General features: G+C 39.6%; 1 protein-coding gene across 1 annotated transcript; it reads right to left on the bottom strand.

Moving 5' to 3' along the window:
* Window positions 1-39,244: 39,244 nt before the first annotated feature.
* On the bottom strand, window positions 39,245-111,733 carry PRDM6 (PR/SET domain 6; the record flags this gene model as incomplete). Its single annotated transcript, XM_084278025.1, has 7 exons — window positions 39,245-39,359; window positions 46,109-46,285; window positions 56,239-56,581; window positions 59,657-59,781; window positions 63,479-63,606; window positions 101,763-102,070; window positions 111,208-111,733. The coding sequence occupies 7 exons, from the start codon at window positions 111,731-111,733 to the stop codon at window positions 39,245-39,247; spliced, it is 1,722 nt and encodes a 573-aa protein (XP_084134151.1).
* Window positions 111,734-111,936: the final 203 nt, after the last annotated feature.

The raw sequence follows: 111,936 nt of genomic DNA, 5'->3' as shown, positions 1-111,936 counted from the left end.
CTCATCAAAATAACTAACACAACGTAAAGGTTCGTTCTCATAGCCTGTATTTTAAGCCAATACTATGTGTATGTTTTCCTGAGTATCACTGTGTTTTTGGTGTAAACCACAGAGGTTATGTTGTTTGGACTATTCAACGTTTGACGTTTGTATAGCAATAACATTTTTACTGCACTTTTCTTGAACGTGGATGCATGCAATGTTTTAAATACTCCAGCTTATTGATTCATCCTGACTTTTATGATAATAACCCAATTATTGTGCTGAAGAAGTGGGGCTAATATCCTAAAATAAATGGAAAAATAAGCAGAATGTTAAGAAGCAAGACCACGCCACTACCACAAGGAGTTGGTAGGTCTCTCTCAAAGTGCATTTCCATGAAAAGGCACTGGTATTTGTGAAAAAAGTTGCACACCTCAACAACATGCTCATGTACCTCTATAGTGAGTTTTTCCAGTCCCATCCGACTTCATCCTGGAGAACAAATGGATTTTTTCTTTTTACTGCATGACTCTCTATTCTCACTGTGTATATACAGCACATCATTGAAGTGGTCTTAAAGTTGTACCTGAGAAAAATATTTTAGGATGCTGATTCATGTACATTTACATATATAGTTGTCTACACAGGTGGCATGTAATAGCCTGAATAGAAATAGGTAGCATTAGCAAGAGGTCATCTTACACATCAGTGTCTCTCTAACACCATGTAGGAGAAAAGCAACGCTTTGGCATCCTGTGTTGTAGTAACTGGTGCAGTGCAGCAAAAATCTCTCCCGAGTCACTTGTGAAGGGGGTCCTGGTGGTAGGCTGCGGGTTGGGCACAAAGTCTGTGGTTTCTCTGCCCATCTTGGTTACAGGGGTGTTGAGTGATCTTGAACAGGGCTCAGGCCTCCATTTCCTATCAGCAAAATGAGAATAATGTGGGAAAAGCTTTTCTGTGTAAGTGGTTCACCAACCGCTTTAAACTCAGACTATCTGTGCTGCATACAGTCATCTTTATGGCCTAAAAGGGGTAGTAACTAGCTTCTCCTGGGGTGCTTCTTGAGCGAATGAGTTCAAGCTACTTTGCTCTATTTTTATTTTTTTTTAAAGTAGATAAATCAGTATGTTCTTTCATTCTTTTGGTTAGTTTCCATTTCATCCAAAAACTTCAGGAGAAAAGCTAAAATACTTCAGTCTTTATGTATAACATTTCTAGGGAAATTAATCGAGTACAAAACTGCAGCCTATGTTAATTTTTGTGTAAAGAGATAAATAAAATCACTTGTGAGGGCACAAAAAGGGCTAAATATGTAGAGTTTTGGGCCTTCCCCAAGCAAGGCTGTATGGGGTATGAGGCAGTAATGTTTACTTTTGTCTTGCTGTTGGTAAGATGAAGGTGATTCCTCATTATACTGATGCTTTGATGAATAGTTAGTTAATGTTTGGTTGTTACAACTGTTTGGAAAAGGTCAATCATTGTTTGCCATATCCCATCTATTGAGCAAATAAGTAATGGCAAGGGGTTTAGTGGAAACTTTTATAGGAAAATCATTTCATGACTTATTAATATTGAAATAATAATAAAAGCATATCCCTATTATCCTAACAAATGTGACATATACTGTTGGAAATGAGCCTTGAAGGTGGGGTGAGGCCAACTCATAGCAAAGCAGCTCTCAAATGTTGTGAAACCAACTGCGCCCTCGTGCCAAACATGGCTGTGCCCACAAAGTGTGCACTATTTCTTCACCCAGTGCTGGACCTCAGCATGGAAACTTGGGAGCCAGCAGACCCCAAAGAGCAGGAGGAGGAAGAGGAGGAAGCAGCACCTTTGCTCCACTGCACTTGCCATCACAAGGAAAAGATGAGACACTACTGCTGCTGCTCAGAGAACCTAAACTTCCTGTAGAGCAACAAATTCCCATTTTTTTTGCCAAAGGGCAAAAAAACTCTTGTTCCACCCCCAAGCCTTTTTTTTCCCTTTTCTGTTACCACATGTGCATATGATGAAGAAAACAGCAGATTTTACCAGAAAACAAGTAAATTGCGGTGACATTTTTACAATGAATAATAATAAAATTGTGTGGTAATTAAATATGTAGAGAAATAGTTACTTTACATTGAAAGCAATCTTGATCATATAATTCTTTAAAAACAAGCAGCATCTACAGGAAATAAGTGTCTTTTTCTAAAGATTTAGTTTTTATGCATACTTAAGCAGTCTTTCACAAAGAACTGAGGGCTTTTTTTTTTTAGTTTTCTTTTTTGCCCTTTCATGTTCATTGAATAAGTCATTCACAACATCTGTACCATCACCCCTGGAAATATCCCACCACTATAAAAGGAAAGTATCTTAGCTAAAATAAATGCCTGTAGAATAAAATAAATAAATAAATTACTGCCCATGTCTTTATTTTGCTTGCTGCTTATTTTACCACTCAAGTTTCAGATAAAAACGCATTTCATGTTTTATGGAATGCAATCTGTTACAGACCACGGACAACATACCAACTTTTGTACCACAAAATAACAAGCCTGTATGAGTACAGGCAGGGCTGTGGTTTATACTGCCAGATTCAAACTTTTAGCTAGATAATTTTTGGCAGTGAAAGCACACAGTCTGTTACTTATACGCCAGTTAATCCTGACTTAGAAAAAAATGAAAGTCCATTTAGGGCCTCTAAAAATCTTAGCTTAACTTTTATACTGTGGTAAGAGATGATTTAGGGTATGTCACATTAAAGACTGTAATTCTTAAAATCTTTCTTCTGTGTCAAGAATTAAGTCTTTAAATGCTAACACCATGTTTTTATGCAAAAGTTTAAGAATGAGTTCTGAGTCAAACTACAAAGCAACTTGTAGTGGGCTTTGCTCTATATTTGTTCTGTTTAAGCTCCCAGAAGAAGAAAAAACAGGCGTTTAGTGTTGTCTGCCTTCTTAACAGAGGAACAAGGACTACAATGAGGAATAGCAGTATGAAGTAAACAGACTGTGAAGTCTGAACTTACGTGCATGTGTATTTATATATGCTGATGAAGGAAGGAACATGGTTAACAATCTACCCAGGCTTTCTAAAGGCAGAGACTTGCTTTATCTCACAGCACTTTCTTAGTTTCCTTCTGTACTGCTGAGCAGTATTTCAGTGGCTCAGCATCCAAACTGTAGTGTCCTTTTAATGAGAAGAAACATAATCATCTTTGGGGACACTACATGTAACCTGGTCCACAATTGCTTCCATTTCTGATTCTCTTACAAAACAAAAATCAACCAAACACAATCCCACGGGGGTTTCCTTGTGTTTCTTGCATTTATTCATCTAAGCCTCATAAATACGTATTTTTAAAATATCACAAGCTTGACTCCCTTTTCTAGCTCCATTTTTGTTATCACAGTATCTATTTTAATGGCTATTAAGCTACAATGTCCGTACCTTATCTTTGTCAGTTAATGTATCTAATTCCACCATCCCAGAGGGAATAAACCTGAAGCTAAAGCCTGCAATATATTAAAGAATCAAGAACGCTTATGCAGAACAAACAGAGGATTTAGCTTGGATAAACAGCGGAGAGCTCAGTGTCTTTTATGTCCAGAGCTCAGGACTGGAAGAAGAAAATGACTATAAATCATCCCTGTGAAACAACATAACATAAATGTTGTATGTTTATTTAAAACTTTATACAATCATTTATCTGGGCTATAGCTCAGTTTCAAAAAGTGCTCTGTTGTAATGAGGTACTGAGACTAGCAGTGATCAAGAGTAAAATGATATATAGTCTTCAACCAGAATTTGCTTATGGGAAGAATGGAAAGCACTTAAGCAGACACCAAGTATCTATAGCTAGTAGATCAAGCAGGAGGATAATGCAATAATAACAAAAACTTTGATAAATTTTTTCCTGTTTCTCTTCAAAATATCACATTTCTTGTAATGTGACATTGTTTTGAGAGCTAAGCAGCCAGCAATTTATGCCTTAATTTTCACACTTGAATAAAGGCTGATTTGTTGTCAATGTCGAAGGTATGACATGTTGCTCCACCAGACTTAAATTAAAAAAACAGGCTAAATCTTCGTCTGCCCTTGCAGTCCAGGAAGAAGCACTCTTTAAAATAGGCTGGTGGTTTTTTTCTCACTTATAGCAAGCACTCCTCTGAATTTGTAGCTATTAATTGCCAATTTATTTATATTTTTTACTTACAGGAAATTGAAGAGCCACTGATGATATATTTACTGCCTAAGGAGGCAGACAAAAAATATAAAGCAGCTTGTACTGCAGAAGGATTTTCCCATCTCCCTCCCCAAGTACTTTGCACCCTGGAGTGTCCAGAGGAGATCCTGAAGTCTCCCAGAAGAAATCTGTCCAAGCACTAGTCAGGTTTAGCTATGACATGGCAGTTTGCAAATGTGCCCAGCCAGGGCTGATGCGACTTGCATCGAGTGTAGGCACACTCTTGCATACAGCAATTCTTACCACAGGAAGTTCTACCTAGTGCTTCAACGCTGTTGGGACAGATCTTCTGTGGGAATGTGTGCTGTGACATGGGAGATCCCACTCAACTCTTGGGAAAGTGTCTTTGGCAGTGGCAGCTTATGCAGCGGTTACAGACTCCATCCCTCTCCCCAACTGCTGCAAGAGAAGAGTTTCAGTGCTGCCTGACAAATTTTCAATCACTCTGACAGTGCATTTAGCTCTCCAATTTTTATGACTTCCAGAATTGATCTGGAGGCAACTAAAGCCTCAGCTGCTCTGTGTTACCAAAAGCAGTATTATTTCAGTTTGCAGGACTGCAGGCTTGTTAGTCATTCAAAAATTAGCCATTTAAAAAATAGCAAGTCCAGCCACAGTCTTCACAACTTGATTTTTTTTGGGTCAATTTTATCTTGTGACCCAAGAAGACAAGGGCCTGTAGAGATGGGACTGGCTGAAGGACTGTATCTGCTGACAAGAACATCAGAGGTGAAACCTACTTTCTTTTTCTGTTTCCCCTCCACAGTTGACAGTGCCCTGTAAAACAGTGCTGTAAAGAGCACAGGCTCATAAATACTTCTATGCCTATGCAGCTCCAAATGTTTTCAAGCAAATATATTTATTATGTCAATAGCGATAAAAAAGATGACTTATTCAATAATTCATAATGGTTTCAGAGCTGCTGGAGGCTAGTACAGCTCACTTTACTTTAGATAACTTATAAATGTAGATTATTTCCATGACAGACTGGAATTACATTCTGGTGAATATTTATTTGAGCTTTAATTTTCTCATTAACCCAGTGTGTTCTAGAAAAGATGACAGTGCTACTGTCCTCCTCATGCTGCTCTTCTGGATGCAAGTAAAGTCTCTGGAAAACATTTTGCAGTAGCAAGGTCTTAAATGTTTCTCCCCATCAACACCATCGCAAACTCTTGGGTTTTTCTGGGGTTTTTTGGTAGCTGAAAGCACTTTATCAGTCTGGCATCTGGATGTAAACAAACACCTCTACAAGCAAGAGGGAGGGTTGGATTTCTGCCCTTCCCATGGGATCTGCTGCCTAAACCCCACACCATCCCTTGCAAAATGCTCCCTGGACAACCAGGATGGTCCCAGCACAGCTGAAGAGACCTCCATGGCCATGGCACCCAAAAAGGGGTTGGGACAGGAAGGGGCTCCTCTGCTCCGGTGCTTCAGAGACAGGATGAGGTGCTGGGGGTGTAGGGAAGCCCCATTACTGCTCTCCAGCTGCTGCTGCCATCAGACCCCTCCAACCCTTTTCCTGTGTTAGTTCATCCCCACAGTGCAGTGGCCTGATCCTGCCCTGCTCTTTGCCTGAGTGTAGCCATGCTGAAACAGGAACCATGTCAAGAGTCTTGAAATTAGTTCTGATTGCCTCTGTTTCCCCTCAGAGAAATGAAAAGCTGGAATATTTTCTGGAGAGCAAAAGCCAGGTAACAATGGCCTGGAGAAGAGACAAGAGGCAGAGGGAGGAGGAAAGACCCCCACATCAAAAAACTGTGCCTACTTCCCTAATGCAGGATGGTTGGGGTTGTTCAACCTGGAAAAGAAAAGGCGCTGGAGTGGGGGATGACCTTATTGTAGCCTTCCAGTACCTGAAGGGCCTACAAGAAAGCTGGGGAGGGGCTTTTTACAAGGGCGTGGAGTGATAGGATGAGGAGAAATGTCTATGAAGTGGAATGGGGTAGATTTAGACTAAATATAAGGAAGAAGTTTTTTTGCTGTGAGGGTGGTGACTCCCTGGCACAGGCTGCCCAGAGAAGCTGTGGCTGCCCCTTCCTGGCAGTGCTCAAGGCCAGGCTGGATGGAGCTTTGGGCAGCCTGGGCTAGGGGAGGGTGTCCTTGTCCATGGCAGGGGGTTGGAACTACATATAAGTGAGTTCTATTGTGATGATGCATGTACAATGAATAAAACCCACCCATGGTCTATGCGCTCAAATATACAGGGAGCAAGTTTAGAATAGCTTTTCTAGCTTAGTGTTGTTTAAGGTTAATTTTTAAAAGCTAATGGGATTTGAATTCACTGACAGAAAACAGGAAGCATATAGTCTATAATTCTTAAATATGAAATTGCTTTACTATTTTAATTTTGCACATACAAAAAAATGCAGCCGTGGCAATCCATAAATACAGGCCTGGTTAAAAATAAACCTGCCCTAACACCAATAAAAGCGAGCAACAAATATTTGAAAACTTGAACTCTGTACAAATATGTAAGAAAGCCACGTGGACTCTGGCTGGAGCCAGTTTCCAGGCAGAGATGGGTGACAGCAGAGTGTGCCCAAAGCTCTGTGCTCCTGGCCAGTGCTGGGGTTGTCCCCAAGTGACGCAGCTGCACCACCAGGCCCTGGGTCCCTGCCGTGGGCATCCTCCCTTCCTGCATCCTCACTGACACACCAAGGGCTCTCCTTCCCAGCCTGCCATGATGCTCACCCCAGCTCCCCACGCCAGCGCGGACAGAGAGCACTCTCTCACTTTAATCACTTAAGAAGTTACTTATGATACGCAACTAAATATTTAGTTGTGCAGAGGACAGCTTGTCACAGACAGCTTTGTTGCTAATGTATACAAATGCTGGTATGGCGCTGGCTTCCTCCCTGCGTACACAGAGCTACACACACACTGGCCACAACCTAAATAAGCTGATTTATTTGTTTCAGTTATTTGATAAGTGCATCATACCTCAAACCCTAGGAAACCACTTTAGGAGGATTATAAGTTTTATGATGTGAAAAGATTACCCTGAGTGTGCTGAGCAAAGTTTATATTCAGAGACTGTGCAGGAGGTGAGGCATTCACAGAGGCTGGGGAAAGAGGGATTGACAGATAGAAAAGAGATTTTCTTTGTTGCTGAACCTCTTTTTTAGATTTGTTTTTTTCTCTTTTCTTCTACTACAAGAGTTGTAGCAGCGAGCCCCCCAGCTCTTAATAGCCTCTGTCTTCTACTCAGCAGTGGGAATTTCAGGATCTACATTTTTTTTTATGAATAAGAAGCCATCAGTACTCTGTCGAAGGGAGGAGAGAGGCTCGGGGTTACCTGCTAGGGGAAACTGCAAGGCTCCTCCCAAAGTGGGGTCTGGGGAGGGCAGCTCAGCCCAGCTTCGCCCGGGGCTCCATGAGCACATCACACCAGGGAGGCTGCTTAGAACGGGGAACCTGCAGAGGTACCAGGTGCTTACCCAGTCCTTGAGGGCACTGCCCCATCATCCTGCCCTGGGGTAAGGACCAGCACCCACCAGCCCTATGCAGCTGGAGGGACCAGAGGGGTCAGCAGAGAATTGCAGAGCTGGGACCTTGGCTTTGCTCGTGGCCTTGAACTGATGCTCACAGCACATGGTTTTGCTGGGCTTGACACTTGTGCAGTGGTGTGGCAGAGAGGGGAAAATAATCCAGCCTTTTTACTCTCATTGTTTAATGTTTGACACACACTCTGGGAATAACTGTAAATAGGAGGAAGGTTAATTGATTAAAACATCTGATGCATGTTTCCAACTGCTCTTGTAATGGAATGGACTTGCAAAGTGAATGTTTTATATTCTATTCTAATAATGTGTTTGTGTGAACAGGAGAATGCAGAGGTAATGGAGAAGACAAAACAGCAACAGAAGTGGAGGCTGCACACACAGCGTTGCAGAGATCTGCTGATCTTGGAGGTCTTTGCTCAGGTGCTGGGGCAGCACCCAGGGAAGTTGCCCAGGGGTTTTGTTCTCCCACGAGGTGGTCTGGGTCCTGGCAGACCCTCTGCCACATCCACAGCAGAGCAGGTCCCCAGCCCTGGGGCATCCCCTCCCCTGCCTCCCCCCTGACCATAGGCTCACGCACTGCTGCCCCACAGACCTCCATTAAATAATGCACTCACGCCTGGCACCCCAGCATCCATGGTACTCTGCTGTTACTAGAAAGGCATTTATATTTTATTCTGTCTCCTGCGTCTTTCATAAGGGAGTTTTTATGTGTCACCAGAAAATACTGGGTAACACACTTTATTAGCCTCATGATACTGCGGCCCATCAATACTTGTCGAGGCCTGATGAGATCATGCCTCGACTGTTAATCAGAGGAAAGGAAGGAGTTGGAGGAGTGGGAAATACCTTTAGGAAAGAATCAATTAGAGAGAACAGTACTGCAGGTAAGCATGTAATGTGTTTTTCAGTACGAAACAGTGGGCTGCTGATCGGCCCATCACTGAAGTTTAAACCTAACTTTCATGTAATATCAGATGTGCCTTTTTCAGGGAGAGAAGAAATACTGCATTAGCAGAACACACTTGTGATCAGCAAGTGGATCTTTCAACCACTATCAGCTTCCTTAAGACCCGTTATTTAGGAAAGCTATTAAGTGCACAGCTGGCTTTAAACATATGGAGTGTTGCTGGGACAGTCTCATTTATTCTGCTTTAGGCTAAAAGGTTTCGGCTTTAAGAGATTGCCCGGCATGACTCAGCATTGATTTTTCATGTGGAAAGGTGCTCTTGCCTTGGGCTTTTCCTCTTCGGTGAGGAGCTGGTTGTTGGGGAGGGAAATTATTTGTTTTGGCTTCTTTGCATCTCTTCCTTAAGAACTCGGAGCTGCCAAAGCGATGCTGAGTATCACAAAAGTGAGGTGAGGGATGCTGCAAGACCACTGCTGCCACAGGCAATCACTGGGATACATTTAGCAGTGTGGCTCCGGCTGATGGTTGGTTTTCCAAACTCACTACTGTTGCTTAAAGCTGATAGTGCACAGTTCCTCTCTGCTGTATTTTTTCATCTTGCCCGGGGTCAGAGGAGGGTAAGCTTTTTATGAAAGAGAAGTGGAAGTCGAGTAGCTAAATGACTTTTTCTCAGACAGCAACAGAAATCTATGACTCGAGTGATGATATCTGAACACTCCAGATAGTTGTTTGAGTTTCTGGGAGGCTCTGTTAAACTGCACTCTGTGGAAAAGCCTGAGATGCTTTGGTGACACCCTGGGCAAAAACTGTGTCATTTACAGAGCCTGCTTTGCACACCAAGTTGGACATAAAGCAAAATGTCCAGTGGTTTACATCCCTCAAAGTGATGCAGGCCAGGCTGGTGACAGATGTCAGTTTGTTTTCTCAGTGCTACCAGCCTGGACTGGTTTAAAAAGCACCTTAGACTGCTTATCTGCATCTTACACACTTATCTGCACCTTAGACTCATCTTGCTGATTTGGTGCCCTGCAGAGAATTTCAGGAAAAACATGAGGAAAGAATGGGATACGACACTGGTAACTCATACTGGCACCGGGCTTGCAGCACTTCTCCTTACACATCTCCAAGGATACAAACAGGACTTCATTTTCAATGGCTGGGGCCAGCATCTGCCTTTTATCAGTGCAATGCTCAGTCTTTCCAAAAAACCTAAAAATCTTACGGCATTTTTTTGTCCGCACAGCTGGGTCCTCCTCTTTTAACTTGGATCCTAGGGGCATCACGTTGGGGAACAAATGGGTGCTAAATAGGCCTAGCAACACAAATGCGGAGGGGAGAAATAAACAATAATAACTCCCAATACAAAAGCTCTCACTACCATAAGGACCCAGCTGAACTATTTCAGAGAGTCCCCAGAGTTATTTTAAGAAATTCTCATAGAAAACCCTTGATCTGAGCTCTGTCAGCACTTCTGAGAGATTCTCTAGGGACTCTTGGCAGAAGGTGCCTCATTCACAGTTAATAAGGTTTCTATCTTCAAGGCACGGTGACTGTGCTCTTACAAATGTTAGATATAGCACCAGACTCAGGGCTTTCATTAGAGGGGAGGAGTCGGTTTCCCCCTGTTTAAAATAAATGTGTGAGCTCAGGGAGTATACAGAGAAGCAGGAAATATCAAAAAGATTCCAAGGGAAAAGAAAAAAATAACCGAAACAACAAAAACACAAGAACCCAGAAAGCAGCAATCATGGATCAGCAGATGTTGTGCAAAGCCAAACATAGCCAGTTTCACTAAAAGTACTTGCCTGTATTCCTGAGAGAGGGAATAGAAAGTGCATCTCGGTGAGATGCAAGTATGCTTCCCTGTGACCCCTAGGAGCTGCTTATCTTGCTGGGTATCTGTATTTCTTTTCTGCTCTGAAACAAACTGGGACTACACATTTAGCAACAGCAACCCACTTCCAGGGCTTTCCTGAGAGAGAGGTAGTGCCAAAACCACTCCTGTGCAAGCCCTGACGTAAGTGATGACTGCGCTGGGTACGGGGACAACAAAGCTGTTTAAAAGCAGAAAGTTACTGCTCATTGATTAGCACAATTCCTGTAGGCCCCGTGAAATTCTTTTAAATGGATATCAGATACAAGAACAAAGCTGAGAAATCAAATACAAATCTGCTTTGCTCAGGGCAAAATCCTGTGTTCATAGTTTATTCCTATTCCTTGTAGAACTATTCCACTTAACAATGCATCTGATAAACAGAAGAAAAAAAAAAAAAGCACTAAATATGCCAGTTTGGGTGGAATATTTGAGTCCAGAAGGGACCATTAGATCATGCAACCTCATTTTTGTGTATCGGGGCTTTACATTTCATCCAGCTATGCCTGGATGGGGTCCAGTAACCTCTTTGGCTGGAGAACACTTGCCTTGGCTCAAGTATATCTTCCAGAAAGACCTTGGTGTGGTCACTAAGCATCCTGCCTGCCCACATGCAGATCCTCCATACCTCCTCCAGGACAACAGGAGGAGAGCTCTTCAGTTCTTCGGCTCTTCAGACGGGGCCAGATCCTGAAGCAGCCAGAAAGAGGCAGAAAATTTTTCTAAACCCATTTGCAAACAATTTTCCCTAAACACTTCCGTAAACCTTCTGGGCTCTGTAATTCAACACTGGCTTTTAGCTCCAGCCTTTTATTGGCGATGTATCTTGGCTTGATCTCATGCTTCCAATACCAGAAGCCAAGTTTTGAAAATTAAACAGTTGGGCTGACTATGGGTTAGATACACTCTTGATCCAAGTACAGCAGTTCTTGAATCTGTTTGTACTGATTTACAGTGAAAACAGTCTTTCAATGGCCTTTTACAATTTTTCCTCTTTTTCTATCAGAAAAAGAAATAAAATCAGTTCCTTTAAACTGCTTTACTTTCTGTTGAATTCTGGAGCCCTAACGCAGATATGCAGCTTTTACTTGTAAGACTGATGTTTCCAGAGCTTTTCGGTAATTCCCCACTCCAATCAGTCTCATGGCAAATTACTGTTTCATACAAATAATGTAAAAGGTGATGGAAAAATACAGAGTGTGCAATGGTCATAAATAAATGAGACTAAATGCAACAAAAGTGATAGATACGTATTTTAAGGTTCTCCTAAATCAGATAATATTGGAAAGGAGACTTTTGAAGAGTAAGGATATTTCCATATCTGTAGGAATCTATCCCTCCTAATCGTGGCAGTGAAGAAACAAAACACACATTTTTTCATTTGAAACTTGTGATTTATTCATCATGGGCAGGAGAACATGGTGAGATGGGATCTTAGTTTCCTTTTGGCTTTAACACACATAGGAATGTCGTCACTGCTGTGTTGGATCATCTTTGGAACTTCTGTGACACCTCTCTGAGGTGTCTCCCTGTGTTCTGTCATAGCCATACAGTGAGATTCACTTTTCCTTTTGTCTTTCTCTCAGACAAGGTGTCCCCACTTCACTCCCAGCCCTCAGTACTGCTGAGTGTAATGGCATCAAGTTCCACAGATGGGGCTTCCTCTGCCCTTATAATAAAATGCAGACAAGAGGCAAAGATTTTTCCACCTATATGGAAAACACGTTGCAAGTATCATTTAAGTCAAAGAGTTAAATATGCATGTACAAAATATGTATTGCATTCTGGTTTTTTAAACAGCTTGTGTTACTCCTTTTGTTTTTGCCTGTCTAATAATACAACAGAGTGTTAGTTTAAAGCTAACTTAGGAAACTATGTAGCATCAGGGACTCATAACTTTTTATACTTCTGGGAACTTGCTGGGCCACTCAAAAGTGTTCCCACAATAAGGTGGACAAAGTGTTTGCTGGTGAGACATTACATGGCCACTTTGAGATGCCTGTCACTCATCATGCCAGTTTTCTATTTTTTCCTAACAATTCGTTATTATCTCTTGGGAAAGTCACTGTACCTTAGAAAACTGCAGTGGGCGTAGAATGAGATTATTTGGCCTGGTAAATGGAAACAAGGCATTTTGACCACTTTCTCCAGCCAAAATACCAAAGACTAGCACAGCTCTCCACAGTCAATCATCCTCATCAGTCAGACAGGTGCTCTGCTTGGTACTCAATCAAACCAGGATGTGTTTTGCATTTCTCATTAACAGGACAGCTTCCATTGGGAAGCTTTCTTGTACAATCGATGGAAGTCAGTAGATAAACCTAAATATTTGCAGAGGCTACACCTAACCAGATCATTCAGGCGGCTGTTGACAATACATGCCACAGGGACTGGCATCCATCCTTGGGAAAAGTGGGTGCAAGTCCATGCACAAACACACGGGCCCTCCTCAGACACTCACACACCCCTTCTCCCTCCTGTTCTGCAGAAACACTGCACTTACATGGGCAAGCACTGACACGACACACACGTGATGCAAGAGTGACGCTGAAGCCAAAGTTTAACTTCCACCTATGAATAAAACTAATGGTACCTTTTAAATACAGCAAAAACACGCGGCGCTGCGTTGCCAAGCCGTGCAAGGTCACATTGCAATGTGTCGGCTGTAAAGATTTCCAAGGAGCCTGTTTTCTTGAGTAATAGCAGTTGGAGAAATGCACTTATCTGAAGAATGAGACTGTTATAGGTTTCTGTAAATCAAACCTTCACCACAGAGAGGTTCCTGAATGCCCATTCTCCTCTCCACCACGCTGACTGCGTGGGCTAAATCCTGCTCAGGTCACATGAGTAGCCCACTGAAAGCAATGCTGCCATGACTTGGGTTATGCAAATGCAGAAGACAGGTCGATTCACTCCAGAGAAGTAGGAGCAGGAAGGTTTGCTGCTTTCTGCACACAACTGTCAGATAATGGTGTGCCTGGGCAAGGGAAGGGCCAGTTTTTGGTATGGGTCTTATCAATTACAAATTTCTCTGAGAGATGGGATCAAGTCATGCAGGATTATTGTCAAACCAAGCTCATGGGAGAGGACGAAAAGCTGACAGGGTGAAGTGTAGAAAGCAGTGGGTCCATAGCTACCACTCTGTGTGTGTGTGTGTGGGGGGGGGGGGGGGGGGGTATTACCTCTTCTACACCCTCAGGTGATGCACACCATTAACATGTACACTTGTGGTTCACAGTCACCCAGCAGTGATCACTGAAAGCTCTTCTGGGTGCTTTTGAGATAGGTGGAAGGTATTTTCCCTTAAATTTTGATTGTCAGGGCCAAGGGAAAAAAAAGACTCCCATCCAACACTGCTTCTTGCCACAGGTGTGCATGAAACCAGCTCAGCTTGCTCCAGCTTAGGGGAATGTTTGGGCACATTAAACACAGCTGCTTCAGAAAACCCCCTGCTATACGGAGCTACCACAAAAAGAGGTAAGCAGCATCTGGGAGGTGGTGCAGCAGGGTCTGACCCAAGCCCCCCACAGATGAGAGGCTGCATGGGGAGTGGGAGCCAGGTCCCAGCACCGTCCTGCTCCCGGGCACAGCGCCTAACGCCAGTGCCATCACACGTGGGGCTGCCTTTCGTGACTGCGCAGCTGGCCTGCCTATAGGCTAGCAAACAATGTCTGCATCTGTAAAGTGTTCTTTACAGATCCTATTAAATACTATTATTCACAGGAAGCCTTAGAAAAATCTAACACTACATTCACTTCTAAGATATAATAGATGTAAAACCTTTTTTTTTAAATCATTTTAATGCGATCATTTGTTGGGCCTTAGGGTAAAATTACATTTCACAGCTCCCTTGTTCCCATGCTATGGTAAAAAAGAGATTGATGTCTGAAATTTCAACTGTATTTGTCTTACAAATTTGTCCGACTCCCCAGAGAATAATTGTCTCATATCATTTGAAGGCTGGTAATTCCTTTGGAATGACCTCTGTGTTATAATTACAGCAAGAGTACTAGCATGTAGCTAGGCAAAGTGAAAGTTAATGTTCTTGGTTTCTAGTTTTGTTATTTTTATTAAACTATTCCCCTTTAAAAGAAATACCTGGAGATATGGACTCTTACTCAAGAGGGCTTTTTGTAGATAACAAAAAATGTCTTTTTTCCTGCAAAACACTTATGTGCATTAACAATTATCTGAAGGTTGCAATGTAGTCTTAAAGTCATTCTGCATTTCTGGAATATATTACCAGAATCGGAGACTTTAACGTGCCATTTGCCTCGGGATTATTTATTCTATCCCACTTCAAATGTTTCAAAATTTTCTGAATATATATTCAGCCATGGTTTATGTCATTTTTTTGTCATGATATGGGACTGAATTGAGAATAACATAAATATACCTTCTCCTTAGGATAGAAAATCCTGTGGAGCTGGAAGAAATCTAGAGAAAATAGTGAGCAGATCAAAAGGCACAGAAAATGAGATGTGCACTTGCAGAAGTAACCAACAAGACGACGCAATTTGGCGTACCGCTTTGTCTCATTTGTGCTGGTCTCTCTGGATCATGGGAGAGTGCTTCCCAGCCCCGAGCCTGAGTGGTGCCAGGGCTGGGCAGGGCAGTGAGCACAACGCCCTCCCTGCAGCTGTGGGGCCACTCTCCCTGCCACGCAGGCACGGGCACGTAGAATTACTGCTGCCATTATAACGATTTACATGCTCAAATCCTGTCTGCCTCAGCAAAGTGATAAATACCTCAAAATATTATACATTATAGGGTCTATTTTATTCTTGATTTACAAGGTCAATTACCAATACTAACCTCTGTTAATGTTGGTGGGAATTTATTTTATAAATCTTCAGTGCACACAGAAATGACACGGGAGTTAATCTGGCATGATTATTCTCTCTAGGGGCACGATCAGCATCTTACTTTCTTCAACTGTAGTTCTTACACACATTTTTTGGATGATATTTGAAGGCAAAAACACGGTTTGGTGAGTTGGATGGGGCTGCATGCTTCATTTAAAAAGTAAGCATAGACTCCGCTTAGCACACTTACAGCATTATAGTTCTAAAATGGGAACATTTATCAATTGTTATAATAATATCTGAGATATTATTGGTGTTTTCTTAGCCTGTGCCCACTGTGAAACTGTGACATCTTGTAGAGGCCATTCGTTATTTATTAGTGGATAGGTTTTCATAGGCATTATGGCCTTATACCAGTCCTATTACAATACCGTCAGTGCTCTGAACATTGGACCTCTCAAACATTAGACAGGCTCATCTTCAATATTAAATGATGCGTAACCATTTAACTATGACTAATTATTAATTAGAAATGCTCCATCTATTTTTCCTTTATACTTTCTTGAACAATGTAGTTGTTCAATGTCATTGAACAAGGTCTTGTTTCTTCCCATGAGCAAAAATTCAGAGTTGAGACTTCCAAACCTAGCTGATGAATCAATAGGGATAGGCTGCATGACCTATCAAGAGTCTTCTTGAGTCAAGAAAGTCTTGATCCAGGTCTCAGCAACTGAATATGACTCTATTTTATTCTGTGCATTTTCTGATGATCCTAGAGGGTTATGCCTAATTTCCAAGCTAGTGATGGGAATATAAAATTTAACATTTTTTGGCTGATTTAAAGAATACATAGGTTTTGTTAACTTGGGACAGGAGGGCCTCAAATTTGTGTCATAAATGGCCTAGAACGTTCGCAAGCATATAAGCACAAAGTCACTTAAAAAAAAATCTTCCCAAAGTCCTTTTAGCTAAACGACCTGATATATTTGTAGAGCAGTCTTGCATAGAGGCAGTCTGGTGACAGAATTAGAGGAAAATGAGAAACTTTGTTGAAGCGTAATGAGAATTAATGTTTTGGCCATTGCATTTGATGGATATGTTGGAAAAATAGTTAAAGTGCTTGCTGTGTTAATGTCAGCTGACATAACAATTGTTTCCAGAGAACCAGACTTCTGAATCCTTGTACAAAGCACTGGGGAACTTGAACAACACAAAAGAATGTAAGGTTTGGAGGGAATGGGGGAAGGGGAAGGAAAGAAAAACATTATATAAGTTTAGCTACTTCCAGCTCATTTTTCCCCATTGAAATAATGAACATAAGGGTGTCTCAGCAGCAACCGCAGCCAAGTTTGGAGAGATCTTCAAGACCGCTGTCTTGAACATAAAAACCATCCCAGGCACTTATCAAGCTGCACTAAAAAGGTCTTTAATCCATGCCTACATCGAAAAGAAAACCAGTTTATAGGGTGAAAGGTAATAAAGACCTTGGGAAAAAACAAATCCCTTGACAAGCTGAAGAATGCTCCCTTCACTGAACTTGGAGAAGCTGAAAGTAATGCACAGACGCTGGTGCTGTGCATGCACTGCAGGGAGGCAGAAAGGCAGCCCTGACCTTTTTTGGCAGCATGAACCTGCCGCTGTCCTACTCGGTGGAGACAGACAAGGCAAGCAGTATTCTTCAGGGCTAACAGTGTTCCCCTCACAACTTGGGACCAAACACCCCATTACCCTGAAGTTTTCAGTTCTCATCCATGCCAGCATGGTCTTCAGCACCCTGGCACCAGACATGGCCCTGGGGCTTCTGTGGGCTCCCAGAAATCTCACACCATTTGTAAACTCTTCCTGTAAGAAGTGTCTTTTGGGTTTGGTTGTGGTTTCTTTAATAAGTGCATCATGCACTCCAAGATGCTACAGAACAACTTTATTTGGTCTGGATCAACTGGTGTTTGAGCTGGCAAAAGCCCACGGAGGTCCTCTGCTGTAGTTATCAAGTTGCATGCACTAATTAACCTCCCAGTATAAAATAATGGGCAGAATACGTGTAACAGTACCCGGTTTTCACAAGTGCAAAGTCCAGAGCTCAGAAATCACCAGAAAAAAAGCTGACAGCAATGGGGTAAATTGGAAGACACATCTGACTGTTACTTTGCCAACACTAAAAAGCAGTAACTTTTCATTGTGAGGAAAGATGTTCATTCTCACACTACACGTGCACAAAAACATCCTAATGACTTCCCATAGACTGGAGACTTATTACTGGAAAATGAAGGAAAATATATCATCTCTATCTTCTCTTCCCCCCTACACATATTGCTGAAGCCATGAAGGAGCCTCCGTGTCATTTCTTTGGAACCATTCATATATCAGGACGGCGGGGGGAATCTAAAATTCACATTTTGTGCAAAGGGAAGCTTTGTAGCTCTTGCATCAACTCCAGCATCCAACTCTTGTGATCCAGCACAGCTGAGAAGGGGGTTGTCATGAGATGACCCTTGTTTCCCACCCACTACTTGGGCTGTGATGTGTGAGACTGTTCTTCCAGTTTATAGCAGTGGCCCCCAGAGGCAGCTGTGAATCACTGTGAAGTAGAAAATGTCCTTACTGCATTTTTTTTTTAAAGCCTGACCCAGCAAGGGCAAGTCTTTCATTATAGTCTTATAGTTTAGGTTTTAAAGCTTTCCTGGTCCTCAGACATGGGAACCCAGAAGGCAGCTACACTCCCAGAACACATGCTGCTTGAATGTGATGTTCTTCCATCAGCTTTAAAGTTGCCAGTTTCATTCTTGAAATTGCTTTAACAGCCACAGCCTTTATTTCACAAGATAATGGCTCTGACTAGCCCCAACTCCATACGTGTTGCTTTTATTGTGGGAACTGTTAGCCATTTCTAAGCTCTGCTGCATCTTAGAGGGATTCACCTGCCCTGCCTCAGGAATGCCCATCTTTCTCCACATAGGAAACGTATGAAAAACATGAGCTAGTTTCCTTGCATGGGAAACAGACCACTGGAAGACCAAGTTCTCCAGCAGTCTCACATCGCTTCCACTTACACACAGCAGAAGATCATTGCTGTTTGGCAAAGGCCCTGCTGACCATCATGCTGCTCATGTCTTTTCCTGCATGCATGTGAGTGTTCAGTACAGGTTGAACAAGATGCAGCCATGCCCATACCCCTGATCCATCTTTCAGAGAAGTGGCGGTGGCTGTGACATTGTTAGACTCAGGTTCTGAGTTACCCAGGCTGCTACCAGAGACTCCAGAGGGAGAAGTTCAGGAACAATTTAGAAATTATAGACCAGATCATAGAGTTATCATAAAGCTTTCATCAGTCAATAAAAAAGGCTTTTCTTTTAATAAAAAATTACTCAAACTTTTTTGTCTTATAAAAAGAATATTGATGCTGGAACCCTGAAAACTTTGTCTGAACTTTTATTCTCTCTGCTTCTCTTTTCATTTCCTGTTTTTCTTTTTTTTGTATGTGCTGAATGCTTTCATGAGGACTTTAATGCTTTTTGATCCACTTCTGGGTGAGGTGCCTCAAATAACACCTCCATGTTGCCTATCTCCGATTTCCCCCAGCAGGTCACCAGGCAGCCGTGACCTCTGAGAAGTTGTAAGAGGGATGTCTTCATAAGGCTTCTGTTTCCTTCAGAGCAGAGGAAGAAGAGAGACAAGATTGGGCGGGGAGAAAAATTGCACTTCAAACTCCTCTAGCATTTTTCAGGCCTCTGGAAAGAGCATCATGAGTAGTGCATACACTGAATTATCTTCTTGCTGGCTTTGCAAGAAGAAAATCACCCTTTCTGTGAAGCACTTGCATCAATATCATCACAAAATGTTTCTGTCGGGCTCCATCCAACGCCCAAAGCAGGTACTGTAATGTCCCATTTCAACTGATTTTTCCCTCCCAGGTGGAAACCAGAATCCAGTTGTGGGTCCTGGCTGAGCCCCATTTTGCCTCATGCTGCATCCTGCTAAGTGCTGGCAATTTCACTGCTGAGGCCAAAAACCTGCTGCCGAAGCAGTATTTAGCCAAGGCCACGTGGTCAGTTAACTCTAGGGGGTCTACCAATCGACCTGATCCTGCCTGGTCCAAACTCCAACATAGTGTAGAAGGGGATAAAGTCCTTGTAGTGTGCATGAAAAACCTGTTGGGGAAGACAGTCTGGGTTATCCCTGCTTCAGGCAAAGGCAAACCCATTTGTGGGTCTGCTTTTGCTCAGTGACCAGAATGCACTTGATGAGTGATGCTCTTTGCAATCTAAAACTTTGCAGTAGGTAGAAAGCCAGAGTTTACATCCACTTGTGTTGTATGTGGCAGTTGGGTGTCTGCTACTAGTTGCAGACATTGAAAGATCAATGCGGGAAATAATTGCAGAAAAGAATCACAGATGTTTTCTTCAAGATGATGTTGCATAGGTAAGGTAGAGACCATTTCACATGATCTGATTACTGTTACATTTTTATTTAGCATCAGTTGACATCATGGGTATTTCATGCACAGATGCTACCCAGACTTTTGCTCATATAAGTATTTTGGGACGATCTGTTAAGAAGATAACTGGAGAAATCAGTATTTGTTCATGAACAGAAAAAAATATTCATCACATAACTGATTCACAATGAATAATTTGGCCCACTCCGTCTCTGCACAGGCAACACTGTACAGCAGCTGACAGGTCCGGGGGTGATGACAGTCAGGAAATCAGAACTCTACAGCACCATCCTCTTTCCATGACTCAAACTTTTACAATTTAATAGTAGAGGATTTTAAATTATTGCTGGGCAGTTGATTGAATGTTGCTGTACCTGTTTTCAAAGCGTTGTAAGTAAAAATTGATGTGATTTTGAAAATGGAAAACTATTGTATGAAACTCTTTAGCACCAAGAGAGCTTCCTGGACTATGGCCATAAGCTGCATTTGTTCAAGTCAATTTTGCATTAATCAGTATGCCTTGAAGATTACGTCCTATGTTTTTTTTATTTAGTGGGTCATATATTTTAAAAAGTGCCTTTAAGTGTTTTGATGAAACACATTAAAAATCCACTGTAATGCCTAGGTGGCTGACAGTGTTAATATATAGCAGGTACATTTGCCTTTGCAGTTTAAATAATCTGGAAGAGATGCTTTATTATTTATTTTTAAATTTTATCACCAAAGATCCATAATATCTGAAAATCAAATTTATGGTACTTGTCTCCAGTAGCTTCAAAAATATTAATGAATATTTTCCAGTCACTCAAGCACAAAATCAGACTCCTAAACGAAGTTTTCCAACTAGAAATTGTATAAATGATCTGCTGTCCTTCTACTCCACCAGGAGAGTATGAAAATTAGCTGTCCTTTTGTTGCCTATAGACCCTGCAGGCAAAGAATAACATACAGCAAAAATACAAAAGTAAGGCCATAGCAGATTCCAATTTTCTAAATACTCACGGGTTGGATCCTTTTTCTATGGTCCATCTAAATGTTTTTGGTCACAAAATACAGCCGGACTCCTCACAACAAGAAGATTTCATCTGAACTTTCTAGTCTTTGTGAAGAAATCTTGCTGTTGTGGAGAGTCCTATGGTCTGCAGGAGGACATTGGATTCTCACCTCCCCTCTTGGGTGCAGAGGTAAGTGTACACATGAATACAGGTTTCATCATTCAAACCTCCACTTCACAGCTAAGTGTGTGGGTAGAGACATGTCCTCTTGAATACACGAAAGACAAGCATGTAGGGCAAAGTCGTGTGCACGTGCTTCTGTAACCAGATGAAAGCTCCGTGCACCTCCCATTGGCAGGGGCTGGTAACCCTGCTCACCGGTTCTACTGTGTCCTGGCTGCAGAATAAAGACCTCCTTCCCTCCATCTGACTGAGAAGAAAGTAAATTTTCTGCCCTTAGGTAGTACGCTGCCAAAGCATGGACAGGCCTCTGAAGAGGGCCTTGTACATGGCATCTCTTGGGGCACAGCAGAGATGAGCAAGCAGATGAAAGAGGTAAAAGAAAAGAGGAAGAATGGAAAGACATGTGTACATCAATCACTCTTTACCAGGAATCCAGATGGCTGTTTTTTGTGGGGGCTCTTTACAAGATTTTTTTGTAAAAACCCCAACATTTTCTCAGGCAGAAGACCAGCCCCAGATCCTGCAGTGAAAGCTGCCTTCTCCATGTCCCAGAACTGCCTGTCTGCTGAGCTGAGCTCCTGCAGAGAGGAAGCCTTCTCCTGCGTTGGGGCCACTGTGGCAGGAAGAAAGAAGGGCTGTAGGAATTCACAAATGTTTGAGGCCAGGAAGGAGGGACCCAAGCTGTGAATGCAAATATTCACAAAGGTATACCTACAGCTGAACGCAGAGGACCAGCTTCAGTTTGGTCTAGGTTTTGAGCCCAGATTTTGTTTCATTACTAGTCTACCCAAACTAATTTGTCCATCACTAGTAATTTTGCCCAGTGGGCCTCATCTCACAGCATTTAGTCTTTATTCGGGCTATATGCCCATTGACTTCAGTAAGAGCCGTGCCAGTATAAAGATTGAATGAGGACTGCAGGCTTCAAGTTGAATATCTTGAATACCATTTAGATATTATTTCCTATATAAAGTACTCTCTTCTTTTTTTTTTTTGGGGGGTGGGGGGAAGTAAAACCATAGTAGGAGGATGATAGCAGCTTTAGTGACATGATTGAGAATAATCACTTCTCAAATGCATGTGTGAGGTGGAAGATAGGACCATTTGAAAGAAATATAGTCTACGTAATGGGCTGGGAGTGGTCAATGGGTAAACAAGTTCTGGCGGCAATGAAGTTATGTGAATACACAGGAATTATTTAGTACTTTCCCCTGACTATTAACAGGACCACACAAATACAGGCCTGTCACAAATATATATGCAGTGCATGATGACTCCAATTCATTACATTTAGTGGGATTCCATGTGTTTTGCTGGGCTGCTGACCTACTGTAACAGTATTAAAATGCACTGGGATGCATTTTTTAAATTACCTACAATATATGAGACAGGCCTTTAAAAGGCTTTGCAGATAAAACCAAGTCCACCCTAGGTGGAAGTCTCCAGGTCTATACATCCATGAAGGTTGAGTCAAGCCCCGAAGCTGGAGCAGACATGTTGGCTGACTGCTGCCCTAAGGAAGGTTTCAAAAGCTGCTCTCTAGCCATGTTTGAGGTACTCTAATTTTGCAGTTTCATATCACTTCCCTTGCCCAGCAGCTGTTAGAGGCTTTGCTGAGCTTGGTCACCATTTGTTAAAAAACAAAGGGAGTCCGTAGTGGCCCATGTAGGATGGCATGGGAGAAAAGATGAGAGAGAAGTGCATGGGGCTGTCAGAGAAACCAACTGTGAGGGCTGGAGCTCTACTAAGTTTGAGCTTCCTTATTTTGGCCAGCTCTGATGTTGAAACTCATGGAGTTTTTTTGGCCTTCCATCTAGGTCTGACCTATCCTCTGAGAGTATGTGGATATTTTTGGCTTTTTAGACAATATTGTACAAATCACAGATCAGAAAAATTACAGCTGGCAAAAAACTTACTTCATTTAGCCCGTCTGCTTGTCTGTGAAGGATCATTCCCTGGGGCCTGTTTTTGTAGTATTCGTAACAGAATCTAGAACAAGCAAAAATGAGAAAGTGTGTCCAGAGAAATCTGCCATTTAAGGGAATAGGTTGATTAGGGGTTTTTTGGTTGTTGTTGATGTTTTATTTTGTCTGGATGAAATGCACTAGAATTTAGATAGCTCTCCAGCAATTCCTTGTATACCTAGGCATAAGAGAAGACTTCTGAGGTTATTTAATTTTATGACAGCCTGTGTTTCAGACACATCTGAAGCAGCTGCTAACCCCATACAAGCTGATTTTCATTGTAGATGAGAATAAAAACTACTGCATGGCATATGAATAATGCAACAACATAGAGACTGTAATTTAGTATTTGCACTGCAGTAGCATTTTCAACTTCATCAAAGTATAGAGACACACAAACAATCTCCAAGCTGAAACTATAGCAATGAGATGGCAACAGTGGTTCCAATAATATAATGGTAAAACCCAGAATGCTTAAAACATCCTCCAGAGTGCCTGCAGCTGCTTCTAGCTTGTTTGCTTCTAGATCATTCGGTCACCACAGCAGTGCAGCAGTGCTTCAGATGCACCACCATGCCTGCTTGGAAAGGGGGGTAGAATTCCCATGGGGAGCCTGGTTGCAGTGCGTACTTTCTCCCTGCTTTCCTCTACTGTGAATTTTGCAGGCTCAGCCCACTGGATCCTGCCTAGCAAATGGGTAAGTTGCAAAACAGTGCACCTTCAGTCTGATTTGGGCCAAAGAAAAGAGTGATTTATGCAGCTCTCGTGTCCTCAGAGAACTGTTTTAGACTTCCCTCTTGATAGGTCAAAACTTAGAAAAACTGAGAAAAATAATGACTGTATTTCTCTTGTTCAGAATCATAATTCCAAAGGATAACATAATGTTTTATAAATTGCATCAGCCCCATGTTGTAGTTGCTTTTAACAGCTCTGACTCTGCTTCATTACCTGGCTGCTTCTGGCATAATGCTTTCACTCTTCAATTTTACCTGTTCTTAGCTGCCTTGAAAGAAACTCCAAACTATGCGGAGTAGTTAATACTCTTCTTTGTATCACATCTGGTACTGTTTAAGGTTATGCATAGTCTCTCAGCAGAGTAATTTTCCTTTCTGCAGTACATATTGATTATAATTTGTTTCCACTCCCTTTTATCTTTTTATTATTATTATTCAAAAGTTGGAAGAAAATATTCAAAAAGTATTTTTCTCTGTTTTTTTCTTTGTTTCTGTAACAAACAAATTTTATGAAAAGTAACCTTGAATGGAAGCAAAAGGATAAGTTTCATGGTGGTTTTGCCAAAAGCATGTTTTCCCTTATGAAAATCTTCTAGTAATCTCAAAATATTGGAAAGAGATCTTACAGTTAGAGCACAGAGTGTAAATCCAAGCATCCCTCAGAGTTCTGCAGTGTTATGAAACAATCTGATGTCACTGTTGGGGTTATCAGATGATATTGCAAAATATATTCACAGCTTTCAATAATGTGGACTAAAGGCACGGAGTCAGAAGACGTGTTACCAGCAAGTGAGTGTAGCTGCATAACTCTGAGAATACAACAAAAACTTTATTAAGTCAGTATTTGTCAGGAATTACTTTGTTCTTAAAGGAGGACCTGCAAGGGAAAACTAATGAGTGACAAAAGTTCCTTCTGTCCTGTGAACCTCAGTAACTGTTTGACTCTGGAATTGATACTCAGTTTTTCCCTATTTTCTCTCTCTTTTTTTTTAATTTAAACTATGACACCTTTAAGGATCCAATTAGCATCTGTAACAGATGATTAAAAAGAAAATAGTTTATTTATTAAAGTACTGGCTTTATGTTAATTTTCATTTGTTGATCTTAATAACTTTCATCCTTTGGCATCATAGGGGAAAAAATAAGAAGTGTCTTCTGATGCTAAGCCTCAGCGTACCCTGAGGGACATGGTAACACTACCCAGCTTCCAGGTCAGGTGTGTCTGCAGATCCTGAAGTACAACACGTGACCTCTTTTTTCCTTCATCCCTCTCTTTTAGATTTTCAACCTCTGTATGTTTCAGCCACATCCCTGCTCCAGGTGAAGAACAGAGCACTATGCAGGGCACCTGCCTCTGACACAGCATCAAGGAGTATTTTATACCCTAGCAAGTTAAGGAAAGCTTTGAAATCGGTTGTTTTAAATTATTTTCTTCCATCATATTAGTTTTAAAAGAATTTCCCAGTGTTACACCTTTCTCACTCTTTCCCCAATGGTACGCATTTCTAATCTTTTCATGCTTTCAAGTGGAAGAGATTTCTTCAAGCCTGCTGCCTACATTTTTCAATGGTGTTCTCCAAACTTTTTCAATTTCTATGTCTTAATCTGTTTCCTATGTCTCACTTTCTGAAACAAGCGCTTCTCTTCCAACAGATTCCTACCATTACCAGCCCTCCTTCCCCTCCTTGCCACTGTGTTTTTTGTGAGTGATCCTCCAGCTGAAACTTGGGATTTGGAAACAGAGAGTGACTGACTCAGTCTTTCACGCTTCAGATGTTGTTTGAATGTGCTTTGAGCAGTTCAGGCAAACAGAGAGTAAGCAAAGTAAAGTGTAAAATCCTACAAAAATGGGTACTGTATTTTATCAATTACTTCCTTTATTCCTGTCTTCTTTAGTGAATATGAGCCTTAATAACCTTATTAGGGAGTGGGGTTATTTGCGAGCAGCTTTGCTGGCAAGGACAACTAACACTGTTGGGATGCAGCTATACTATTCCTTGGCCTTGTGGCTGGTAATTTTCCATTTCTAATGACACATCCAAGACTTGACTATTTTGATTGCCAGTTTTCTGTAATAGAGAGAACGGCAAACACTTCTAGCATTGGATTTTTATGGAAAGCAGCTTCTTAATTTTGTTAAGTTTATCAGTAGAAGAAATGTAAACAGTAACTAAGGCCCAAATGTCTTTCCAGAGTACCCTCACAGAGAGACAAGAAGAAACATCCAGTACAGAGGGTGTGTGCCTTCATTTCCACAGTGAATTTGCATGTCATGAACATACTCTTCACAAATAGAAGTTTAAGCACCAGCAGCATTAACCTGCAGTTTGTTATATTTGCGGTCCCACTGTATGGTGCATTCGGAAATATCTGCAAGGTACCAAGAATTATCAAGAGGATTTCACAGAGGAAAACGAATTATTTAAAGGAGCAGCTGAAATGTATTTCTGTTCTGAATGTCCCCTAGAGCCTGGCTAGCAGGGACATTCAGCCCATAAATATGGACTAAACTCTATTTTCATAATTGATTTGCAGTTCATCTTTAAGTGCTAAGGAGGCCGGGTGGTTCAGCAGAGGCTGCAGCTTGATTCCTGTACAATAAAGAGTCTGTGCACACTGTAGTCAGGCAAGTTTTACCACGGACAGTTGAAGCCAATAGGAATCCATGTAATAATTCTCACTCCATCATTTTTGAACATTAGTGACTTACAGGCCCTGATCTTAGTTCTGAATTTGCCTTGGTTTTCATTGATTTTGTGGTATATCTCATGCCCATTGCAGTAAATTACCAAGATCATAAGTGATGACTCATGAAGCCTAGAGTGAAGTCAATGCTTTTGGGTGAAAGAAATTAATGGATGCTGTTGGACAATCTTTGTGCTTTTCTGTATCTGTTGTTTGAACTTTTTCACTGCACATGGGCCTCCCGAAGTCTGGGAATATGACCGTAAAGAATGCCTGTGTGTCTTGGAGGTCTCTTGCACCAAATGCGCAGGAGACAGAGGAAGGAGGGATAAGAAGGATTTTAGTCATTCTTTAAAACTTCTCTATTTCTTAGGTAACAACATGACGCTGGCCTGGTAATTGCAGGATTGCACTCCCTACAGGAGAAGGCCAGCGGAAATTGTGATAGCGTTATCTAAGGCAGTTATAAACTTCCAATAGTAACAACAATAAGGTTGACCTATATTTAGAACATGGTCCCCTTTGCTTCTGTGGGGGAAAAAGGAATCATTACTGTTGGTATATTTATCTACAGTACGGCTGAAGCACTCTTTATACTGACCGAATGCCTGGCATTATCTTTCCTTAGGGGGCTAAGTCACTTGCAGCAAACAATAGTAGATCGTTTGAGAAATACTTTCCATATTGCATAATACACAACTTGGGAAAAACACTTCACTAATTTCAACCACAGTACAGCTTTTAAGGAGGAAAACATAATCCAGTTAGGAGTAAAGTAGCTTGCATGGATTTACTATTATGAAGGGCTTCTTGATAGAATAAAACCTAGCCTTATTTGTTTGCCATCCGAAGGCTGCCTGTTACCACAGACACCACAGAACAGCATCATTAGTTATATGATGTGCAGCAATACAGACTGCATTGATTTGCCATTTGGTGACTGTGAAGTAACTAGAAGTGTTTGGATGGCTGAGCACAGCTCTGACACAGATACAAGACTGACTGCTGGAGTCAGGGCTCACCAGCATGAATGTGACATGAATCTTTCATAATTCTGATCACATCGAGAGATGCTACCAGAAATTATGCCCAGTTGACTCCTGCCAATGACAGTGTCCCTGTTTTAATGGGATAATGGGTTTTTAAGTATTGCAAGTTTAGTCATAAGGCTCTTAGACATGTGTGTGTTTAGACACATCAGACACAACAAATGAAAATAATTACAAGGATGAAAAGATCTGATGTTTAAGCAAAGGGGCTGTTTCTACTATTCTGGAACAATATCTGAAAGGAGCAGGTTGGGAACTGAAATGATACCATTCCTTGCTGCTTTAGGTATTTTGCTGTTGCCACCATTGCAGCAGTTAGCAATGATACATCATCTGAAGGGGAAAGTTCTTGGTCACACAGTGATCCTCTGACCAAACACAATGCAAACTGAAGCTCCTGGGAATTATAGCATTTATAAGACATATAGAAGAATCATTGTTATAGAAAACTTGCCAATTCTATAGGACCTTTTAAATTCTCAAATAAGAAGCCTGAGAAATTTATGACTGTGTTGCTAGATGTGGAGGCCAAGTAAACTCAAACTGTTGATCTTAGTTGTGTTTAAATTTCTCCTGCCTTCTGGCACTTTGAGCTGTAGTGGAAAGAAATCATTTACTTCTAGCAACATTAAGCATTTGGAAACACAAGGGTACCATGGAAGAGCATTAAGAACATAAATTATGTCACACAAATGGTCCCAGAACTGCTGGTGGGTACATTTCCTCTCAGACACTGCAGATCTGTAGTGACATGGGTGGGCATGGAAAACAAATAGTCTCTGAACGAAATGTGGAGCCAGCTCTAGTTTACCAGCTTTCTGCATCAGGCCACATTTATTTAGAATGCTTTTGCAGCAGACAAATAAACAGAGAGCTTGAGCTTCCAAACCTTGTAGTTTGTTGCTGAAAACACAATTGTCTTTGTAGGATGACTGGCATTTAAAGGCATTCTTTGTTTATCTGTATATACAAGCCCATTTTAAATATGGTTACGTTTGGGGTGGAATGCAGCATGTGGGCTTGCTCTTCCTGTGCTTTTAATTGCTTTACAAGTTTCATGGTGAGGAAAGAATCTATCTAGCTTGGCACCCTATCAGGGATGGTGCAATTGCCCTCTCTGAGGCAGTGTGTGCTGGATGAAGCCTCTTGGAGCAGAATAGAAGTCATCTGTCTCCCTTGGAAAGGTTTTGGTTAGAAGGAGCTTATTTTTCATTCCTTTACGGAGCATTTAATTTGAACATAGAGTAAAGGCTGTCAAAAAGTCCTGAGTACTACTGTATGTAAGAACAGCAGCCAGGTGATCTATCATGTGGAAGATTACCTTGAATTAATGCAAGGCAAAATGCTGTACATTGAATCCAGAGACAAATGAAGCACTTATCTGAACAGTGATTTTAATGAAAAAATTATGTGTGATATGTCCATGTTCTTCTGGTCAAGTTTATTAGACAGTAAGATTTCCTGGTAGAAAGTTTCCTTCTTGTTTTTACAAACACTCAACTTTACCACCTCCTTCTCTTCCATTTCCATTTTCTTTTCACTTATTGAAAGTTTCAATCTTTTGAAGAAAAAAGAATTTATAAAGATTAGGAAGAGAAAGAATGAGAATGAATGCCTGTGTGTATACCTGTGCATGCATAGGGAAGAGACCTTGTGCTTGTCATCCGTGAGTTTACAGGAGACACTTATTAAGAAAAATGTACTAGACAAATATAGTATAAAAATCACATTGGTTTTGATTGCTTAAATCGTTAGTACAGTGTGATTAATTTGTGTTTCAAAGCCATCTCTTAAAACCATCATAAATCATACTACATTTCCAAGAATGAAAGTAGTGAAAACATTTACTTCCATGCAGTGTGGACTTTTTGTTGTTGCTTTTTGTCTTTCTTTTTTGTTTTCTTTTTTATTTTTTTTGCACTCACTGAAACAAATAATTTTAGTCTGAAATGGCATGTGTGTCTCTTTCCTTTTTACAAACTCATACTATGCACAAGACCTCAGTAACAAAATCTTATGCAAGAAAAATGCTGTTTATTCTTTGACCAAAATTTCATGTGATTCTCTCCAGTAAGGATTCATTGTTGAAGTTTTGCGATGTTTTTTAATGAAATGAGATCTAGTGGTTTGATTTGTTTTAGTAGAGCATGCTAAAAATCTTCAGTAGCATGGATTGTTACTATTAATTTATCCCATTTCTGAGAATCAGTGTGTTAAAATTCATGATCGCGGTTACACAAATCACAGATACCTTTTACTTGATACTGAGATTGAATAATATTTCTGAAAGTTCTCTGCATGTATTGTCTGAACAGGAATATGATGCTTGCAAAAATAGGCCAGTGAGGAAAGAAAAGGGTTTGGTGAGGCTGTGTTTATTGTTCAATAAATCACAGTCACTATAAGTGACCTGCTGACTTCAAGTTCTTTAGGTCAAGGAACCCTTTGCTATTCTGCAACTTCACCTCTTTGCTGAGCCTCTTAATCAAAAGTGTAAAGCCAGAAAGAACATCAAATAATCAAAAGCTGGATGATTGGATTGGTTATTTTAAATGACCACAGCTATGGTTGTGACAGATTTGGGGATAGATTGCACCATCTCAGCCTCACTAAGTAGGTTGAATAGGTTGAGCATTTTGTGAAAAACAGGGCACAAACACACCCCCACACACCAAAAAAAAAAAAAAAAAAAAAACCAAACAAAAATAAAACAACCAAAAAAAACCCAACAACCCCCAAAACCAAAGACATCACTCCAAGGTACTTTGGGAGGCAATTAATTTGCTACATATGTAAAAGCTGCAGGGATAAAATAATTCCAGTATAGTGACACATCTGCTTTGTCAAAACATAACAAATTATCATTTTTAATGAAGTTATTAACATATATTTAGTGTGTTATTTTATTAAGGCTTTTATCCTAATTTAACCTTTTAATTTGTGTTGGTTCTTGTGATCTTACCTGTGCCACTAATGACACATTCAAGATGAGAGAGATTCAAACCTAACTGTGTTACAGAGAAGTGAAGATTAACCACATGTCAACAGTGATATGGATTCCCTTTCTCTTCTGTGATTTCTGAAAGGTGCAGTTTCACTGGTGGTAAACATCACAACAGAAAGCAAGAATTAGACAGATCAAACCAACACCTGGGTCACTACCAGGAAGTTTTTTAACTTGTTTTTATTTAATGAGCTAAGAATAGGAAGGAGACTATGCTGTCTTTTACTGGGATCGAAGCAGATCTGGGAAGTTCGAAGGCAATCTAGAAGCATGTTGAAGTAGCTCTGAGTCTGACTATGAAATTTGGTGGGCAAAGTACCCTTGTATTTAGGCTGTTGGCAGAAAGGGAGCCAGCAACCTTATTCAACACAGGAAAATATAATCCAGAAAGGTACTGGCAAACCGAAAAGGAGGAAGAGTAAAGCTACACATGGCTTACAATTTTTCCACAATCTATGATATACCTACACATATAATATATAATATGATTAATACATATTATAAACTGCACAAAGTAGTACCTTCATTAGGACTTGACTTGGGGCAAATTGTGACCAATGACCATGCAAAACTGAAAGAGAGAGATCATCTTTTCAGCCACAGTGAAAAATAAAGGAAATATTATCCTGGTTTCCAGGCAGGATAGAGTTAATATTCACAAGAGGCTGAAGAGCACACAGCCAGGATGGCTGACCCAAACTAGCCAAATTTCATGGATATTTCACACCATATGACTTAGTTTATAAAGGGGCTAGTTGGAGAGAAGCAGCGACTCCAGGATGAGCAGAGTGTCTGGTAGTTAGGTGAGTGGTGGGGTGAGAAAATTGCCCTGTGTTACCACTTGTGTATATTCTAAGTGCTGTTGTTGTTCTTTCCTTCTCCCTGTGCTGTCCCAACAAACAGTCTTTATCCCAACTCAAGAGTTTTGCCTTTGTCTTCTCATTCTCTTTCCCATCCCACTGAGGGGGGTGGTGAGCAAGCAGTCATGTGGTGCACAGCCACAGCTGAGGGTAGACCATGACAATAATGTAAAAATTCACTATGTTACTAAGATAACAGAGAAGAACCAGCTATTAGACACTGTGGAGAGCCATGATTTGTACCATACAAATAGTCATAATTCTTTACTCTAGTAATTAAACACAGAATGAAAGCAACTGTCAAAATACTTCTTGGGTGAAAAGGAGCTCTTGAAGAAGAGGAATCACACACAAAACTGACCATTTGATGGAGACATTTTAATAAATTTTGTTCTTTAAATTTATGGCAGAAAACATTTTTCCCCCCCTCCTCCCCCAACCTGAAGCAAACCCCCCCCTCCCCCCCGCATTTCTAGGGAGAAAATTCTGGGAGGCAAAAATTTAAAAACAATGTGAACAATCTTTATTGAGAATGTGCACTGGGTACAAGTTCTTTCTTGGGGAGCTCTACTATCAGCACAAAGCAAAGCAAAACTAGGAAGATGGAAGGCAGATACAATGTGTTTCTAAATTTCATTCAGAGCTTAAACTTCCTGTATCACCACCCATTAAAGAACAGCGCAGCCTCCCTTCTGTCATTACCTCAATAAGTAAAAACAAATTAACCTGATGGTAATGAAAGAGATACTATTCTCAGTTGTATCTGCCTCCCTATTCATAGAACATATATCTTCATCACATAAGCAATTTCAAAAACTGAGATGGGAGTTACATGGTGTTCTTATCACTGACTGATCAGACACTATTGCAGCATTTCATTGTGCAGAACTATGCTGCAGTATTACAGCAATATATTATCCCCTTCTTGAAGATCTTATGTGTAAGCAGAAGAAATTGGCTTTCTATGTTTTAAAGGAAAAAAAAAAAGAGAAAGTGAAGAGAGACTCAGACAAATACACAGACACTATTGAAAGTATGACTCAGTGCAAACATTTAATTGTTCTGTCTTTTTTTACTCAATAGAAAGTATTTTCTATAAGAAAATTTTAATTTATCTAATTACCTCTTATGCCATGGGGAAAAAAAAGAAAAAAATTGACCCAATAAAAACCTAACTAAAAAAAAAAAAGCAGAATAGCTTCCAGAAGAATTTTTCATCACTAGGAATGTGTATGCTGTAGGCCAAAATGTTCTTGGCCCCCTAAAAAAAAATCCAGGTTGAAGGCTCTGCATGACTATTATAGTTTGACTCATTTTATTGAGGCGAGATAATAGCAAAAAAAATAAAACAAAAAACAAAACAACCCCTCCACACACATTTCTGAGACTTATTGTGCCAGTATAAACGAATACAAGTTCTTTCCTTAGACATTTGCAAGCTTATTTGGAGCAACTCTAGAGATGAGGAGAATGATTGAATGCAGCAATGTCAGAGGGGAAGAGAAAAGTAAAAGTATAATAAATGGAAATTATGAGAGCGAAGACGGGAGAGGGAAAAGGCTAAGAATGGAAGAAGTTTATATCTGTGGGTAAGTACTAGTAAGACTAATCTGCTGTGGTTGGTGGAGAAGACATTTGCAAGAAAGACAAAGTGATCCAGTTATGGGTACAAAGGATGGCTTGGGGTTCAGCTTTGAAATCTGGGGGTGTCTCTCGTCTCTCAAGTTATGTTACCTACAACAAAAATAAAAATAAAAATTGGAAAAAAATTAAGGTTTGTCAATGCATTCTTCAAAGATTAGATGTGCTGAGTTGAGTGATAGGCTATGTGTACCTCTTGCCTTCTCATATACTTGGATTCATTCCAGTCATGTTTGGAGAGTTAGGTCTTCATTATTTTCTTGATGGCCTTATTTACATGGATGGGAACATACCTGTAATCAGCTCTCTGTGGCCTCAGTTGAGTTTATGTCTATGCAAATGATTCAGATTTTGAGCAAAGGTAACACCCAAGCCTATATCTTGACTAGCTGACTTGTCAGGGTCACAAGGATGGACACAAGGAACTACTGAGGAGAAAGACAAACTCCTATCCAGTGGATTGGCTTGTATGGATCTTATGCCTAATTATGTTGTATATTGGTGTTTATTCATATTTCATTGGACAATTGGGTGTGATAAGCATGCTGCATTATCAGTCTAGTCCAAAAGGCTACCAGATGCCCTACAACTATGGAAGCTTGCCCTAGTTTGCTTCTAAAATATTTTGCCGACTGTCCCTTAGTAAGTAGGAGAAAGAACTGAACCTGAGGCTGGGAGAATGGACATTCAACACAAGGAGGTTAGAGTGCAGCTCCAACATCTGCGTGTCGTCAGTTCAAGTACAGCTTGGGTTTATGGCATTAAGGAGTCACTGGGCTTCTTGTAACTAGCAGATGTTCATTGGTGCAGCAGAAACTGCTTGTAAGGTAGTGCCAAGGCAACACTGTAGTGTGCACATTAGCTTGGAACCTGCTGATCTCTACACCCCAATAATCAAAAAATAAAATTGATGCTGTCTTGCTCTCCTGGTCTCTTGCATTTTAATACTGGGTTAAGTTTTCCCCAGGTCTCTGTGCACACATACAGGGACAAAAATAAGAAGGCAGAAAACTCCTAGACATTAGCCCAGGTAAAAAAGTTCAGTAAGTGAATTGAAAGAAAAATATTATCAGACCTGAGCTTCACCCCTTCTAAATCATGCACCCGAAGAGTTGCAAGAAGGTGGACCCCAGGAATCTTTTATATCATAGATTGGGCCATCAGCCAAAGGAGTTCTCCACCCGCCACCCCCTCCAGACATTCGTGTCTCATTAGCTCATGACAGATTATGTGGGTTTGGCAATATAATCTCATACAGTGTGACTCAATACAATCTCTTGTTATAAAGAATTTTCCTTGGTTGTATAGAAGCTTGCCTCGAATGATTGACTATCCCTGCTACTTGCAAACCAGCAGGCGGTCTGCTGGCCAATTTACCTGAGTATTTTCTCAAGTACAGTAGTTTTGCACAATTATTCTACCGTGGTGGTTCTGGTGCTTATATAAAAGGTCATATAACATGAAAAATGACAGAAACTGACATATTCTTCTCATACTCAAGTGGTATTTTTTCAAGTGGAACAAGGGGGTGACTTAGTGAACTAATCGCTGATCTTTGACATACGCAATGGCAGTAAAATAATGTTAAAAAAGGCACTGAAGGTCCCTTGCAGTGGAGCATGGCTAGTGCTTTTAGCTTTGGTTTTATAACAATTTTTTAAAATGAGTTCAGGCATCCTATCAGCTAGAGTTTTGAAGTTCTGCTTCAGTCCACTAGATGGTGATGCCTGTAAATCAGGATCCAGGTAACAAAACGAGACTTGGGCCATCAACCATAAAAAACCCCGCACTCTAGTATGTGAAATAGAAAAATTTGATTACAATATGACATGATTTTCATCATAAACCTATACAAACAAATTCCAAACCATGGTTGAGAAATTGCTTGAGCGAGCGTATGACTGCACTGTGCCCTCGGAGTGGTGTCAAGAGGAGTATTAGGACCTGGTCATCAAGAAAACTGAATTTGATTTCACTTCATTCTCACTGCAAATCAGTTTGCAATGTCCAAGCTGCAAACCCCTTTTGGAAGCTCAGAATAAAAACTGCAGCAAGGCACTGTGATTATTTGGGACTGCTTTCAATGCACACACATCTAAGCATATTTGGTTTCCTGCATAGCATGCACAAAATCCCATAGATAATCTTAACATAAAACAAAGGTTTAGGATACAGTAATAGAAATGTTTTATTAATCAAATATATTTACATTTCTTTGTCTTCTTTTTAAATGTGTGCCTGTTATTTCCATTTAAACACAATGTAATCTTTACAGTTGATATCACAAGAATACAGCTACATGCATGACTTAATTGGTCCTTTGCACTAAAAAGATGCAATTTTATGACATTTCAAAAATGCAAGCAAGTTGTTTACCTTTCTAATTACAGTGTCATTATTATTATTTTTATTACAACAGAGGACCCCTTCAGCATACTCTACATCTATTGGGTGGGTTTATGAACTTTTTCAGATTGGCTTGATGATCAAAATCTTGACAAAATATATATATATAAAAAAAAAGACTTCATGCAGTCCCAGAATCTTTTCTTTTTTGGAATCTTATCCACAGAAAGGACTTGAATGGAACAAAAGAGTACTCCAATAGTAATTTTTAAAAAATCATAGCAATCAGTGAATCTCAAAAGCTTTGGACTTACTTACTAAGATTCAGATATTTACTGATTCTCCTTACTTTTGGACTTTCACCTCTTTAATAATTTAAAATCACATAATTTTGTCAGCTATAAGACAGCATCACATAGTGTAATGGCACCATACAAATAATAAATAGTAATTAATAGGAGAGATGGTGTTACCAAAAGAAAAGATATACATATCATTGCTTGTAAGTTTCTAGTATGTAATATGCTGTAAGTATTATTTTATTCTCAACTAGGTTTTCTTTCATGTCAAGACAATCAAATTGGTTAAAAAAAAGATCATATTTGGGGTCTATAACTGCAGGTTCATAAAGGACCTAGTGTCTTTCTGAAAGAAATAACTCTATGTATAAAATTTAAATCCACACTGAAAAAAAGAATCAGGACTAGGCACAATTTTTAAATGTGACTTCCAACATTTTCAGGGTTGGATTAAAAAGAATCATTTAAAAAAAAGAAAAGAAAAAAAAAAGCTTATATTTATTTACCAGACTACAAAACACAGATGCCAAGTGCTTCAGAAATTCTGAAATGGCAGGCACATAATCACTACATTTCAAGATTATTGTACTACACTTACTGCTTCAGTTTACTGTGTGCAAACACATACTGTATTCATAATAGACCTAAATGTATGGTTGTTCTGTTGATACATGAACAGAAACTCGCTCAGCATTCAGAAGTGCAGACAGAAATTAGATTCCATTTAGTCCAAACCCAGGGTGTATTTTAGCTCTTCCAAGTTAATTTTACATTTGTTATATTGTAGCAGAGTGCCAAATGTAATACTCAAGTAAAACCCACTATGAAATCATGGGGTTTCACTAAATTACTTTTGTAAGCTGCCCAATCTGTTGTGAAAGTGCCATGTATAAAATAATGCAGTAACTGAAATTGTGCTTAAGCATCTGGCACAACATAGTGATTTACACAAGAAAGAATTATTTTGAAGAAAAAATTGTAAATTCTGCAGAAATCCTACTCTGATGCATTTTTAATTTTTTTTTTTCAATCCAGTAAAAACTTGAAATAATTGATCTTCACACCCATTCAGGAGAATATTTAGATACATGTTTAATTAAAAACCATATAAGTAAGCTTTTTTATGTTCAGCAGGGAATTTGCAATACCTGTATGCACATACTTATGTGCTATTTGTGTCACAGGACACAAATATAAATCCCTTTCTGTGGGAGACTGAGTGCTCTGCACTTCCACTGACCACATCCCTGAGCAGGAGAATGCAGTCAGATAATGCAACAGCACAAGTCAGTGATCTAACAGCTCGCGTTTGCTTTACAAAACACCGCGTATTTCTTCTCATATTTATTCAATTTATAAATTTCTGGGTTTGGTTGTTGGGTTTTTTTTTTTTTATTTTGGGGGTATTTTTGTTAAGAATATTTGCTTGCAGAAATGATCTACAGCTGCTGTTAACCAAAAGCTGGTGCCCCACCAAGATGTTACTTTATGTGAAAGTCTCTTAAATAAGGTAAGGTGTGAACTACCAGGGACTGGATTTTGGATTTCTCGGTTTGATCAGACTTGCTAGGAACAAAACAATGTTCAAATAGTCACCTTTAAGTTACAATTCTTCCTACCCAGTTTCCCATGCTTCTTTTAACCTATAAAACAAACAAACAAACATTTATGTAGTAGTCAAGAATCTCTCATAGCTTGGAGGATAAAATCAGTCAAGTTATGACACAATTGTTCACTTCCCCTATCTCCACATTGAGAAACAGAGCTGAAAATCTCAAAGGGACACAGCCCCTTTACGAGATAATCCAGTACTTACTAGAACAATGGTTTAAAAGTCCTTTTTTTTCCACAATGCTTTACATTTTTAATGGCCAAACATAAATACAGTAACTCCTGATGTAATTCCCTGCAATGTTTTGGAAACTCCAGATTCTGTGGTGTAGTTTCTGCGGTGTAGTTTCTGCAATATAATAAATTAACATCCTGAAGCATGGATGTCTTAGCGTTTAAGTTCCTTTTAGCTGTATTTGAATTTTACTGTACACTCTTTTTCTGCTTAAGCTCTTTGCAGAATTCATAAATGGTTTGAACCTGTTATTAAATTTGTAGCTAATTCTGTCTAGCCCTTTACAGAGTTGGATACTTGATTCTCTACATATTTAAAATTATCCCCATAAATGTTTTTTAAAATATTTAATATAATCAACTGAGCCCTTATGAGCCACCAAGCACTTCAGTTTTTGTGCAAAACTGAATGAATCTGTTTTAATCCCCATAATCTCCACAAATTTATTTTTCAGTTTTACCTTATGATATAGCATGACCTCAGAACTGTTTAGATTTTGCTTCTTGTTGTATTTTATTTTTTTGGTGCTTTTGCTATTTTTTTTTTTTTTTTACATTTTTATCAAACTACAGCTCTAGCATTGAAACAATCAATATATAAACAAATACTGCTGGTCTCTAAAAGTGAAAAACAGTCTTTGATTAGACAAAATCATGAAATCTGAAATACATCAAGGATAAAAGCTTGAAAAAAGCCAACATGTAAATTGTTTAAATTGAACCAATGTAATGATATCTGAGCTTTTTACATTGATGTTGGGAATATTTTGGCCTCCTTTCATTCACGACTGTACCAGGCAAATTTCCATGAAGTGAATACTATGAAGCCTCCAAACCATTTGCAAAGTATCTGAGTACAGATTTAGTTTCTGTTTTGAAGCTCAGCCCAAGTATGTTGAAAGCTTCATCTAATACAGAAGCATTTTCAATTTGATCCAAACCAACAGAGTAAAAATATCAATGGAATGCAGCTTGGATTTCTGATCAGGTTTCCTAGAAATCGGTAAGCCATTAAATCAATCACCCAAACAAAAAACATCACCTCAGGTTTTTTTGCTTCTCATAATACAGTTTACACATAGACTTAAACATTTAAAATACTTGCTACCATCTCTGTCTTTCATAGCTATTAGACTAATTTTGAGAGCTCCATTAATTTAACATAAGTTTCCTACTGGCTTCTTTATATAATGTGTATCTGCAAATATACAACATTCCTTTTTTCCTTCTTTTTTTCTCCCTCCCTCCCCTTCCCACCCCCACACCCCAAATATCTACGCCGACGCAATGCTGTTGAATGAAACTACTTGCATGGAAAAGTACACACGGTGTGTGGCATGAGACTATGGAAATGAAATGCCCTTTGGTCTGAGGAGGCTGACACTGACCCAGATATAGCTCCTGATCACTTCCCATCCCACGCAGCAATTTCTATTATAGCCATGTCAAGATCAACTTAGCCCAGCCCAGCCAAATGTATGGATTACATCTGGGTCCTTTGAGTCATGCTACAAAAAAAGGTGCAACAATAAACAAGTCCATGTGCATTCTCAGTCATAACTATGGGCAGAAGAACCCTTGAGATTCCTCACTTTGGCATTAAATAACAATTATAAAGGCTTTTAGAATTAAAGCAATACATGGAGGGACTTGAAATGTTAACAGTCCCAAGTAACTTGTCAATTGAAATAAGACTCATCCCTAGTCATAAATAAATAATCTCTTTCCTGGTCTCACTTCCACGCCAGGATCAATATCTCTTAACATCTTACTTATTTTATTACTGCTTTTGGTTTTCTGGGACTGATTGAAAGTTGTTCAGAGGAAATCTTTGGTTTTGCTTAAGTGTCCGTGACATTTAATCATGACTTTCCTTGCAGTTTAATTCCAACCAGTCAATCAGTTAATCCACTTCAATTGATTCTGTGCTCTCTGTTATTGGCTTGCACTCATTGGGCATCCTCTGGTGTCGACTCAGCTGGGTGGCTTGTGTGAAGCTCCTCTCACACCTCTCGCACCTGGTGAAGGCAACAGAGAAAATTGAGACTGGGGAGCTGCTCTGGAGGAGGGGGGGTCGGAGGGGGTGATAGGCTTTGTCTCATCCTGCCTAATCAGAACAGACACTCAAAAGTGGCTTCAGATTTTACTGGCTCAAGAGGTTTAATTGGTGGCTACTTCTAAGGCCTTGATGCCTATGATGGGACAAGGCCTGTCTGATTCAGAACAGAGGAATCTGTCAATAGACAGGGGGAAGGTGATTTCTCCAGAGAGGCCTGTCCTGCTGTAGCTCTGATCACTGTCAGTTCAAATAGATAAAGAACAAAAAGAGATTTTTAGGAGTGAGCCATCAAAGAAGCAGCTTGTCTGCAGTTTTCTGCTCTGTAACCCCTAGGAGAAATTGATGACAAATAGAATTTCACCTTCTGCTAATTTAAAATCCACAATTGCCTATTGGAGGAAGAGAAATCACAAAGCAATAATCATTCAGTGCTAGAGCAAGACAAAACTCTTTGTTTATCTGCTCTGACTATGCAGTGGGGTTCAGTTCAAATAGGCACATAGAGTTAGTGCTTACTTAATTATCTGAAAACATCCACACTATTTGGGAAATCTGTGGCTTGAGCAAGAACTTGTAACATTCACCACTGTTTGCTTCACTGTCTTTTATGTCAGCTCTCTTTCTACCCTGTTCTCTCTTTAGAGAACCATAATCTACAATAAAAAATAATGTGTGAACAAATGAACAAAGCCATTGAATTTTGGAGGGGATAGGATGGGGGTTATTGCTCACTTAGAATGAATCCCTGATGCCTGCTTTGAGATAGCATCTACTGCATTTAATCTCCCAAATACTGCCCTCTTCATTTGCATTCTGAACACTAGATAGGGGTGTTTGATGAGTTGCAAATACGGATGCAGTAGATTCTTCTTATACGGTGCTTGATCCAAAAGCCACCTTTGATTTAATGGTACTGTGTGATGTTTTATCTTCAAAGAAGATTATCATAAAAGCATCACTGCAATGAATTCTTCACTTTCAGAGGAGAAGTGAGGAAAACAAAGGGCTCAGCTAATTCATATTCATCTTTCTGTCTTCCCAATGTGAATGATAGAAAGTGAACTGTCACTGATCTAGCTGCTTACAAAAGAGAGAGAAAATAAAGGTATTTATGCATATGCATAATTGTGGAATGTTCTTTATATTAGTAATTTTTAGTAAGAAAGTTATGTTTCAGGAGCATTTAGTGCAGACATTACAGACTCATTCATCCAAGCTACTGTAGCAATCTAAAATGTCAAGACTTTTTAAGTTGTGTTTCTTTGATTGTCTTTCATGGAATATTTTTAGCAGCCTGTTCTACTGTTAAAAACTGCACTGTGATCTTGACAAATGTAAAATGTCAGCTTTAATGTATCAGACTTATCAGCTCAATGAAAATAACTCAGAAGTATTGATTACTTAATGATTTTTGGGGTATTCATTAACATCTATGTGCAGATCATCCACTCTCCAGAGCTCCTGAAGTGCTGATGACACATTAGTGTACTGCTGATTGTTTATTAGAAAACTGATTAGTTACTGGATTAGTGTGTCAAAATATACTACCTTTCATTGCCTGACAAACTTGCAAATTATTGTATTATTTTTACATACATATATATTTATCTACCACAGAGATATTAGAATCAAATTTAAGGCTGGAGGGTTAAGTTAGTCTGTATGAGATATTGCCATCTACTTGAACTTGATAGTTTTGTTACTTTGATGTCTACAAAGATAAGTGCTTTGCTTACTGGGTAATAGGAGGCTTGGATTCTTTCCTAACCAAGCTCTAAGACATACTGCTGCAAAATAACCTAAAATCACATGTGGCAATGCTTGACTTCTAAATATCTGGCCAAATAAATTAAATCTATTATATAAGGGTGCCCAAGGGCCAAATGTGAATCAGAGAAAGACTATAAGGCGACCAAAAGACAGAGTTACTCATTAAAACTGTTGGCCATTACGCTGTGTCAGACCTCCTTACCCTTTCTGGAGCTTGCGTGGGAGGCTAGGACTGGGTACCACATTCACTCAGCACTGTGCATTGCTCTTGAAAGCATAGAGCAAGGCTCAGTGTATTCCTTCAAAATGCAAGTTTCTGTCCTATATCCACAAGCTGCTTCTGCTTTGAGAGTGCTCTACTTCCTAGCTACAGGTTGTTTTGGGCACTTATATACAGACACAGGAAAGAAGGATGTTAGAGAGACCAGGAAAGAAGAAATATCTTGCTACAAACATCTGCCCTTTGAACAGGAGGGATGTGGGTGCCAAGTGTTGCTGTCAGCACCATGAAGCCCTTGGGGAATAAGCCTTTGGCAAAGCACCCAATTTCCCTGGCTTTCTCATGTACCTGCATAACCTTCAGATTGTACCCAAAGTGCCTAGTATTTTTTAGGCACTTGCACCGTGTGTGGATGAGGTTTCAGGACTATAGTTTTGGGTGTATAAGCACCTAGTTTGTAGGCAGGGGCCTGTATTAGGCCCCTGACTCCCCTTTCCAATATGGTCCAAAGAAATTGTTGCCTGATACAAACTGATAGGAAAGGTAAAGATAATAGTGTCACAGCAGCTGGCATAGCTATCTCATTGTAAGTAGGAATGAGAGGAAAAGCAGAAATATTTTTTCTTTTTAATTATGATGTATTCTTTCCCCCTATCAACCACCCTTTCCTAGCCTGTTATAGCAGAATAACCACTGTAATGACCTGTGTCTATGAGACTGGTGAGCATGTGTGTGCATGTTCTTGTGTCTGTGTTCCTATACTACAAGCCACATATGTTTAAAGTAGTGTCAGAAAGTTGAAGGAGTCAGAAAGGAAAAAAAGTCCACCTTCCTTGCCATTGCTCACAAAGGAACTATGGGGCTGAGCCTGAGTATTACATACACACACCAAACTTCTAAAATGTAGTTATGAGTATTGGGAACAAAGATATCTATGACCCGAGAGATCACTTTAATTTCCACTTAAGCTACCTGATGGCATTTGACAGCAACCTGTGTGAGTTCCTTGGGCAAATATGGCAAACAAAATGGTTCTTAAATTCAAAGACAACATGAACATCAGTGTGGCTTTGATATTTCTAAGGGACTGTATTTTCTGAGTTTGGTTAGATAGCCCTCATTATTGGTAGTCTGCCTGTTCGCTTCATCATGCTTTCAAAACATTCACATTGTAGATTATAGACACGATTGGTGTAATTCCAAAGTTTATGTCAAGCTCAGAAAAAGGCTTTGGGTGAAGAAATTTATGAATATCTATTTTAGGAAAAAAAATCTTCACTTAATATTTTCAAAATGTATATTTAAAGATTTCATTCAAGAACTGTATTTAACACTAAATTTTAAAATAATACCACAAACCAACCCCAAAAATGACAAAGATGAGATGTGACTTCAGATACAACATCTGTATTGAACCTAAAATTAAAGTTCCCTGTTAAAACCAAAATCCAAAACCAAACCCCTCCCTCTGCCCCAAAATACCAAACCAACAAGCCACCTGGGTTATCCCAGTCTGAAAGAATCTTTTTGCTAATTCCTTTTGGTTGAGTCCTGAATATTATAAGTTTGCATAACACTGTTTTTTCAGGTAAATGCCTTAACTAATATTTAATTTGCATAAATAGAAGACATGTGAAGGGGGGAAGGCAAATTTAAGAAAAGAGGGATGGCCAATAATTACCCTTTTTCTTTTGTCTTTTGATTTGCTTAAGAGCTTTGTTCCAAGACTAGCAGCCGTAGTGGAGACTCCAGTAAGATAAGAATACACAAAAACTTTACAGTGGCGAGGCTGACTTGATAGCTTCTGATGACACGAAAAGAAATGCCTTCTAACTGGACCTGCAGTCCAGGCAATGCAACTAAAGCTTTGACTACAGATAACCTCACTTAGCATTGTTATCTGTAATGAAAAGTAAATAGAAAAGTCTTCCACTATACATCCAAAGTTACCTAGGACCTACAGAGAAAGCGTCTTCTCACAGAAAAATCTTTTTAACCAATCACAGACTTCCTCTTAAGTAACAATTAACCTGAATTATTTCAAAATGCTGTCACTCTGTGTTCAGTGTTTTCAAAAAGACCTTTGGAAATGCATACAAACATGCACTTAGTGCTTGACATTGCCTGCCTAATCCATGCACATTGTGATTTGTCCAAATGCCATTTACAGGCATAACTGTCTCACTGCTGTAACATTGAATTCACAGAATGTGGAAGCTAGCTGTCCAGTTCAGTGAACATTTTCACCAGTGAATATGAACTTAGTAATATCCTTAATATTGTGCCTGTTATTTTCAAAATACCTTTGCTAGAATTTAAGCAATTTATCACTATTCATGCATTGTTCTTCTTTCTAATAGTAAAAATATTATGCAACAGAAGTATGTACTTCTTACAGACTTTTTTGAGGTACAGAGATGCTATCTCAGTGGACTTTTCCATTTTGCACTCTTTTTTTAAGCGTACACTCAAAATCCCTTTGTAAACAAACATTTAAAACCTAAATTGCATGATCAAGAGACAGAAGTCTTGTTGGTTGCATTTATGGTTCTTGTTTATTTTTTCAATTTGGTTTTTTTTTCCTAAGCTTGCTTAACATCAAGTCTGGTACCTCTCGTTTTCAAAAGAGGATCTACATGGTGATGACCATAAAGATGGGTTGCAGCTCTCTCTTCTTCCTCCAGCTGAGAGGCTGAGTACGTTTCTGGGTAAGTTTTCCACAGTGGAAGCAGTCCTGCATGGGAGGCAAACCTGCCCTTTTGAACAACTTGCAGCACCGGGGCTTTGTGTGTGTCTCCTTATCTGATTAGCAGGGGTGGGAAGATCTGCAGATACAGGGTTAGCTTCCTCTAAATTCCTAGTCAGCTTACTGCAAATACTTCAACAAGTCTTCCAGTGAGAAGTTGATACTACCATTACTTGAATTTAAGGAAGAAAATAAATAAAAATCTTACAAGATTAAGCCATATGTCATAAAGAACTACAAAGCACACAGGTATTTTGTTGCTCTGTCCTGCACCTGTAAGAATGGGTAGATGCACCCTGGAATACTTAAATACTTCAGCATAAGCAATCAAAAAAAGTCTCAGACCACTGGTTCATTGCAGTATACACGTTAAACTCTTCCACAAATGAAATCGTGCTGTAGTCAAGACCATTTTGGAAAAGGGGAAAAAATTACCGAACCAAGGGGAAAAATAATGACTCTAAATGGGGCAAAATAGCAGATCTATTGGAAACATGACAAAAACAGAATGTTAAGGAAAAAAATTAAGTGGAGTCAACAAGGTTACACATAAGTAACACCTTAACATTAAAAGAAATCTATTTTCCATTTTGACCTGGAAACCTCTTCCATTAATTACTAAAATCTATTTACACAGCAACTAGATAAAATCAATCTGATTGCTCACACTATTTTTGGCTCACTTCTGTGTGCTCGGAGCATTCAACAGACTGGCTCTAGAGGAGTCAATGTTTCGATGTTCTGAGTTTTGCCACCTACAACGGTACCCTAGCCGTGATTTCTGGTATGCACACTCTTCTGTACTGGCTATGCAGTATATGGTTCCTGCCTCTGTCCCTCTGCCCCCAGCAGAGACATCTGTGGAGGCCATGGTTCCTTTCAACCATATATGGAGCAAAGCATCTCCACTGGTATCTCTACTAAGCTTGTTATAAGGGGTTCTGACAGGCCCTGTGGCTGAGCTCTTTTACATTAACCAGACTGAGAGCACAGTATAGCAAAAGTAAAAAAAAAAAAGACAAATGGAGAAAAGTAGACAGAGGACAGATACTCCTTGAAGAACTGGGAGGGACACACACTTTCTTCTCCAATTTTTCCTACTCCTCCTAGGAACACCAAGAAGTTTCCAAAAGAAGTAATATCAAGACATTATTTTTCTTCCAAACTAGGATTGTTCCAGGTACAAAATCCATAAAAATTCTGCCTGTAAATTCAACACAACACAGATACAAATATGGAAAATCTGTATTCTGTCTTGGAGAACATCTCCTGTTGGGTAAGCAGTCTTACACTACAGAAGGCAAAATCCACCTGGAGCAGCTATACTATAGCTAGAGGTGAGCACAGAAGGAAAGTTTCTGAGTCATGTGTGTTTGGCTTTAACTCTAGTATGAATAAACTGCAAAAATAAGCAGATTGTGTTTAATTGAAAACTGTCTTTACCAGGTGAGTGTTTTGTTGGGTTTTGACAGCTTCACTTTGACAAAGCTTCACTTTGACAGCTGAACACTATCAATTTCTTATGATGATCTTACCAAACTTACACCACAAGCCAGAGCTGCATTTTCTATCCTGAGACTAAAAAAGAAAAGGATGCCTATTTCTCCTCCATGTTTAACCAGATCCAAATTAGCTTTTCTGTGAACTTCCATCTACCTCAGTATAAAGACATTACAGATTCATATTAATGTTCTTACAGCATATGAATCTTCCAACCTTGAATGTACTTTCAGCTACAGTTCTCTGGCAGCTAGTCATTTAAGGACGTTCTCATCAGAGGACAGCAAATTGCTCAGGGCTTGCAAGACAGTCAGAAACAAGTTTGGTTTAATCCTGATTTTAGCCCCACCTGACTGGGCTTTCAAGGGCACCTTTGCCATGTGCTGTTATGAACCAGGGATGCTGGTGCATAGCAGTGATGCCTGACCTCTATAATCACAGGAGGAAAAGGCTGTTGGCTTCAACTACTTACTTGAAGGGCTTTTCCCCAGTGTGTGTCCGGATGTGATTGTTGAGTGTCGTGGCTCCAGCAAAGGCACGACCGCAGTAGCCACACTTGAATGGCCTGTCACTGGAGTGCGTAACTACATGGTTCCTCAGCTCTGAAGGTTGGGAGAAAGACTGGGAGCAGTGACCGCACTGGTAGGGCCTGGAAAGGGAAAGAGAAACACCGTGCTGTCAGTGCTTTCCATGGCCATGAACAAGAAACCATATGGGCAGGAACCCATGTTCTTCCCAGTAATTTCCAGAGAACTGCAGGCGCACTTCTCTGGGACTTTCTTGAGAGACATGTACTCAAGACTTCATGACTTCTTTAGCAGATGTGAAATGCTTGTGCAGGAATTGGCTGAGAGTCTTTGGGCATCATGCCACACAAAACACAATTCAACAAGGTAGTGAGCCTGCACTACACATCATATGCCTACCTTATTTCTCCCAAACTCAGCGGGATACTCCTTAGTCCTCATACATTGGAACTAAGAGACTGACAAAATCCTTTGTCTGTTGGTGCCAGTAATAGTGTTACCCACAAAGACAGGTATGATCATTATACCTACATCCTAGGTGGATTCTGTGATTGTTTGCAATTAAACTCTTCATATTGCTAGAGGGAAAAATAACAACCATGGTAAAATTACCTTTCTATTTTCTTACTGCTGTTGAAAATACTTGCCTTTAATCAACACCTTTTTTCCAACTGAGAATGAAAATACCTCTTTTTGTGACCTGAATGAAACCCAGAACTTGGGTTTTCAACACCACAGCTTGTTAAAAACAAACGTAACAAACAAACAAACTCAACTGAGAATGTTACAAATTCAGATTCATAACAAACAGACTGTAAACACAGAAAGAAAAGGACAGCAAGGAGAGACAGGACTGCTCAAATGCATATACCATTGCTAACTAAAATAAAATGTAAAGAAACATCTATATATTTCTGTTTGGTAAAAGTGATTTAAATTGACATCTTGTAGTCAGGGTTTTTTGCCTTTTAACATACAATTTATGTTAGTGACAGAGTCCTGCTTATCAGAGCTTTTGTTTAAGAAAGTAAGACTTTCTCTAGAGGGATATTAATAATTTTTACACTGCACAATATTTAAGGCATGGCTCTTGATGTCTGCATTTCTAGAGCCAATGGCCAACACCAACTGAATTACTCTCCCTTTAATAAATGTGTATGTTTAAATTGCTAGAAAACAAAACCAAAGGGAAGGAGACAATGGTGACCAAGCATGTACAATTCAATTAAGTGCAAAATAAAGTGAACTATCTCATTTGTCAAGTGAACTGCTTAATTGTGGCTACTTGCATCACTGAGCACAAATACTATTATTTTACAGTGCTTCAGAGCACTGAACCCTGATTGTAGAATTTTTTAGCTTGATTAATAGCTCAGTATTGGTCAATAACTCAATAGCTTACAATTTTAATTACTTACATTTGAAAATCTAACTGCTCTCCAAGTTTGAAATAAATACATAAAAGCCGTAGATAGGTTACTTAACCTAGATTATATAGCCTTTAAAAACTTACATGAATATATCTGTAATGGTAATTTAACAAAAAAATAAGTTTCTCTTATTTTCTCTGTTTCTCTTATTGGAAGACAAGTTGTAACATGCCCAGTTTTCTTTTTTAGCTGCATGGTTAATTTGCACAGAAAATATTTATCAAATTTGACATAAAAATCTAAGTGCAGGTAAAACAAAGATGATTTGTGAATTCAGACTTATTTGTTTGGGTATTTTCAAATCAAACATTTTTAAAATAACATATTAAATTATTCTGTATCCGGGAAACATTGATTTTTTTTTTATAGTGAAAGGGACCATTAACATCTATTTGCCCCTGGTTATCTATTTTTAACAGATACCACAATAAATGATACAACACTATTAATCTTTTATTTTTTTAACAGTCAATGTGATTAATTTCATACTGTGAGAAGTCACAATGTAACTTGTCCGTAAATAGTAAAAATTCCAAACCACTTAAAACTGAACATTGAGATGCCAAGTAAAATGTTTCTACCCCGTATATTGGCTTAAACCAAATTTCTTATTTACAAAGGTTATTAATATATATACTCAGAATACATTTCACTGGCTGATGCTCAAGAAAAAAGAGCCCTGTAAAACAAAATCACCCATTGTTAGATCGCTTTGACTGTATTTTTTGTTTTCATCCTTATTTTGGGATGAAGTTACCTTCCCCTTTGCAGGGGATGGGTGTCTCCAGTTTATACACAGGTGATCCTGATTAATACTAAAGTGGGCAGAATGAGTAATTTTATTCAAGCTAGCTACATGGCATGTGTTAAACAAAGCTCATTTTAGCTCAGTTAAAAAAAAACAAACCATAAATGCATTGAAATGCCATAAAAATTTAAAAATCCTGCATCAAATTTACACAATTGCAGATGCAAATATGTCACAATTTGACAACTTCTGGATATTGCTATTTTTTCCAGGAGCAAAAGAAGTCATTCAATCAGTATAAAAGTTATCATTTTGTTTTCTGGTAACCATTTTACTGTGGTCAGAAATCTTTCTGGGCAGAAAATAAAATCAATACATTGTTTTTTAAAAAAATGAAAGTGGTGCAGAAGGCCTGAACATGAGCAATGCTTGGTTCAGTGAGTACATTGACATGGGCAGAGCAAGGCTGTCTTTGATGTAACAGTTACATCTTCTCCTATCACTTTGGTCTGCACTGGGACAATGAATTAAGATGGTGACCTCTTTATAGCAGAGGTCTGCAGACAGAAGGACCAGCAACATAGTGACCAAAACAGTGGTCTTCATAGACTGTATTTCCAAAGATGTGCTGCTAGACTGAAAACAGTCCCAGGCCAGAAAAACTCATTTCCACTGAAGTAACTGAGAACATGTTGTACCTGGTGCTAGTTTTGTCTGGGATTGAGTTAATTTTCTTCATGGTAGCTATTAGGGGCCTGTGTTTTGGATTGGTGCTGAAAACAGCATTGATAATACAGAGATGTTCTTGTTACTGCTGAGCAGTGCCTACACAGACCCAAGGCCTGTTCTGCTTCTTACCCCAGCCCACCAGCAAGGAGGCTGGGGGTGCACAAGCAATTGGAACAGGACACAGCCAGGACAGATGACCCAAATTGACTACAGGGATAGTCCATACCATATGGCATCACGTTCAGTATATAAGGGGCCGAGGGAAGAAGGAGGAGGAGAACACACATTTGGAGTGATGGCGTTTGTCTTCCCAGGTCACTGTTACACATGCTAGAGGCCTACTTTCCTGGAGATGGCCGAACCCCTGCCTGCCCATGGGAAGTGGGGAATGTTTTGTTTTGCTCACATGAGTGGTTTTTGCTTTATCTATTAAACCATCTTTATCTCAAGCCAGGAGTTTTCTCACTTTCATTCTTCCAATTCTGTCCCCCATCCCACCCTGGGAGAGTGGACAAGTGGCTGTGTGGAGCTGAGCTGCCAGCCTGGTCTAAACCATGACTTTTTAAAGCTTCAGTTAATAACTGTGAATATGAACCTAGCTGTGTCACAAAAATTAGTGTTCAAACAAAATGGATGTCATTCCCTTCACAGGTGAAATCCTACATAACTGAAATTTTCCTCTGTAGATGTACAGACAGATTTGCAAGTATAAAAGTAATCAGTTTGATGAAACAGGTGTAACAAGGCCTCAAAGTACATGCTGACTGTGAAGAAATACTTCTTCTATCATGTAGCAGAAACAACATAGTTTTGAATGTCTTCAACATTGCATTTTCTACAATGATCTTGTTGGCCCTTCCAGATATAAATCAAGCCTGAGCAAAATCTTCTCATATAGTATTTTTATGTCACATTTAAGGACAGACAATCTCATATATAGCAATGTGCAGAAGAAAATGATGTGATGACAGCCATCAAAAGCAGTTCTAATGCTTTTCATTAAACACCTAGCTACATATCTTTCTAATTCTCTGTCTTGTCTAAGCTTGAAGGAAGGAAATCCTTTTACAAAAAAATTACAATGCTGTCTTTAACTGTGTGCACTGTCAATCAGCTATCTAGCTTTACTATTATTATTAGTGGGCTAGGGTCCCACAGCTTTTTCTAGAGACCCTAGCCTTAAAGTCACTGTCTGTATGATGTCCCACTATGGGAACACAAGACATTTAAAGTGAAACTCAGAAAAGAGCAACATCAATGTAACAGTTTTCAGGTTTTATAGTTATTTGGATTTTGATCTTTTCCAAGATTTTCAAGTTCTATTTTCAAAAGGAAACTAGTAATAATACTTTATACTCCCTAATTTAGACAATTAAATGATTTTGCTGCTTTGTGATGTCTTTTTCTGTCTTACAGTTTTCTCACTTCTGTAGCTACTTTTTTCTGGGTGAAACTACACCACATATAGGAACTGTTCAAACCGCATGTTTTCCTGTAAGGCTTATTGAACCTCACAAAAGCTCATCCTTCATGCAGGGGATGTTATTTTTCTGTAACAATAGAAAAATCCTTATATTTGCACCTGGAATAGCTGATGACAGACAACTGTATTTAGATTGATTCTTTTTAGATTTTTGTTTAGCAATAGTGATATAACCTTTAGTTATTTATCTTGTACTATTACTATACTAGAACAAAATACTTTCCAAGCCCTGATTCCTGAGTATATCCAGCCAATATAAACTTACTTTCTACATCATAAATAATTTCTAGTCTGAATTATTAGAATCATGAAAAAAATCTTATCATTATTTTCCATTGAATTTTCAAATTCTTTCCTTTACAACGAATGGGTTACTAGTGAGACCTTTTTAGAAGTGAATTTTCTGTTTTCAAGTGGCATATGGAATCCCAGTGCAACCTTAAGAAGAGGAATTGTCTGTAATGATAAGTTCCTTAATACCTGCAACACTATCATAGAAACACTGTCAGATCATGGAGATAAAATTTTACACCGCTGTCATTTTTTTCCCCGTAGAAAAAGCTAGAAAAGTGTCAGCTGAAAGAGAGACTGACATGGGCTTGAATGTGCTGTTCTACTTGTTGAGAACTAAGAATATGTAAGAAACCAATGTGATTGATGTCAAGGTCCCAAACTGTGTTTCAGGGCTCCATTGAACCCAGGGCAGGGTTTCATGGTGTGTTGGGGGAAGGCTTTCATACCACAGCCTCTGCAAAATAAATGAAAGCAGGGTACACTGAAATGAGGTCAGCATCAGCTTTCAGGGACAGGCCTGTATACAACACACAGCATTAAGAGCACAGCTACAGTCAAAGGAGTTAGATTGCAGTTGTCCTGATGGAAAGGTATTTTGCAGCAATGTCTTCTCCTAGCAAGGTGAGCAAAGAGTCTGGAGAACAAAGCAACATCGAAGGGTACTGCACAGAGAAGCATCTCAGACATCAGCATGATTTCATTCACTGCCTCTGGACTCTACATCCCCTACTGCCTTGGTGTTCCTCTCAGGCAGCAGAGCTACTTCCCTGAGCACTTCAGGCACTGCGCTGCGGTGGGGATGGCAGACCTGGACCTACTGGGAGTTCTGGGCTTGTCTCTTACAAATGTTTGTGAAGGAACTATCAAAAGTAGAAAGTTAGCACACTTGAAGGGTTCTCAAACTTCTGAAGCTGTCAAGGAGAATTGCTGTTCTGTACACCCTTTGTTGTAACTAGCTATGCATACTGGGAGTTTGCAAACCTTTGTGAAAACATTGTGCAACAACAAGGATTAAATTCAGCATGATGTTTTCTTTAACTGAGCAATGATCAGAAGTCACTCTATAAACAGAAATAGACAAGTCTTGCTCACAACATGTACCTTTGTAGGTCTGGTTTGGGAAATATTTTAATTAATTAATGGACCCGGGGAGAACATCAAGGCCAAAGGCACAGAACCTATAAAGAAAAAGATAAATACATACTGGATCTTGGAGAAAAGGGTCTATTAAAATGGCAACTTCAAAGTTCAAGCTCCTGTTTTAAGAAAACATAACTCACTGTTTAATATTGAGGTGCTACAGCCAAATGTGAGTCCAATAACACCTTTGAAGTTAACAAGAATTGTAAGGGATAGATAACACCCATAATCTTTCAGCCGTGGACAGACTTATGGAATGAGTTTTCCCACAAATTGCCAGCTTAAATACGTGACAGTAAATAAGAATATCACACAAATGTATATATTTTATACGAACATGTCCTAGAGACAGCTCTGGAGAATGGCAGCTATCTGCCTTCCCTCAACACCCGCACATCCTGAATCTGGTGATCATAGTGAAAAAGAAGAAAGATGCCATTAAAAGAAACTGCATCATTATTAGGAAAGTACTTGCTTTTACAGAAACATAATAAAAATAAAAATTGCTCTAAAGAGGATTCACTGTGATCAAAGGCTTTTTGTTACCCCTTTCTGGAGCTCCCCCAGATAGAATTGTTGGGGATTTCTGAAGCAAGCGGAGAAAAAAACCAAACAAAAACCAGAAGAGAAAATAGATTTCTGATTTTTGCTTCAAGGAATTGTGGCTCAAATGCTTCGGTCTGGACAAGGCTTTAAAATAAAGTCCCAAAGGCTCAGGAAGTCCCAGAATTCAGATCTTGATGGATATAAATCTTCATCTCCCATACCCACTCCAACCCCAATTACCATTGAGTTCAAAGGGAAGCCTAACAAAATATAACCAACTAAAAAGTCTTGGCGGAAGGAGAGAAGTAAATTGTATTTATACCAGTAAATCATTTAAAATCTCTTCAAATTTACATTACAATCCTAATCATAATCTAAACAAACATAGTAGATGGTTTTAATGATTTTCCCTATTTTGTATTAATAATTTTAAAATATTTTTATTTACTAAATAATATGCCTATTTAACTGGAATATTTACTTCTTACTGCCTCATGGAATTAAATATATTTTAGCCTTTTTTATGTCTACTCTCATTCAGATGTTTTCCGTATCTAAGTGGCTTTAAAGTAAGTTCTTTTTTTTAATTTCTTAATCCCCAAGTAGCCTTCTTTTCTCAAATTTCAGCCCATGAATTGCACTCCTGTATAGATTCGAAGCTGTTTCTCCAAACCTCATGCTGTAGGTAATCAGCATTGTTCAAAAACAAATACAAAGCCAGAGCAGATAGCCTAAAGTAATTTCCTAGGGAAGACAGCCCCTGCTGCTTCAGTCACATCAAAGATATAGTGGCTGGTGTGCTCACAAATTGCTGACAATAAATGGGGAGCTGTTTATCAGCCGTAGCGGTGCAGCAGATATCATCGAGTAAATACAAACCAGAGAGTTGCACCTAGTACTTCAGGCTGCCATGCAGGTATTCTTCCACAAATCATACCTTAGTCTCTTGTCTCCAGGAAATTTTGTGCATTTTAGGAATTTTTCATCTGTAGAAATGCAGTGTTTAAGCAACCAAAGACAACTCTTTCCCAGCCACTGTATCACTAAATAGCTGAGGTGCAGGCACCTGTTAAAAGACAAAAAGCTGCCCGTGATGTGAGCTTAACCTGCAATAATTCTAACCAGGGATATGAGAACCCAGATGTTAGGGCAGTTGTAACCTGCAGTAACTGTATTCCGATAATTTCAAACACTGAGCAAACTGCAGTGAACTTACATTCACGTGACTGACATCCCACATAGAGCTCTAAAGAATACCTGTCAGGAAATGAGCTTACAGCAGTTATGTTGATGGTAACGCCTCACAGGAACAAAGGCAGCATTACAAAACTGACCTCTGAAAGGAGTCTGCTCTCCTTTTCAATGTACTCCTTTAAATTTATTTAATGAAAGCATAGAGATGTAAGACGTTTTTTTCTGTACACAGGCAACACTGGTGTCACAGAACAAAGCACTGCAGTACTTAGTATTTATGAAGCAGATTGATCCTTGCAACCTCATTTAGGTTTTATGCTATGTAACACAAGAGAAAAACTTTCTCAAGAACAGGATTCACAAAACTCAACAACCCAAAGAGGAAAACATCTAAATTACCCAGTGTGAATGTTGAGAAAAAGACATTGGCTCTTATGTTTCAAATCTTCCTGGAAGTTCCTGGGTTATAACACCACCCAAAGTCCTATATCCTCTCCATTACAGTCCTACTCAAATCTGGTGAGACCTTTCTTTAATCATCCTTTGCTCTCTTTGCTCCTGGGGCAGCCAACCTGTCTTCTAGTCTAGATAATTTTCCTACTATGCTGTAGGATATTCTGAATTTAAAATGCTTTTCACTTTCTGTTGTATCTGTTCTGCATGGATAAATTAGATAGGCACAGGAGAGAAAACAGTAAGACATCATAAATCAGTAATCTGTTAATGAGGTTGTTCATCTCTAAGGGGAAAGTCTTAAAATCCAGCCTGGATTTCAGAAAATATTTGGCACAACATATGTAGAAGAAAATAAAAATAAATTTAAAAAAAAATCATATCGCTCACCACTAAGATGAAAGACCTAATTGTAGAATAGATTTATCCTCATCTTCTCTCTCTGGAAAAACGGATATTTAACTATGCCTTAGAGTGCAGAACAGCCCCATTAGGAGAGACTCTTCTTGCATTAACTACTGTCTGCAGGTTGGTTCTTCATAAAGGAAGACACAGGGTCAGGTGAAGGAAAGGATGAAATCTAGGTGTCACATCTGGTTGGATGAATCACTGAAAAAGTTTCTGGGGGAGCCTCATAACATATCTCTTTCAGGTTCCCTGATGCAGCATTTTATGCTTTACTGTATTCTTAGGATACTCTAATAATGGAAACACAAGAGTCCATGAAACTTAGGAGAGAGACCTTTTGGGATGTATATTCTGCATGGTGGCACTTAACTGACAGTTGTGTCCTACAGCTTCCTTAGAATGGTGTTTGTTTTCGCGAAAGCCTGAATAAAATCCAGGAAATGTTGAAAGGATTTGGGGGTTTTTTTGCATTCACAATACTATCAACTCTAAATTCTATGAAGATTTGCATGTAATCTAGTTTGCCCCTAGCATGCTTGATGTTTCTTCCTGGAAACCTGGATTTCTGCTCCAGCATCTCCATACCCACAGAATCACGAAGCATATGTGTACACGTAGATAACCACGTACACAGAAAGACATAGACATGCATACAAACACATGCACAGACTCAGTGTTGACTATTTTTTGATACTGCTTTGGTTAAATGCAATTCACAACTAAATGCTGCTTTAGGAAACAACCTTCCAGGGATTCAGTTGTTCTGCTCAAATCTTCTTCGCAGCTGAAGAAGAGACAACATGGGCAGCCTTTTTTATTGAATTAATTTGATTTTTGTCTTTTGTCCTGCCAGCTACCAAAATTGTCAAATAAACCAGCTTTGATTCATAAATAATGGTTCCATTATATTTACTGTGCCACCGGTCAGAGTACCTGAAATTTTAATTCACTTGTTCAGCTAAATTTCATCCTCAGTTCACGGCCATAAAATTCTGTATTGACAAACTTTCAAACCAACTTTGACTCTGAGGTATCTAGTCAACATTTTTCTTCTGTGTGGATATTAGTTTATTGAATAAGTGGCATCTGTTTTCCTCCACATCACTAGTGGAGTAGGTATTTCCTTTTGACAGCTTTGCACGATTTATGGGTTTGCATGCTCTGAAGAAAAATAGTACTAAGCAAAAAATTCCAATTCATTACCTCTTAGTACTTAATTAAGTTCATACACATTGCACACTATAGGTGAACCCTGAAATGACTGTGACAGCCACTGAGCAGTAAGTTAGATTGTCTTTGGAAGACAGAGAGACTTTTAATTATCTTGACCTCATTTTTCCATCTGTGATATTCATAAATTTTCCTTCTATTTTGTTGCCTCCATCAGATGTACCAAACCACTCTGAAAACAAGATTATATCCTTAGCTATTTCCTTTTATCTGCACATTTAGGCACCAAATGCTTTTACAAATAGTGAAGTCAAGCAATGTTTTTTTATCGGCTTACTTCACACAGCCACAGATGAATTATGTCATACAGGCTCCTCCTAATAATGGTTTGGTTTTGGAAATGATAACAGCTTGATAAAAGAAGAAAGCAGTGGATCTGGCTATCAGTAGATACAGAAATAAAGAGAGCCTGGGCTTTACCTGTCAGGGTTCTGCGTACACACATGCATCTGTAAGAGGATCCGCTGGGTGAAAGTCTTAAAGCATTGCCCACATTTCCAAAGATGCCAGTCACTGAACTCAGAATTTAGTTGGCTTGTTGAAGTTGGGCTTGCAAGAACTCGTTGGTTTTTGACACTGATCTGGTTAAATCCTGACTCGATGGACCCAGACTTATCCAGGAGAGAAAAATTTCTGCTACACGGAGTCTGTGGAAATACTATGGATCGCTGTGGAGTGGCAGGGGATAGTTTGCTACTTTTATTAAATGGCTGTAGGGTGTCTTGTCTGGACATGGCCTCCATTACAGTCGAAGGGACATTCACTGGGAGAAAACAAGAAAAGTAAATAAGATCCTTTTTATGCCTTTTAAAAACTAACACAGTGTTGGGAGACACCAAAAAAAAAAATAAAATACCAACATCCATTTTCTTGACACTAGAATTAAACAACTTTATTTTAACAATGAAAAAAAAAAGGGGGGGCTTAAATGAGACAGTGATCTGAATGGGTGATGCTGATTCTGTGACACTGAAATGAAAATTCATGCAAAGGGGTGTCTGAGACTGAAAGGACTCAGAGAAGCCTGACTGTGATACGTGTTTATTGCACAATGGGATTGTCATCTGAAAGAAAATGCTGCTGCACTTATGATACCCTGACTCTGCATGTTGCAGTCAGCATGTCCAATTGTTATATCACAGACAAGCATGAATTTTGAGAAATGAGCATGGGGGGAAAAAAATCCTTGCTCAGACACTCCTTGAGGTACAACTGCAGCAATAGTTCCCTTATCCTCTTAAAGGGCAGCCACTAAGGGTATTACACTATTACACTTACAAATAGTCACATAGCCAGTAGAACACAAACCCAGTGACTTCACCATGACTTGTATGATTAAGGCTAAGAGCAGTTAGATCACCACAAGACAATGCAAAGTATAGGCAGAGATGTCTTTATGCATCAATTTCCCACCCACAAAATAAGAAAAAAAAATGTTTCTAGTCCCATTAAATCTTATGATCACTAATTCAATGACTTTTTCAGATATTTCAGTAACAAATGCAATATTCTGTTCTAGCAAAGTGCTTTAATGTTGAATTTGAATGCTGCATGTTAAGGCAGGAGGTCAAACCTAAAGAAGAATGTTGAACAGCTGCCTCACTCTCTGAGCACCATCTAGATGACGATGTAGCAAATGTCCTGTCTGAAAATGATGGCAGCTAATGAAAGGTTTTACCATGATGCAAAAAGAAGCATAATTTAAGCCACCTGGGCCCAGTACCTTCTCATGCTTTCTAATTTTGGCACACAACCTCATGAGATAATTTTTAATGAAAATTTTAGAACTAAATATATTGTATGTATTTGTTTATGTCTACATATGGCCACACATTTTGTTACTGTCCCAAAGTGTTTAGATGTGTGTATCCACATGTAGGTACATAGCACCTACTAAAGAGGTTCTTAGAAACTGCAACTATGTTTAGGTAAGTCATGTTGATAGATTTCTAAGAGCAAATATGACAATTAAATTTCAGTTGTGATCTGGAATGATCCAACAATATTTAATGAACAATGAAAATGTAATACAAATTCATGTTTTGGTAATACCTTAAATAATGCCCGTCACTTCCCAGAGTTACGTCTTACTGTCTTCCATCAATCACAGTAACTTCAATATTATAATACTACATGCTATTTAATTTACTTAAGTTGAGGTCCTTCCTGGGCTACTCTTTTCTGTAGTATCTGAGGAGTTGATTTATAAGTAGAGTTACACACATGGGGCTGTCTATCACAAGTTTGAAGCATATAATACATCTTCTGTGCCTTTTGCCAGTACAAGGGACAATTTGTGTGCTTTCATTTTGCCCCAACATTCGCACACAAGAAGCAGATAACTATTTTTTTTTAATTGTATTCACAAAAGTCTGTAGAAGCAATAAGATCAGGATATTAAAGGCCTGAGGAATATAGGCAGGGTTTATACCAGGTGAAAATACGTCTATGCAAAAGTTATGCAGGTCTATTCTGAGGTCTTAAGAGGTAGTTAAGTCGTATACCAGCCTGCAGCTGGCCCCATGCTCTGAGGTTCATTTCATCTGCCCAGGTCAGTCTCTCTGTGGGTGAAACTCTAATTTCCCTCGCAGCAAAATAGCAAAGGACAATATTTAGATATTATAACTATAGTGCTTTGGTTTTCAAATAAAGGGTTTGTAAACTTCAGCTCATGAAAGAAAAAATAATATTTCTGTATTGTACACTGAGGAGCATGAGTTTTATCAGCTGATATTACTGCCAGTAATTAAATTTCTTTTAAACTTCTCTCAAACCCAGCAGATTTGAAAACTCAAGATGAAAAAGGATGTTTATTTTTGACAGTTTAATCCCTGCTATCTTGCTGTTTTATTGCTGCATGGTTCAGTATTTAAGTCGCTACGAGACATGAGTTCATCCTAGCATCGCTGCTGAGGTATCCAAGTACTCAACCAAAAAAATGTGTCTTATATGTAATTGACTAAGCATGGGCAGCCATGGGGTTACTTTAGACCAGAGTCAATCAGGCCTCTGTTATTGGTTTCCTCCACCATGTAGATACACATAGCTGCTAACATGGAAGAGAGGTGTTTGATGCAAGGTCTAACCAAGTTCCACAAACAAGCAGTGAAATTGACCTACTCCCATCACAGACAAAGGTATCCAGCACAAGGTTACACGGGGTCTGTGTTACAAGTTACATGCTTAATTTTGTGAGGATTCCTAGCAAATTAAAACAAAATATTGAGAAGGGGTAGATGGAAGTGGATGGAAGTGGGGATGGCCAGGATGGAATGGAGATTCATTGTCATTTCAGGCTGCTTATACTCTCTCTGTATTTATAGAAGCTGGCATTTACCTTTTAACCACAAAGATGACATCTCTACAATCAGTCAGACAAAGCTTTTCTTGAGTGGTAATAGAAGGAAAAATCACTAGCAGAGGCCTTGTGGACCTGCAATGGATTACTGTTTTTGCAAGACAGTCTCTTGTGATAGGTCTGATAACAATGGAGGGGGGCAAGCAGCTCAGTCAAAAACAGACCGAGAATGAATCACTTGTAAGGAAGAGTGATTCTACACACTGCCAAGTCATGTGGGGCTGCCATGGGGAGAAATCTGCTGTTTAATTGCACATACCTGAACATTTCCAAACACCTCCGCTTACTTAGGTAATTATACCATGATTTTGCACAGCCTAAATATCTCAGCTTCAGGGTTTTATTTTGTGCACGTCAGGCTTACCTTAAATATATAACTACCTTCATTTAATGTGTCTTAAAATACTCTAGGTATAGAGCTGATTAGGTATGAAACAGGAATTCTGGCTTACACAGGTACAAATGCAAGGGAGGACTTACAATTTTCATCTTGTGCAATGCACTGCAGAGGGATTCCAAAGAAAGATGTGTAGCTGTCATTGTACCACACCAACAGCTCCGTGCCCCTGGGGATATCTATACAAGCCCGGTAGAATATATTTGACCTAATCAAGAGAAAAAGAAAAAAAACAACCTAATTGAGGAATCAGGCATTTTAATGTTATCATACACAGCATTACACCAGAAATCCATTGTTTTGAAAGCATTTCCTCAGATAACTGAATGAATAACTTACTGATTATTTTAAAACCGAATCTATCACCAAGGAAGGACTTCGTCGCTGTAGCATAGGGTAACAAAGAGCTTACAGGCACTTTGTAACTAGCATATCTGAAACACTAAGATGTTACAAGCACCAAGGTTTTATTAGAAGACTTATACTTTCCTGCAGTGTCCCTTTTAAATTGATTTTAGAAATGCTTCATTTTGTGCACAGAGTTCAGTAAGTTCAGCCATTTAAACAGTTTTACATTTGTCATCTAAGTCAGAGTTAACATTTTTTAGGGGTAAATGAACAACAAATCTTTCAGTTGAATGAGTGCTTTTAGTAAGAGATTTAAAGTAGTATGATGTGGCTTTTCATTACAGCAATATACCACCAAAAAGAGAGATCCTGTATTGCTGAGTAAAGTAGACTTTGGCTCAGGGAAATGTAAACTAAATAAATAAATATGTTCAGGGTTAATACGAACATGCAACTACAAAACTCCTTCCCTGTATGGAACATGAGGGTAACATTGGTGATCCTTCAGCAAGTGTAAATTAGCGTTACCTTAAATGTGACATCGCATGACCCTCTGTGAGAAAAGACTGTATATATTCCCTGACTTCTGAACTGGGAGTTGAAGGGGGGAAAAAAGAAGGAAAATGTCCTAGAGTTTCTAGCATAAAAAACAATACCCTTGTCCTGATCTTGCACTGATGTAAATAGCTTCAGAGTAATACTTCCACAGCTAAAAGACCAGGCATAAGATAAAATAAAAATGTTATCAGTTTGTAGTGGCTATTCCCTCAGGCTTCACATGGAACAGTAAAACACACTCCTGAGAGATAGATAGAAATTCAATATATACAAGAGGAACACTCCACTCTCGCTGAAGGATTACATACCAAAATGATACAGTCAAAGTACCAAGAAATGTCCATTTTTTATAACAGCTTATGTAAGGCAGAAAACCATCTATAGACCAAGAAAAAAAAAAAAAGTGTTAGGCCTCCACTGGTTTTCTGAGTGAAGAATTGCTACAAACGTTAGCCTGAAGTTCAAGATAAAAGTGTTTAGGGTTGGTAGGCCTTAAATTTAGACTTTCTGTAAAGAATTGGCTGTAGCGATGCAATTTGTTCCTTGTATAACACTGCAGACATAAGGAGAATCCTTTACCACATTTTTCATGGCAGTGAGATATGCACTTGTCAACATATTTTGTCACCGCAAAGTGGCTCTTGGCAACAGGATCATAAAGATCAATAAAAAAGTGCAGATTCTCAATATTTTACTAGCAGCTGCAAAAATTTCATTTATCTTGTTATTTTCCTCGCTTACTGCCACCCTGTCTCAGGAGGGCACTGCTAGCTAAGCAGAATGGTTTTCCTACCCTTCTATGAATATCTGACAAAAACTCTCCCTTTTGTGTCTCCCCATCTCCTCTGTGGTGTCCTCCTCCTCCTCCTCTCCTCTTCTCCCTCTCTTTTTTTTTCCCAGAGCTGTGCATTTTGTTAATTCTTTCCACTGTTACATAAAAATGAAAATCGGAGCCGTGCTATAAATTACCAGCATCTCCTAACTTGAGAAAAATTGAGTCTACTTTGTACTTCACCCTTGTAACATTTCATCTCTCAGTTTGGCTTCCCTTAACATAAACACAGCAGCCCAGCAAATGAATGTGCTAAAACCAAATGACACACTTTGCCGCTGAAAGAGCAGAACTGTTTTTGAGCAATGGGTGGTCTGTGAGGCTTGGAGTAGGCACGGAAAAAAAAGTGTAAGCGTACACCGTCCCTTACAAGCGTGCAGAGCTTCCAAAACTCGCAGAAATCTCTGCATGCTGAAGTACATCAAAGGGATTTTTCCCTTTTCGGATAATATTTCCTTTGCTGACATGTATTTAGTATTTTGGTTGGATGACTCATAAAGATATCTTCATGGCGTCCCAACGCAGTTGAAGCAGAACACATGCCAACAAACATTATTGTCAGCCTCAAAATAAAAACAAAACGTTCAGCTAAGGGTCAATCAATCAAGAGCACTTTGAAGAAAATTCCATTTAGATATTACAAATCATAACAGAATGAATTTAAACCAGCTGACTTTCTGTGAGGAGGACGTCCATGTACAATAAAAATTAGGCCGGTTTTTCAGTGTCCAACTTTTCTATTTTCTTACACTTGGATGCAGTCACTGGTGATGGATGCCAATTTTTTAAATTGTGTTTTTGTAGTTCATTTTATAAAGATCTGAAGTAATCGAAAACAGATCAACAGAGGGAACTCTAAGTAAAAACTCCATCATGAAAGGAGAGTTGTAAAATCCACTTAATATTGACAGATGTGTAATGACTTTCTCATGCTCACTTTTCATTTAGGTTTGTCATCTATATATATATATGTATGTGTATGTATTTTTTTCTTATTTTATATATATATATGCACACTCACGCACCACTACACTGCGAAATAGTTCACAAGATACCTACAAAAATACTCTTTCATCATAGCAATCCTTATTCATTATCCACTGTGTTTATTTAAAAATCTGACAGGACTTCGGCTATAAATATCAGATATTTAAGGCTATAATAAAAGATTTGTAATGTATAAATAGGACTGTTATTTTTTTTAACTGCAGCATTATTTAGTCAACTGGCCAAAGAATAAAAAAGCTGAAATTACAATTGAACAATTTTACCATTGTTAAATTGGAACCCTATGGGATAATCAAACTTTATATATATTTCATTTTAGCTTGCTTTTTTATGTTTTATTTTTAATTTTAAAGGTACTTTAAATAAGTTTAAGATTCTTTCTAACGAAAAGAAACTCCACTCTCTAAAATGACTAGCCAAAATCAGGACTGCTCACTGTGACTGGCAAACACAGGGCATTCTTTGATGTGCTTCCTACCATGTTTAATAAGGCCAAGCAGTTGCTTCTGATTCTGAGGCATAAGATTTGTTTATAGCTGAGATCATGTATTTATGTAATGCGTTGTCTGGGTTTTCTGGATCAGTTTGTGAGTACAAAGTAAAATGCACCATAATTTCTTTACATTTTTCTTCACATTTTGACCTTCTCTAGCCAGCAACATAACAGGCACACACTCCAGCAATCTTGGCTAGCAGGTGCACTCAGGGTGGAAGCTTTAGGTGTATACGTGTCTCATGGCTGGCTCGCAGAAAGCCTGAGGTCTCAAAACTCCTCTCCTGCCATTTTCCCCCCTTCCTCTAGCACAGGCATCTTTATTAAGGGTAGGAGATTGCTTGTGTTGGCTTACATCCAACCAGACCACTTGAAAACGCACCGAGGACCCTGTGCAATGTGGTGGTCACACGAGTGACACTGGGCTGTATGTGCTCCCAGGAGATCTGGGGCTAGCATGCTTACCATGATGGCCTCAGCTCAGGGCAAGCAAAGTTAAACTCATCCTCGCTATACCCTGTGGCTTTTGTGCTGTCCCAAATGAGTGCATTCTCAAAAGCTCTGCTACTGCCATTGCAATCAAAGGTGACAGCACTGGTGGCAGTTGGGTTTGTGACTAAAAACACTTTCATTTTGCTGCACTGAATGAAACAAAATATACTTTACCTGTACTGAACCACTGTTAGGTTCTGCTCCCCACAGTGCCTTGCACATCGGATATACCTCATCCAGCTTGACTTACTGGGTTCTCCACCATCAATAAAGTGCTGCAGTGTCCCATCTTGGTCATATATCTGGGGGAGATGTCACAAGGTCAAGTAGTTAGAACAAATCATCAGCAATCATTTTCACTGCTTTGCTGGTCTCTCTCTGTGCCTTTTCCAGGAATTTATTGCCATGAGATTTGTCATTGCATACTGATTCTCTTAGAAATCCTCATGGAACAGCAGATAAGTATTTTGGGGGATGCAAGTTTATCGTGTTTCTTTTATCAAGCCAATCTTTTTGTATTAAACATATTTGTGGTGTCTCAAAGATGTGACCATGTTTCCCAAAGAATATTTAACCTATTTTGACAGGCTGGCCTTAAATAATGAACTGCCAGATAAACAAGAAAATCTGGATGCAAAGCTTGCAATGGAATGGCTGGAACATCTGAGCAAAGGACAGCAGTAATCCCTAAACTAGTACCCCTTCACATCTCAGTTGCAGCAACAGCATGTACTTCAGCAACCTCACAAGTTACATTAGGGAATTGTAGGCTTCATAATACCAAAACACATCAGACTAGAAGGAAAAAGACAGTTGAATATGCCTTTAGAAGCTCCCTTGAGACATATAATTTTTTGGAGTAGTAAATGAGAAATCAGTTATGAGGGAATCATAGCGTTCCTAAACATGACATCCCTGCTAAGGACATGAGAGCCAGTTAGGGTAATTTAAAAATAAAGAGAGAGAGAGACAGAGAGAGAGAGAATTAGATCTCTATCCTGCACTGGGTGCTCCTTGTGAAGCCAGAGAATGAAATTGTTCTGGAAGCGCTGAAATGAAAACGTACATGTTCCATGCACATTTGCCCTCCTGTGGCTGAATAAAAATAATGTTATCTAAGAAGTGCTAATCCTAGTAAAACCACTTGGTCTCACAAGATTTTTTACCTGTTACACAATTATTTTGTTAAACTGCATAAATGCATCTGAACAGTTGGGTGCTTATCTGAAGCAGACCTCTCTTGGGGTCCTTTGCCCCTCCACAGACACTGTCTGTTTTAATAATCTTACCCCAGAAGCATCATCCCTTTTGGAACTGTAAGAGCCTAAATTGATCTGCCTTCTTAAAAACACTAATTCAGCTAATTAAAGAGGAAACATATCTACTACTTTGAATTGAACTTTTCTAGAGCAAGCAAATTAACAATTTTACATTCCTATTTCAATGATTATTCAATGCATAATCTCAAAATTATGTAACTATATTCAATACTACTGGTTTACAAAAAGAGTATTTTCTACAATGAACACCAGAATCAGGTCCATAATCAAAATCTAGTTCTTTACCACATGAGAGTCTCAAATTCAGGAGCCAGCCTTGCTTTTGCTTTTGACCAAGAGGGATAGAGAGTAATCAGGAGCAATATATCCATTGCTAAAGCATAAGAGAGAAGAAAATCAAGTGTCTACAGAGATCTTTATCGTTTGTTCCTGATTGGCTGTGACAAGGACCAGGTAGACCCTGGCCAGATGCTCCTGGACTGGAGAAGCCAGATGCTACCCCAACATGCACTGAGTGATAGAATAAAGTCAGACAAATCAGGACTATTTTCTCAGAAGCAAATACTCAGATCCCGTGGATTCACCTTATTTTTTATCTATGGTAGCTTGTTGACTATCAGCAAGGACCTATTCTTCTGTAAACATATTAATGTATGTTGAATATTGAGCAAAGTATGTGAAACATTAAAGGTCTGTAATGGAATTGAAAAGTTTTACAGGAAATCAGCCTACAAAAAGGAAGAGAAGGAAAAATTAATGACTAGCAGTGTTTGGCTGGGACTCTTTTGGCAATAACTATCCAAACAGTCTCAGCACAGTGTTTATTATCTATTCATTTACATGGTGCTTACCAACATGACAATATATGGCTTAACAAGAGGCAAAAACAACTCCCATAAATTAAGAGCTGATAGCTCCTAATCCCCCATGATATGAAACAGGAAAGACAAAGAAGTCTGCCATAATCAGTACTGACAGCCATATCTGGACATACAGGGACCTACTCAGAATTCCGTGTATATAGACACATGAACTGACATGACAAATTAAAACCTGCCATCAAAATGCAGAACTGGAGCTTTCTCAGACCTTGGCCTGGAGTAGGAACGACTGCTCGGCAAGCAAGACTAAGTGTTTTCAAACGCTTCATTCTTGCAAGTACTGATGCATCAGTGACACCACGTCCTCCTTTCCTAGGGGGCTATTACTGACATTGCAAATAGGGCTGCACAGTTGGAATCCATCCACAAGATTCTTAGCCCTGTTCTTACAGGAATAAAAATCCAGCTGTAAGAAAACAGAAACCCTAACCTTAGAAGGCAAATAGTAACACTGTATTGTACCTGTTTATTTGTCTAATTGCATAATACAGGTTAAAATCTGAAAAAACTTAACTGACATGATTATCATTATTCATATTACTATCATGCACCAGCTCTTAGTCGTTTTACAAATGCCTAAAGCAGGCAGCCACTACAGCCTGAAGAAATCATCATGAAGGAGCAAATCGCAACCTGCCATAACAGAGGAAAAGAAAACCTGTAGCTCAAGTTGTGAACCCAGACATGGTAGAAAACTGTATTGATATACATATTTGCCTATATCTGTATTACACATGCATATATACTTAAAAATTCATAGTATCTATTAACAAAAATTCCTGCAGAATCCTTGTATAAACTGATTTTGTTGAAAATCTTTGACTACCTCACTAGATCACTACATCCATCTACATTGGCATATTTCTTAACACATTGCAAGAGCCTCATAACACAAAAAAATATCATTTTTCTAAGTCCTCATGGAGCATGCACAGGGATTTTTTTATATCTCACTACAGTCATTGATCTAATTTATGAAAAAAAAATAGTTAATTCATTTGTATATTTTGAATACACTTGGAAGTGTTAAGTAATCCGCTTCCTGGATCTTTTCCCTGTTGGTTTCTGCTGAGTTTTAAGGGTTTTTTTTTTTTTGTTTTGCTTTAAATGTTTCAAAGCTTTAAGAGTTCTTTCTATGCTCTGTTCCAATTTTGAGGAGTGAACCAGACTGCTGGCAGAGACCAGAGTCTGATGGAAGAGGACTGGACTCACCTTTTCATTTTACATGCCTTTTATTCTTCCTTAGTAGTTCTCACATAATTAATTAACTTCTTAATTGGCTCTTGACTATTTTCTGATAGTTTACCAGTCCATTACTGATCAAGAGACTCAGAATGTGAAGTGTATCATTGTTCTATTACTTTTATCCTTTGACTTCAGAGTACAACAAACAGCCTCATTTCCCAAGGGAGTGAGTCCAAAGCGTAACCAGCACAATTGAAGTCTTCTCTTTTCTATTTTTTGTATTCTTTTCCTTACAAAACAGTTTAGTCAATAATCAAGGCATAAATACAGAAAAGCATGAGGTATCTGATTAAATTTCTTGTAGAGTGGTAGTGATACTCCCTGTGGCCTACTGATGCATTCTGTGTGAGAAATATGGGAAAAAAAACAGGCAGGATGCCAGTGTACTGATACTGGTCAGGTTTGTCTTATAATGGCTTGCAAATGCAAATTAAATATGAAGGACTGGATTTATTAATTGTTGGATTGTTTATTTGTAATTATTTGGAGGCTGTAGATGCATTGTAAAACTTACGATAATGATGATAGCAGCACAAATAATTCCTGAAGCACACAGTGTTTCATAGAAGTGATGCTCTAAAATCTATGAATGACTATTACTAAATAAAATACACAGCAGACCTGTCACTCTGTCAACTTTCCAAATCTAGGTAGGACAGTGTAAGTTGAGCCTTCTGAGAACTCACAACTGCTTCAGCACTGACATAGTCAGCATTGCGCACTTGGATAGACGCAGTCAAATGTAATTCCAACACTATAGACTGTTGTGCTAGTTTCTGGTAGAAATGTCGCAGAATTTTATAATAAAGGAGCCCAAAAGTAATAGCACAGCTGTAGAGAAAGCCAAGCTATGAAGCAACTGTAAACATTTTCACAGAAGAGAGAGACAGGGAGAGCAAAAATGGTTAACTCGTTGGAGTTCTATCATCTCTATCTGTTGCTTTCCTTTGTTCTCTTTCCATGGCCTGCTGAAGGATTGTGTCTTTTGAAATTTTGCCCGCATTCTATTTTTCCATTTAGTCAAACAAAAAAGGTATTAATATACAACTTAATTGACCTCTGATTTTTCTTGCAGACTGAGGAAGGAAAGACTGGTCCTGAAAGTGGAATTTTTCTTTGCATATACATTTCTATTGTAAAAGTATCTATTAGAATAATATTTTCTGTTGCTCGACATCAAAAAGAAGGTAAAGAAAACCACAAAACATCCAAGAATTAATTCTTACCATTAGCAGAGAATCTTGCTTTTTTGCTGTTCACTGCTATTCTCATTGGCATCACATGCATAAGGTCATGGGATTTACAAGTCACTCAGCATTATCCTCCTCTTCCCACAAGAAGTTCTACCCTTGACTTGAATAGGAATAGCCAAGAGAGCAAGGAGTACTTTTGATGAGTACATACATTTCATAAATCACCAGCCATGCAGCTAAAAATCATGGAAGTACTGTACTCTATAAAATACTGGAAATACAGAGAAAAAAGCTGTAACTATCTAATAAAACAGACTGACCTGTCAGATGTAGTATCATCTGTACAATGTGTATCCTTTCTATAACGGCATGTGCATCTACATGCCACAGCAACACTGAAAGCTTCTTCCTCTTCTGGCTTGGACATCAAAAGTGAATAATCTCTTCACTAGGTAAATCTCACTGCTGGGAGACCTTGCTTTTAACTTAACCACACTGCAACATTCTCTAAGGGCAACTGTATCCAAACAGAAGTTGAAAACAATACCAAGAAGAGCAAAGTCTGATGACTCTGGGTGCTTAGATGACAGTCTGCACAAGGTGTGCAGTTGCAGAAGATTACTTTCTGAGACTGGACCCATAAACACTATTCTTGACACTGAGTAGAGAAGCCTACTTGTGTCCCTTTGTCAGAGAGAGCAAGATCCACTTCCTGACACATCATCTCTCTGAAGCATCCTAAGCCTTGGAGTTCAGTTTCCTCCCTAGAGCCCATAACTCTTCAGGCATTCAGGCTGTGTTTCTCTGTTCATCTGTTCATTTGGATGTTTGGAGAAGAAAGCTACAGGCAAAAAGGTCCAAGATTCTTGTGCTTGCTATGGTCTTTTTTGGGCTGTTTCCACTACTTGATTATTTCCTTTGAACAAAACTGCAATTTCTTTTTTTCTTCTTCTTCTTCCATTATTATTTGCTTTGCAGCATTTTATTTATCCCCTGGAGTAAACTATTCCTGCAAGTAAAGTTGAATACACATACACTTTGATAGGTCATGGGAGAGTGTTCTGTGATGTTGTTGGTAGAACAGAGCTCTACAACCATCTTAACAAATGACAAGGAAGGTTAGTTCTTCTGCAAAGCAGAAGAAACTGAGAAAAATCACTTTTCTGAAAAAGCTCTAAGACACTGGTAAGCTCACTGTAAAATTCAGTGATTTGACTTGCCTAAGGCAGTGGTTGTTAAGCAAAATGCCAATGGGCTCTAGTGCTTATTATGACATGTATTACATTTTCTATTTGTTAGCATTTCTAATCATGTCAAACTGAAAGCAAACTGGGTTGTATGCATGACTTGGTAACTTACTCATTTAGATTGGATTCTGCCTAGTACTTTGGTGCCTAGCTAACTTTGAAATTAAAATTCCTCAAATAGATTACACTTAAGCAGTATCATTTAGGCTGAAAATCAAACTACACCTGGGTTCATGTTTGATGATAACAGCTGTTTGAAGAATTAATGCTTATAGACTTTTAATGTCTTTAGTATTAGGAAGCGGGCATCTGATTTAGAGGGCCCTTCTGAATATGCTCCTTCTCCCTGTTACACAGTGAATGAGAAAGCTGTGTAGAAACAATCATACATTATCCATCACATCTTTCTCCTTCCATTCATGATCTTGGTGACCCAGTCATGCTGTTCAGCAAAAAATTGAAGAAAAAACTCTTAGTATCTCCATATAAAAGCAATTATGAAATATAATGAAAATCAGAAGCAAATGGCAATGCATCAGAAATTCTCCAAATATAGCTTAACTAAAAAGAAACACTGATGCTGACAGATAATAATAACATTATATAATCACAGCCTTTACAAAGACCACATCTCAAACACTGAAATACTTTGTAAATTACATACTAATTTTTATATTACCTACACAGTAAACAGGCAAATTATTCTTAGCCATTATAAAGAAATATCTATTCATCACATCGTGGTAACTCTAGCTTTGATGCCTAATAAATATTATTGAATCTGTAATAATCGACTCTACACACATAAAGCTGGTATGAAAAAATGGTAGTATACATGTCAACAACCTCATTTTACTATAAGCAAAAACATTTGGACATGTTCCCTATTTATCTGTACAGACATTATTTCAGAAAGATGTTAGTTGTAAACGCTTCTCATATATTCCACTATGGCTTGATAAGACTAACTGATTTGTTTTGCCACTTGCAACATGCTGTCAAACTCTTTTAACTACAGATACCAGAATTAAAAATATAAATATGCTACAGATAACATGTAAGCTTGCTCTCTTATGATGAAATAAGAATGCTTTGTTTTTCTTATGTAGATAGTGAAAGCTAGTTAGTACAGTCTTTACAAGTATATGATATAAATCAATGTCAATAACCAGGCATTTACTTTGAAGTGCTTCTACTTTTTAAATAACTGGATAATACTCTGTTACCATGTAGAAAACACAACAGTTCATTTAAAGAACGATTTTTGCTTTTGCAGTTTCTGTATGACATGCAAAATGGTGTCAATTTCTCTATACTTTGTATTCACATGAAGATTTCCAAGTGTTTTTTAACTGCACTGAAGCACTGTGAACTGTTACAAACTATTAAGAGAAAGTAATCTGAAACAAATGAGCAAGGATGAAGCATCAGGAGGCCTCACTGGTTAAAAATCAGACTAAAATGTTCTCCAAAATTTGTCGGCAACAATCTCCGCGAGATGCAACACCTCTCTGAAATTGCACAGAAATGTATCACACTGCTTACACTATTCAAAGCAATTTTCTACAATTAGCCATATCTGATATGGAGTGTACATCTTGTAATATCTGCTTAATATCTCTTCTCTTTAATCTTGCAGGCATCGTCTAGCAAATTTTATATAAAAGAGAATACTTGCCAACTAATATTAAAAGCTATTTAGTTTTAATGTTTCTCAAAGGATTATAGCATATGAAACTATAAACATTGTTTTGAACTGTCTGTGCTAGGTGAAAGGCTTCATCTCTCACTTAGACCCCAGTCCAGCAAACACTTACGCACATGTTGTAGTCCCATTGATCTCAATGGGACTGCTCGTGTGTGAAATCAAGCATCTGCGTAAGCGGTTGGAGGACTGGGGCCTTATTCCAGAAAGTGTCATGAGAGCAATGCCCTGCTGATTATAAGGATTTCATTAATTTTTTTTTTTTTTTTTTTTTTAAAGTTAAGTCTTAGTGGTTTGTTTTGACACAAGCCAGTGTTACTCAACAGCAGGGCAAAAAGGGGAAGACACTGAGCAGAAAAAAAACACACATGAAGCTGGAAACTTGCACACATGCGAACAGGTCTGTAAAGGACCAGTCCTCTTGCAGTATACACTGATGTAACGTAGCCTCCTCAGTGTGTGCTTTTGCATCACAGGTCCCATTACAGGACAGAAAAAGCGGTGGCATGCCAGCCACGGGTGGTTCTGCAATGCAGACAAGTTTGCTTGGCATTGGTATTTCCACCCTGCTCACTGCACCATGTTCCCACGCAGCCCTGGTAGCAGAAGAGCATGAGGAGGCAACAGATTGAAGTTGTCCTCTGAAGTCTGCATTTCTGAGAAAAAGCGTTGCCAATCTATGCTCAGTATGCAAAGACACGAGTTAAAAAACACCCAGACTATAGAGGAAAAGATAGTTTAAAAACAGGGAGCAAGTGGTCAAAGATGAAATAACCCAAACAGAAGATTCTCGCACCAGTTAGGTAGTATATGCATGTCCCAGTACACGTATCAGGGAGGGAGTTACAGGAACACTGTAAGGGCCTGATGCTGAAAACCCTCAGTCACCAGTGAAGTCCCACTAAACTTAGTAATAAAGCTCCTAAAACAATATTCTGACATAGGAAATGAAGAAGGCCATGGTGATCTTTGTTGCTCCCAGTGCCTCTGAAAACATGATTGGTTCATTTGCAAGGTAATGACAGAGCTTTGGCCATTTTCTTGAAGCTTCTCAAAACCTTTAGTCATTGCAAAGTGAAATTAAAAAGTATTCGTTTTATATTTTCCTTTCTTTTGCAAGCAGCCAAGTATTCCAGAGGGGTCTTCTGTCATTCAGCTGAGGTGTTCTTTCAGCCTATTTCCATATAGTCAATACACCCATCCAGTTGGACAAAGAATTAAAAGGGCAAAATAGCTAACCACAAACATAATGTGACAGAGGACAGCACTCCAAAGCAGCATGTACAAAAATAAGTTTTGGCAGATTTCATCACTCAGCACCAAGGTTGGCAATGCAGCTAAAACAAGGGAATGGGTACATAGATCCTAAGGTGACTTACTCGGTGACCTTAGAGAAATCACTCAGGACCAAAAGACACTCATAAATGGAAATAATTTTAAATAGCCTTGATTCTTTTACGTGAGAAGGAAGGCAGAGAGCAAGGAATGTCTGTTATTCAAACATGACTCAGGGCTTACCTTACACCAAGAGGAAGCTGATGGCACAAAAATTTTTGACCCCTCACTCCTTTAATTTCTTTTGAGTTCATTTTCAAAACGTGGTTCCAAATGCATTTTTACAACATTGTGCAGGAAACTGTCTAGCACTTTCAGGAAGGCAGCAGATTTTAGACTTACAAATCCCGGCCTCAATACTTAATGATACTTTCAGACACATTAAACTATGGCACATAGAATATGTGGCACAGCTACCATTCTGTAAATGAAGCTAGATAGGGATTTTTGGGGGTTTTCACTGTGAAGAAATTGGGGCTTCTCACTCTTTACCTTTAGGATTTTTTTCAGTCTCCAATACCATATTCCCCTATTCATTTTAAGAATCAGTTTGGAGAAGTATTTATCTTCTCAAGCACAGAGCTCCCAAAGACATTCTCAGTCCTGTAATAAAACCTTCAGTGAGTTAGACTTCAAACCACCACTGAAAGAAAAGGAGTTTAAGTTCCTGCTTGCTTGGACACTTTGGAAGCTTAGATGCCTGCCTGTTTTTAAGGCAAGTAAAAGCAGATATCACCTGCTCTAACCTTCTAAGACTTCTTGCCTTGAGACAGGGAAATCAATGTCCTTTGCATGTGCCATGAATGGCTGTGGTCTCATTTGAAGTCAGGGGCACTTCAGAGAGTCACTGGGTTTGGAAGGTATCTCTGGAGATCATCTCACTATCACTAAAGACAGTGATGACCTCTGCGACCTTCACTTTGAAATTCCCAATGCGTGGTTCATGGGCATTCTATGACAAAAAAAGGATATGAAAAAAAAACAAAAACTCCACCCTAATTCAGAACTGATTTACATGTAGAAAAAAAAGTGCTGCATAGCATAATGGTTATGACCCACTGATCAGGGTTTTGCACTAGACTAGGGTGCAAAGTATCACATTCAGGTACCTAAACTTAAGTTCCTACTAGTGCTTCTGATGACCCTGAGTATCCCACTGAGCATCCAGTGACTGCTCCAGAAGGCAGACAGATCTGCCTAAATTCTGTTCCTTACCTGTCAGCCCTGTCTGTATGTCTTAGACACTTTCCAGGATTTAAAATGGCATTAAGCACCTCTGTTCAGACACTGGAATTGCTCTGCAGATGCCTGGGTTCAGCTCCTGCTCTTAAAAAAGTTTGTCACATGACTTACAGCAAGTACTTAAACTCTGTGTCTTGATCCTGTGGCTGTAGAAAACAGGGATTTTGGTAGGTTTTTTGCGCACAATTTGTTTATCTTCACTCTGAGTTTGTAAGTACATATGAGTAGGAACTGTTTTTACAGCGTATGTGTGGAACATCTATTTCAGCAGAGCACCCATTTACTGCTACAGCACAGACTCCACAGATAATTCTTTTGATCCTTTTTTAAACATCTCATTAACGCTCACCGCAAATGAGGAATTTCAGTAAAAATGACATATTTTAGAAAATATACTTAATTCCTTTGTGAGTTTTAAATAATGAGACACACTGATATTTTTAGTTTCGAATATTTTGGAATGTCTGGAATGCTAAGTTCCCTAGATGATGATTAAAAGGTCAAGCAATAAAGTATATGATAAACTATGCCTGAGATTCCTCATAAAACAAATGAGTAATGCCTGTACAAACTGTGTCAACGTGGTTTTTTTATTGAAAAAAATGCCTATTCTATATTGTTCCTGCAAATTTAATAGATTGTAGGATCGTCAGAAAACCAGAATGGTGATGGTTAGTTTGCAACAGCTGAAGGGCTGAAGTTAGAGGCAAGAAGCAGGCGAAAAAGGTGCATTTAGGAGCAGTTCTGGTGTTACTAGTGGATGCGTGGTGGAGAATGTGAAATGGATTTTTTTTCTTACAGAGTTCAGGTCTGGTATTGGTAAGTATCATGTTAAGTTTCTTTGGAAGGGGGTTTGTTTCTGTGAGGATTATAACATTAGATTAGAACGTTACTTGAGTCACAATCACAGGAGCCCTCCAGAGCTCTTAAGCATTTGGCATATCTCACTTATCTCTAAGGGTGGCAGGGGCCATCAATACAAAGTGGACCATCAATCAATCTGGGGTCTTCTTCAGACATTGCCTGTCAGTTGATCAGAGGAAGACTTTAGGGAATCAGCCTTCCATTATCAGGATTTGGTCTGTGATCAGAACAAGCCACTGAACCTTTTACTTTTCACTTGGCAAAAACATACACACTGGAAAAAAGTCCTGACAGTTCATTCATTTTGCTCCATCACTGGAGCCAGATGATGTTTGACTGGGGAGACCCACCCTCTTTGATGTTGTGCTCTTTTGAGAGTGCCCTGCTGTGAAAAAAATTTTCTCCTTCCAAATTAAAGAGAAATATTTCTACATCCAGCTGTTAAATGTGACGTTTGCCATTTTTCAGTGTGCTGGCATTGTGCCACCTCACAGGCTGTGTTTCAAGCCTATCTTTTTCCTTTCTCCTTCTCAGCAGCAATATCCACAATGTGTTAGTGTCTCCAACTTCTACATAACATCAACACCAAAAGGGAAAATACAAGTAATACTGGATCGCCCTGAACTACAGCAGCAATATTTACACACGTTTCTTCTGAATTTTTTAATTGAAGTCAGCAATCATTTTATTTCATGAACTGAAGGATAAAACCCTTAAAAACAATCTACCTATGAAAAGTCTACTTCAGTTTCATTCTGATTGCACTAAGCAATCCATGCCGATGCAAAGCCTCTGTAGAATACATTTAGCAGTTAAATGAGTGTGGATGTTATTAAAATTTGTTTCATGTGTACTGAGTCCACATCAAAAAAATGGCATCCGTTCAGCAGCCCTAGCTCTGTTTAAATTAAGACAAACTTCTCATGAAAGCTTGAATAAACATTTAGGTTTAAGTAATCAAGAAAACCTGTATCTTCTCATATTTATTAAGTGTAATTTTTAGAGTTATAAAAACCACTGTCACGAATTGTGCATATTGTAAATAAAGGGTGGACTCATCATTACAATGTTTTGCCCATCTATTGAGGTGGATGACATGCAACAGGTTTCAACCACTCTTCAGCTCAAGCTTTCCTTCATGCTTTTCATTTCCACGTTTGCTGACATGGAAAAGGATCAATGTTTGATAGATTTTGGCAAGCTCACTGTTGCAAACCTATGGTTTGTAATTAATCTCAGACTATGACCAGCAAATCTGAGTAACTACTCATATACTCATCACATCTACACACTGAAAAATTAAAACTTGACTGAGATCCTCAACAGATGAGAACGGAAACACTTATGTTTGGAAAATTACATGGCTGATAAAAACAAATAAGAATTTCCCTTTAGGTATCTGCATTCTAGATTCATGCAAGAAAAGCAGAGTCCAGGAAGACTTCATATAGAAATAAGCAGTACAGCTGTAGATTGCTCTTCATTTGCATTACATATAACTCATTAACTCCTTTTTTTTTAAGTGTATAATGATAGAGATTTACACATAAACATAAATAACCCTCTCTCTAAGAGGCTAATGTGGAGTCAAACTGCATCCTGCAGGGCTTCAGTCAGTCCTCAGAGGCTATCATCTGGTATCTAAGCAAGACAGTACCAGGACCAAAGATGTCCAAACAGCACAGAGATGCTGACTGAAACAGTGCTGGCTTAACATGAAGCATCATTCCTCAGATGATTCAAACATTGACACTCTTAATATTGCATTCAATACACATACATGCTTTATACATGTTTCCTTTTGGATCCATGTGTTATGTTATCCATGGTTGTCTAGAACCTTGTTACATGAATATAATTTATGCTGTTATGGTTCTCTATTAATTTCTATTTAATCTCACTGTCAATTTCAACTTTCTCTTCTATACCTATCCAAAGTAATTAGAAATTCCCTTTACTTGCCTCTACCCTCCCATCAACCACTGTCTCATCATGCTCCCCTTTTCTGTCACTCATTTCATCAAGGCAGCAGGAAAACACCCCAAAATGCCTCATTATAGATAAACCCAAGGACTGACTGCAAAGGTCTCAGTTCATTTTTTTTGTCTATTCCATTCTGCACTTTTCTGTTTCATCTTAAACACCATGTAGTCTACTTTTATCCTTCCAGCCTTTCTCAACTCTGCTCCTGTGCCAAAATAATTTTAGGGAAAAGGGCGGGGGTTTTTGTCCTACAGAGTTTTAAGTGAAAATATTTAGATAGGTTAATACTGATGCAGTAGGTATATTTCAGAAACAGGAGAGTAGTTTGTGTAGCAAGTGTATTGGCCTTAAATGTTGACCTTTTTTGCGGAAGAATCAAAGCAGATAAGTTAATTAGAAACCAATAGAATTGGTTTCTAATTCTAATTGAATCCATGTCAAAAATTTAACAGTAAAACAATTCATCCAAAACAATTTTTATTTTTTCCTCAAGTCTCAATTCTAAAAATAAAGTCAAATAAACCAGTTCTTATTTTGACTATTTTCCCACCATCCTCAAAGTATTACACAAGGGGAAATTAATCACTATTTAGCCAAGCTGCCTGCAAAATTATTTTACTGGATATAGCCAAAGCTTGACAATATCTTTAAAACAATAACAATAACAATAACAAAATGATTTGGAGCAAGGTTGGAAGGTTTTTTTGGTTTGGTTTTTTTAAGTAATTTGGATTATTTCAAGATTTTATAAACCATAATAAAATGTTTCATTATAAGCTTACTGAGCTTTAAAACTGAAAGGAGTTCTGAGATGAGAAATGAACTTTCTGTTTAGAAAATGCAAGAACAAGATGTTTAGATGACTTTGAACCATTTTCCTCAAAGTTTTATTCATCAGAAGTTTCCCTGAAACTGACATTTTTATGCAAACAGTTTTAGTTTCTCAGCATTCTCTGAAAAAAAAAAAAAGGTTTGCTTGGAAAACCTCAACAATTTGTAGCTAGTTATCTGTTGTACACCAGTGACAGGCTATTAAAGGCATACATAAAAACAGCCATGGCACTGAAGAGCTTGCAATCTAACAGGCACAGATAAGGGTAAATGAATTGGGAGACCCAGAAAATGTGATGAAAGCATAACCTTTACCCACTCCTTTCCAGTCTCTTTCTCCCTCATGCATAATCACAAAAATTAAATACAAGGAGATTAATAGGGAGTGTGACTTCACAGCTTTCCCAACTGTGCAGGAATTGCCTCACTTCCCCTCTGCCAGAAGAGAAAAAATTGAGTTTCCCAGTGGGGTAGAGAGCTTGACCAGCTCCCTCTCATTCGTGGCAAAAATAAACTCTGAATCTACATGAAGACAAGGAAAAATCTAAGCTCTTTTTTTGGCCAACTAGTATCCCCTGGTTGCCAGTCCATAAGTTAAGGAAGATAAGTTTAAGTCATATGTATATATTAGGCCATATATTTGAGAGCAAAGGGAAAGAGAAGGCATACTAAAGAAAGGTTGAGGAAGCTAAGCAATATGGGAAAGAAAAAAGTACATTTGTATATTTTATGTAAGGAGTTCCTCAAGAGGACCATGTTTCTGCTAATAGCAAGAACTGAGCCCTTGTTCAGCTTCATTTTAATGCCCTACAGACTGCATACCTACAGTATGGTGCTGACTTTCCTAACTGGCTTGACCACTACACTTGTAAGATGAGACAATATTAAAAATAACTGTGTGCTAACTCTTAGCCATACTCTCAGATTAACTATTTTCAAAGAATTTGATGAAGCTGTAATAAAAATCAATTTACCCATAGAAAGAAGCACTTCTTGTTCTCAAATGGCAGATTTATGATTTCATGCAAATATGAATGTCCTAGAGCTCACCCTTTTTAATAAGGAGTCTTTTAAAGACATAAAATATTTGTCCTAATGAAGTAATGGTTTCCTAAGGTTTTGCTTCTTTTCTGTACTGACTACAGTTTTATGTCTTTGTTGAAATGTGTCACTTCTTAAATTATGATGTTTTCCTAAGTCTACTATATTCTTTTTCTAACCCACACTAAGAAAGCACAATTGTCAGACATTATGTTTTGAGGGCAAACTGACCTCCAACATATTGTGGATAACATAAATTTCATATTTTATAGTTATTTTGAAAACATTCCTAAACTCAAACCCCTTGGTTGCTTAGTATCTTGAACTCACTCCACCTAACAACAGTAAACTAAAGAGGCCAACATTTTTGGCCAAAAATCGAAGTAAAAGGTGAGAGGAAAAGACAAAGAAGTACTTGAGCATTAGGGAGTCACTGCTTTTACAGTGTCACAGCCAGCTTTAGATAAGACACTGTACTGAGACAGCCCAAACAGCTGCTGCAATCCCAGGACAGTCATCTTTTGTCTAAAAACTCCAAGAAACTGGGAGTATGGGAGGAGTGAGATGGGAGAGGTTAATGCACTATGATTCTAGCCTCTGCTGACTCACTCTGTCAAAAAATACCGAGAATCATCCAACAGAATATGACAGTATGTCACTGTGGAAGATTTTGCTTCTTTTTCTCAAACACTTTTCATTCTCCAGTAGAAAGCAGAGAAGGATGTGAGTTATTCCAGGCTTCAAAGGAAAGACATTTATTTTGTCCAGATAAGTAAATTGTCTAGTAATCCCATGTGGCATCTGGATAGGAAATATATTATACTTACTAGAAAATTGAGCAAATCCTTGGAATCAAGGATGAATAAACAAACTGACTGAGAGGAAAAGACAGTTACCAGAGGCTTTATAATGAGGTACATTCAGGAGCATTCCATAATTTAAAGGCTAGTTGCTCAGTGAGCAGGACTAATGAAGCCTGGTGTTAGTATGGATCTGTGTCCTTTGTTCCCCAAACTTTCACTGCTGCAATAATCTCCCCTTCTACACTGATTCCAGTGTATAAGTTCCATAACCGAATATTCTTCGGTTATTACCTGCTTAGAAATGCTGCTGATATCACTGGAAGTTCAGCACATGGAAAAGCAACATGTGTGGTGACATTACTCACTGTGGATGCAGGAGGAATGGTGTCTTGGGCTATCTGAAGGCTCGTTATGTGCACTAAAGAGGTATGATGGTGAGAGAAAAAGCTCACAAAAAAAATAACTTTTACTTGACAGTGAGATATAGATTGGGTCAGTGACCTTTGCTGATCCCCATTAATACCCATCTGCATCTTCAATAATCTTCTCGACAGCATCCCAAAAGCATATAACTACTTTTAGAAGTAATGAAATGTGAGGTAGCAAGGAGGTGAAATCTGCAACAGGGCTGGACAGAAAAGTCATGGTGCACAGTTTGCACATGCTTAAAAAAATGTCATGCGTTGGACCAATTTGCACAGGCAATGGGTCCAGATGCAGTTGCTGTTTTCCTGAATCTCTGGAAATTTCAGCTGCTGCATATTTGGAAAAGTATCAGTTGTCATGACAATACAGAAAAGACTGTGCCCTGTATGCTTTTCATATTTTACTTCACTATATATACAGGATATCCTGTATTAAGCAGAATGTCTGGCAGTCCTGAAAGAAGAAAATGACATTTCCTGTTGTCATTTACTTTTTTTGCTACTTTTTCCACATTTCAGGAGATTCAACTTAATGAAGGAGGGATTACCATCTTCCTATGATTATGACTAGGAATTAAATAAATTCTAATCACAACTGGTAAATCATCAGCAAAAACATAACAGTTGTAGATAGTATTCACTTTAATAAAATTTAAATATAATTTTGGTGACATATTTTCTCAGTTTAAAATGTGATTTCTCTAAAAATCAACAAACACTATAAAAAGCCCTCAGCTTCTTGTGGTTTTTAATGTCGTAATTAGGATCTCAATCAGACAGCAAATCATACTGACAAAAGCAACATTTAGTACACAAAATTCCATGCAAGGACTAGAAATAATGTCAAAAGGCATCCCGCTCCCGCATTGCTTCACTGTCTTACTTGTGGTGTCAAGTCCTTTAAAAGTCAGTACAGTAATAACCAGCAGCAAGCAAATAGCTGGCAGATTTTTAAACGATTGTGATGATGGGAGAGAAAGAGCAGGAAGAACTTTCATCACTTATAACAAATGATTGTAGCACTTTTCACCTGTAATATTACAGAAGATATGTATTACAATTCCCATTTTACACCTGAGGTAAGCCACGCCATTAACATTGCAACTCTGACTAAACACTCTGTCAACTTTAATGGCACATCTACATATACTGCCCACATAAATGAGAAAAAATCCAAACCTCATCACATACATCATTCACATATTGCACACAGTCAGTCCTGAGATTTGTATTGATTTAATATCCTTGAGAGCAGAAACGAACAGGACTCAAAAGATCCATCATGATGCAATTACCCGAAGTTTTTCTTTTAAAATGCATCTCTGTTTGGTCCCTGCCAAAATAATTTTAACTGTAAATTTGCAAGTGTCTCAATTATAAAACTGCACAGATCTGAACTATAATAGTCAAAGCTCAACTGTTTTATAAATACATTTAAAATATGGCATTAATATAAAAATCCTGTATCATACAACCAAAACAATTTAATATAACTTGCTATGGCAATAACCAGATCATTTTTCCAAACAAATAGATAAACTCCATCATGTCATTTTGAACTTCTTCTGACCTTCTGATGGCTACAATTGGGAACAAATGCTATCCAAGAAAAATACTGGGGGCTCTGCGTTTGCAAAAGAGAATGCTTAAATTAAGCAGCCATTGTAATAGTAGACATATCAGATACCTTACATAGGAAAAGATATCTGTCCAGTTCTGATTTCATATATACCAGGTATAAAGGCAGATTAAAAATCCTGCTGATTTAGAGGGTGTCTATGCTACAATCAAAGTGACTGTGATTGATGCAGACAAATCTGTTCTCTCAGTATAAATTAGCTATCTGGGTTGCGTCAGCAGGGCAATCACAGCAGCATGGGATGTGCTTAAGGCTATTTACCATGCTTTACTGTGGGTTTTGCATCCCAGTTACATTATTCATAAGGTTGAAATAATTACCTTGGTTAAAGCTAGTTGACTTGTATCTGTCCAGAGATGCGGACAGGTTTTTGGCTGCAGTGCAACATGCCTGGTGAATTTACAATAGGGGAAACCGTTAAAAGATATTGGGGCATTATTGATTATTTCCTTTGTTGTTGGGCAATGCAAAATGAAGTTTCTTAGTGACTTGAAGGTGGGATTCATTTCACATAACATTAACCAAATAGGGTTAAGTATAGAACCTAACCCTATTACCCAATGTCCTTGTAGAGACAATGGAGAGAAACAGGCACCATCAGAGGGCAATACATCATAAGCAAGGTTAACTGACTTAGGCCAGATACTTAACTTACTGATATCGAATGTTAGTGACTGAGAGTGCAAACACAACTGCTATAAATTGCTGCTCACTGAGACAAGTACTTAAAAGAGAATTCAGCCATTTTTGTATTGCTTTCTCATGCTTTTTAAAAAAAAATCATAAGCAATTTTTATTATCTTAACATTGGAGTGTGACTATGGTAGTGCATATTTGGCAACAAAAATAAGAATATAAATACATTTATAAGTAAACGTAGAGCAGCATATCAGTCCTAACAAGTCTTAGTCTCCATTATGACCAGACTATGAAAGCATTCTGTCAGCCAATCAGGAGAAATTGTGCAAAGGTTCTTTTCTTTTTTGCAATTTCATCTTTCCTTCCAAAATACACCTTTTTTCCTTCTTTTTTTTCTTTTTTTCCTTTTCTTTTCCTTTGGTACAGCGAACAGCAGCAACAGAAGCTTTTAGAAGAACTACAATTGTAATGCTGCTGAAAGCTGCTTCCCTAAAATGACCTTTTCCACCCAGTAAATGATTCCAGCAGGGCAACTCAAAAGAATGAAAGAAAAAAAAAATCACTTTTTGTCATAATACTCACAAAACTACTGTGTTGAGAAAACTTTTCAAACAAATGCTTAAAAGTAAAATAAAAACCTCACCAAAAAAACCCACCCTGTATAATAGAGCATGGTGAGCCTAACTATTCCAAACTTATGACATGCAGGAGAAAAAGTCTTAACACCAGAGGCTCTCATGCCTCCGGAGAAGGGCCAAGGGAATGTATAGTTCCCACATGAAAGGTGACAGCATCTCCAAACATTCCATCACTCCATGACAGAACCAAGTTGAATCAAGAGGACAGGTGGGCTTCCAGTAAAGCATCTGTGGGTCTCCTTGCCAACCTGCTCTCTCCAAAGAAACCACAACAGATCTCCCAGGGAGCCCTGCACCACCACTGTCTTGTCCTGTGGTGGACACGAATATCTTCTGAGTTCTCCAAAGACAGAGTTCTTAACAGAGTAATCTCTTTCCTACCATATGAGAAGTCACAGATGTCAGAATTGGGACTTCAGGATGCAAGCTGTCTTCAGTCTTGCCCAAAATGCTGGACTGACTCTGCCCTCCAGCAAAGGTTTAATCAGACAGAAAATCACCCAGGTGCTTGCAGCAGTATAAACTAACAGGAACAGAAACACAGCTGACAGGGCAGCATATCTTCAAAGTCTGACCACAGGCATTAAGAAAAAAGGTTGTGTCAAACTACGTAACAGTGTCATCTAGTGACTCTTGCCATAATGCTTTTATCCAGAGAGGGCAACCAACCTTTCAAGGAAGGCCAGCTTTTATTCTATTGTAGTGAGTTGTGCCCATACTCTATATTGACACTTGGTGTTCAGCTATGACAAGATTTCATGGGCGAACTGAGTGTCTGCATGCACAAATATGACATCTGCAAACAAGTGTCTAATGAGCACATGGCCATCCTCAACTGCCTATGTGGAAATCCTAGTGGAATGCCAATGCCAGGCGTAGTGCGGGTCCTGTCTTCTGTCAGGGAAAGCATCTGTCATGTTGGTGCTGAAATACAGCTCGTGATTATACCACCTAGTGAGACTCTTTTGAACTCAGTCCTCCACATAATCTGCTCTGCAGAACATTTTGCAAGGTCCTGCAGACCACCAGGGAGCCATGGACAGCAGCTTAGTAGCCTCTGGTAGAAGCAACCACAGTTACAAGTAAGCAATTTGACTGGTTTGGTTTTTTTCTTTAACATCTGACCCTAACACCAAGGATTATGTACCTATAACCAGTGATGAAATCCTATAGCATACCTCCTTGTTTCTAAGCACACTCACTGAATGGGAGCTAATCTGTTCATAAGGCTCATGAAAGCCCACTAGCATGACACTGAAAGAAGCGTTTCTTTGGTTCCTGTTTTCATTTTACTTGCCTGAAAGTCTGTTTCCCACATAAAAAAGCACATAACAAAGGCCATTAATAAAACTGAAGCTTAACTAATATATTGGATTTTTTCCTTCTTAGAGTTATGAAGTTCTTCGTAAAATGTAATACTTGCCAAAGAATACAGCTAAAGGCATGAGCATTTTGTTATATTTCCATTATAATTAATAAAACTGTCAGAAACATTGTCCAAAGAGCATTCAGTCTGACAAACTTGGAAAATCTGGAAAATGTAATGCAAGTGTGACACTTGTCTGTAATTCATGTACTGGTTTACAGGGGGATAAATCAGGGGTATAAATGTAAACTTTGTTTGCTTCTTATAAACAAAAATAAAAATAAAATAAAGTTTAAAAGAATTGTTGAGGTTTTTTTATGTGCCTTCAGTTTCAATCACATTCACATCCTTCCTTTACTTTACACTGTACTGTTTAAGTGCTTTAAATGTTACATATAAAAACTTCCAGAAAATTAAGCACAAGTTTCATCATAGGTGTGATAATTAATTTTTCTGATTCTACTCTGACCTTAATGCTCAAAATTAAGTTTAAAAAAAAAAAAAGAAGAAAAGAAAGTCATCCAGTTTTATATTTTCTTATTTGAGGATTGCACATACCATGTATCTGAAAGATCTGTAGCATCTCATTAGAGACCATCATAGTCAACAGCTAAGCACAACAGCCAAATTGGGACTTTTTTTCCCCCTTCTTCCTAGGACAATAGCATCATTACATTCAGTTTAATCACAGATGTCTGCTCAGAGCCTTGATCACCAGTTTGGGTGTCTTCAGCAGCAGAATCTCAAACCTTGCTAACATTACGTGATGCAGTCTAATGAATCACGCCTGGGGACACTACAGTGATGCATTCAGGCTTTCAATATTGAAAACTCAGCTACACTGCACAAGTGCAAAAATCTCATTCATTAATAACTGAGCCCAACACCTCATTGTAGAAGGCTGATATGTCCTTTGTGACCTAAACGCAGTAGCATCTGAATGGCTGTGTCTTTTGGTATCAGCTCAGTTCCATTTGGGCCAATGTCTGTAGACTGAGGTGTCACAATCAGTTCTAACTGGTTCATTGATGGCAGTCCTAGCAGAAAATTAAAAATAAGTCAAAAAAACTAAAAAGGAGAAAAATAATGCTTTTGCAGCAGTTAAGGTAAGTTGAATGAATAAAGAGGAAGAGAGAATTTCCCAGGTATGTGAAGGAGGATCTTGGCTTCCATTTTGAAACAAAGATTTAAACTCTTTTCATAATAAAAGGGGGGGGGGGGGATCACAAAATCATCGAATCATAGAATCATAGGGGTTGGAAGGGACCTCGAGAGATCATTGGGTCCGACCCCCCTGCCAAAGCAGCTCCCTAGGACATATCACCCAGATAGGCATCCAAATGGGTCTTGAATATCTCCAGAGAAGGAGACTCCACCACCTCCCTGGGCAGCCTATTCCAGGGCTCTGTCACCCTTACTGTGAATATGTTCTTCCGCATGTTGGTGCAGAACTTCCTGTGCTCCAACTTGCAGCCATTGCCCCTTGTCCTGTCTCCACAGACCACTGAAAAGGGGCTGGCCATTTCCCCCTGCATCCCATACTTAAGATATTTATAAACATTAATAAGATCCTCCCTTAGTCTTCTTTTCTCTAGGCTGAACAGTCCCGGCTCACTCAGCCTTTCCTCTTTGTAGCCCTTCCCTGGACTCTCTCCAGGAGATCCCTGTCCTTTTTATACCAAGGAGCCCAGAACCGGACACAATACTCCAGGTGGGGCCTGACCAGGGCAGAGTAGATCTAGCAGTATTTCAGCTCAGAAAAGCCCTGAACCTCCTTTCTGTAATATGAATAAATGAAGAGGCTGCTCTGCTTCCTTTCCCACACCTGAGCCAAGGGGAGGATTTTCCTTTTCTGAGGGACCCCAGGGCCCAGGAACAAGTTTTCACCAGAGCTGAACCAGCACAGCCTATTCTTTTCAGAAAAAGGAAATCTGCTCTCACGTCCCTCTTCTCAAGAGGGACATGAGGGCCACTTCTTCAGCACAACATCTTAGGACAGCTCTTGTCCAGCAGTCCCGTTGTGTTCCTCATCTGTAACACTCCTGATCCCTCCTTTCTCACATTGTGTAGACCCAGTTCTTCCTTTAACCCCCCTTTTTCTATCCACTCTATTTTTCACATTCACAAACCCTTTCTTTCATGGGCTTTTTTCACAGCTCCAGTCTGTGTTCTAAATGCACTCATTCCCTTCAAAAACAATGAAGTATTTGGATACCTCAACAATTCGACAATGTGCAGGTGGGAAATCCAACAAAAAGGTACATTATTTTGTTCCCTTGAAACTCATCTTCTTTATCTGCTCTCTTCCATGTTTTCTATTATAGCAATAAAATGACTGTTTTAGCTGTATGTTGGGGCAGGAATTATTTATTTCTGAGTCACATGAGTCCAAGGTGCTGAAAAAACAACAGGTAATGAAAATGTGAGATGGAAAGAGATTCTTCTGCAATAAGTTGCCTTAGCTCTTAGCTCACTTTATGAGAATATCTTCTAATAACAATACAATGCATTTGGGAGATTGCTCTGAAATCCTTCAGCGTAAGAGTTTGGTGTCCAATTTTACGCAGGTAACATGTGTGATATAACCACATTTGGATTTACCAGGCATATCTGTGGGGACAACTGGATAAACACGATCTCATTTCAGACAGTATTTTTTCTTCATAACTGCAAAGAAAAATCAAACACAAGTGAATGATGTTCAAAGAAGTATACCTGATACCTTTGTAAAGCTAATTCTGACTTAGAATATTTATAGCAAAATAGTGCAAGATTTTGTATGTGTTGTATAGCGCCATTTGTTAAAAAAATAATTTAATAAGTGACAAGTCAAGTGAAAAATTTTATATAATACTGGATAAACCACCCAAGTAGTTAAATCAATTCCTTTCTGTTTAATTTTGCTATTTGTTTTTCTATCTGAGCTGCCAATTTTCTAACGTATTAGGGAAGAAGTAGGAAAGTCTTTTTGATTGATAACAAGCTCAGATTTTTGTGTCAGATCAGTAGAGATTTTTTTTTCAAAGCAAGAATTCTGTATGTTACTCTTACATTCTTAGACAATTATTCTACAAAAAAATTATTTAAATGCTCTTTTTTTAGCTGCTTTGACAAGAACACTAAAACAGTTCACATCACCCTTGACCCGCAGGGTGTACATCATCTTGTCAACATATAAACAAACACATGATGGGCTGTATTTTAATAGATTCTGTAAATATCAAGATCCAATTCATCAAAAGGTTTGCCAAAGTGACAGCTGTGGGGGTTGTGGTGTGTGTGGTTGCATGTCCATTCAGTGTTGTTGCAATAGGATCATTGCAAGAAAATTTAGAGCTACTGTTGCTCTTTCTTCTGTCTTATTATTTCTCTGGAGCACTGGGTTAAGCTGCACTCTGTATATGCCACTTCATGCATAAGGGAAATATGCAGACTTCCGGGCAGAAGCCACATGGCTGGCTTTTATAATAATCCCTCTCCTCTCTCCCCATCTTTATCAGACAATTCCTCTGATATGCTGCACTCTGTCAGAAAGGGAGACTGAGAGGAATTTATAAGCACAGAAACTCTTACTTGGGAGAATGAGCAGAGCTTGCTTTTGATAAGGTTTACACAGACACAGGAACTTTTCTTGGTTGGCTTCATAGCTTTATGGATTTTAAAGCCAGATGGGACTGTTTGATCATCTGCTCTGGACTACACTTCATAGGCCATTAGCTTCCTTGCAGGAAAAGGCACAGAAAATAGGGAGAGGACCAGTGTGCCGACAGTACCTGACACCCCATACCAGTAGGGAATTGCTAAGGCGGGAATTGCCCAGGTGAACCAGAAAGCCAGGACAGACACATCTGAAAGTGCAGAGATCAGAGACGGTGACAATTTGCAAGGTCAGTCGCAGTCAGCCCAGGGAACGAATATGCTAGTTGGGAAATGAAAGACTAACAACTCAACCACTGTTCTTAGCCCAATCCCTGAGACACTTCTTTGGCCTCTCAAAAAAGCAGAAAAAGCAGAGGACAGCTGTAAGTGCCCCACTGAAGGTAAGACCCTTATGCAAAATGCTACAAGGAAGATGAAAGCAGTCTAGCTCTCATGCATGGCCTAGGAGGGAGAGCAAAGGGTTTAGACATTTGTAGGCTTTGAGGCAAAGGCTTAGGTCACACAACCCAAAGACACAGAACTCAACACCTTTAATGACCTTTTAAAGAGTCAAAGTAAGGTCCTTGTCTCTTTTAGTAAAATATTCTTAGGTTAAAATATTGAAAAAAATTATTGTCACCTTCTTTGGAGAGGCATTTTGTCTAATTTCAGCTTCTAGATGTGGTATTTTGTCTATCCCATCTCATCCATTGAATACAAAAGCCCATAAGCCAGATATGTTAGGGTTTTTCCATATGAAAGTGTCCATACAAAGAATTCAAATAAACTCTAACCTCTTCTATAATTAAGACAAAAAGTTAAGCTCCATTAAAACTCCATTCAAAGGCACTTTTTTTCTAGAAGCTGATCATCTCCACAGTCACCTTGTACTCTTTTCTCTTTCACACAGTTCTGTAGCTGTGGCCTCTAGAAACAAGGTAACTCTTCAAAGGTATTTCAGTCACATGATATTATTAATTTTATACATTTTATAGCTATCATAAATCTTCCTCTAGAGAGTTAAATGCCATAATGCTCGTGAGCAACTCAAACGCAAATTCCAATACTCACAAAAGCCAAGGTCTCTCCCTCCTCATCCCCTGGTGCCTTTCCAGCAGACTCCTCCAAGATGGGAATTTTAAGACACTGATGTATGAATTTAAAATATTTGCCCTCTTTGAAACTCTTACCATTTTTGTTTTGCTGGAATGGGAACAAATGTTGGAATCTTTTTTGTCACTAGTAAATACAATCACCATGAAATAGAACGAAAAGATCTAAGAAATCCTGCAACCTGACACTGGGACAAAGCTCAGCAGTCCTGATCTTGGAAGCCACTCCATACATTCTGTAAGCTCCTCAACACCACCAGATCTCAACAAAGTTGAAGGGAGTAAATGAAAGTTCAGAATGTTGCAGTGACATCGTGCTTACAGCACCCAGGCCTCCGTGTGTACTAACGATTTGTAGCTGTCATGCACACATGAATATTCTTACCCAATGGCACACAAACTGTTTTGTTCTGTTTTTTTTTTTTAATAGCTTTATCTTACTAAGAATTTTCAAATCATTAATATGAAACTATTCAACTTTCAGCCATATGATTTTATGAGTAGTTTTACCAAATACTAGTACTGATGTGGCTTGTGCATATATGCAAAATTGTCCTATTATAAAGCTCACAATATGAGACCTTCTGCTGCATTTGCAATTGCACCATTTTCTCATGATTGACTTCAAGCCACTGAGAAGCCACATAGTATTACTGCTGGGATAAATCACCTGCAACCAAAGTGGAAGACTACCTTATCTTTAAGTTTTCATAAAATCTAGTAGGGTGTTAGTCAAATAGCCGTGAAAATTTTCCACAGCAGGCACAGGACAAAGCCATGTCAGAAGGCACAGAGATCTAGCTCAGTCTAATCATAACAAACATGGTCTGGGCACAATCCAGCTTCAGTCCACAAGACAGTAAACCTTGCTAGGGCTGGGTCACTTGGGCATGGCACTGTGCTAGTACAAACACTCCTATGTGGCTTCTAGGCCACAGCAGGCTTCTATCTGGTCATCTTAGACCACAGGCATAGCAAGCTTGTGCCCAGTCAGGCCAGCCCATCATCCACACTTGGTGTGATACCATATTTCCTAGTGTAATGCTGAGGATATACTGAAACATCTCCAAGAAAAGCTTTGCATGCTTAAGAATATTCACAAAGCTGCATTATTTAGAATTTGAGAGCTTTTGAAAGCTTGAAATAGGTGAAATATTTAAATGAATTTACAAGAAAGTGGGAAAAATTCAAAGCAGACAATTATAGGAACATAATTTGGGGATAAAATTATTAATTCTGAATGCTGTAATTTTTTCATGGTTTGCCTGTGACTCTCTGTGGAATATCCACAACTCAACATCAGCCAGAGCCAGCTCAAAAACAGAATAGTAACTAGATCAGCACTGTGATGCTCATGAGACAAGTCTAGCCTGGTTTGCGTGAGAGTGGTAAAATTACCTGTAATCTTTGAGAACAAAGAGAAAGTATGGAAGTAATCTTCAAGAATCATAGTCTGAGAGAGCCCTTGGTTCTTTCTCAAAACTCACTGGCAGCACATTGCTTTGCTGTCCTGTTCTCCATCTTCTTCAAACACATTGTTTTAGAAGCCTGCATCTGTCTGTTGCCCCAATTTTCCCTATGATCTAAATGTCCGCTTTTTCAGCCTCCATGGAAACATGAATTTGCTGAGGAAAAGTGGAAGATAAGATATCTAACTCTCTGATTTTTATGGTGATACCTTCAAAGAGTATGAAGGAGAGAGAAATTCAGTCAAACTTTCAGTCTGTGTCAATCTTATCCTTGGATGCTCCACTACAAGTTATTTCTTACATAGAAATTTCACATTCCTTCTTTTAGAGATTTACCAGATTGCAGGGATTGATTGTACTATTATTCAATTAAAACAACTGAAATAATTATCAAAATAGTAATCTACATGCAGCCCACTTTTGTTTGTGAAAGAGAAAATCATTTACCATAGAACTAGAAATGGATGCTCTCAACAGCAGTCTTACTGCTAACTCTCCAAATACATTAAATCATCTTCCTCACAGAAAGGAAATGCCAACATTTTCCCTCACTGTAGAAAGCACTGAGACAAATGCATATCTCTTCAGAAATCCCAAAAAGCAGTTTCAATGTAAGATTTTTACAGTAATAAATAATAAATAAATAATTTAATTTAATTTAAAAATAATTTAAATAGTTTAAAAATATAAAATAATAAAACAAAAGTAAAGAAAGGCAAAAGTAGTAAAACGAACACCATGGTGATATGTACCTTCACTAGGTTGGCTCTAATAATAAATTATTACCAATTATTTTCTCCATAGATTCAGCAGCAAGATTAAATTCTTGATGTCTTTCATCCATTAAAATAGATGATCTGAAAGTCAAAAGTGTCAGAGAAAAGAGCATTTTTCCTGAATTACCCACCTACCAATGGCTGGGTGAGGTACCAGAGCAGTGGGCTGCTCAGCTTCAGAGAAGGGAGAAGGCCTGTGCAAACTTCTTCGGTGGCTATCATTACTTCAAATTGTGATGGATAGCATCCTGAGAGTCATTGGGAGCTATTTCTGATCATAAATACAGCCACCATGACACACAAGCCATGGAGTGGGAATAAATAGTGCAACGTGTAGTATGTGGACCTGCAAGATTTAAGAAGAGATAACTAGCAATGTGGAAGAAATAGAAACTCAGCATGAAGGATTAAGAAGATTAAGATTCTAAAAAGTTCTTAAAGGGATCCAACAAGACAACTGGTGTATTAAAAATTTTTTTTTAAAAAAGCCATCTGATTGGACTTGGCAACAACTGCACCCAAATTAACCGTTCAAAAGTAAAGGAAAAATCTATTTCAAACAATGAAGTAAAACTTCTGCAACACTATTGGCTCTGGGACATGTCATTCTTGGGTAATCGGGGCATAAGAATTATCATTTTATTAAATAAACAAAAACCCACAAAGGTTAAGAAAAGAGACAGACAAATGTAGTCTTTGGAGGAAAGGGAGGCTGCAGACCTTAGCCTGACCCTCAGCCATCTTTTGTTGGGAATGGCAGACCCCAAGGTCAAATAGCTACTCAGCCAGAGTTACTGTCTGAGCCCACCCAGGCTCAGATATATAGCCTGCTCTAATGTATGTTCCACCATATGGTGGGCTAGAGACACCCCTGAGTCCAGAACATGCCATTTCTTCTAGAGAACTCTCACTGTTGGAATTCACCAAATCTCTAGTGTAGGGATGCAACAGGCACCATTCTGGACAAACAAGCAAGCAAGTTAATATTCCTAAAAAACTGCCTCTTTTTCCAAGTTAACATGAATGTGATCCTGGTTTCATCAGAAAAGAGAATACAATTCAGATGAGACAACATTGATCAATACAGTACCCCTTTGTTCTTCCTGAATGTCCTCACGATTTGTTTATAGCCTAAGGAAATGCCAGTTTTCAATTTGGTTACCTTTGGGATCAAACTGCATCAGAAACTGAGCTTGTTAAACTCCTCACCTGACTTTTAAACATGCTGAAAGATTAAAATAATTAAACTCAACTGTGCCCATAAACAATAGAAGAGGTTCAGCTGGGTCAAAAGTTTGGTCCCAACACAGAAAACAAGACCTCCAATTTCTCACCAGAATGCCAAGAGGCCAGAGCAAGAGTGCAGTACTTCTCAGTGTTCAGGTTTGGGACCATGAGAACTCAGATGAAAAAACAGCTGAAGTTTTAACTTCAGATACTTTTCCAATTGCCCCAAAGAGTTACAGCAGCTCTAAGTAGTATTTGTAAGTCTGTGTAACTTTTTGTGCATTTCTGTTAGAGCTGGTCAAAACTGAATCTGCAACCTCCACTTTCTGCATAAAATAAACATCCTGCTTAAGATCAAAGTTTTTTTTCCAGGGACCTATCAGTTTTGCTTACATACTCTGATGATATTTTAAAATTAGTTAAAATGAAACATTCCTTTTGATGCGATGTTATTGCTTCTTCCTGAACTTTCCAAATGCATGCCATCTAGTGGCATCTAACCAACCTGAACACCAGTTATCCTGCTCTGAAATGGAGAATGACCCTATGTCGTGAATAAGAATCACTTTTTTTTTTTTGAAGCTGGATGTTTTTTCCATCAAATGTCACATCCTTCTCAGAATTTTTGCTCTGAAAGACAACTCATTTTTTTTAAAGGTGGACAACCACAGCTGTCACTGAAATCTTGCTGGTCACAATAAAATGAATTAACACAAAACCATGGGAATATCTGTAGGCCACCAAAACTTCACATCTCCATTTGGAAATGAAGATGTGCCTTATTATTAACTGATCCTACAAATGAAAAAATATAACCAATGATTCATCCTTTTTCTCTAAGTAATTGTGCATCTCTTTCATCTCCTTTTACTGGAGCAATGGAAATGAGGACAGAATTCAAGCCAACTTAAATCAGAAATAGCATAGAAAATAGAGAATAGAATAGGATTTTTTATTATTATTTTACCTCAGTGCTAAGCTCTTTGTGTAAATGGTGGTCTAAAAATAGTATCAGGTCACCAACCTGTACTTCTGTAAAAGTTCTTTGGGCAGATTGATAAAAACTAATACCCTGCTTTCCACAGTGGATGCTGACATGGCATCAGGCAAAAAGGATATCTAAAGCATTTTTAAAGAAACACTGACCTTTACACAAAGGAAAATTAGCCTAGGCAAAAATCATGAAGCATAGATTACTTACTGCACTTGCTTTATAGACAACATTTAATGCAGGTTTGGGGGTTTTGTAAGGTTTTTTTCAGGTTTGGACTGTAACAAATACTGACCATAACTCTGTTTCAAAATTTGGAGCTCTGTTGCAGGTGAACAACATGAAGAACAGAGCCTCCATATGACCTCTCCTTCAGCAGGCGGATCTCATACTCCTGACAGAATCACTTTCTTCTACTTTGTAGTTCCCCAGATGAAATGAAAACATCTTTAGAAATGCCCTGGGGTTGCTAAATTTGCTTGCTTATACACCAGTAGGTTTCTACACAGAAAGTACCAGGTTGAGTTACTGTTAAAATATGAAATTGTTTATGTACATCTTGCTAAATCCATGCAACAAATATGCAATGTAGTACAAACAATAAATGTATGAGTTACAGATTATTTTACAACATTAAAAAATGTTTTTCTTTGATGCTAATATTTATCTAACTAAATACAATGTACTGCTACACAGTCACTGGCAATGCAATGCCCTTTCTTCACAGTAAAATATTTTCTTTAGATCAAATGAATGCATTTATACAAAGGTACTGTTACATTAACTGCGTGTTACTGTTGAATAGACACTGGCAGACAATATGCAGGTGGCTCTGTGGTTCTGAAAGAACAGTTGGCCTATCTTGGAAGAAAATGATTAAAGAATTGTGATTAAAGTGATACGGTGTTATTTAGTCATGCCTGAAGACCTCATTAAATCAAAGTTCCTAGTGACATCAATGGCTATCTTGTCTGAGCAAGGACTGATTAACAACTGTGGGATATTAGTCCTGGAATCTCATGATCTGCATGAGGCCTGACACAAATTAGCTTGTTGCCAGCTATGATTGGGCCTCATCTACAGTTTGCAAAAAGAATCTCCTGTAATCACCCACACTTTAATATTTAGTGTTTATAGGTTTTTTACTGTGCATATTGCCTGTTTTCATGCAAGCAGAAAGCACTGTGGGTTTGTGGTTGGCAACCAGCGTTTTGTGGCTTTATTGCATTTGTTTTAATATAGGAAAACTTCTAGACCGTATTTGCTTTGTGACATAATGTCTTTATTATGTCCCGCAGAAATAATTGACCCAAATCAAGTTACTATACACTGTATCTATTGGTTAATTAGAACTTTAAGATGCAACAAATAAAACACATTATTGACTTTTAAATCTTCAATCAAATAAATATTTACAGCTGCAATTTGCCAAAATTATTTACCTTTCAATAACAGATCACAAGGAGAATATGCACTACAGATTCAAGTGAATGCCTTGGCTGTCAGCAAACAAATTACAAACAGAAGAGGAAAAAAAAAGTGTTCTGGCTATCATTACAGTCTATAAATAGCTGATGTGTTTCTCCTTTAAAGATGTGTGATCTTCTACGTTAGTAGACTTTTTCAATGCATAATTGACCTTGAGATGGAGAATAACCTCGTAGCAGAGTGGCTTTTCTTTTAGGGAACAATGAGTATAGATATTAGAGGATGTGCATGTTGTCAATGATCATTGCTGAAATCTGCCTATACCACACTGGGACAATCAATTTTGTAAATGATTGCAATAATCAAGGAAATTGCCTAATTTATAAATCCTGGCATACAGCATTTTAATGGATTCCTACATTTTAATGCTGATGCTTTCAAAGCCAAATGAATTGTTGTCCAAGCTGTCACTACACAAAATGATAAAAACATTCAGTCTTGTGGGTAACTAAATCTCATGGATATTCAGACCATCAGGTACATAATCACTCATTAGTGAATTCTGTGATAGTTTTCAGTTACAGCAAAAGGCCACAGTTTCCTTATGAAAAAGCCATCTCAGGAACAGAGGACTAAAAATAGTTGACTTGCTGAAATAACACATTAAAAAATTTCCCAGCTTTCTTTGTCCATGTAAGATAGCACTGTTTTACCTTTCTTCTTTGGTTTTGTTTTTGGTTGTGGGTTTTTTTCCTATACATAAAAAAGCATAATCTTACTCCTATAAGTAAGAGGAAGGTCCAACAACTTTTTGACCATGAATCACATCAGTGCAGTAACCATTCACACAGAAGGAGAACATATGCAGAGTTTGGTGCCCTGGCTGTTGCTGGTGGCTAATTCTACCTAATCCACCCTCCAACTTGCTCTCCACACTTAAGCCGGTTCCACAGATGTAGTTATACATGGATTGCTATTCTCAGTTAAACCTTAAGCAATTGATTTCAGCCAATAGTGGGCTGCCAGTACTTTACTTACTGCTCAATCTCACTAACCTGACATTTATGGTGTACTGATTGGCCTCTGTCAGTGGTGGTGGTTGTAAATTCACTTTGAAAAGCTTTGTGTTAACAGCCTTCAACCAGGCTCTGAGACGAGTACGAGCAGGCAAGCTGACAATTGCTCGACCTCCTGCCCTTATTACAGTGAGTAAATCAGGCTTTGAGCCATTAGGCTGGAGCCCGAGGCCTACACAAAAAGGATTGACATGACTAAAGGTCAACCTCTGTCACACATGTGTAACAATTTGGATAATGGAATTCTGTAACTTATCTGAAAAAGGTGCCAAATGTGTGGAAGGAAAGTATACTCTGGCTGAATTTTCTAGCTTTTATGTTAAGCGAATACTTAAAAGTCTTCGTTTTAGAGTCCATGCATGTTCGATGCGGTGAAACCTGGGGGACCAAAATGCATTGAGACAGTATTGCAAAATACTGGACGTCACCACCACCTTAAAGAGCATATGCTGCAGTTTCAGTTTATCAAATCTATAACCAATATATTACTGGCATCAACTACACAACACATTTTGGATATCCATATATCCCATTAAAATACTGCCTTTATTCACCCGCTTTGAATCAAAAGTCAATAGAAATAAATGTTAATGGTTTCATAAATGAAGAGTAATTTCAGGCCTTACGAACTAGATTTCATCAAACAATAGGAACTGTTTTCTCTATCTAATAAAAAAAAAAGGTTTAGGTGTTTCAGTTATATTGGTGATTTCATCCCTTTTGAGCAGTACAGAAAGTTAATGGTCAAATAAGGACAGAAACAAGCTTTTATATTTGTGTTCCCTTTCAGTATTTTTGCGTATTACATAATAAAATCTCCAAGGTGAGTTTATGTGCCATGGAAAAACAGTCCCTGCATGCTCTGGAAATTTAGAATATATTTTTTTTCTGGGAATAGAGTGTGTCCGGATGTGTGCATGTTTCATGTAGTCCATGGAATTATTGTTTTCCGTAACACTGTTGAGATTCTGGGACTGTATCCCATGCCTCACCAAAGTTTATTCCAAACGTTGCTTCAATAAATAGGAAATTAATCAGTCGCTGTGCCAAATTAGATTTACTTTGTTGCATGTGTGTTAGAGTAATTTATCTGCTCTGGCATACAATAGATACCTCAGGTACATGGAAAAAAAATACTGAAGACATGGAGACACATGATGATAAGATATGAAAGAGTCTTATAAAACTCACAGGGTTTCTTAAAGCATCATCAAGGTTTAGTTTAGCTTTTCTAGGGACGAGAATTATCAGACACAAAGTAGCTTTTATATTTAGGATCAAACTAACTTTATATTGACCTTAAGTAAGGTATCTATCTATAACTTATAAAAGTTATCTGTAAAATGTGACCCTGAATGATCCAGTTATCAAGCTGCTTAATAACAGTTTAGAGCAATTTTCTTGTAAATTGCATAAGTTACGGAAGCTGTGGATCTGAATGTGCTCTTACTGAACTTGTGGCTTAGTAAACTACTGAGCACAACTTTAGGGACATTTCCAGTAGGCAGTATGTGAACTTAAAATCCATGTAAAAGTAAAAGATATTGTGCTTTTTAATAGAAAATAACTTAAGGGTGGTGCACCCCAGAAAATCCTCAGAAACAACAAAACAAAAAAGCAATAGAATGGCACCAGCTGTTTCCCTGCATAATTTAAGATATAATAGTAATATAACTAAGAGGTTTTTTCAAGACAAAATTATTTGAATTTCATGAACATGACATATTTGAAACAGGGCTGACAAGCAGTCTAGAATACTAGATGATGGATTGCTGAGAATCATAATTTTCACTTTAATAGAACTACGACATGCACATAATTCTATCCTCCAGTGCTTTGCTGTAATAGCAAATTCAGTCCAAACCTACAGTCTTAAGAATCCAAATACAACTCTATCACCATAACTGGAATGAGTGCTTCATTTGAAAGGTAAGGATTCTCTCTGCATATTAATTTGTACAGATATGTACAGTACTGGTGAAGGGACTCTGACCAGCATGCAAAATGCCTGTTTCTGCTCAAAGGCAATATTATCTTTGACTTCAGTTGAGTTGCAAAAAGGCCACTAAGTACCTAAATTGTACTTTTATTAAAATGACATATACACTTTCTAGTAGTACCAGTTGATTATCTCCATTTAAGGGGAAAAATCAGCAATACAGAGTTAGCATTTTGTAATCTTTTGTTCATACTTGAAAAAAAAAGGAAAAAACAAAAGAAAAAGTGTTTCTTCCAGAAAAGGAAACTTTAAATCAAGTCAAGTTAAAATAATAAATTTTACATTCTTACATTCTTGGACTATTCCAAGGATATAAAAAAACCAAAAAAAACCCCGATTTGATCACTGACCAAAAAAAAAAAATCAAGGAAGACATCAAACTCTGTATCGGGCAAATGAAGAAATGGAAACTGTACAATTCTATCTCTCTGTCAGTAAAAAACTCTTTAATCTAAGCTGTATTTGCAGGGAAAAAGACTATTTACAATTTTGATGTTTCCAGAATTCACAGTTTTAAGTTTGGAGCCTGAAAAACTTTGATAATAAAACATATACGCCTTTTAAACTTCTGTATTTTATTCTAATACATTTTAAGCATATATTGTATACATTCCTTAAGTCTACTCTTATTAAATTTTGATGTTAAACAGAAAGGGGAAACCATGTGCAACTAGATTAATTTATCTCCAGGGAGTAAGGACACATTAATAATTGAGATAATGTTTTCATATATGTTGGAATCAAGCGTGCCTTTTCACTTTATTAGAAAACACATTAGGGGAAAATTATCTCATCCTCATCAGTAAGACCTAATTGCTGAGAAAGTCTCTGCTTTCTTTGCAATAACAAAAGGATTGTTCTCATTACCTCAAAATGAAAAGAAATTTTAAAAAAGAAAGAAAGAAAAAGGAAAAAAAAATAGATCATAAATGTTATCAAGCTCTGCTGGAATAAATGCCTGTATTACCAAAGAGAGTGTTTACTTAATACACCCAGTCCTGTTTTTGTTTTAAACAAATCAGAGTTTATTGTATTTTTATAAAATACAAGCAAGTTCTGGATTGGAAAGAAGTGAGCCAAATGGGGGGGGGGGGGGGGGGGGGGAAACTACAACTAAAAATTACTAATATTTTTGGCTTTCAGAAGGGCTGATCTCTCTGTAAGTTATAAGAAATTATCTTGGCTGATTGCAAGAGAACTCTGTAATTTCCCATGGACACCCATAGGTGTCAAGGCCTGTTGTGAGGTAATGGAATGGTATGTAATTTACTCTGAATCGCTGTACATTATGCTGTATGGATTACATGCAAAGCAAACATTGAGTGCATGGTGGGAACACTTGTGCAGACAGACTGCAGCATACTTCCATAGTGTTGAACTACACATCAAATGCCCTGCTTCTGATGTTTCCCGCACCAAAGAGAATGAAATAAGTCGCCAAATAAGTAACTAAGCATAAAAGTCTTTGCAATAGCCGTTCTACTTATCCAGTGTACACTGAAAACAAACAAACAAACAAGCAACCCCCTCTGTAAAAAAAAAACCACACAGCTATCAACTTTACTTTGCAGTGCAAGAGATGCTATTTACGGTACTAAGTAAAGTTATGTCTATAAGGTCCATCGAGAAGTAATGCTGAATAACTCATCTGTGTACATACTTGATTTTGCAGCTATCCTGAAGGGATCAGTAGAAGGCAATTGACTAATGCCACAGCTTTATAAAGGGACGATGACTTTAACATTTACAGTGATTTACATCCATACTCCTATACCATATAGACTACAAGAATACAGACTATTCAAATACATACTTTCAATGACTTTTATTTATTTTCACAGATCAGCTTTGCAAAATTACACTTATTTTCTGATTAGTTTCTTTTGCTATACGTTTTCTTTATTAAACATTAGTTCTCTAATAGGTAAAACATACTAAATTGAAAGTCAAAACAATTGAGAAATGGCCAAAACTTTTTCTAGACCATAGAGTATGTGATGTTTCCCATCAATAGAAATAATCTGCGAGCGTGAGTTGCCCACAGTACCTCAAAAATCAAAAAACCCCAACCCAAAAACACCCACCCCAACCTAAATTTAATTATTAATTGCAAGATAACTCACTTAAAATATGCACATTCATTTTGCTAGCCAACAGGAAATCTGTGTTATGTGTTAAGAATAGAACAACAAACCCACACAGAAACTCAGCTGACACCCATTGATTGCCTGAAGCTGACACATTCATCATTACTATTCTTTTTTTTACTTCACATCTTTTTCTTCTTTGCTATTGCCTTTCCCCAGAAAAATCCTTCCATCTTTCATTGCTATAAAACTATTTTTGAATTCACTTGAAATTACACATTAAAAATTCTTGCCTATTTGAAAGATATTTTGTCAATATTTGCAACTTAACTTGTATAAAACTCATTCATAATAAAAAATTAAGTAAAAATATAAATTTTTAGGATAATGTAGAATTCTCTAACTCCATTTATTTTAGCTGAATTTCAATGTTTTGTTTAACTTGATTATCTGACAAGCTTATTATTTCATATTCTGTTAACAGAATAAACCACAAAACCCCTCTTAACAATAAAAATAAAGCCTCCAACATCATTATACAGTATTATATTAAAAAACATTTTATCAACAATATGTCCCAAAATATTGTCATTATAATCACTGGACATGTTTAAGTCTGATTTATTAATATCTGCTATACAAGAGAAATTACATCCCCGTTGACGGCAGCAACAAAACTTTCAGGGATTGCAAGTTGCCTGGTGTTACAGAGTGCATTTAGGTGTGTTCTGAGACTGATTTTTCACTCTTTAATGTGAAAATCTCCCTTCCACCACAATGATTCTTTTGGGCAAATGCTTTGAGACAAAGACACTGATATGCCTATTTACTCTTTCTTTGCATACAGGAAATGCATAGGAGCTCCTACTCATAGAAAGAGGTCATATATATTGCACAGTATGCAACAACAGAAGGTTGTTATCAGTCCCAAAGGGCTGACAACTTAAATATTCACATGTTTTCTGTGAACAAGTGCTTTACCAAACATGCTGGCTCCACAGCACTGAATAACTTCTTAAAGTCCATCCGCTTTTACCGTATACCCACTGAAGACAGCAAAAACACTCTTTGCATCTTCATGGACTTCCTGTCTGGTTTCTAATCAGCAAGTCCATCCCCTCATATACTGAAGATTTGGATTTGGTCTACATGCGCAACTAACACCTGCAGATCTACTGACTCTATGGCAAATAATCTTGAGGTGCGCAGAAGATGTAGTTACAGAGGGCTAAGCAGAACTAACAAATACACCTTCCAGCACAAAGTAAAGAAGAAATGAATGGCAAAAGACTAGTTTCCATAAATAACAAGTACTGACGCACACAAGGTTCACATGTGTTCCCTAATAATTATTAGATCTGTGTATAAAATGAGCATATGCTATCTTTCTAAATTAACTTACCACAAGATGCTCCTGTTAACACCTGAGTACAAACTACAGTTAAGCACAAAACTCCAGCAGTTCACTGGAGAAAAAGTGCACGGTCAGGAACTGTAACAGCCACAGATGTCCCTGTACGGCCAAAGGAATACGATAGCGGCTTTATGACCTGTTCTGCCAAACCACTGTCAGTGTTCATTGCAAAATAAACCAAACTATCACATATGAAAATGTTTCCATATTAATTATCACCATTAGCCTCTCAAAGATGGTGGCAAATACAAAAAAAATAACAACTTCAGAAAGAAGAAAGTAGCTTTCTCACAAAAGCACATAAAGCATCATTAGTGAAATGCACAGTGAGTACAGGACCAGAGTTAAACTGAACTGTGAACAGCGCTAACAGTGTCACTGTGCAAATAGCAGAGCTGTAGAACAGGCTCCTGCACTTGTTTCATCAGCTTACTAGGAGTGCCTGCAGGACACAGCAACGGTGCAACACACCTTTGCAACCCACCTGTGTTTTTCAGGCTAAGATGATGTAGCTGGTACTGTGAACTGAGAGCTCCACCAGCTCCTGTTACTCAGGTCAAAATGCAAGAGTGCCGTGTGTGTGGTAGCCTTCAGTCATCTCTGGCCATGTCTCTCTACTTCACATTACAGCACCCGCATCAACCGGCTCGTCTATGCAAACCACTGGAGCCCTGTGAGGTGTCTGCTGGTTTCCAGCTACCTCTAGCACAACAAGGTTTTTGCTTGCACCACCTACATTTTCAAATCTGCTGGGTCAGCTCACTGAAATTCCCTTGCTTGTTTTTTTCACTGCTAGTGAATGGTGCTAGCATCACGTACAATTACACTCCGTGTCTGCTTCAAAACACTCAAGTCTGACAAGGAAGGAAAGATGATGACTTACTTCCCAGAGATGCTGAGTGTTCCTGATGGCTCCTGCTTGAACCTTCTCTGGCAAGAGCAGGACTCCCTGGAAGGGCCCGATCCAGGTGCCTTGCTGGATCCGCTGAGCTGCACAAATGCCATAGGCGAGGCCAGGCACTGTGCTGGTGCACAGACACACTTCCCGGGGCAGGTCCCGAAGCCACTCGGGGATCTCGGGTGGCGGGGCCGCTGCGGCAGCACTGCTGGTGCCCACCAGACGACGCAGGGAGTGGAGGGGCCCGTGCATGGGGCACTCGCCGTTGCGGTTGTCAGCACACATGTCACATCCTGCGGGGCAGAGGGGAAAACGCGCTGTCATTGGGGTGCTGCTGGCCACCACAACGACCGACGCAGGTGAGATCATGCAGATCCCTCCACTTTTCCTATCATTTCATGGCAGCTCAGCGCTCATACGCACCGTGCACTTTCAGATGGTGCTTTGGATGGTTTTCCTAATCTCACCAAAGTCCTTCTGGTGTGTTCAGGTATCTGCCATGCTCAGAAAGTCTTTAACACTGTTTTTTTAAGATTCACTTTTTGACTAATAAGTAATTCATTTAAACCATCCCAGTGTGTTCCAATGAGACATCTTAAAACACAGTCGTAATGCCTTACAAGTTCCCCTCATTTGCCTTACCACAGATCAGCCCAAGGGTTTACCCAGAACAGGGTTTGATTTCATCCTTGTCTTAAACATTTGCTCTACTTTTTATAATGACATTTGTGCATGCCTGTCTGTTCAGAAAATAAAACAATTAGAACATCATGAGTGACAAATCTGAGCATGCATGGATGTTTATTTTCGTATACCTGTATCTAATCTTTAGAGTTAAATTATACAGCAACTATCACTGGTTTGAAAAAAATGTGTTGAATGGGAATGCGTGTTCTTTGCCTGTTACATGTAGCTGAGGCTAAGAACAAAATCAGCACATCTGGGTTTGCAAGCAGGTTCCAGGTAAAGGACCAGTTTGTAAAAATGCTAATTTCACTAACTGGTCTTAATAATGGATGGTGTTCTCTATCTTAGGAAGATCCTGACGTGATTTTTCTGTTTTGAGAAAAGAAGATTTTGGTTAAATGTTTCCACTGCACGCAATCTCCCATGCCATGAATGTACAACTTCCAGGAAAATGTTTCATGCTCAGGAACTCCATTTCTCTGCAGCTATGCTGAGTCAACAAAACAATAAATCTATTGAAATAGTTTACCATTTTCTGCACATTTCATTTTTGTAGTACAGTAAAGCTTTTAAAATAAATTTATTCCCAAAATACAAAGGAAAAACAATAATTATGCCATAGCATCATGTAGCAACTCCTTTCCCCTAATAATTTTATACAACCTACACTCATTCTTATAAAAATAAAGCAAAGTATTCACTATAGAAGCCGGAGCTTCTTGGTCTAAGCCACAGCCTTAGACTTGCTAGGTTGCTCATAACCACAGCTCCAATTCTCAGGGGCACTGACTCAGCTGTTCTTCTTTCTGAGGTAGATGCACTATGTATTATGCAGGCCTCTTTCCTATGGAGCCTTCAAAGGAAAACCTTCCTCTCTAATCAGAAGAAAAGCTGCTGAAGGATAATAAAAGCTGTGTTTTCAAAATGCAGCCTCTATTTGAATCCTGCAATTTCAGACATGCATTCTAAGCACTGTTTCCTGTCACCCACTTTTAAATTGTATGATACAAAAATTATGCCTTCAGCAATATGAAAATATTTGAAAGTTACCTATGGAAGCCAGTTTCCCTCAAAACTGTTACACCTTCAAATCTTGCAGGAAATGCATGTGTCCCTCCTTGGGGCTCATCCCTACACGTTCTCTACCCATAACATTGATTGCAGACGTTAGCAGAAAGCAAGCAAGCAGGCCCTGAGCTGCGCGTTGCTCCGATGGGTGCCCCTGCAGAAGGTGGTGTGTCCATAAAACTCACCCCATGGCCATCCCTGACGTGTCACGCAGTGTAACAGCAGGGGGGCAGGAGGGAAGAAGAGCCCTTGCCGGCAGTGCAGCACATCCGAGTAGCTACAGGACAAAACTCACTAGTGGGGACTGTGCTTATAATGGGAGAAAAAAAAAAAAAGAGAGAGAAAAAAAGAAAAAAAAAACCCAAGAACCACCTTTTGCAGGGGGGTTAAAGCCTTTCCTTAGCAATATAATCCCTGTCACAAAATGACTCTTTTGTTGAGTAAAGTCTCAACCGCAGAGGGGTTTTGCTCCCTCAGCCACGTCAATTAGAGGTGGCTAGAGGATGAGATTTGCAGGACCCAAGGGAAAAGGTTCCTGGCTAGTCCTGAAAGAAGATTATTATGCAGCAAATATGTTCCTACAGACATTCCCAAGCACAATGAATAAAAGGCAGCAAGTACATGCAGGGTTGTTTTTTTTTGTTGTTGTTGTAATTTCCACTGCTAGTTTGGAAAGTGAGGTATCACCACAGCATCTTTTCTTTCCTCTTTGAAAGCAATCATTAAGAAACCCTGTGCTTTAGGCATATTCAAGGTCTCAGGGGCTGTATTGGAGTTTGATGTTGGTGATCATACAGGAAAGGATCTCAAATAGGAAATATGAGGGGAAAAAACCAACCACTCTGAATAGGTTGGTATGTAAGTACAGTTTAAACAAATTTGGCATCTGACTGCAAGTTAGAACAAAAACATCTGACAGGAAAACTGAGTGCTTAAAATAAGGATGTCTAACCATGATGTCAATTAGCACCCAGGGCAGACCTGTTTGCAGTGTTTGACTGTCTTGTAGGTGCAGAACTCTCCTCCCAACTACCTGATTATTAATGGCTTACTTGGAGACACTATGTCTCTGTGGCAACTTACATTAAACATGCTAAGGCATCTTTCTGACTCTGCTCAGGCAATTTCAGTGTTAATTTCCTGCATCCCACCACCAGATATGCAAAAATTTTCAAGCACACTGCTTTTAGTACCTGCCTAGAATGATTTCTTCACATCGTCCTGACAATATGGCTGCACAAGTGTAGTTAAAACATTTTATTTCTACCTTTTCAAGGAAAAGAAATTAGGATATAGACAAGGAGTATAAATGAACCCTGTGTCACTGTCATTTGCCCTTACAGAAAGTCACACATGGTGATACTTATTTTCCACTATCCATAAACACTGGTAATGTCTTAATGCTTGGCAGCAGCAGTAGCTGATCTCCTGCTGTGCTCCTTTCCCTTTGTCCTGCCAAAACTGAAAATTTGGAAAATAGGACACCTCCTGAAACTGTTTTGGCTTATGGCTTGTTGATGGGAGGGAGGAGTACATCTTTAATACTAAGGACTACTTACATTCTTCTGAATTGCACACTTTATACATTTATCTTGCGTTTTTATGCATGGGTACAAATAATTTTTTTTAAATCCTCATAAATGTTATAAGGAGTAGAAGCCATACTAGATGCATTTTACCATGCCTTGAGTAAAAAGTTGCCAAGCATCTTTTCCACTTCCATGTCTAACTTTTGCTTTATACCACCCATTTAAAGACAGTCCTTGTGAGCAGTGGATTTCTCCATCTCAGAGAGCAAGGGAAGGAAGTCCTTAATATCAGATAGGAGTAAAAAGGGACAACATAAAGACTCTCACACTTGCCTGCTTCACAGAAAGGATCAACAGCATCATCTTAATGGACGCAATACGATGCACCAGCTTGCTTAATAATACATGGAAAATAAGGGGTTTTCTTGAGAGGGGGAGTGCTGCGGTCCACTGACATCACTGGAATCCCCAAACTGGATTGCAACTATCAAAACCCACACAGGTATGGGCAGTTCACGTAAAAGGGCCACGGCGAGGCAAGCATGAGCTTTCCTGAGGACTGCCACACAGGCCAACAGAGGCAGACGTACTGCACCCTTCCTCCTGTTTCTGCCTCAGAGAATATCTGTGTGAATACAGGCCTCCTTCCAGGACCGCTGACATTAACGCTTCCACTGGCTGTAATAGCATCAGTCAAGCCCCAAATCAAGGCAAGAAGAAGCAAGAAAGATGAGAAAATTGAAGGATTTGCTGAAAATGGAAAGAGCATGGAGGGCTGCAGCCAGAGCTGAGTGTCTCCCGATAAAATCAGAGACGTAGAAGGTAAGGTCAGAGGCAATGCTCCCTTTCAGGCCCAGATGCCGCCAGACTCTTTGGAAGGAGATCAGTTTCTCACTTTATACCTTCATGCTCTATAGATAGGAAGAAGAATAAGGCAAGGAAGGAGCAAGGAAAAAAATTAAATGATCTCCTAGTGGAGCTGTTTGGTATGGGTCTTTTGGGAGGAGTGCAATATGTTACCGTTTATTTGCCTCCATAAAAATGAACACAGTGTAACGCCAGCACTATAACTCCGTGTGAGTACACTTAAAGGTACTAAACCTTAGCAAAAGAGAAAGGACACATCATTGACCCCAAAATATAATTCTAACCACTCTCCAACCTAAATAACACCACTAGTGCATATTTTTTAAGGAAATCTGAGAGGAGAAAGCTTTTGTCAGTGAAAGGCAGGTTCCAACACAACCTTTTAACCAGCAAACCAGCTGTAACAATAAATGAAAGAAATACATTTCTGTCTCGCAATAATATGCTTCAAAGGTGCAGTTATACTGGATACCTGCAGTTTGCTGGTATTAAAGAAGGGTGGCCTCTGACCCTCTGCTTCATAATTCACCACAAGCATGCAGGTATCCGGTGTAAGTGGTCATCATTTCACACGGTATTACTCACTTGCTGGTATAAATCACAGTGGCTGGCCCTGCATCACTGGCTGGGCCCGGGTACCCAGCTAAGAGGGCGGGTGGGCTGGGAGAGACAGCACCCTTTCGGCTGGCACTTCCAGAGGGATGAAGAGTTCCTCGTGCCTCGCTTTCCTCATCGACCAGATGGCATCAATCTCATTTTGCTAAATTAATCGCAGTTTCTCAGACCGCCTGACTTGAGACAGGCTTCCGGGGGGACGAAACACAGATGCACTTTCCCTCTCGGGTTCCTTTTATTTATTTGTTTATTTATTCTAACTACTCTCTGCGGAGAGCGGGGTCGAGCCCAGGCTGCCGCCCCGAGGGGCCGGATCGCGGGGCGAGGGTGCAGAGCGGCCGCTGGAGAGGGACGGGCCACGGCCGGCACCGGGTCCCAACCGACCCCGCCCGCCTCTGCCCGACCCTTCCCGGGCACCGACCTCCGCCTCCCCCGTCCCCGGGCTTTTAGCCTTTTAGTCCCTCGTCTCGCCTCTCCGCTCTTCGCCGGCCGGGGCCGAGCCGCCGCCGCGGCGCAGAGGGAAAGGAGCGGCGCGGCCGCTGAGCCCCACCGGCCGCCCGGGCGGAGTTCCCGCACCGGCGCAGGAGCTGCCGCGGTGTCCGAGACCCTCGATCGGGGGTCAGGAACACCCCGCGCCGCCTGGGCGCTCCGGGATGGGGCGGGAGGTCGGAAGGACCGTCCTGCTTGAGGAGCGGCTTTCTACTTCTTTTTGCGAGGCGTGCTGGGGGCGGGATGGGGGAGGTGGGTTTGATTTCCCTTGCCTTCGATTGAAGGAATGAATGAATTAAATTTCCGTGTCAGGTATGAGAAGGGTAGGAGAATATTGTGTGTAGATAAACCTTGCCACCCCCTGCCCCTGAGAGACCCCCATATACAATGTAGAGATGATGAATAGGCTCTGAGAGAGGAGATCGAAGTTCAGTGTGCACCGGCTCCACTCTCTCCTACAAAACTATAGGGCAATTAATTGTGGCTTGTCCCCTCATCCTTCATCTCCTGGTGGCACATATCGATGGAGATTACTGCTGATGGACCATTTTATCACCCTAAATAAACAGTCACCACCTTCCCTAACCTCAATCTAATATATGGCTATCTGCTATGTTTAAGGGTGCTGGGTAACTAATGATGTAAAATAGCTAAATCATACAGGTTACCAGCAGCCTAGAGGAAAAAAAAAAAAAATCCGAATATTCCCCACACCGATCCACTTCACAGCATGTTATATATACACTGTCTCCCCGTAAATTGAATGGGAAGAGGCGTCCAAACCTCTTGGTTGCGTGACACTTTAGTTTTACACAGCGTATTTATTACAGTGGCAGGTTGGCCCTTCCCGATGAAGGTAGAGGAGTTGCAGATTTCTCACGGCGAAAGCAGAGGGACAAGCCTACGGGGGAGCAAGCCGATCCCGCACTCCCCAAACTCACCCCAGGAGATCTCCTCCGCGCCCCTCCCCCAGCGCTCAGAAATACCCTCGTCCTCCCAGATTCAGAGCTAGGAAGAAAACGGTCCCCAGCCGCCTGCCACATTATCAGGGTTTTAACATAATCCCCTTTACTTCCCTGTGAGTAAAGACTGCTGGGCCCTAATTAGGGGCTTGTTTCTTGGTTGTTGTTTTCTCTTTTTCCTACCTAACCCCCTTTCAATTTAAAACAATTACCTCCTTAACCCGTTGCTCCTTGGCGGCCCTCGCCCCCCTCCCTCGTCCAGGACCGTGCCATATTCATTGATATTTGACGATCAAGGCTCGTGTCTACAGGCAAACCACCGCCCCATCCATCTTCCCAGGCGCCGCGCCGGGCTGGGCGCTGAGGAGCCGGGCCTGACGGGGTGGCGGTCAGCCGGGAGCGTCGCCGGCCCTTGGGCTTTCCCGGAGAGAAGGCAGCAACCCCACCGCCCCTGTGGCGGCCGCCCGCCTGCCCGCCTCCCCCTGCCCCGCGGCTCTGGGTCGGCCGCCCGTGGAGCAGCCGCAGGCATCGGCGAAGTTTGGAGCCTCTCCCGAGCGGATGGGCTCTGCGGGGAGAGCCGGGAGGGGGGCGGGGGGCGGGGAGAACGTGGGGGACACGACACGACACGACACGACACGACACGTCCTTTCACCCGGAGAAGATGGGGATGCTCGGGGATGGGGGCGTGCGCATTTGGGAAGTGAGGGGAAACAGGGCATCCGCCTGGTCCGCGAAGGAGCTACATCTAAAATCAAAACTCAAGAAAGATCCGGCAGGCAGGGGCCTGCCGCCAACACCGGGTCAGCAGGCTGCGGTTGGGCAAGGCCAAGGCGGCGGTCCTGCTCCCCGCACCCGGGCCCGGCGGGTGGGTTGCCTGTACCCTCTGCCCTCTTGTCAGCCTCGGGGTTCGGTGGGGCTGTCCGGAGCTGAAACTGCAGCAGATAACGTACAACTCAAAGCCGACCGCTCCTCACCTTACCCACAACCCCGACCTCTTTTCCCTCAAACGGCGCAGCACGGGAAGCGAGGGACCTAGTCGCAGCGGCTGAAAATCCCGCCTGCCCTGCTGCGGGGAGCCGCGCAGGGATGGCCAGGCCGGTGCCCTGCAGCTCCTGGGCTGCAAGGGAGCGGAGTGCGTGGCAAGGCACGGACAGCAATTCGCGTGGCTCCTTCCTCACTCACAGTTTATAAACGAGTTGCCCAAAGCAAACGCACCTGGTCCCAGAAGGTTGGAAACTCGGATTAAAACTTTTGCTCAGGGACGACTAATAACCCCTGGAGCAAAAGCCGCCTCATAAACAAGTTCAACGACAAGACTTTTTAGCTTTCACTGAAAGGAAAAAAAAAAAAAGAAAAAGAAAAAGAAAAAAAAAGAAAAGAAAGGAAAAGGGAGGGACACACACCGTGCTGGCAGCACGCTGCTCCGTCCCAGCCGGACGCCATCCACAAGCGTCCTTTCTGCAATAGACCCATTTTCTTTCTCGAATCCACCTTTAATATCGCGACTGGGAAGAAACTCTGCAGACTTCGACCGCGACTCTGCGGCGTGCTATTTTTCCACTCACTCCTTAAAAACGTGCCCACCCCCCACACACACACACCCCACCCCACCCCACCCCAAATCGCTTTTTTATCTTCCTTTCTCTTTTTAAAACCTTTATCTTGCAGATTTACAGGGCTGCTCAGGGAAGTAAAACATGTATTGTCTGAACGGTTCGTTTGGCGATTAAAAGTGCATTTCAGATTCCATTAAGTGCGTGTAATTTATGAGATCACAGTTCCTACACCCGAGAATAGAAAATACACTAAGACGTTGCACTACGACGTAAAACTAATAATGAGGAAGTTTCACAAAACAAAGTCGGTATAGAAAGACTTGCAGCATTGGGGGCGGGGGGGGGGGAAGAATGGGGGAAGGGGGAAATCCCCACCAAACTCAGAGTCGGCTTTGTTCTTGCTCTTTAAGACCTACACACAACGAGTAAGACTAGGCTAGCATCCACGGGGTTTAATTAATACACAACAGAGTTTCATGGAAACTTTCATAACAAACTCTGCATCCGAAATGAAATTAAACGAATCCACATTTTCCTTGGGCATGTCTGGGGTATCGCTTGTCTGTTCCATAGCCTTCCTTAAATAGGCATTTCGCGGGGGGACGGGGCACAACATAAAAAATGAAGAATTTTAAAGAAACCTTGGGATAAGAGAGGGTGTTTGAAGCAATTGAAAAAAGTGCACACGATAAAGCCATGTTGCACTGTTTTAACAGGGACAGATCCGTGAGTTCTGGATGTTAGTAATAAATCTGACTAATTAATACAGTTCACCTAGTTATTTTCACTCCATGAATTTCCTCGGTTGCATAGTATCGGCAGATACACTGGGTTGGGGGGAAGAAGAAGAAAAAAAAGCAGACAGAAGCAATTTCTAAAATCACAAATCTCCAATCGATATAGATGTTTAATAATAGGGGTGCCACCCCTCTCCCCCCCGCAAAAAAACCCAAACGTCTGTAATTGGCAACAGCAGTATTAAACGTTTTCTAACCACCAAGTGCTAAACGAACTCTGACACTCAGGCAGAGGACCTTTTTCATCTAGAAAATCAGTTTTCCTTATTAAATGACCACGTCATGCTTTTCCGTATGGGGTGAACAAAACCAGAGAGGTGTTAACGAGGACTGAAAGAAAAACGATACTCTGAGATAAGAGGGAGGAAAACTTTGCCCTAGTCCATCTGACGAAAACTGCAACTTTTCCCCTGCCCAGTGCGGAGTAGTAATTGATTTCTGGGAATTCAGCGAAGCCCGGGATTTCTAGGAGTGAGACAAGCAAGACGAGAAAAATCCAGCTTTAGAGCAAGTTCCTCTGAACCATTTCCGCATCCATTTTCCTAAGCAGCCCTCCAAGAGAAACCTACTCCGCAGTCCTTCCCGGTGAAGCGCGCCTTCCAGGGAAGGACCTGGTGGTCGGAGACGGAAGGCTGTTACCGAGGGGTTACCACCCGCCTACCGAATGCACAGGGAACGAGGGAAAAGCAGCTCCAGGGAGGGAAGGGCAGGGCGGAGGATGCTCCTCATAGAGAGAGCGGTACAGACACCGACTCTGGTTCCCCAACTTGGAGCGTCCCTAGGCTGGCCGGAACGGGCAAGAGGCGGAGGATGGGAGCGGGTGGGGGGTTGGGGGCTGCGAGAAGGGGCACGATACGTACGGTTGTTTGGGTCACTGGTGTGCTGGTTCAAGGGGATGATCTCCATGCGCTGCTGCCCGTACAGGTAGTAGTCCAGCTCCTCGGCCGTGCACCGGAACCGAGCGGCAGCGCGCTCGCCGCATTTGCTGCCGCCACCACCGGCTCCGCACAAGTCCTTGCCCTGCAGGGGAGCGGGCGCTCCCCCGGCCGGGGGCTCGGAGCTTTGCAGCGGTCCGAAGACCGGGAGCTGGGTCACAGGCAGGGAGGTGAGACCAGCCAGGGAAGCGGCAGCCGCGGCCACGCAAGAGGAGGTGGAGGAGGAAGACGGAGTAGACGAGGAAGAGGAGGAGGAGGCGGAGGAGAGGGAGGCCGGGCGCTGGCGGAGGCTGTCAGCCGGAGGCTCGGCTCTGTCTGGCGGCTGGAGCTGGGCGAGGGCCCCGCTGCTCTTGAGCTGGCTGCTCTGCGGAAAAAGCTGCTGCCAGTGCTGCAGATAGGCGGGATCCACCTTCAGGAACGCGGATCCGCCGGGGTCGCCGGGCTTCAGCATCGCGCTGCCTGCGGAGAGGAGAGGAAGGGGAGAGCAGACGTGAGACCCCCGCCCCGCCCCGGCCGGGCCTCCGTGACCTCGCGGTGCTCTTCACGCTAGGACACGTCGGCCCACGCGTGGACTCCCTGCGCCGGCTGTCCAGGATGGGGGCTGAGGGACCTTCCCCGTCCCGCTTCTCTGCTCGTGCCACGCTCGGCAGAAGA

This window comes from Gallinula chloropus, assembly GCF_964237585.1.
Source record: "Gallinula chloropus genome assembly, chromosome: Z".
NCBI lineage: Eukaryota > Metazoa > Chordata > Aves > Gruiformes > Rallidae > Gallinula > Gallinula chloropus.
Note: the sequence above shows the minus strand (reverse complement) of the source record. Positions and strands in the feature narration are given on the sequence as shown.